The sequence below is a fragment of the Aptenodytes patagonicus genome, chromosome 2, assembly GCF_965638725.1.
Source record: "Aptenodytes patagonicus chromosome 2, bAptPat1.pri.cur, whole genome shotgun sequence".
Lineage (NCBI taxonomy): Eukaryota > Metazoa > Chordata > Aves > Sphenisciformes > Spheniscidae > Aptenodytes > Aptenodytes patagonicus.
This window is the reverse complement of record NC_134950.1, coordinates 38,995,195-39,127,503: the sequence shown is the minus strand read 5'-3', so window position 1 is coordinate 39,127,503 and position 132,309 is coordinate 38,995,195. Positions and strand designations below refer to the sequence as shown.

The 132,309-nt window shown below is 41.3% G+C and overlaps 4 protein-coding genes, 1 long non-coding RNA gene and 1 other non-coding gene across 23 annotated transcripts; 2 read left to right on the top strand and 4 right to left on the bottom strand.

Annotated features, from left to right (window-relative positions):
- Window positions 1–7,013: 7,013 nt before the first annotated feature.
- VCPIP1 (valosin containing protein interacting protein 1) lies at window positions 7,014–23,887 on the bottom strand. Its single transcript, XM_076329621.1, has 3 exons — window positions 21,084–23,887; window positions 15,406–15,492; window positions 7,014–12,299 (listed from the first exon to the last, which is right to left on the bottom strand). Exons 1-3 carry the CDS (start codon window positions 23,791–23,793, stop codon window positions 11,428–11,430), a joined length of 3,669 nt encoding a protein of 1,222 aa, XP_076185736.1. The 5' UTR covers window positions 23,794–23,887; the 3' UTR covers window positions 7,014–11,427.
- A 17,735-nt stretch (window positions 23,888–41,622) lies between these two features.
- SGK3 (serum/glucocorticoid regulated kinase family member 3) lies at window positions 41,623–102,938 on the top strand. 10 transcript variants are annotated; one of them, XM_076329610.1, is made up of 18 exons: window positions 66,733–66,751; window positions 67,253–67,414; window positions 74,433–74,638; window positions 79,991–80,074; window positions 82,013–82,085; window positions 84,977–85,052; window positions 90,795–90,882; window positions 92,843–92,892; window positions 94,124–94,181; window positions 94,977–95,060; window positions 95,157–95,288; window positions 95,510–95,622; window positions 95,843–95,879; window positions 95,993–96,079; window positions 98,232–98,327; window positions 99,175–99,330; window positions 100,437–100,526; window positions 101,545–102,938. In XM_076329610.1, exons 3-18 carry the CDS (start codon window positions 74,561–74,563, stop codon window positions 101,713–101,715), a joined length of 1,473 nt encoding a protein of 490 aa, XP_076185725.1. In that variant the 5' UTR covers window positions 66,733–66,751; window positions 67,253–67,414; window positions 74,433–74,560; the 3' UTR covers window positions 101,716–102,938. The 10 variants fall into 10 exon arrangements, with proteins under 10 accessions (XP_076185730.1, XP_076185727.1, XP_076185725.1 ...); XM_076329609.1 differs by lacking the exon at window positions 66,733–66,751 and adding an exon at window positions 66,895–66,951; XM_076329615.1 differs by lacking the exons at window positions 66,733–66,751; window positions 67,253–67,414 and adding an exon at window positions 41,623–41,728.
- A 3,794-nt stretch (window positions 102,939–106,732) lies between these two features.
- On the bottom strand, window positions 106,733–121,183 carry LOC143156323 (uncharacterized). Of its 9 annotated transcripts, none has more exons than XR_012994603.1 (8): window positions 120,782–121,183; window positions 119,748–119,865; window positions 118,796–118,901; window positions 118,111–118,264; window positions 116,618–116,747; window positions 113,583–113,753; window positions 111,577–111,696; window positions 106,754–106,820 (listed from the first exon to the last, which is right to left on the bottom strand). It is a non-coding gene; the product is annotated as an uncharacterized LOC143156323 (long non-coding RNA). The 9 variants fall into 9 exon arrangements; XR_012994606.1 differs by having other exon boundaries at window positions 113,583–113,750; XR_012994607.1 differs by lacking the exon at window positions 106,754–106,820 and adding an exon at window positions 108,835–110,216.
- MCMDC2 (minichromosome maintenance domain containing 2) lies at window positions 106,738–116,956 on the top strand. Its single transcript, XM_076329618.1, has 14 exons — window positions 106,738–106,837; window positions 106,929–107,059; window positions 107,156–107,215; window positions 107,549–107,744; window positions 108,729–108,851; window positions 109,045–109,152; window positions 110,358–110,486; window positions 111,545–111,776; window positions 113,533–113,738; window positions 114,067–114,233; window positions 114,616–114,789; window positions 115,347–115,489; window positions 116,045–116,154; window positions 116,683–116,956. The coding sequence occupies exons 1-14, from the start codon at window positions 106,738–106,740 to the stop codon at window positions 116,847–116,849; spliced, it is 2,046 nt and encodes a 681-aa protein (XP_076185733.1). The 3' UTR covers window positions 116,850–116,956.
- LOC143157563 (small nucleolar RNA SNORD87) lies at window positions 118,341–118,419 on the bottom strand. The gene has a single exon (XR_012994828.1). It is a non-coding gene; the product is annotated as a small nucleolar RNA SNORD87 (small nucleolar RNA).
- Window positions 121,184–125,933: 4,750 nt separating the features above from the next.
- TCF24 (transcription factor 24) lies at window positions 125,934–129,057 on the bottom strand. The gene is made up of 2 exons (XM_076332194.1): window positions 128,661–129,057; window positions 125,934–126,095 (listed from the first exon to the last, which is right to left on the bottom strand). Exons 1-2 carry the CDS (start codon window positions 129,042–129,044, stop codon window positions 125,982–125,984), a joined length of 498 nt encoding a protein of 165 aa, XP_076188309.1. The 5' UTR covers window positions 129,045–129,057; the 3' UTR covers window positions 125,934–125,981.
- Between the last annotated feature and the right edge of the window lie 3,252 nt (window positions 129,058–132,309).

Below are 132,309 nucleotides of genomic sequence, written 5' to 3'. Positions count from 1 at the left end.
GTCAGCATTTGGATCCTGCTTGGTTTTTGTAGTGTTCCCCAAGTGCTAACAGCAGCGGGCATCCCCCTTCCAAAGACAGGACACTCACTCACACTCTTACCCAGATGATTTGATAGGCCAAGTACCCTGGAAGAGACAGTGACGATCCTGTAATTTGCCCTGTTATTTATTCCTTCTTGCTAAGCTTCCTGCTGACCTGCAGGGGAAAAAAAATTCTATTAGGCATTCATTATGACCCTAACCAACGGCAGATCAGCGACTCTGTTCCTGCTGGGAAACAGGTCCCTTTCTGTGCAATGCCGATGCCTCAGAAGATTTCACCCAGCTGCAGTGGTATGAAGGTACCACACGATTAGGCCATATGTCAAGTCCATATGTGTATTATCGGGCTCATTTGTTACTGCTCCAATTCTGTGAGAGTTCCATCTATTCCCTAGCAAAGCCTTTAACGAATGAAAAAAATACCAGTCATGATCCCATTTCATATTGTCACAGAGCTGAAATGATGGAAAAACTCTGAAGCCGTGTGCAGAAGTTTGTAATTCTTTGCTGCTATGCTCATCAGAATCTCATTGTGAATTCAGGCAGCCAGTTCGACATCTATCTGGACAACTAAGCAATACAAGGATATTCCCCGGAAAGCACAGAGCTTAACACCAGTGATATGAAGTCAAGAATAATCAGAATAAATGATGTCCCTGTAGGTTGTTCAGAAACCTTACAATGGAAGAACCCAGAGTCTTTGCAAAGATGATTCTCAGCACAGACAACCAACAAGGCACGCAACTGACTTCTTGCTACGAGAGCTTCAACCTTTGAATCTAGCAAAATTCCTACAAGGTAAAGTCAGGAATTAGTTTTTTTGAATTGTGGAAAACAAGTGGCTCATTTCCTCAGCAAACAGTTTCCCAACTCAAAAGCAATTGCTGCCAGTCTCATAGAACTAAGGTCTATAAAGTAAAAGAAACACATGATGATTGCTAAAATAAAGACCAAGCTCAGTGTAGGTGAGCTTACAGGTTTTTTACCAGATACTTTCCTTTTAGTAGTCTTCAATGCCTTATCACCAGTTCCTCTAGTGACTATCATCTTCAGAGCTCTACACTGGTAGAAACACCAAATGTGCCAATCAAAACCACACGCATCCATCACATCTTCAGCCCAGCTACTTGACTTGGTCTAGATTCAATGTCACGCCACCACTCATTCGGCGCCAAAGGTGACCTTGCTTGCATCAGCCCTGTGGGGGTTGAGCTTCCTCCCCATGTTTGGAGAAATTCTTGAGGAAGAGCACGAGGATACTCACCAGATACTCTTAAACTAAAATAGTTCTCCATATGGACAGCACATTATTATCTGCATCTGCTCTGTGTCTCAGTACTGAAGATCCCAGCTTGTCATTCGTACTTGAGTCATGTCACAGTCAGTTCAGTGAAGCTGCAGTTCAGAGCAACTTCAACTTGCTGTGTGCCTTCAGAGTCACAGTCTTTTTTTTTTTTTTCCTTGCAGTATCAAAGTTTCTGAAGGGCAATATTCTATTCATGGCTGTTGAAAATGATCTGCTTTTGGTGGAATTCTCTCTAAATGCTCCTTACAACATTTTCCTGAGACGCTAAGTCTTACAGGACCAACCACTTCACCCAGAAGAGTTAGCAAGCTCTGTGCACTTTGACTCAATCTATTCATACAGCCTTTCAGAGAGGGGAAAAAGTGCTAATACCTCTGCCTAGCTCAATTAGCCTGTGTTCTGTTAACCATGACACAGAAGAATTGCATGTACTTTGTGATTTCATGAATTTTTGCTTTACTATATTGACAGGTCTGCATTATTCATGCTAGCGTAGGGAGGGTGGAAATGTAAGGCTTAAAGGCTACTGTATCACAAAAATATCGAAATAATTGAGTATATCTGGATGGGCTTAGAACTTATACTAGTGCATTAACCGCCGTGACAATTGTGCACAAAAACCATCCTCTTGCACATTCCCAAAGCAGCCTATATCACCTTCTCAAGGAGGCTGTACGACTGCTCAAAGAATTCTGGGTGGCCTTTGGATCAAGCCTTGCACTGAAAAAAACAACCGCAGTTCTCAAGTTCAGGAGATCAATAAAGCAGCTCCAGAGACATAGCCCTGCCAGGGACCTACACTAGGATCTGCTCAGGCACGTACACGAAGAACAAGTTACTTACTGTAGAATAATTGTAGTTCTCGGGGATGAGATTATATTTCAGATCTCATGAGCTGCTCTGTATCCCTGCTTCCGGCAATCCTCAGCTGTCATTGGCTTGAGAAGAAACTGAGGTCATGCTGAGCTCACACTGCCTCTTGCACAGTGTGAGGAAATGGTGTCAGTGCACAGCTCTGATGGACACTGTCACTTAGAAGCCAAGTCCTAAGCCTCAACTCATCTGCTTATGCAAGTACAGTGGCAGCTACACTGGTAGTACTCCTTCGAAGAGACAAATTTCTGTTTGGCGACCACTTCACCTATGGTTTCAATGGCATGGGTGTTAATTTAGGTGAGGCACTATATAGGCAAACAGATTGCCTATAATTAGGTTAAAAGTGGAACAGCCTTGAATCAATCAAAAGGGGGGGGGGGGAATTCCCAGATTTACACTCGACATTACCTATGACGTTGCTATCAACTCTCCCAATAAATAATAATGATACCGCTGCAAGATTAGATTATAATATTAATCTCAATTAACAAGCTTTATTAATTTATGTTTGTTTTGGAAATCACGGAGGAATAATTTTACTAGTTCTGGTCAGGCATGCAAATGTTTTAAAAAAGTATTTACTCCTTTCACAAACATACATACAACTTTGGAGACTGAAGGGATCGTTTAGAAGTCACCTGTTCATCAGGTATGAGAAGTACGCATTTTCCCACGCTGTTTTGGAATTATGCCCTAGAAAGTCATCACTACAAATGCAGGAGAAGTCAACTTAATCCTTAGATTTTGCCAACCCCAGGAGTAAACAATTGGTCCTAATGCAAGGGCTTTGTAAAGCAGTGGGAGCCAGACTGAGCCAACCAAACGGTCAGGTGGGTAAACAGTAGCCAGGCAGCAGTAACCGAGTCCCAGCAGCAGCCTGAGCTAGATTCAAGCAAACAGCTTGAGTTCGATAGTACCCTGGTGATAAATGGAAAGCACTGGCTTGACTTTCTACCCCCCAAATAAAAAAACACATTGTAAAAAGAATAGTGTTCTGATCCCCTACTTTCCAAACTAGCAACAAGACTCTCTCCTTCCCACTCCTAACACTGATTGCAGTAACAGGAGTCACGGAGACAAATCTTCCAGTATCACAACCAGCAATCCCAGAGATGCTGGCCTCTGCTGCTTGCACAACTGCAGTTTACCTCTTTTTCCAAGGCAGTGTTGCCCCCATGCTCTGCAGAATTCCAGCAGGAGGAGAGGAGAGAGAGCGGAGAGTGCTTACAGATGCGGAAGACTGCACACCTCCATCCTGGCTCCACCTCTGCAGTCAGCAATGAGCGTCCATGAAAGGTCCTTAGTTATTGGAAATGTATTTTCTGAGTTTGTGCAAGGATGCGAGTTTAGGAGAGTTTCAAATGTAGAACCTCAGGTTAGGGTTGGAAAGATCCAAACCATTAAATAAAAAAAAAGACAACTTTCAGAGCAGACAATAGATAACTGGGGATTTTTGGGCTGATGGCTTACTGGAGACCTGAGATAGTTCAAAGTTTCCAAACTAAGAAGGGAACGGGCTAGCTCGGCTGACTTCAAATACAAGGAAGAAAACAAAAAAATACATTTGTGAATATGGCAGGGTAAAGAAGAAGTTAAGGTTAGGAGAAACAGAGGGAGCAAAGAAATAAATACTGGTATTTAGTTTCTTCCATTGTACCATGCCTTGAATTTTCTTCTTTTGAAAGCAAAAGGAAGCAGGGACTCTTGACCCTTATTTCCTGCATCCCTCCTGCTGTCTGCAAAAATAATTGCTATTTCCAGCATATGTCTTCAGAAGGCAAGAAGGACCTTATTTTAAGAAAGACATAGTGGGGGGAAAAAGTAGTATTCTTGTATGTGCAATGTTCAGATGTAGGACTTGGGTATGTACTGAGCAACACTTGAGTAGTTTTGAACATACAAATAGGTAGAAATAGGAGTTACTTCATTCCCCGCAATTTTAAGTTAGGCCCTTGCCTTTTCCATGTGTTTTGGCTTTTTTCTTGCTGCCACAAACCCTACATCATCATGTGGCAGCAACTGGTGAAGTCTCACCCCTTCTCTCACACTGGGTGGAAAAGTATGTATTTGGCAGCTTTTGCTCCTAGGAGAAAAGAAAGGTGGATCTCGGGGAAATCCCCAGATTTAGACTGAGCCACTGCAGCTTCTAAAGCTCATCACCCTGGAAGTGGAACAACATGAAACGTGGTTGCCCTACAGAACTACCTGGTGATTTTTAGAATCATTGATAAATCCTTATGTAGCTTCTTCCTTCTCCTGAATATGCCCACAAGTCCTCTGCTCTCTTAGGAATCTCCCTTCATTCCTTTCTGTCCCATACATACCGATCTCGGAGGAAATCAAACAAGGTTTTCATTTCTATCAGTCTAATTTGTGTGAAATTGGATCATTTATCTATTGCCTCTTACTGTCTCCATGAGCAGCAGTATAAACAGAGGACAATAAGCTTACAAAAACGTCCGTGGTAAAAATGATTCAGTATGTAAGTCCAAATGGCAGATGAAAAGCAAGCAGGAAAGCTAGCCCAACATCAGAAGAGACCTCTTTAGGATTTGCAGAGTCTGCACAAATACATGTAGGAACGAAGGGAGAGGTTAGGATTAGGAGGGCATCTGGCAAGTCTCTCTCTACATTTATACAACAGCGTGACAATCTGAAAGAAGCTTCATTTTAAAGAAAATCTTATAGACTGAATTGACAAAATAGCCTATAAAATCAAGTTTTATTATTCTGAAAGTTGCTTGAACCATGCCTTAAAGTTTTCTAAAAAATGACTGTGCATTTCACGCAGCCAGGTTCCACAGACTATTGGCTAATAAGAACCATAGCACCTTCTAAACCTTCTTCTAATTTCTGGTAACTTCCTTCCACCTGCCGTCTTTCTTTTAATTTTTTACTTATTGAATACAAGTTTCCAAACAGCACAGACCCAGTCCAGATCTACGGGATCACTTTAGAAATGAAATTAGATTTGCTACCAGCAAGACAAGCCACTGGAAGTATTATTTCCAGCAGAAAACCAAATTAGGTAGTCGTTTAAAAAAACAGAGGTGGATAAAGTCCAAACACAAGTCTGTGCAGCCATCTCTTAATCATCAAATCAATGCCTTTCATTAACAGAACAGAGTATAACAGTCTTTTCTGAAGCCTCTTAAAGTGTCTGCAAGTTACTGCAACGGAGGTCATGCTTACACTGAAGCCCAATGCCTTTGACGGTATTCATAAGTGTTCAGAATCACTCAGCGTACATCAATTTAAGTAATTCAAATCAGAATAACCCATTTCAAAACAGTTGTGGCAACCAGGTTTCTGTAATGTCAGCTTGGCCATCAAGTCTACTATGGATCCAAACACTACTACTTTTCTTTATCTATCATTAAGAAGTAAATATCCAAAACATCACAGATCAGTAGAAGCCAACATATATCAAAGCCTCAATAAAATAAACTCCAAACAAAGCGACAGTTTCTATTAACTTTTGCAATCAATATATGTGTGAATTGACTCTTCGTAATACCAAAAGCACCTTCCACAACTCACTACACATGCTGAAGAACATCCAAGGTTCACTCTCACCCTGATCCTAAGGAGAAAATTACGTTGTGAGGGGTCTTGTTCTGGCAGGAAGCTGGGATTTTGCAGGGATGTTAGAACAGATTTGCTATGGACATACCTAAGGAAAAAAAAAACCACAAACCCAACAACTCCAATCTAAAATAGAAAAATTTAGGCAGACATTAAGGCTGTACAATTAGTAGCAGAAGAAAAATGAAAACACTTTGAAAGCACTCTTAACTTGGTTGCTTCCTACATTCAGTACTGGTTTTGGCTCAGATTGTAAACACTGCATTAATAAAGATGAGTAAATTTCTAGCTTAGCATTAAGCATTTAAGCCTTTGAAATACAAATCTTCCAAAGGGTAATTTTCAATTCTTCATGATATGACATGCAATCAAAGTTAACTCTGTATATTTACCCCCATCGTTTTAAAGAATGCTTTAATGCTAGCACACTTTGAATTAAAGCCTTTCGATAAATACAGGAAGAAGTAACAGTTTTGCAGATGGGTTTTATGACTTCTTTTTAGGCTCAAAAGTAATGATTACAGCCAATTTTTGAAACAAAATACCACATGTAGCTGGTGGAAAAAGCACAGAGATAATTTAAGTAGTTGTCAATATGTTCGTCTTTGAGCATTGCCAAATTTTCAAAAGCCTAGTTCTTCCAAATTACGCTATTCATACTTGCATATTGCATGCATTAAAATTTTGCTTTGAAATACATTTTGACCAATGTTTCAAACCACAGATTGCAAGATATCTTAAATGTCATGTATGACTCGGTCAGCGTTTTTCTACACCCTCTTCTTGGTGACAACTTTGAAAAAAGATTCAGATCTCAGGTTTTGGTCTCAAATATATAAAAACCTGTTTTAAAAATCTCTCAAATTCAAAGGTCCTATGTGTTTAATGAAATATTCAGAACAGGTATGAGGTCAAAAAAACTTTTCCATAAAGAGTTTTTCTTTCAAAAAAGTTTCTTTTAAACAGAAACATAACTAAAGCAAAATGGATGACATCAGAGTTTACTTTTCTAAGATTTGTACCAGTTTTTCAACTTCTGTACTAGTAGTCATGTATACAAGTATAATGCAATTTATATGTATGAATGCAGAATGCAGAAGTTAATATAATTACAACTCATTCATTTTGTAGCCAAATCAGTGTTAATTAAACAGGCTAATGTGTGAAAGGCTAGATAAAAGTTGCACCTTATAAAACCAAAGCAGATGTTTTAACTTATAGTTTTAATATAGCAATCAAAGAAAATTCCAAATACTGTACAGTGAAGTGTAGTATAGTACACTATATACTGTTATAATACACTATTGTTACATTACAGATAAAAAAATCAAATATAATTAGTACAGCAATCACAAATAAACCAAACCAAACTGTGCTGGGTAACAGCCAGTACTGTGAAGATGGTACAGTTTCTATGCTAATTTATTTTTAATTCAACATGTAAAGCACTTACTGTTTAAAAAGATTTGTTTTCTAAATATATACACTATTTTAATTCTTATTTATACATTTTAAATAGCATTCCCTCCTAAAAGTGCACTCTTTCATTTCTTGGCAATAATCCTCATTAAACGTAAAATAATTCTGAAAATACCACTCTTGTTTCAACCTTTTATTGCTCAACCGCAGGCATAAGGGCTCAGAGGGAATCCTGCATTCTAAAGATCTTAAGCAACTTCTTCAATTTTAAGAAGCTAAACTGATATCCACACGCAAAACAAAGAAACCACTTACTGATGTGGTTTTTTAAACAGAAGGATCGATTTCATATTATTATTTTTTTACAAAAGCATGTAGATTCTGCTATTTGAAAATGGGAGCCAAACAAATGTAGGGATAACAGCGGCATCTTCTTAAATCATTCATTTTTCATATATTTCAGATCGAGCATCGCTCTCCCAATTGTAAGCATACTATGAATTTTATTACCTGGCATTTTCAGTGCATTGAAAAAGTAGCAAGCAACTCTGCTAACCTCGTGACAGTGACAATAGATTCTACTTTTTGAAAGATTGTAAATTAAGCATTTTGGTCTTGAACATATGCCTGTTGTACAGGGTTGTTAGCAGCCAGCCTTGTGGCACTGTGCCTCTGTGATGCTGCTAGAGCATTCTGTCAGGGGCAACGTCTAGCTCACACTCTGTATCTATCAGAAGACTAGTAAACTACACGGGATTCACAAAACCAACGATATACGTTGCTGTTTTGTGACTGTAACAGTGAAGACATCCCAAATATATGATTTCATTTGAAAAGCTGCTATTTATTTTCCCCTCACTGAAATGCGAACAATTCACAGAGAAACAGCAGTATCAAAAAGTCAGTATTACTAAGCAGCCAGCCATCTGAAGTAGTAAAAATCTTGCATTTGCCTGGAAAACTGATCTGTTCTCCTGAGGTTTCCCACGTGCTCATCAGCAATCCAGTTCATTCTCCTTTTTTTTTTTTTTTTTGTACTGGGCCTGTATTTTCAGTAATCATCTCTCATTTAGGTTATACATACTAAGCCATAGTAAAGTTTAGGATTTTCAAATAATTTAAGTCTTCTTTGCCATGAGACCCTGTGTAGAAGGTGGTTGGCCCCTAGACGAGAAAGTAATCAAGGCAGGTACTCAAAAAGAATTTAGAACCACAGCCTAAGTCCAGAGGCAATTCAGTAGCGAGAAGTTGAGGGTTTGTTGAGAAAGGGACACTCTTCACACCATTTGAGAAGTCCTATTGACAGGGCTTCACAGCCACAATGAGTCAACGTCTTCCCTGCCCTTGTACCCCACCACCGTTTTCCTGACTCTAACAGGGAAATCTAACAAGCACATGGGTGCTCCTAAGACAGGCACACAGATTTGCCTCAACTTACGTTTGCACCCACTGCTAGCAATCAAATGAAACATCTGTTCAAACTTACACTTCAGTGTTCTTTATTTCACTTCTCCCGTACAGTTACACATCTCACCGGCATGTAGATGAAGTTTAGCTTCACTTGAGAGTATCAAAAGCCATCTTTCTCAAAAACACTGATATTTAAATGCATGAGAAAGCTACGTGAAATAAGAACACTGCAAAGAAATATGCACAATCTTGCTTTACACCAGAGGAATTCACATCAGCGGATCTTGTGATTTTTGACACCATTTTACCATTCCTTTTTGAAACCATTTTGTTTTATGAACTGGAGAGTTCTGATCTACATGACTTGAGTGGACCCAAGGTGATGTGACACTAAGGGTGAGTCAAACAGAACTATTATCTGTGTCTATTTCTATTTAGATAAGAAGAAAAATGTCAAATTACTGCTGAAATGGGAAGTGTGTCAAAATTAAACCAAGCCTTCCTCTTTACACAATAAAAGGCACACAAGCTTCTGTAGTCTTACCGGAAAGGCATGAAAGCAGTAAGCATCTTCCCTTGACATAAGGATGATGTGCAATAAATATTTCAATTTATTTCAAACTTAAAATTCTCTCATATACACTACTCTCATTTTCTTCAGCCGAGGAAGACTTCTTTTTCTAAAGAAAAGGTTAAAAATGTCTAAGTGATAGTTACCTTGTCTAAAATGCAAGAGATCCAGGTGATGCCCCCCCCCCCAGCCTCTCCCAACTTAAACTCCTTCCCAGGAACAGGCCACTGCTATACTTTTCTAAACCTCACGCTGTGACAAAGCACAAACCTCTACTCAACATTTGCTATATTGAAATAGCCTTCAGACAGCTAGACCGATTCATGGGAGACTAAATGTTTTCAGAAGTCATGGCAGGCTTCCAGCTGCTGCATGTGCATCCTGTTTCTCATTGAATAAGCCCTGCCAGTTAATCAGTGCATCAGCAAGGTCAGTTCTGGTGAGCCAAATTACTTCATACATTCCAAGCTTCCAAATTGCTAACTTACAGGTTAGCAATTTGAGATCTGAAAAATTTTCATTTATTTGTGAAAAGGTGATTCTTACTTTTTACCTATAAGTAGTGTACTAAATCATAAAATATTTATTCCCTCTACATAAAAAGTTAACCAACAGAGGCATTTTAATTTACTTTGACAAAACGGGAGCTATCCTTTCAGTGACTTGCTTCAGTTAATTTTACATACAAAAATAAATCCTCCCTCATGGGACATTTTATCATACTAATGCTTAGAACTGTTTAAGTGATTAGAAATGTAAAAACTGAGGAGACTTTTCTGAATACAAACATATACAATACAAACAACATTTGTGAACTGGTAAAAACCCACATGTGCACAAACACAGACTTCAATATTTAAATGCTCTTAATTCCTTTGAAGCTGTACTAACATCTTTCATCCATTCAATGTTATTTTACCATTAAAGGAAGCAACAATAGTGCACTTAAATATGACTATGAAGATAGGAAGCAAAGTGCAGTATCAGATACACGTTCCATCCTTAGGGAGCAAGCACAATGGCTGCTCCTTAAGAACTAGCACTGCAGGTCTGATGAACACACTACTTAAGTGGATACCAGCTACATTATCACTGATGCAGGGAAATCTGCATCACAAACTGAAGTGAGGCTAATAGAGGTGGGCAGTCTTTATAGACACCAAAACAGCATGTATTCCTTGTTTCCATGGAGTAAACAGTGAGCTTCCAAAAGCTCAATTATCACTGAACATTTTAGGATAATGTGTGTTAGAGAGTCATTTCCTTCCAATAAATTGTTAATCTGCTCTGAAGAGGACAGTTGTTATTTAACTTTTGCCATTACTAACCAATGCTAGTAATCAAAGTCTTTTAAAAGAAATGGATTTTGCCATTGAACATGTGTTGCTTCTTGCAATTGCCAACTTCTTCTCTCCTGTAGTTGTATTAAAAGTTGCACAACATCTGACCAGCTCGGTATTTGGGTACACTTACTAACAGAGCACCAAAATGGTTGTGTTGGCTCAGACAGCCATGCATAACCACACCACATTCACTTTATCTTCTTCATACACTAAGTAGCCTTTTTTCTAACTTGCTTAAACCGACAATATGCAGAAATTAGAGAGTTTACTAAAGTTACAATTATTCCAAGATTTCTGACAAGTGTATACAGCTGTATGAATGAAAAAGTTTTTAAATCGGAGGAAGTGCCAGCACAATGTAATTAAAGTACTGTATATGCTGCATTATCAAATTTAGCAGAAGTTTAGTTTCAGTTGCTTTTTGAAATGTATGTACAATTCAATGTTTATAGTGTATTGTTAAGTGGAATTAAGTACCTGGGACAGGATTAACTTTGTCATGTTTCTAGTTTTGCCTCTTCTAGCCTTTCCAGTAGCTTTAAACTAGCATGGTAAGAACCTTGCATGGGCTTAAATTTTAAGACTTTTAAGGAATTAAAAATGACAAGGAATTTTCAAGAACCCACATTTACAGCAGATATTCATCTCAGTGCATTTCCTAATAACTAATTTACAGGTAACAGAGCCAGCCTGGGCAGCAGTATGGTAATATTGAAAGCTATTGCCAATCACACACTTGCTTATCATGCACTGAATAAGATGATATAATCTTTGACATACATACAAGATTTAATAACTAATCACTTTGTGTGGCCCAGCCAATAAACATTACATTTGAACAGTAATTTTTTCTACCCTTATTAGATTTTAACCTATCAAGAGTGATCCATTGGCTCAGTTGCATTAGTGATTCCTGCATCTTGACTATCCATCTCCTCAAGCTCCTCAACAGAATTTCCCTTTTGTGCTTTAGACCTTGCAGGGAATGTTGTTCCCACAGAATTCACCATGTTACCATCAGTTGATTCGGTATTCAAGTGTTCAGTACCACCTGGTGCAGGAAACAATTCGGGTAAGCCAGCCTGAAAGCTCCCAGTTTTAGCAGTTGAACTCACTGCCTCTACTTTTCTTTGAGATAGATCAACTGATGCTGACTGCTCTGTATTCTGATCCCGCAAATGTCTATCCATTGAAGCCTGAATAGAAGAGACCATTTCCTGCAACTTTTTTCTCTGTGCCTCAATCAAAGTGGGGTCAAGCTGCCTGCTGTCTCTCATTGTCACAACTCCCGGAGCAATTCGGATAAGCTCACTGTTACCAGAAGCAGCTGTGAATACAGAAGGCTCAATTTTAGCAGAAGGACTGAAGTCCGTTTCTGTGCTATGCTTTCTTAAAAGTGGTGTTTCCCTGGCTCTTTGATCATGTTGTTGACTACTAGATGCAGTTCCTAGGGAATGGCCCTTTCCTTGAAATGCAGTTATGTTATGTAGTTGTTCAGATTTCTTTTTCACTACTCCACCACTACCCAGCTTCAGCATTCCGTGTGAAGGACTTGCTTCCCTGCTTCTTGAAGCAGCTTCTGCTCGCACTTGACTTAAGGCCTCTTTGACCAACTCTTCAACGTCAGGACCAATAGGAAAGTGTCCAGCAGCATCCACACACAGCTCTAATCTGTCTTCTGCTGCATTGTACACAAAGTTTTTACCAGGCAGATGTGGAAAAGTACAGTGCTTGCCATCAGCCAAACCTATAAAGATAGAAAGTGTTATTCAAGGTGCTAACGTATTTTAAGGCATGCTCTGAATACACAGTAATTATTGCATTTAAACTTACAGCATCAAGTATGTAAAAACAAACACACTGAAACTTACTACTGTGGGAGAAAAACAATTTAGGCTTGTATGCCATATGATACCAATCACAGTGTACCTCTGAGATGCTGCTGCCTTCTATGGTGATTCTAATGAAGAGACAGGACTGTAGTATTACTAGATAAAATAACCACCTTGCTGGGACTTGCAGTTCTAATACAACAGAAGTTAAAGAAATAGCATATGCTTGCAGTAACACAAAGCCAGCCAAACCCCATCATTACCACCACCACCCCCTGCCCCAAAACCACACAAAAACAAACAAACAAAAAAGAACCCAAAAAACTGCCAAAGAGCACATTTCAAATCACTGTCTATCTGGAGAAGTACTATTTAAGACCACTTCCATATTAGTTAGAATTGTAGTAGGATTTCAGGGTGTACAACTGCTGCTAAGCCTGAGGAATTTCAAATTTGCTATTTGTCGTTTTCTCAGAGAGGAAGTGTTGCTAGGTAAACAAAAGTGTTTCAAGCTTACTATGTTTAGTAGTCCTGGAGATTATAACTATTAGCCTTTACAAAACAAACATGAGGCGTAATATTTTTGATCTGCTGTTGTTTCATTGTCCCACTTAAAATTTGACCGATCTGCTAAAATTGAGAGTTCACTAGACGAATTTAAGTTCTGAAGCTCCTCTGTGTCAAAAATGGGCAACATTGGGTTTTCCAGTTTATCATCATAAAATACAAAATAACTCTTTCAACTCTGTCCCGTACAGGTTGTGGTAAAAGCAGTAAGGTATTACTTCAGTGACGATGGCTTTCTGCGAGTTAAAAGCTATCTGCAGATAAAAACTTGGCTGCAACAACTCTCTTCGCTTCAGTTCTATCAGCTATGCAAGGAGAGCTACAATAGAAAAACACTTTTTAAAAGTGCCAGGAATAGGTAAATTAATGGGATTTTTCCTCATGTTCTCTTACAATCCTTGAAGAAAAACACCAGAAATTATGCAGAAGGGAAGAAACACAACAAACAAATCCTATTTCTGTGTTATCAAATACAATGCAGTCAAAACAAGCATTCTCAATGAAAAAGGTCACTCAAATAATTTGAAACATTATTAAACTGTGTTTAAACTGATGAACCAACTGACCAATCTCACTCATCCTCCACAGCTTCTGACTCACACACTTTTACAGTTGCAGAAAATCTACAGATGAGATTTTATTTCGAGAACTTCAGACACGTAGCTCCTTTCTTTACATATCCATGGGAACCAATAACCAAACAGCTAAAACACACACAGAACAAAATTTAACCCCAAATACCTATCCATCTAACTTAGTCTGAAGAACATATTTTAACCACATCATTTACCAGTTCAACCTTCATTTGCAAAAGAGAGAGCTGTAACAGCTTCTATGATAGACCAAAACTGCCTCAGAAACTACAATCCTGACATCTCAAAATAAGGCCTTAAACAAGATCTACTAAATCAAATTTCAATTGATTAACAGTACCTACACTTGATAGAACGCTTTGTTCCAAATGTCTGGTATAATAGTTGCATTATTACATTAACTAAAATATTACAAATAGGTAAGGAGCTTCTTTAAGTGAAAAAAATAGTTAGATTGTTCCACACCATAATTGTTTAACATGGAAATTTAGTAGTTCATAAAATGTTAAAATCATACAAGTATGTTAATGCTGAAATAGTAATTCTACCTACCAAGGCAGTGTAAATACCTGCACAGAAAAAAATGCAATAATGTTCGAATACAGAATATCATCTCCCACAGGCTCAGTTCTTACGTTGTCAGTTGGCAAAAATGACTTAAGTCAGGCATTTTCTGTGAGTTAATGACCAGCTGGGTTAAAATCCTTTGAATTCATATCAGGTTCCTAACTCCGGCTAGTCATTAATCGGTCCAAAATGTCCTTTCCTTCAGGCACTGTTTAAGTTAATTCACTTGCCACAAACAATACTCCAGTCTTTACTGTACAAGCATAGTAAAAGAAAGAAAACTAAAAGGAAACAGATCTGCTATAAGACAGTTGCATGCTAATTCTATTACCCAGGCTAATAATTCAGTGAGAGGTAGCGGGCATTGAGTATACCACGCATTTTAATTACTGCAAACAGAACAGAAATTACGTGGTAAAATACCTGTTTCCAGAAATAATCAAGATTAAGTTAAGGTTGATAAAACTGCCTAAGAAGAAATCAAACAGTGAGAAAGCAGCAAAGGAATCATTATTACAGATGAAACCACAAGAGCTAAACCATGAATGCAAAGACTTCAGTAAGAAAATAAACTTTAAATGAGAGAAAATAACTGAATAGTACTTTCTTCTCTAAAGAAACAGATGTTATTCTTTGTAGATAGTATTTGTAAAGCCGTCTAAAAATCAAATATACTCTTAACTACTTGCTTGGTTATTCTGCACATAGTCCAAGATGTGACATTTATCAATGCAAGAAGGGGGTGGATAGCTTTGCTTTTGAACAATAATCTTAGGAATATGAAAGACAAATTTAACCAACCATTTAAATTTAAAACACGCAGTACTCCTGTATAAAATATCTACTAAGAAGCACACTAGAAAGATGTACTGCTTATCCAGTAAGTGTTTTAAAGTATAACAGGAATAGGTCCCATGATCTTCTCTTTGTTTGATCTTGCGGGGGGGGGGGGGGGGAGCCAGGGGGACGGACGGACAACGGGGGGGAGAAAAAAAAAATCAGCTGACTTACTGAAGTTGTTTGTACAATTCAGGAAGTTTAAATGGAGATGTATGGTTGTAGAGAAGATGTCAGAAAAGAAGAGATTTAAGTTGGATGAACTAGTGTTAGTCAGATTCCCTAGTCTTGAGCTCTCTGAGGGAGCATAGGAGTTCTACAATATTATGAAAATGAAAATGTGCCATGGTAATAAAATAAAAATATACTTAAGCTTACAAGTGACTCAATACCAATTTACAATTTTAAAGACTTGAAAACAGAGGAAGGAAGGGATAAAAACAACAACAAAAAATACCTGTGGTTTTCTTCATTATGCTGTAGAATACTCCACCCTGCTGAAACAACTGAGGAAGCCCCTTTGCGTAAGACCAAACATCTTCTCCTGTAAAAATCAAACACAATCGTTAGAATTAGAGTCTTATTTTAACATTATAGACAATGGCTGAAAACATAACTCCTTGAATTAAAAGCTGAATCCTCGCTCTCTTCTATGCAATTAAGAATTTGAATTTTTATTGCAAATTTACAGGAGCCCAGGACATTGAGAAACTTTCAGGAAAACATACCACTGTCTGCAGTCAAATATCCTACATGTTCTAGTACAAAGGTTCCCAAATTTGATTTGATCCAAGCTGCAGCTCCTGGTTCTTTGCCAGGCCCTACACACGAGTCTCCATTCCCCTCCTACCCATGCTTTCAACATAAAACTAGGAAATGACTAACACACTTCCAAAATTCAAGCACACTACCCTTGCACACTAAAACCTCAATTCTATATTCCTACACCTTCTCAAAGATCAGATCTCAATTTCACAGCCACCATACAGCACACTTTATACTGTAGCTGAGATACAAACGTCCACACAGGCAGCTACGTAGAAGCTGTGTCTGTACCTTGCTTTTCTTGAGAGTTAGAAACAAAATACCAACTGTGAGGCCCCAGCAGTCCTGTGTAACTGGCATTTTTCAAAGATGCCAAAAAAGGCATTGAAATGTGACAACTTTAAATGCTGCTGAGAGGAAAAAAAAACCCCAAACCTAGACTATGTAAGGAAAGGAATACAAAGAACAGAAAAATTGGATTACAATGACAGAGTATCAGTGACCTAACTGCACCTGCTAAATCAGTTCAGATCCGCATTTTTACCTATACCCTTTTCCTCATTTTGCTAACCACTTACCTGCTTCAGAGAAGTGACACGTGACGTAGCTGTCAAAGTAGTGCAAACAAAAAGTACTGATAAATTCCATTCTCCTGATGCAGAAACAACTACTGCGTATATACATTTTCAGAAAAAAATTGCTTTTCCCACTTTATATCAAACATTCAGGGAACATACTGAGATACTTTAAATAGAAATTGCACCCTTCTCTAGGCATCAAAATCTCAATAACCACGTCTCTCCATTTCCTATTAAAATTGGAGAATGTAAATCATCAACTAAAGTTAACTGGATGCACTTAACTACTTGGAATAGAGATAGTTGGAATGCGTGAGGTTGTAAAATATTACCCACCAATATTTCTTTGCTTGCTGTTAAGAGCTAAATAAAAGTAAAAAGTTATTTTTAATAGCTTCCACATACACATATATGAATATAGGGCACATCTAAATCCTTCCTTGCATTTCTCTACTGCATATCCCACAAGGTAACTGTGGCTACTCTCCTATCCCACCCACCTCAGGTGAGAAAATGTTTCACCCTGGTGACAGTGGCATTATGTGCTACATTACACTTTGAAACTTTTCAAGCCACTCTCTGACTTTTCTGTTTCCCTTCCCCAACAGGCACGGGACTCTGTACACTCCCCTGCTCGTCTGTCCCCCCCAGAATCCCCCAGAAGGAGTCTGTCGCTCACCTCTCCACTTCAGGTGTTATTCAAGTCCTCATTCTCTATAAAAAGGTACAGCACACCTTCATCGTGTTTTGTCCTTAGTCATTTTAAAGACAGGAGACCTATATAATCTGATTCATTTTAAATGCATTCACTTGAACCATATATGCTCTGGTTTATTGGATTCATTTGCACATCAAGCTCACAGATTTGGCCTTCACTTCCTAGCAAGAACACCCAAGTAAAACTAACTACCTGTCTTTCTTATTTTCCATGGTCTACTGAAGAAGGAGGTCTTGTCTTTTGACTTTATCCCGGTAACTCCTCTCTACTGACTTGCTAATAAATTTGAAGCTCCTCTCCAGCTCTCAATGACCCACTAAAAAAATATTTTTTTTATTTTATTTTAAAAGGAGCATTCTCCTTTCCTCCTCACTACTGCCACTGCTTTCCCTCTTCTTCAAACAGCTGCATGGAGGGAGGACAATTACTGCTGATAACACTCTCTCTCAGGTTTTTGCTATTTCAGGTGTTCACTGCTACCCTGCATCCCTATTCGCATTTACGTTTTGAAATACACATCCCTATACACAATGGCTCCAGAGCATCACTGCTGTGGCTCTTCATTTTCCTCCAAGCAGCAGCAAGCTGAAGTCTTCCTGATGGTTTAAATACTGCCCACAGGAATCAAAATAACCACTACACTGATAAGTAACAGAATACAGTCATCAGTCTGCTGAAGCTTGGGGAGGCCACAGCCAGCAGCCACACAGCGGCTGACTCCATATTAAGGACTCCAGTACTGCTGCATCTAGCAATCCATTCTTATGTGAAGGATTCCCTTCCCTTCCACAAGACAACCACCAGGCTTTTAGAAGAAGCCCAGTTTTTACACATTAGTGGCATTCTCCAAGGAAAGATTCCCTATTCACTCCGGGCATGATTTTTCAAGCCTTGCACCAGAGAAGCTTTGTTGTTTAGATAGCCTTTTATGCAACACTAGCAAGGACTACATGCAGAAAAGTATAGAGAGCAGGGCTCACAAAATAAAAGCATCAGCCACTGCAAGAAATACAAACTAACTATGATGTTTTGATAAAGAGATCTCAGATTGGAACACCAAAAAACCCCACAATTACAACTGGACTTTCCCAGATCAGAGCAACTAGCGTGTGTGATTCAACTAAACTATGTTTGAGGTTTGCACATTTTTGTTGCTAGTTGGGTTTTACTGTTTGATTTGGTTTTGTTTACCATGGGAGTAAGATGTTTCGAGGTCACAAGTTAATTTGGGTGATCATTTAGTTAGATTAAAAACTCCCTCAAGACACTACATTTATCAAAGAGGTGATGTTCTCCACACTATTCCCACTCCAGTACACACTCCCTCAGACCAGACCTCAGCCCTACAACATTAAGGTATGGCAACAAATGAAGACTATCCTACCCACAAGCATGCCTCATACATACACTGCAGAAAAAGAGCAGGTGCAGACTAACCTACGCCAGTGGAAGCCCAAGACTGTCACTTCGTACAGCAGAGAGGACACAGAGAAGTGCAAAACAAATAGAAAGCTCAGTTGATAAACACAGGTTACAGGGTACTACAGTTGGCTTAAAAACAAGCTGTTTAAATCCAAGCAAATCCTGGTATCAATGAATGCATTTAATTTAAACCTGGCTATTTTGATTTCTTGTGCACCAACAAATTCATCAATGCAAACCGAACAAAACAGATTCATACTGGGCTTGCATGTATCCAGAGTGCTTCTGCATGGGTGTATATAAAATCAGTTTAAAAATATAACGTTTTAACTATGTTAATGTAAAATTAAAATTCCTTTAGTCATTTCCTTATAGAATTCTGTATTTTGAGCTAAACAAAAGTAGGGGAGAAAACATATTATGCATGATTTTTTGTAAGGCTAAGCAGTCCACAAATTACAGTATCTAATTTCCCAAGGCTTATTTTTAAGTTATATACATAAAAATTAAAGAACATGGTCTAAAATTTTAATAATTTAACTAGCTGAGACCAGAAAAGACAAATTCTAGTCACTGAAATACGAGAGAAGCATCAAGTCAGCCTACAGGAGACCCTGCATTAAAGAAAAGCTTTTAAGCATCCGGAATGAATAGTTATAGATGTTTGAAGACACACTTTCACTGTGGGCATTGGGGAAAAAAAAAAAAGCAAAGCATGTCTGGCCCAGAGAGCTATTTCAATACCATCTCTGCTCTACACATTCTAATCTGACTGTATTAGATGAATGCTTTTAGCAGAACAAAGTTACAGCAAGAGCATGCAGGATAAGCTGACTCTCAGAACCTTGCAGCATTGGTTTTTAGCAGTACAGAAACGTAATTGAGAAACACTGAGGCTTCTTGTCCCAGAAAGGCTGAATATACCACCTTGAGGAACTGCCACCCCAACACTCTTAGGAAAGTGCAAGGACTTAAGAAGTTTCTTCGAGTTTGTTTCCCCATTGAAAAGGCACAATAGTAAGTAGTTAACTGTCTAGAATTTTTTCCAAAAGTATCTCTGAAGGAAAATGAAACCCTGATGAGAAAAGCGATTGTGTAAAAATAGCATCTTATTCAGTAGCTGCATAAGTTGTTATAACTGGTTGGTTTATCATTTGCTGACACTTTTACTACTATTAGTAATGCAAAATGGATGCAGCCAGAGAAGGCTGAGGTAAATTCTATTCTAACCTGTGCTTCGAAAGCAGAGTCTAACAGCAATGAGAGTCAAAGACAAAATTTGATTCTTGAATACAAGATCAGCTCACAGTTTATAGATAAATACTTGTAAAAAAAAAAATGAGACCCCTTAATGCTGAAGTCACTGAGATACTTTTAAAGCACCCGAGAGGTTTTTTGTAAGCCAATAATTACATTTTCAGGAGTATTTCCTGAAAACAGGAAAGCACTCTTTCAAGCTTCATTTCAATATTAAGACAGCTTTTAAAGCTAACCTTTTCCTGCACTTTGGAACTCCGGTGTAAATGTCAGTGTGACAAGGTGGCTAGTGATTCAGCATGCTATCTTGCAAGACACAGGAGTAAACAATCAGGCTTGGAAAAGAATCAAAGTTCTGCATGATGAACTTCTGACATACCACTCTGTGATTATGTAATTGTTTTGTTTCTAAAACATCACATGCTTTAGCCACACCAAATCCCTCCAGCAAAAGAGAAGGCTCCCACAAAAACACATGTAAACATTACTATTCAACTGGTTCATAGAGCTAAATGTATGATAATTACTGTTCTACTTCCTGCCAGTAAGCAGCAACAACTGTGAAACCTGATGAAGAAAGTACACAAATGAAGGCCCAAGTCTCCTGAGTCCAAATATGAAAATAAAAATGACAGGCACCTGAGAAAAGTCCTTTCATCTTGAATTATTAACAGTTAGTCAGATTTACAAGACTGATGATTTATAAGCATAGCTTGGCAACCTTATGTCCACCTTTGGGATTCAAATCTATGTTTAGCTTCTTTCAGTTTCTCCTCTGCTTACATTCTGAAATAATACTTTTCACAGCTCTTTAAAAATACCAGATCTTTACTTAAAGTTAGTAGATTAGCTAAGGATACAATGTTGTGTTGATTTGCTTAAACCAACACAATTCCCTGTGGGGAGAAATGCCAGGACTTTATCCTACTACAAAGGTGACAATTTGGTCCTCAAACTTCCAATGAGCAGACATTCAGCGTCCCCTTCTCACCCCTGCTCTGAATTTATTTCCTGAAATCTGAGGGAGATGTAGGAAAAAAGAGAGCATGTAGCTCACACACATACACATCAGATGCATGCCTAATGAGAGACAGGAAAAACAAATAGACAGACAGACAGAAGATGAAATGCAACAACTTCTAAACAGCAATTTTTAAAAGAGGACTTTATAGCAAAGAAAGAACAAGTATCTCATATACACATTTTAAAAGTCACGACACTCAACAAGTCACTAACAGCATGTTAAATGTTCTTCTAAAAGAGGAATAAAGGAACTAACCTTCTCCGTGGTTACAGAAAAGAAAGAAAAAAAGATACGTATGTAACTACAGTTTGTAAAATGTTATCTTCTACTTAAAAATACAATTTTAAAGTATAACTTGAAGTCAGCCTTACCCATTAGTGTTGCTAGAAGACAGAGAGAATACATCTCCTTATCGACTTGCTCTTGCAGTTCCTTCGATGAGATTTTACTAGTCACAGCAACATCATCATGCTTCACGGCATGGGCCGAGTGTGCTGAAGCAGACTGCCTGCCTTCTTCCTTACCTTTCAGGATTTCTATCGCAATCCTGTCACCATGCTGCAAAGGAACGGGCTCATTTTCCATGCCTTCTTTGGGAGGCAGAAGCTCTTTAGGAGGGAAGCCATAGCGAATGCATTGCAAATACGGAGGAATATTAAATTCTCTCGCTATGCTTTCCTGTAGTTCCAAGAAGGTAGTAGTGCACTTTAGGGTAAGCATTGACTGCCTCCCATCATTTGTGGTTATTCGAATTTTCTTTTCTTTTGTAGATGTTGGAGAATACGGGGTTTTTGTTGGTGTAGCAGGTGCAGATGATGGCCCCTCACGAACGGCCCCAGGAGAAGCAGTCCTAGGTTGCCCTTTATGCTCTTGTTTCAGTTTTTCACTTTTCCGTTTTTGCATTACGGAAGCCTGGTCTGCAATGTTCTGCTGAATAGTTCTTTCAGCTTTGCTCATATTCAACTCTTCCTTGTGCAAAGTTTTTGTCTTCTGTCCAGTCAAAATAATTTTGGTTGGAAGTTGCGACTCTAACTCTTGTCCTTGCTGTACATCATCAGCTCTTTGGGCGTGAGCACCATCGATATTTACAGGGGTATAATCATCAGGGTTCTTTTTGGCAGTTTGATGCAATATTGTGTTGACAACTTTCTGAACAAGAATCTCACTACCAAATTCACCAGGGAAGTGCTTGGTAACAAGTTTCATGGCGACATCATACACATTGCTGTTCAGAGATGTGTCACTTTCATACTGGAACCAGTAGACTGTCTCTCTCACCACTCTTCCACCCCACTCTAGAGTAATAGGAAAAGCTTCAGGGAGATTATCGTATTCTTTACCTTCCCAGTAGTGCTTGAATCCACAGCCACATTTGCCACCTGTAGACCTAGTATTAGTTCTGTCTCCATCCAAATATGAAACAGATCCATCTTCTCTGACACGACGCACCAAGTTACCATGACACCAGTTACAAGCGGTCAAACTACTCAGGCTATAGTCTGGTACCAGCACATCCTTTGCGGGGTTGTAAGAACACACCAAACTGTTCAGGGGAAAACTGTAATTTTTGTCAGGCCTTAGTTGGCCGTGGGTACTTTTTGCCAGGTTATAGAGTTTCCCCCCAGGAGCCAGCCACTCAGGAGGAACATGATGCTCTGAAAGGGCCCCGCAGATGAGGCACCTGTGAAGGCGGTTGTCCATCACTGCTTTTTTGGCAGCTGCAGTGACTTCTTCAGGCTGCACTCCTATTACACCAGTCCTTCTGTAGAAATACTGATGTACATCAGCTACAAGACTGGGATGGATACCGTGTTTACTCATGAAAACCTCCTCCATTGCAGCAACAAGCCTCATCAAGTACTTATCTTGCAAACTTCTGTCTCCTCCAATAACACAACCACCGTCCTCCTCTAACTTGATGTACTTTTTGATGAGGTCTTGAGGAACTCCCCAGGCTTTAGGAAGTAGCTTCCTAGGCAGTTTAGGTAAAGCAGCACCTTTTATTCCAACTAGAGGAATATAATGGTTACGTCCTGAGCTACTCCATGCAATGCAGATCGGCTTGTTCAACATGCCATCTTTTCCCATGCATTTTTCTAGAGGTACCAGACCAGGGAGGAATGTCGCTGAATAATCTCCGGAGCTTCGCATTCCACTCAAGGAGTCTAACAGGATGATAGGCCGGTGAAGCACGTTGGCGAGACCAAAGATGTGAATATTCCTAAGGCCCATTGGCACACCTTCTGGAGGAACAAACAAAGGATCACATTCGTTGATAATATCCTCCCACTCAGCTGCATCAATAAAGTCATGGAAAAGCGCCTTGTAGTGACTCAGATTCTCCTCAAAATGCTTCTTCAGATTCTCTCGCAGAGCATGCCAGAACAGTTCCCTGCCAACAAGCGCTCGCGAGACTGCGTGGACAAGGCAGTGGCCATCTCCATCCACGTGGACAGGAATGAGGCACTCCTGACTGTTGTTGGCCTTCTTGATGTCTTCCAGGGTGTCGTGCAGGTAGATGAGGCTGCCAGAGCGGTCCTTTCCGTAACCGATGGTTTCAACGTGCTCCGGCTCAATGAGGAAGGCGCGGTCACCCAAGAGGGAGCAGTCAAAGATGTCTCCCTGGTTCATTTCTGTGAGGAGCTTAGCTTTGCCAGTTTGCTTATCCATACCGTAGCGGGCCAGGATGGGGGCCAGGAGCTTGCAGTGGTAGTTGGAGAGGCCCATGACTTTGACGAGCTCAGTGTTCCTGCGGGGCGGGCCGGCGCCGCTGACGCCCAGCAGCGCGTTTCGCAGCAGGTTGTGCAGTACCAGGTCGGGATCCGTCACCTCCTCCACGGCCAGCAGCTGCCGCTGCTCGTGGCGCTGCCCGCAGTCCGTGCACTCGATGCTGCCGCTGCTCTGCGGCCCGTGGGCCGGGAAGAAGAGCCGCGCCTGGCATTTAGGGTCGGGGCAGGTGCCCGAGAAGATGCGCCGGTCCCGCTTTTTGGAGGCGGCCGGAGGCGGCGGCTGCGGCTGCTGCTGAGGAGACGGCGGCGGCGGCGGCGGCGGCGGCTGTTGCTGCTGCTGAGGCTGAGACATCGCTCTGCTCTGGCCGGGCTTCACCCCCACCCGCGCTTCTCCGCCCTCACAGGCTCATCCCCTGCGCCCCGGCTAACGTCCGACGCCTGACAGATGCCGCCGCCGCTGCCGTCCGCCAACCGCCCATCCACCGAGCGGCCTCCCGCTGCCGCCGCCGCCGCCGCTCCTCGCCCCCACCCCCGCCTGCCCCCCCCGGCAAACACGGAAGCCGCCGGCGCCGCCGCTTACTGCCTCTTCGCTGCCTCAGCCGTTGCCCGCAACGCAACGGCCTCTCGCACTTCCACGCTAACGGCGCAGGCGCAGCGCCGCAGGGGCACTCGGGAACGGTAGTCTTCTTCGCCGCGAAGGCCCGGCGTGGGGAAGGGAGCGGGGAGGGCACGAAGACTACGGGGACCGTGATGCCAGGCGGCAGAGGGAGGGCGGGGGCGGGGCGAGCCGGGACGGCCGCCCCGCCCCGCGGCGTTTCTGGGAAGCGTAGTCTTCTGCCGGGTGGGCCGCGGCGGAGGGGAGCCGAGAGGGACACACTTCGGGCGCTTTGCAAGCGCTTGTTGCGCTTCCTGTTGTAGGGTGTGGGGGAAGGGCAGGGTGCTGTGTTTAAGGTGACACCCCCACATATATATTCCTCTTCTGTCCCCCGTCCCCCGTCCCCCCCCCCCCCAGACGAACACTGGCGCAAGGCTCCCTCGCGTGTCACCGGTCCCTCTGGGAAGGAGGCTGCTCACGCTGCCTGAAGCCGAGGGGCTGGGCGCCGCCGCCGGGCCTCGTCGTCCCCCGGCTTTGGCCCCCGTCTCCTCACAGCGCTGCCTGGCCGAGCTCCGACAAGGGGCTGACAGAAAGGGGCACGGCGGCCGGGCCCCGGCCTGCACCTCACCGCTGCTGCCCGGGGCGGGGGGGAGGGGGGTGCGGGTGAGTGCCTGAGGATGAGCCCCGAGGGGTTCAGGAGGCTCTTGAACCTCTTCCCGGGCATGGAGGTTTTCAAAGGGCACGGGAAGCAGCGCGTCCTCCCAGGCGGCAGCCCCCTGCAGACGTGGGCAGGCGGGCTCTGGCCCCGGACGCCCGCCCGCGCGAGTCACGGTAGCCAGGCCCGGCCCGCGCGGGGCTGGCGGCGGCGGCGGCAGCGCCGTGCCTGCTCTTCGAACTCCCCGGGCTTTCTGGAGCTCGGTACAGCCTCGGCTCGGGTTTCGCTCCCCGAGCGGCTACGCCGGGCTGCTTCTCCGGGCGGTGAGCTATCTACGCGGTGTTCCCCCGCTGCCGGCTGCTGATAGTGACGAAACAAGACGCAAGGAGAGGCGAGAGCAAGTTGTTAACGCAAGTGATCCCTCCTGCTGGCGCTACATAAGGAGATAAGGAGGGAGCGGAGCTGGCGCTGACCTTATCTCCAGTGGCCGTCTGAAATGGTACTTCACAAAAACGAAGGGGAAGAATGTCCGCAACGTCCAACCTAGTGACAGCGGGCTGGCAGCATATTCATGCGGAGAGCTCAAGGAGGGTAACTGTCAGCGCGCAGGTTTTTTTCAGTTCTCTGGAAGCCATTCCAGATAGAGATTTATCCTTTAATAAAGGAAAACAAAAGCTGAACTTCTGGAGGACAAGGCAGCACCTCACCGGCTATTGCCACGTACCAGAGTGACCCAGCCCTACAAATACAAGGGCAAAACCGACCGCTTCCTCCCTCCGTCACCTCGGTTCCACCAAACAATCACCTGGCATTTACATCCCGAGGCCCTACCTATTCTATCGTCACCCAAACGATTTAAAATTAGAATAAAAATCATAGAGAATGTATTGTGCTTGTACTTTCCAAGACAAAGAGCATGTTTCATTTTCATTAATCCATTAAAAGTAATTTATGCAGCTGACATTTAAATTATAATGATTCAGATGATTAATACATACAGAAAAGTTCTGTTTGTGTGCTTTATCACAGGTTTAAGGAAAAAAATGGCTCCAGGCCTGGCCCTGTGACAGACCGAGCACTCCCACCTTCCAGTGACGGCAGCGGAGCTGTGCGTGCTCACTCCCTCTCGGTTACAGTAACTTGTCAAGCACAGAAAATATATATGTGTGTGTAAATGTATGCATTCCACAGCACAATCTTTTATCTGATCTTTCAAAATCTGGGACAGGTTTGAAGAGGAAAAGGTGAAAATTATGAGGCAGATTTTCATTCTTGCCTGCTACTAATTCTTTTTTATGCGTATGACAGTAAGGTAGCAGCATCACCAGCTCCATAATCCTGCCAATGCGCCTTGTACTTGGGGATAAATCAGCACTCTATGCCCACTCATCCCTTACTCTTCCCTTCATAAGTAGTGGGAACGCAGTAAAAATGCAAATAGGGAAGCTTCTGTCCTCTGTGAAACTGTGTGGCAGCTATTGAGAATGGGCACCATTCAGGGCGTCGGACGGTGACAGTCCTGTGCTAACCCGGCCTGCATTTTGGAGGGATGTCAAAGAATTTTTCTGTAACATCGCTGGCCTCTGGAGCAATCCGTGTCTTTGCATATGGGAAATAAACACTTCTGTCATTGTTTAATAGTACTTTGCAGTAAATAATAGGTAGCACCCTGGTGAAATAATTAGCTTTTACTGTCAAAGCTGACAGAAATTTTGATGTTTTGTTTACTTCTCTAGCCAGACATTTTTATGAAAGCGCTTGATAAACTATGACTGTAAAGTCAAAAGCATTTCTCCTTCCTGTTCCCTACATTAATTTCACTATAAATGATACTCAATAGAGGAATCTATCTTTTATGGTGACTTGACCCTAATTAACATGAATGTTTTCGATGAATGACATTTGTAAGTAGTCCAGCTATATGCAGACTTATCATCATGATTGATTGCCCAAGCAATTTCTGCAACGATAAACTTTCATTACAGAATCTTTGATAAAAATCACAATTCTCTGGTAAGCTAATAATTTATGCAAATTAAATGCATATTTATTTACAAGCTTTATACACTGTATCTGGCAAACAGGATAAGGAAGTTCTGTGTTATATCTCTGAATACAGGTCTTGCAAGTAACTAAACCTTTAAGCAGCCTTACAGGAAAATTCAGGAAATAGAGTGTCTGCCTTGTTAGTAGATACCCTGCAGAAGTACAGCAATGAGTCCTACCAGAGATCACGGCAATAACCACACTATTTTCACAGGCAATGCGAACAGCAGCATCACAGTCAGGAAAGCAGGATTACTTTCAAATCTACCACATACTTGAAGACCACACTGATTGCAAAGTTAAATCTATTTATAATGGGTCAGCAGAGTGATTAATTGTCAGCAACAGGCTATATCCGAAGCCATGCTACTTTGTTGATGAGAACCGAGCACTGCCAGGCAAAATACCGGGCATTCATTTCAGGCCCAGGATGAGAGATCTAAAATTTTAAGTTTGATCTTCACCCAGTGCTATTCCCTCTCTTCTTTGTCATTCACCCTCAGGCAATGGGTCATTCCCAGGTGAAAAGCAATTGTTTCTCAGAGGGACTTGTTTCTTTGGAAGAGCAATGACAGAAGTTTCCAGCTAAACAGAAACAAAAGGCTTGTGCAGCGTGCCAAAGACCAGATCACGATAAAGTAGAAGATGCTCTATTTTGTCAAGAAGTGAAAGTTATCATCAGCCTTCAGCTACAGCTCAGCATGCTCTCCATACCATGTATTATGGAGAAAGGATAGCTAGAAGTCTGGTGTTATCTTCATTGAACCCCTGGCAGCGCTGATCCTGCCTAGCCTGGAAAAGACTAGCAGTTTTGCCTGATCTGGCCCTAAAAGCACCCTACATTTCAGCCTTACACTCGAGAAAGAGGAGAGAGAAAACACAAGTGTGAGCCAGAGGGAAGATGGCAATATCATCACAACCCACAATGAATGCAACTTTTTTCTACTTAGATATGACACGCTAGCGGCTAAAAAGCATTGGGTAGGCCCCCAACTGGATAGTGCTTACGATATCATAAGTACTATTAGTAGTAACAGCTATCTACAAGGAGTCAACAACAGTATGTGCTTCCCCGCACAGAGCAGCTTCGAGTTCCATGCAGTGTGGACTCTTGTATTCATTGCTCTTGCTAAACCAATTCTGTGCTCACTTCCAAACTGCTGCTGAACTGCCTATATTTTGTGGCCCTGCATTTGAGCAGGTGTTATTAAAAGCCCAAGCACTAACCACCATGCTTACGGCGTTATGCCGAAGGGGTGTTGGTCACAGGCCTCCTCGCATCCTTGTCCTCAGAGGCAGCATGCAGCCCAGCACAGTGTTCTGGAAGGACAGGAATCACCACTGAGCAACTTCAGTTCAGCTTTCATAAACCTTTGGGTTAATTAATAGTTAGTCAATGGCGGTTAGAAAACAGCATCTGGCTTATTTTGAGGACCTGGACTGGTAACTCTTGTCCTGGATATGTCCAGCTGAATAACTTCCATATCCCTCTTCTACTGCCTTCCAATGACCTCAAAATGAAAAACTGTTTTCCTTCAGTGCTTTCAGAGTCAGAGCTTGAACTGCCGCCATTGCAACAGGTTCTGCATTTCACACCACTAATAGATGCACTTTGTTAACGATGTCATTCGTACACACGAGACCAAATTTGGGCTGCTCAAAATGTGGTATGTGTGTTAGCAAAACATAGGCACATTAGGAAAACAACATGAAAAGGGAAATACTGGGCAGAGGTTCTAATACTAGTTACAACTATCCAAATAACCTGCTCAAAGGCTTTGCTGCTGCAAAGCCAATGTTCCCAATGTTTGTTCAGGTACAGCCTTGTCCAGTAAGAATAGCTCTACAGCTGACTCCCATGCAGGGACAATCTCGGCATCCAAGACAAGCTGGTCAATGGGTACACTGTTTTTTTTTTACCTATGCTTTCCTTTTATTTCTTGGCTCAAAATCTGGTTCTGAGGCCCTATCTTGCAAGAAAATTAAATTGATTTCACATGCAAACTCCTCTGCAAAATTAAGGCCCCACATTTTTTATTCTGAATATCTCTTTGAGAGTTGATGCCAGCACAACTGGCAAACAAAATGGACTCATCAGGACTGTCAGTGTCCAGCAACTGTCAATAGAAAAATTAATCCTTAGGGCAGCAGGCCATTAAAAAGAGGAGAATGTAAGTGTTATTAGCTTAGATGTGTAACCTGATTATATGGAAGTCTCAATGGCAATTACTGTGAATATTTATCTGCTTTCCATAGTGCTCTGTCAAATACAAATTGAAGGAATGGTACAATCCCATTACACTAAAAGATAAATGCCTCAAAATAAAATAGGTTGAGCAACTAACATACTCACTGCCGTATTGATTTGTATGTTCACAACGTGTGCACAGTCACTGATCTCAGCAACTGTTAAAGGTTTACTTAAATCTATATGACATCCACGTGTATTTAAGTGTCCTGATTTACTGTCTGGTCCTTACTGAAATTCTCTCTGCAAATACCCAGTTTAGTAGAGAAGAATGAACAGCCGTTTCCAGTACAGAAGAATTCCCAAGTCAAGGATGTAAATGGGTGACAAAGGCAATAAATGCTTCTCACAGAGAACACAGAGCAGTGATGCCTGGCTTGTGATTACGCTTAAATTTGGAAGTATTTGACAAGTTGAGATCCTCTATTTTTCAGAGTTGAAGACATAGGAGAGAACCTGGTACACAAATATGAAATGGTGGGAGTGGATCGGCTGGCTGAAAAAAAGAAAAACAAACAAAGCCACTCTATCCTCAGATTGTCTCCTGAGGGTTTTAGCCTAGATGTTATTACAGTTCAAATATAAACTAGATGAACACTTCAAACTGGTTTGTTGCCCTGTCCTTTAGCAAATGAGTATAATATCCCATCTTCCAAAATGCGCAAACACCCTTACCATCAGTAGCCAGATGTTGTAATAGTTTCTAGTTTTCTGGTAGTTCAAAAGGTTCTTAGTCCTTTATACACCTATAAAGGTCTAAACTACAGCTCTTGTGTGCATGAATTCATTGCAGTTCACTAAACCTAACAACCTTTCAGTAAGTGGGATCTTCTACGACACTTCCTTGTCCTGGGTGTGATTTCTCGGTATTGAAATAAGTGAAAAGGAGGTTTGCAAAAACAAAGAAACAGGTCCCTACTACCGAGCAGGAATTGCTTTGAGGAGAAGCTTTTTCTTGAATCTGATGTAAAACCATTTGCAGTAACAATGAAGATGTATCATCTATTTAAAAAAAAAGTTACATCTTTTTTGCCTCTGAGAAGTATTTACTTCTAGCCATAAACTCATTAGCTCCTATCATGGAAAATGCATAAAGTAACTTTCAATTAACTCTTGTCCTTTGCTAATTTTACTAGAAAACCAGCAACAAAAAAACCCAAATTGCTCCTGGAGACTTTGCCATTTGTGATCTGTATTAATCTCATTTCCATAAAACTATGGATGGTATTTATCTCTTTAAGTACAATACTGGTAGTCTGAATCCGAAGCTACATTCCATGAATCTCGTGGGACACTGTCAAAGCCTTCTCCTGTGTTATTTTGCTGCATTCAGCTCTGGCAGTAGGTGTCAGCAGAAGCTAACCAAGTGAACCTTCCCACTGATCCCAGGAACTGCCACACTACAGGGATGATGCATTAGTGCTATAAGGCACAACTACTTTGTCACCTTATTGCCTGTTACCTGACTAATCAAAGAAAGAAAAACAGAGGGTCCAACTGATGAACATCCTAGATGACTGTACACTACTGAGCAAATAAGCAGGACAAGCTTTGCTTACGCACTAAGATTTCATTAGCATAGCAAGCGTGGTAGGGTAGTTCACAAGACATGTATTGACACAGAAGAACATTGCGTGCTGAAGAATGACGGGAAACCGTGATTTGCACATTGAGAACGTGAGTGCCTGTTCTGAGGTCCAGAACTCATCAGGAGATCTGCTGAAATAACCGCAACGAAATGGAGAAGAGAAAGCAGAAGAAAGATCCCACTATGGTATGACTCTACTATAGAGCACTGCATAAGGAAGATTCAGGGGATAAAATTATAAGGGGAGGACCTCAAATAAAATCATACTAAGGTCCTTCGTTACCACCAAGTTCACTACTCAAATTAACAGATATCTGCTGGTAAATCAGTACAGTGGGAGAAAGTTGGCTAGCAGGTAGAAAGTTTGAGAAAGATTCTGTTGATATCGAAGATGTAAGATATCCTATAGGGAAGGCTTTCTAGATTTGAATCTGAGCAAATCTAACTGAGTGAACAAAAGTAGCAAACAAGTTGCACAACTGTTCATGAAATGACAAGAGAGGTAAAGAAAGACAGTGGACTTTAATAAAACATCTTTGAAACTCTCCACATTGCTAGATAAGATTTCATGGGAAGAAAGTAAAAATCAAAAATAATTCTGAAAAAATCAGAGGTTACGTGTGCCCAAACCATCCCGATCCAAGGAGTAGTAAAGCACAGAAAAATCAATTTGGTTAAACAATGACATTGACCCAACACTCAAAAAGAACCATACCAAAAATAAAAAACTAAATCAAATTACCAAACAGAAAGCAGTATGTTCAAAAAAATCCAATGATGCCAAAGCAGAAAGTAAGACACAATTAAGGGGATATAAGGAGGACGTTCTTCAAACGCATTATTGCTGTGACGAATGGGTGACAATGCCAGCCCAATATGGTAACCTATTTTCTCTCAGTGAGAGCAGGCCACATACGTGAGAAGAAGTGATAGCTGTCTTATCTTGGCATTCGTGAGTTTTGGTATCCTCTGACATTACACCTTACAATCAAGCTAGCAGAAAATGCGCCGATCAGATACTGCTGTGCTAGATAGAAAAGCCATGATTATAGCACACTTACGTAACCACGGCATATGCAGAGCAGCTGGTCACTACCAAACTGCAAAAGCATATCAAAATGAGGTTATGCAGGCATCTGTCCTCAGTCTGTTCATTAATTACATGCAAGATTATACTTATTAAACTTCTGGGAAACACTAAGCCAGAAAGAGTTGCAAGCACTTTGAGCGAGAAATTTGTAGTTCAAAACTATCTTGACAAGCTGGTGAAATAAATAGGTTTAGAAATCAGCATATATAATACTTTATTGCCACTTACAATCACAAGATAGGGGAGTAAATTTATTGGAAACATTCTTCAGAAAGGATCAGGGCATACAGTGAATCACAAACTGATTGTGAGTCAGCCATGTCATATTGTTATGAAAAAGCAAAGCCTTTTAAAGGATTCAGAGCATGAGTATCACAGGTAAGACAAAACGATCGACATGGCAACTTGCAGCAAGCACAGCGTGTGTTGGTACCTCGTTTCAAGAAGCCTGTGAACCAACAGGGTAAAGTCCAAGCTAGATGAACACAAAATAATCATGGTCTAGAAAAAAAAAAAGACATGAGACAAAGAATGGATGTCCTCATCTAAGCATGCAAGAGCTAGGTAACTGAGGCTGGTATCACCCACAGACTGGAAGTAAAAGTTGAGATATCAGTAAAGAAAGATGACAAAATTAGAAGATATGAGAAAAAATGTCAGAGATTATACTGCTTCATGATAAATAATCTGCTCTACTCCCAACCCTTTCCTATCTTTCTATTTGTGTCTATGACTGCTAAGCCCACCCATCTGATAGTTAAGTGTTGTTCCCCTCCTGTTTACACCATGAGCAGCCAGCCCAGCGCTCAAGGTGAACTGTGAAATTTGGGGGAATGTTCCTGACAAAAACAAACAAAAACATGCTGACTATGTGGAAAACTAGAAAAATGCAAAATGAGAATTTGAGAAAAAGAGACTGAGAGCTTACCTTCTTGTATGTGAGTTAGCAGAGCTGAGAGTTCCAGCTAGTTTTATAATAATCTGCAGATCAAAGAGTATTTGACTGAAGAGCATTATTCCCAACTCAGCTCTTCCAAAGCACTTAACTGGCTCTCTGATGCGTTTCCTTCCATGAAGGAAAAATGAATTAAAGTATCGGGGGACTAAAGAGATTCAGTGATTCGATGGGGTAGTGGAGGGGGAAAAAGATGCACGTGGGACCTCTGGTACAGGGAGACAACATAAGCAGCCTCTGGCAGGGTGGGAAACCCCAGCTCCGTAGAAAGGGAGTCCCAGCAATCCCTCTTCCTTGTTGCATAATACCAGACCCCTGGAAGGCCTCAGGCAGGTACTTTTTCTACAGTAGTCTGAATAAGGTGGAGAAGAAACTAGAGGATATGTAACTGCACCCAAAACTTTGCCTTTAAGTCTAGGTGTAGGAGAGACAGTGGATAGTTTCCCCAAATAACTCTTTAGGAACAGATATGATCTGAAAATATTCTGAAGTGGAGAACATGGTATTTTTACCACTGGTTTAACATTGGTTTAGGTTTATCTAATCCCTACTTTAAATATTGTGCCTCAGTCGCTTCCTAGGACTCCAGACACTTCCCAAATAGACCTTTTGTGAGCAGCTATCTCCTATCATGTGTGCAAAAGGATTTCTTGTAAACTTCCAGCAGTTCCCACCAGCAAAGAAGCTACCTCAGATGCAGATAGCTACCGGTGTTTGAAACATGCTCTACTGAGAGCAGACCCATGTACCAGCTGGTTAGCACATCTGGGACACGCGCTCTATTCTTCCTGCTGGAGCTCTGCAAGAGTTGATTACAAAATAGATGCTTTTGGAATGGAGTTAGAGCACGTTACAGACCCCAGGGCTTAGTAACATGGGTATCTCTCCTTCACTTGCCCAGTTCAGTTATCCTTTCGTTGTATGCCCATTGTATTTCACTATGCTTATTTCTGAGTGCAAGTTTACAAAAAAAGATGAGTAACTTCAGGTCTTTCCCTGTTTACCCTACAGAAGAGATTTCATCGGTTTCCTTACGCTGGTTTCATCTGTATTGCATTACAGTGCAGAAAAGTTCACAGAACAGAAGACAGTAAAGATGAGAAAGCAGGACAACAAAACTGAAGGAAAACAAAATTTTATTTTAATTTTTAAGTTGTGCTCTCACTATCAGCAGGGCTGAAAAGAGTGCCTGTGTTAATGAAGAGTGAGCATTAAGCAACAACACTTCCGATTTATGCATATATAAAAAAGACTTCACATATATAAAGTTCATTAACCCCTCCACTTCACTTAGAAATGGGTAACTTAGCTTCCTTACAGCCTTCTACTCTCGCCCACTCAAAAGGCTTATTCTCTTCTTTTGAAGACTTACACCCCAACTCCTATCTTAAGACAAGTAAGAACACCTCCATGAGTTTGTGGTAGGTTTTGAGATTTTATTTCTGGGAAAGCTGTTGCCTCATCTTTGGTACTTCCTGATAACTCATGGGAAACATCTGAGGCAGGGACTTTCTTGTTGCCCAAAACGGCAACCACAGCTGGAATGAAAATGAAAAGACAGAAGAAATAAAAAACCCACTTCATTAAATAAATCTATTTTCTAAGTGGGATGTTTTCTTACACTGAAACTTTGGTAAGTTAATTCAATTTCAACTTCTTGGAGACTTTCATTGTTATATCACATGATGTATTTTTTTCCTATACCACTAAGATTTAGTCCCAATTCCCTTTTATGAAACTATCTTAAGAAGCAAAAGTAGCTTAGAGTTTTACTTAGGGCCTTTAATTTATCATCTGCTAAATTATTACATGTTGCAGTCAGTAAGATGACTATACGTCCTTTCATGTTTTCTTTGCTGTATCCTTTGGTTTTCTGTTTGGAGGTATCTAGATATAATAATTATGTAGCACCCTTGTAATACATGCCATACTGCCTTTTTTTCTTGCGTCTTTTTGTAGAGAAATAGCTTCTAATTCTTGGTTGGATGTTTGAGAATTGTTATTTAATATATTAAAGATAAACAGTTTTATTATTTTTAAAGACATTTATTACAGATTTAAAGAATATACTGTCTTCCATTATTTTAGTTAATTCTGCTTGCAGAGGTTGACTGTTAGATGCTGTAGCCAACGTGACTGGTGTTTCATATGACAATAGTTCATAGCAGCAGGGATCCTGAATGCAAAAAATGAGCTCTGCTTTGTATGCAAAAATTAAATAGGCTTGTGGTGTGAATGGATGAACCTTACAGTGTATCCAGTAACAAAAGCTGAAGAGCAGTGAAGCTTCTGGTCTCATTAACCTTGAACTTTACAGAGAACATACTTAAATGTTTAACAGTAGCATAATATGCCACAGCAGTTGAGTAAGAGGGTATGATAAAAGAGTATCTTTGGTGACAAGTGGCGTCCCGCAGGGGTCCGTATTGGGACCGGTACTGTTTAATATCTTCATCAATGACACAGACAGTGGGATCGAGTGCACCCTCAGCACGTTTGCAGATGACACCAAGCTGAGTGGTGCGGTCGACACACCAGAAAGACGGGATGCCATCCAGAGGGACCTGGACAAGCTCGAGAAGTGGGCCTGTGTGAACCTCATGAGGTTTAACAAGGACAAGTGCAAGGTCCTGCACCTGGGTCGGGGCAAGCCCCGGTATCACTACAGGCTGGGGGATGAAGGGGTTGAGAGCAGCCCTGCCGAGAAGGGCTTGGGGGTACTGGTGGATGAAAAGCTGGACATGAGCCAGCAATGTGCGCTCGCAGCCCAGAAGGCCAACCGTCTCCTGGGCTGCATCCAAAGAAGCATGGCCAGCAGGTCGAGGGAGGGGATTCTGCCCCTCTACTCCGCTTTGGTGAGACCCCACCTGGAGTACTGTGTCCAGCTCTGGAGTCCTCAGCATAAGAAAGACACAGACCTGTTGGAGCGGGTCCAGAGGAGGGCCACAAAAATGATCAGGGGGATGGAACACCTCTCCTATGAAGAAAGGCTGAGAGGGTTGGGGTTGTTCAGCCTGGAGAAGAGAAGGCTTCGGGGAGACCTTATTGCAGCCTATCAGTACTTGAAGGGGGCTTATAAAAAAGATAAAATAGTTAGGGGCTAAGTAACAGTGCTTACATGTCCTGAAATATCACCCACAAACTTCGCAATATCTTCCTACTCAATTCACCAGTATTCACCTTGTTTCAGGATTAGACTGCTAATGACCATTTGATTTAATAACAACTAAGACTTGGAAACATGTCTCTGTTTACACTCTGGAGGTGGGCACCTCACCTGAATATCCATCTATGGTGGACTCCAATTCTGCAAAATCTGATCTAGATTTACTCATGACACTGATGAGTACAAACTGAAGTATGAAACTCAAAGCATCCAACAGTGTAAGAAATATAACCAAGTGAAACCAACTTAAAATGGTGGCTATGAGAAGGGTGACCTCCACTCTTCTCTACCTGTTCTGATTTGGGTCTTGATATGAAAGTCTAATGGGAATGCTTTGGAGAAGATGATTTTTCCTTGGAGGCACAATGGGAGTTAGATAGGGATCCCCAGATGTGATTTGGCAACCAAGTTCCAGGAGCTCAATAAAGCACTTAAGTTTCTTTTTATTTAACATTTGTGTTGAACTTTCATCTTAATTGCTGTAGTCCATGTTTCAAATGTTCAATAAAACATGTAAGTGTTACGCTACCTTACTAGAGGAAAGTAAATTCAATACCTATAGCTTGTAAAGCTCTACACTTATTAGAAATATGAATAGTTAGCTAGCCCCCTGAAGACAAACTTTATCATTCCTTCAGGAATTTGCACTGAAAAAATGGGGATTTGTGTGCCTGAAGATAGGAACCTCTTCATGAACATGGATTTAGTGGCAGATGAATGCCATGTCACAACAAGCCTTTCTCATGATACGTAATCATTGATTGATTTCCTTGCTAGTATGTGGTTCTGGGGGATCTAACTAGCCTGAGCGTGTACTGTCAGGTCTTGCTGAACAGACAATCCTAGGTGAAAGGATATAACTTTCTGCTCATATAACTTTCTGCTCTCTACTTTAAAACTTTCTTAACTTCTTTTATTCCACTTGTCCTTAGTCTATCTCTATTTCTTTTCTCCCTACTTCGGCTCATAGCCTATAGTGCTAGAAAGCTTGCTACCAGTCTACACCAGCTAACAACCCTTTGTCTTTGCAGTATTCCCTTCTAAAGTTCAGCCTGCACTATTACGCAGCTTCTTGATGTGGGAGGAGGCAGAAGTAGGATGTATGCAGCCAGAGTTGCTATGGGGAAAGAAGTGCAAAGGGAAGAAAGGTGGAGACATGCAAATAGGTGAAGCAACTGAGAGAATGAAAGAAGGTATAGCAAGAAGGCAGAAGTAATGGTGACCTCGCAAAAGATGTTTCCCCCTTTTGTTTGGTCTCTCACAATAAGGTGGAGAATACATCATCTCCACAGCTACTCAGTTATTGCAGAAAGGGTTTGCTCTGACCTCAGTCTGTGCACCAGACTGCTGGTGTGGATAGGAGTTTTGTTATGCTTTAAAAGCAGTATGTCATCGTCATCTGTTTTTTCCCCATTTTCTCTTTCTGTGTTGCTGGTGCTTCTAGGTGAGCTATTCAGACATTGACCTGTGTGTAGTTAAAGAGATCAACCTGTCTGCAAGGATATGTGTAAGAAAAGAAAACAAACAACGGAGCAAACAGATGACGGAACAAATGAGGCACATTATCAGCTTTGTTTGTTCAGCAGCAGGACTGAGACCCACCTTTTAAAGATTTTCTAGGTTTAGTGCTTCCTATTATGGATGATGTAGCATTAGGGACCTTGAGTGTGTACTTACGTCCTCACAGTGGAATACCAGAGCAAGAGGAAAACATGCTGTTCTTACAGGGCAACTACAATGGAAGAAAAGAAAAGGCTGACTGTAGTAGCAAGTAATTTTTTTCTTTTTTCCTTTTTTTTTTTTTAAGAGGACTTCACCTTAGGTGAAATTTGCTTCTGTTGAAGGGTGGGGCAGTTAAGATTCTCACTGATGTTTAGGTCTTGTGCTGTGGCTGTACAGGAGTACGATAGCCTGAGTAGCCACAGAACAGTCTCTGGTACAGAGAATTGAAGTTGGAAAGAGTATGAATTTGCAGTTACCCAGGGGCTCCACCACCACAGGAATGTCATGGAGGGGCCTGGGCTGCATCTGCAGGTTGTGGTCTAGACTGGAAACTTTTTCCCAGGCTGTCAGCAAGCCAACCCACCACTTGCAGGAGGACCATGTCTTTCTCAAGCCACCTAGTTTGGGTCAAACTGCATGTAAAGCAGGAAAAAAGGATTCTATCAGGTCAAAGAAAGATTTGTATTGTTTTTACACACCTGCAAAAAAAGGACTAGAAGAGACTTCCAGTGGTTCAGCCTCCTCAACTGATAAAAGCTGCTGTTTATGGCTGTCCTTTTGTTTTTCTTCCTACTAGCTCCGTGTTCTTTCTAAGTGGCAGGAAAACTCCAGAAAGAGTTGCATATTATTGTTAGATAACTGAGGTGGGTTTCACTTAAAATGGATGCTTTTAACAATTTTTCATTTCAGACAAGGAACAAACAATACAAGAATACCTTGTTAGAACTTTGGAAGTAGAAATCCTGGCACCAGTATGGGATGAGCACCAACAAAACTAGTACTTTATCCAGTGTTTAAGAAGTACAAGAATGTTGTGATGATACATCAGGTTATAGACTACTCTGGGGTTGAACAGCCCTTTCCTTTTTGGGGATGGGAAAAGAACATTTTTTTGTTCCATTTTTTTATTTCGTCCTGATACAGGAGAAAACCTTCCAAGACTTTCCTCATTCAGGTTCTTTGGGAGAGAAGGGGAAGGAGGGAGTGGATACATCTATAATTCAGTCTTCTCTCGACCAATTTAATCCAATGTGGAAATAGTGTTCTAATACTGAAAGATTAATTCCTGAAAATCTAGGCCTTACAGGAAAGGTTTAGTTGTGTTAATCACTTTCTACCAAGTATATAATATGGCAAGAATCTCTCTTGTCACTTTTTAGCATTACTTCTGCATAATGGGTGGATCTCTTGAATGGGACAAACTGCATAACCTTTTTGTCCGGAGATTTGCCTTTTAGAATTTGTCCTGAAAAAAGCTTTCTGTGTGATTGTATTTTAAACAGTTACACACGGAAGATGGATCAAGGACACCCACATGGATGTAATGTTAAATGTATGCAAGACTTAGGAGAAACAGAAGGTTATGATGATCATAGAATCATAGAATAGTTTGGGTTGGAAGGAACCTCTAAAGGTCATCTAGTCCAACCCCCACTGCAATGAGCAGGGACATCTTCAGCTAGATCGGGTTGCTCAGAGCCCCGTCCAACCTGACCTTGAATGTTTCCAGGGATGGGGCATCCACCACCTCTCTGGGCAAACTGTGCCAGTGCTTCACCACCCTCAGCGTAAAAAATTTCTTCCTTAAATCTAGTCTGAATCTACTGTCTTTTAGTTTAAAACCATTACCCCTTGTCCTATCGCAACAGGCCCTGAAAAGTCTGTCCCCATCCTTCTTTTAAGCCCCCTTGAAGTATTGAAAGGCTGCAATAAGGTCTTCCAGAGCCTTCTCCTCTCCAGGCTGAGCAACCCCAACCCTCTCAGCCTTTCTTCATAGGAGAGGTGTTCCATCCCCCTGATCATTTTTGTGGCCCTCCTCTGGACCCACTCCAACAGGTCCGTGTCTTTCTTATGCTGAGGGCTCCAGAGCTGGACACAGTACTCCGGGTGGGGTCTCACCAGAGCAGAGTAGAGGGGCAGAATCCCCTCCCTCGACCTGCTGGCCACGCTTCTTTGGATGCAGCCCAGGTTATGGTTGGCCTTCTGGGCTGCGAGCGCACATTGCTGGCTCATGTCCAGCTTTTCATCCACCAGTACCCCCAAGTCCTTCTCGGCAGGGCTGTTCTCAATCCCTTCATCCCCCAGCCTGTATTGATACTGGGGGTTGCCTCGAGCCAGGTGCAGGACCTTGCACTTGTCCTTGTTAAACCTCATGAGGTTCACACAGGCCCACTTCTTGAGCTTGTCCAGGTCCCTCTGGATGGCATCCCGTCCCTCTGGCGTGTCAACCGCACCACTCAGCTTGGTGTCATCTGCAAACGTGCTGAGGGTGCACTCGATCCCACTGTCTGTGTCATTGATGAAGATATTAAACATTACCGGTCCCAATACGGACCCTGTGGGACACCAGTTGTCACCGACCTCCATCTGGACATTGAGCCATTGACCACTACCCTCTGGATGTGACCATCCAACCAATTCCTCACCCTTTACCGGACAGTCCACCCATCAAAGCCATACCTCTCCAGTTTAGAGAGAAGGATGTTGTGGGAGACTGTGTCAGAGGCCTTACAGAGGTCCAGTTAGACGACATCCGTAGCTCTTCCCGTGTCCACTGATGTAGTCACTCCATCACAGAAGGCCACTAGGTTAGTCAGGCAGGACTTGCCCTTGGTGAAGCCATGCTGGCTGTCTCGAATCAGCTTCCTGCCCTCCATGTGCCTTAGCATAGCTTCCAGGAGGATCTGTTCCATGATCTTCCCAGGCACAGATGTGAGACTGACAGGCTGGTAGTTCCCATGATGTTTAAATGTCCTTCAGCTTTCTATGATAAATGACCTAAATAATCTGACAACTTTCCAAGTTCATATTTTGGACTATTAGCACAGTTTTAAAGAAGCTGTCAGTCAGAAAGAGAAATGTTCAACACAACAGCAATTGTTGTAGCAGCTCGAGTGTACAAGTGGTGGTAGGCTAAAGAAAAGGCCGAGACCAGAAGGGAATTATAGATGTAGTCAAATGACTGGGCATAATGATGGGCTAAAACAGCGTTCTCACTAAAAATGTGTTAGCAAAATCCTTAAATGAAGAGAGTAAAAGAGGACGCTTGCATGAAATCATACCGTCTTGGCAAGAACTGCTTATTTTATTATATTATTATATTTTATTTATATTTTATTATTATATCTTTCCTCAAAGATGTGGCTTTTAGCTCTACCTTTTCGTCTCACTCCTTTGCTTAATTAGAAGCAGGGAAGGAAGGAACTACCCAAACTGTATTGAAGGGACACTGTAATGTAGCGATCATTCTTTTAAGATATACTAGGACAACAGATTAACTATACCACAGACCATCAGATTGAGCTCTTTCTCTAGGATTCACTTTTGCCCATACTATAGCCTCTGTTTTCTTTCTTGCATCTCAGGATGCAAGAGCTGTTGCCTTTCCGAGTAGCCTCTTGCCTTCCTCTTTTTGCCATTCAAAAATTTCACCTGTGCCCCGTCTCTGCTTGGAACAACCTCCCTCGTCTCATGCCCAGTCTCCAAGGCCTTCCTGAAATTCTCCTTGTTTTGTGAAGCCTCCAAGCTGGTACCATCTACTTAGGTGTGCCACGTGAGAACCTCAGCTGGCCATACTCAGAACCATGAATCTGATACACGAAGTGTTTTGAGGCAGGATTGCACAAATTAAGGGTGGGGTGGGTTTTTCTGTGCTGCATCCTGTGGCAATACGTGGAGAAGAAAGTGTGTCAGGAAGCACGGAAGAAGCAGCCAGAAAAGAGACAACAAATGTTGCTCAAGACAAACTTCTAACTCTATTTTTACCACATCCTGCTGTGAGAAATGAGCACTGACAGCGACTGTTGAAGAAAAAAGGCAAAATAATGCCTAGAAGACAGAAAGGGGAGGATGCTTCTGCACCCTAGCTAATGTCTCCAATGTCTCTTTCCTCCATCCAGCCCTATTAATTCCTTTTTGCTGGCCAGATGAATGAAATACTGGCATCAAAAATCCATCTTCGCTTTCTGTGCCAGGGCGTGACAGCTCTGCAGTTGACGGAGCGACCCAGTATTATGTAGGCTGTGCATATTTTGCTGATGAGGAATAACTGGTCGTGTGTCTCCGCGAGCAGCCAGCACCGCAGGCGCTGCTTCAGAGCGCTGTCACCCCTTTGAAACCTGCTCCCGAGCCGTAGCGTGTGCTGCCCGGTTTGTGCTGGATGCGGGGAAGACCACGTCGCCCTGGATTATCCGCCGGTTTAACTGGAGGCCGGAGGAGCCCGGTAATCCGGCCTTGAATCCCACATCCCAGCGTTTGCCGGCAGCCGCAGGCTCTGCAGGCAGCAGGCGCAGCTCTGCCCGTGCCTGTCCCTCGGGCAGCTGCAGCCTCGGGGCCCTCCGCGGGAGCGGGCCGGGGCCGCGCCGGGGGCAGGCCGCGAGGGGCCGGGGCCGGGGCCGGGGCCGGGGCCGGAGCCGGCCGCGAGTCCCCGCCTGACCCCGCGGCGGGCGCCGCTCGCCGCCGCCCGGGGGGGCGCTGGTCGGCGCGGGCGGCTGCGAGACCGACACCGACAAGCGGCCCCGCCTGCCCCGGCGAGGGGGAGCGGCGGTCGTGCGTGGCCGCCCCGTCCCCGCGGCGCGGCGGGTGGGGGGAGCCCCCGCGGGCGGGAGCCCGGCAGCCCGGGGCCGCGGCAGGAGGCGCGCAGCTGACGCGGCAGGGAAGGCAGCGCGCGCCTCGCCGGGGAGGAGGAAGAGGCCAGCTCGAGCGGCCGGGCGGGCGGGCGGACAGACGGACGGACACCCCCCGGCCCGCCCCGCCCCGCCGGCGGGAGGGAGGCAGGCAGGCAGGTACGCGGGGTCCAGGTGCCGGTGGCCGCTTGCAGACGGCAGGCAGTCGGGCATTGTAAAGAGGGGCCGTCCGGAGGCAGGGAGGTTCACCGGCCGGGGCCGGGGGGTAGGGGACACGGGACCGTTTTGCCTCCCTTTTGTTGCAGCCCGAAAACGTATGCGTGCTTTTCTTATATCCCCAGTCGCTTCTGTGGAGCGCGTTCAGTGTGGCCCTCCCTAGCCTTCTGCGGGGGGGGGGGGGGAACTGAAACTGTTCACGCAGGAAGACGCGGATCCGCGTGGGCGTACGGCTCCAGTCGCAGGGATCCAGTTACGGACTGGGGGCACAGTGCTCCAAGCAAACATGGAGAAACTTCTGCTTTTTTTTCAGCTGGTACAGTCTTAGATACTGTATTTGCAAAGAAGCCGCATAGTCATTCTGCATTTCACATTCTCCTTCCGTCTTTCTTTTTATTCGCACCCTTCCCCAGCGGTGTTACTTGCTCCTGCTAGGACTCTTGCCCTAACGTTTTTATGCGTTGCTGCGTGTACGTGTAGTTTTACATATTATGTTTTATTTTGCATGGCTGGCTGGGTTTGGGAGGGTTTGATTTCTGGGTTGCAACTACGTACACCACCAAACTCCATTTCAGTTCCACTACTTAATTCCATATAGGCAGCGATGCTAAGCTGGAAGCAGGCATTTAAGAGGTAAGGGGTGGCTTGGCATTTACATTTAGAGCAGTTGAAAGAGCCCTTTTCCAGAGAGCCCTTTGCCCGTGCCCCCGTAGGATGGGGAGACCCTGGTTCACTTTGCTTTGTGCCTCGCAGAGGAAAAGCAGTTAACGCAGTTCAGGTCTGCGGTGTCTCTTTCTAGCGATCTGTGTGCCAGAGAGGCAAGGGCTGGAATTGCCTCTTTACCCCTTTATAGTCATTAAATGTGAGAGAAGGTTGGAGGCAGGGAGAAAATTAAAATAATTGTTTTCTCCTCACGTGTGGAGGGAGTTGCAAAGTATCGGCACTTTCTGGACAGATCTCTCATGGGAAAGGTAAAATTCTGGTGCAAACCTGGAGGATTTGCACTAGGGGGAGAACTAGTGGAGCTTGAAGGAGTATCCCACAACATTCACCTGCGTGACTTTGTATTTGCAGGACATCTTTGGCTCAGTTCTTTCATGAGCATTGGTCAGCACTCCTTGGCTTCCCCTTGCTGAGACTTAAGTGCTCCTGCAGAGCTGTTTTTTTTGTCTGAATTCTGCCAAGCTCTTTCCCTCAATTTTGGGGAGTGTATGAAGAGCGGGAATATGCACTAGTTGGCAGCAAAAAACAGTTTGCAGTCCCTAATAAGTGCTACAGCCTCTTTGTTACGTACTCTGAGCATTGAAATAGCATTGAAATTTATATTGGACCCTCAAAATAGATGCTGACAGCCCTTGCATTTAATTTCTTTCATGCTAATCTAATAAATTCAGTATCTATTGTTATCTTAAAAGAGGATTAAACATTTCCTGAGGGGAAGGAGATTTATGCGGACTGGTGTATACATGGGCTGCATCCAGAGTACTGCAACACTTGTAATTCATTGGTTCTGTTGTTCGGAGGGGATCTTCATTCTGATAATCAACAACTGAAAGGAGTTGTTGCTTTTTATTATTGCTCTCTGCATTTTCATTCTCTAAGGACAGGTAGCCTTCTAAGAAGCCTGACAGTCTCATTGAACAGAGGTTCAAAGGACCTATGGGGGACATTAGTTGGGCGGTTCCTAGCCCACTCTGCTTATAAAATAATGTATTGCAGGGAGCTAGTAGTTCGAGTTTTAAGATGTGGGCACTTTAAAATTACTAGTCTGTTCATTTTTTGACTTGTTTAAAGTCAATCCACAAGTAGGTGGATAATTTGACTGTAATGGCATGTGTTTAAAATAGTGATTGCTGGTTTTTAATATGCAGAATTGTTTCAGCCTAACTAGCTGGAGTAGCTGCAAGTCTCCAAAGCTGACTTGACCCCGCAACAAGATACTTCAATAGGGTATGCTGAGAGCCAAAAATAAAGTATATTAAATAAAATGTCACAGGTATTAGCAAATAAAAATAGATGCAAAGCAACTCTTGTGTCCCCTGGGATCTAGGATTTATGATGGAAATCATCTGTCATTTTGTAATGCCATGCGTGCTAATTGCAGGTTCATGTTAATCATCACAGTATAAGAGGGTACGTCAAATCTTATTTTCCATCCCATCCATACAGGATAAGCTTCTAATAAGCTGTGATCCTTCAGCCACATCCACACATCAGCTCTCTCCTGGGTTATCCTGTCTATATCCCAGATCATTTTCCAGATGGCTTCGGTTTTATAATTTGCGTGCAAGTACTAGGGTATTTTTGTCCCACGGCTACAAGCCATTTTATACACAATTGCCTGCATTTCTGCATGTAAATCGAGATCAGATTGCACATGTTTGTAGGTGTAAATGAATATTTATTTTTGGCTGTCTAATTTGTCATTTAGAAAAATGTTATTTTTAAGGAGTGGGCACTTCCCAAAAGGAAAGTCACTATTGGTTGGTTTTGTGACTTCATTTTTGGATGCTCGTAAGTCATTGAAAACTTATACTGCTATGAATTACTCTTTTCTGTAGACCAAGGAAATAGAAACTGGCATAAGTAATCTATGTATTTATATAGACTGAGCTGTAGTAAAGCAATATGTTGTTTTTATTTGAAGTTAGCACTTTGAGTGTTTATATTGAAGGATTCATTTTGTTCTAGTTTAAGTAGTATCCATGTGCTAAAATAACGTGCAAAGCAAACACTTAGGCTTTCCAAAGTAGAACTGAAGGGCTTCAGCATACTGTGAGAACATTTTAAAATGTGTTAATCAGGTTCCTGCTTGCATTCCTAATTCTCAAACAGAATTTATCTCCCCAAGTCTTCAAAACCACCTAGCACAGTGTCTGCTTGACTCTGAAAGTGTCTTAAACGTATTGGATCTCCCTCTTTGAGCAGAAAGTTCTTAAGCGCCTTATCTAGAGCTGCTGTAGTTGAGCATCAAAGCCCTTAGGAGATCAAGAAACTAGGACATCTGGCAAGCGCACTGTAAACACAGACGCTGATAGGATTGGCTGTGTCTCGAAATGCAGTTGTAGGGGCTTTCTTTTTAAAACTTCGCCAGAAGAGGAACCAGTGCTCACCTTTCCCTGAGAGCTGGTGGTGGTGGGACTTGTCTAAAGAGTAGACTGTGTTCTAGTGGTTGAAACCTGGGCTCCTGGTCCCTGTGCCCAAGGGGTTCAAGCCCGCATCTTCCCCCACCTCCGCAGCTGTTGCACAGGCTGAAGTGAGTGGGAGGGCACACATCTCTCCTTGTGTTTAACCTGGGCCATCTTGTGGAAGATGCAGCAGGTTGCCCAAGGCTGACATGAGGGAGCACCAGCAGGAACCCGACTCTGCTGCAGCAGTTTGTGTGTTCCCATGGGAGGAGGGCTGGGATCTAGTGCTTGGTCGCTGATGATGAGACTGTTATCAGAGGTGGGAATTTCCACGACATCCTCCATGTTTCAAGAGAGGAGCAACACTTGGCTAGTTGCTCTAGGAGAAAACTGTGCCCAGGAGAAGAATGGGCTCTGAGCTCTGGAGTAGATGGTGACAGCTGTTTGTAGTCCTGGCTTAGGAGTTTAAGCCCTGAAGTTGAAGTGGGGAGAGCATCCAGTATTTCCTGCCAGAAAACCTCATTTCCAGTGCAGAAATCTCCATCCTGGGCCACCTCTCTCACGTGATCTATCTGTGTGGCGGTAGGTACCAGCCTGCAGTTTTGTATTATCGGTTCTTGTTGTAACCAACCCAGTCCACAGGCTGGGGTGTCTGTGACCTGTCCTGTAGCTCCATTCCCTCACTCAACTCTGTGTTGAGAGTTGTTTTCCCTAGCCTTTAGCAAAGGAAGAAGTTAAGGTTGTATCTTCACATGATCTTTCACTTGGTTCTTTCAGACACCCTGTGAGCATCATCTGACAAGGAGAGGGAAATTCCTCATTCCCTCGTACTTGAAAAGCTTTGCTTTGCTACTACAGTGTATCTTTGTTCTAGGGCAGGAAAGCACCTGGTTGGGAGGGGTGTCGATAAGCAAGATTGGTGTCTAAATTTATTTGAAAGCTCCTTTATTCAAAGAGATATCACATCTTATTTTTTGGCAGTTGTTTGAAACTCTAAGGGCGACTGGCAAGCTGCTAGTGCTAAGTGCCTTGCCAAATACTATTGCAAAATACTGCCACTGCAGAAGTTGCATAACTTTACAGACCGTTATGTTTCTCTTGGAGTAAACCAAAGGGGTACCAACTTCTGATCCTTTGCCTCCGCTGAGAAGCAAGACCGACACGTTTCCAGCTGCTTCCAAGGCACCAGCGTGCTGCTTTGCTGCTGCCGTCTCTTCGAGTTCTGGCCGTCAGTTTTCCTTCAATGGTACTTCTCCATCTCTTGTTCACTGTTGTGAAATAACTCACGAAACGGAGCTATTTAAAACTTTTTCATTGTATTGTTAATTGCAAAATATTTTGGAAGAGACATCAGACCAAGGAAAGCTTTGGCTCTGGTTCTGAACTCAATGCTAATGTAGCAGGTGCATCAAAAGAGATTTGCAGTGTCCCATGGAGTTGTACCTCATATTTGAGTGTTTATTGAACAACTGTGGAATTGAAGTCACTCCCAAGTATTTATATTCATCTAATTAATAGAGGATACAAAATCTGATATCTTGCATATATTTATATGCAAACTGTGGGTCAATTTTTGAGGTCTCATAACTTTTGTTTGCTGTTAAAATAAGGCACTGGTTGGAAACACAGTTCTTATTTTTCAGAAACCATCTTGGTGGCTATTTCAGGGCTTTGCACCATTAATCTTTGCTCAAATTGATATTTTAATGAGAAATTGCATTTGGGGGACTTGTGAGGATTATCGTCCTGTGGTGTTGCATATAACATTGCATTACAGTGACATTTCTGGATTCAGCTAGGAAGATACACTGAAGGGGTAAGTGCTGCTTAGGGCTAAACGTCTTAAATCATGCAGTTATTCAGGTTAGAAGGAACCTTGGGAGGTGTTGAGTGCGACCTCCTGCTCGAAACAGGGTTAACCCTGAGTTCAGACAGGGTTGCTCTGGGCTTTGTCTAGCTGGGTTTTGAAAACCTCCAAAGACAGAGGCTCCACAGCCCCTCTGGGCAACCTGTCCTAATGGTCATTATCCTCATAATGATTTCCCTTCTCATGCAGTGCACTGCAAGGAAAGACTGTCTGTCTTCTCGGTAACCTTCTCAAAGGCATTGGGAGGCCGCTGTTAGGTCCCCGTGAAGACTCCTCTTCTCAAAGGCTAAGCGAGTCTAGTTGCCTCCTGACTCACCTCCTAGAGCACGTGCTGCAGCCCTTGACTGTCTGTCTTCTGACCTCTTCCATGCCTGTGTAGTTCCTGCTTAAGTGCAGGAATGTTGGACATGTATTTAAATGTGAATGTACTCAGTCCGCAGGACTCTGACAGAACAACCATGTATTTAGATTATGATAGTTTAGGTTTAGACTTTTTTTTTTTGGCATCTTAGTGTTAGTTATTTATAAACTGGGATCACTATCAAGCCCTGAAATATGTTTCATACTAAGTTTAGTAAATAAGTAAGGACTGAGCATTCAGAAAATGAATGCTTTTACTTAAACGCTGTGGAATTTCCAGTTTGTGGTATGTGTTTTGCTTTAATGTTAGGAGAGCATGGAATAGGGATAGGTGGTAATTAAAGAAAAAAATAACTTTAGTACTCCCTTTGGATGGGTTTTAAACATACCTTGCAAAAGCAAGATGCATAAAGTCTACGAATTTGGAATGCTACCAAAAACTACAAAATGGAGAAAATTTAGAACAGTTCAGAAGTAAAAGCTACCTGGTAAAAGTACCCAGACTGTCAAATGCCTGAAGACAAGTGTATCAAAGAGCTAGGAGACTTCTGCTTCCTTGCTGCAGTAGTAATGGTGCATCTTGATTACATTATAGAAAAAAAAAAGAAAAGAAAATACCTATGTTGTCATAAAAGGTAAGTAAAAAGAGCATGTAGCATTAAAGAGTATATAGCAATGTTTTATGAGAGGTAAGAAATGAAACAGAAGGGGGTTATCTAGAGTCATAGTAGATGCTGACAGCCTGGAATCCAATTTGCCTCCTGATTTTTTTTTTCCCTCAAATACTAGGCCCTCTTGTTTCATTCAAGTGTTTCATATAAGTAATACATCTAATGGTGTTAATCTAATCTCCTGGTACTCATGGTAAATTTCTTGTAAATAAGTAATTTAGCTTGATCAACTGCTCTTACAAGAGGTTCTGGATTTTCAGACTATCATGGAAATACTTAAGCAGAATTTTAATATTAAAACATCTGAATTTCACCCCCATCCCTCCCAAATCAGCCCTTGGTAAAAGAATATCTGTTGTCTTTGGAATTGCTGGGTCTCTTTTCTGCCATCCTTCTGTGTTCAGAGCCCTGATTGAAAACATTCAGGGTTTCTCTGTCAGGGGACCACAAAACTGTTCCTTGGTAGTGTCCCTTAAAAACCATGTGATACTTTCAGCAGTAACAGAAAACCTGAGCAATTACATTGCTCTGGCAAGAGAGTGTGGCCAACGTGCTCCAAAATTTTCAACTGTCTTAGTGTAAAGTGTTTGTATCAAGAACAAACTGTGCTGTTTCCAATGAGGTTTCACATCTTGTGTATGTGTCCACACACGTTACATGTAACTCTAAAGGCATATGCCAGATAGATTGGTTTAACTTCACTTTTCTTCAGAATTTTTTGGAGGTTGGCTGCCTCTTCGGTGCTCTTTTCATGTTAACTAATACATTACGTGGTGGATGAATAGGATTCTTTATAGAATTATCTAAAACCAGGCACTGATTTATTTGAAAACAAAGGGCTTCTTTAGAGCTAAGTTTAAGCTGGCGTTGCCATGAATCCTAGAATTATTCCACATTTAAATGAGAGAACAGTGATGCACTTGTACTTGGGCTTTGAACAGCACAGAGCTGTTGACCGGAGACTCGGAGACTGCTGAGCAAATCTTTCTAGGTTCGCTTGCTGAAGTTTCCAAGCCTACTTTTCTCTCCTTACGCAGATAATGAAAAACAAAGCTAAAAAGATGCTATAAGTTGCACTAGTCCGTTTTTTTGGAGGTATGCAAAATTGTTCTGCAGTGTGTGATCAAAAAAAATCTATAAACCCCTGAGTGCTCTGTAGCAATCTGAATGCGTACGTTTTCTCTGTTTTGGTTTGGGGTGTGTGGGGTATAGTGCATAGCAGCTAAACAATACCTCACTTGTTTATAAAAAACCTTGGGAAGAAGGGGTGAGAAAGCAGAAAATATTTACAGTAGTTTTCTACCCAATTAAAATCAGAGGGCAGACTGAAAAGGAAAGAGTTTATCTACCGTCCAAGCCAATTAAAAGTAAGTTTTGCTGCTTGGATGTTAATTTACACATCCAAAGCAATGTAAATTTAAACTAGAAGCTTGACTTAACCTCACCAATTCAGATGAACTTCAAATTTATGATTCATTTGGTTTTGGTCATAGCATCTGGGTGTTAAAGCACATTTTATGTGAATTGACAGAGGCTATTAGAAATTCATAAACAGCCTTAAAATGTTAAACTTCTGGAGTACTTTACCAGAATGTGTAAATAATGCCTGTCTTGCAAACATAGCTCTGCAACACCAGCTGGCTAGGATCCTTAGTTAAGATATTCTTATGTTTGATGCCCTCAGCCATTTTTCCTGTTGTTTAATTATCTGGGAATAAAACCAGAATTCGTAGCTTCTCTCATGTATTAGACTGTATCTAGAATTTCTGTGCAAACTTTTTAATTGTATTTGTTGATATTAATTGAGGTAGTTTGTGGTTTTTTTCCCCTTGTTTCATGTGTGCTTGTTTACAAAGAATTACAATAGAGGTGGAAGGAGGAATCTCGTAACACAGGGTTTTACTCAGAAATGAAACTGTAAACTTGTCAACATGTGCAAAAATCAGTTTGCTGTTTTACATAGAAGCATCACTTGAAGCAACCTGAAAGACATTTTATCATCAACCACCCAGTCAAAGCCCAGATACTTATTCAAGGAACCATGCTGGATGCGTGATGCGCACAGAGTAAGAAACAAAACAGTCCTTGACAAGGAATCTGAAGGTGCCCAGTATTTCAGAAGCTACAGAGCAATGGCCTCATAAGGAACAGAGGATGGCCTTGCAGCTCAGAATCTAAATAGGCACGCACACACAGACGTGCACAATTCCTTCTTTAGGAAAAGAAAGTTGCATCACAAAATGAAAATATGTTGATAAGAAATTAGGAACTGGCAATGAGAAAGTGGAACGTTCTTTGTCTTGGTTACTGCTTTATGACTCAGCAGCTGGAAAAGATTGATGGCTTGGGTGCTTGGCCTTTTATTTTGGTTTTGCTATTTTAATTTATATGAGTCAGAAAGTCCCTAGACATAGGTCCTCATTTAAAGAGGAGAAAGAAAGAAAAAAAAAAGACAGATTATTAGCAATGTTATTTTAAAGCAAATGCAGTCGTTAAATGAAAACATTGTGATGGTTTGCTACAGTGTATTTACAGACCTACCAAAGACGTCCATATGTCACATCAGATGTCATTTAAAGTGGTCAATATGCTGTCTTGAAACAGTCAGTGCCTGGTGCCTAGACACTTAACGCTGTCACTCCAGTCATGCTTGTTGCCACAAAGTATTTAGATCTATCTAACAGTTGAGGCAAGCAGTGTTGTTCTGGTCTGCTATGGTTGACCTGTCCTGCTTTGCTCTCTGCCATATGGATGCCACTGTTGGTCCCTGGATTCCTCTGGCTTGGCTTAGGGTGAGTCTGCGTTACCGTATTAGTTCAGTTCAGGAGCCTGCTTTTGAAGTACGTCCCTCACCACATTTTGGTTCACTTTGCCGGGTGATCTTGGGGAACATGAGCTGGATTCCCTTCAGGTGAAGTCAGGCTGGAAGATGTTCTGCAGGAGTGCTTTTAACACCTACCGGCCCACGAACGGGTGTCCTGCCCACAGGACCGGGCTAGAGCTGACTTGAAGCAAAACATACAAATCCTGCCACGCCAACATGGGTAGTGTGGATGCTGCGTCCTCAACATCAACTTTTTTCCTCTCTGTGGATGTGCTTTTCTTGCACTGCGTTACTTGCTAAGGTAGACATTGGAACAAAAACTACAGCAAGGGCAGATGCAAGCACCTTTTGTCTTGACTTCAGGTGCAACCTCATAAGTAGTTGCTCATGAAGGTGTAACACACCTCTGAAATGGCTCCCCCTGCAAATGGCAGTCTCATTTTTCACCTTTCTTTTTCTCAGTTTCCTGCCTGTCACTTGACTTCCCTCAGTTCTTCTTTCTGTCCTTTCAAACCACTTTTCTTTCCCCTCACTCGTTTGTCACCATATCTTTCCCAGAACATCGCTCCCAGCCGTAAGGTCTCAGTCTCAAGAGGTCATTTAACTGTCTCTGCCCCAAAGGTGCAATCTGTCTTTTATGAAGAAGTGTTTGCCTCAGCTGTCTTTAAAGCTCTTTCCTGGTGGAATCTCTTCCAGTGCTTCACTACCCTTCCATTATTTTTTTTAATGTTTTTGTCTCCCCTCTTCCAGTGCTTAACCTGAACCTTTCCTGTGTTCATTTTAAGCTCATTAGGACGTGTCCTATCCATAGCTGACTGAAGAGACAATTCCCTTCCCTTTGTAGTAGTCTTCCAATGTAACAGCTATCCCTTAAGTGTTTTTTTTTCCCCCCCCTGTACTAACAACTAGCTTGTCCATCCCACCTCCCCATAAGTCACATTTTCTAGACTACTTTGCATTCTCATTACTGTTCCCTAGACCCTCTCTGGTGGGTCCACATCTTTCCTAGGTATGCAGACAGAAACAAAGTAAAGTAGAAGGATTTTTCTGAGTTCAGCAGATTATGCTCAGGCTTTGCACTCCACTTTTTTTATTTTGTATTTCATAGCAATGTTTGTCTTTCTTACAACAGCATGATATTTGTCTCTTGTGACCCGTTGTAGTCTGCTGCCTTGTTGTTTCCCACCCTGTATTTCTATATTTGATGTTTCCTGCCTGTGGGCAGTATCTTGTACATAACCTGCTACATTTCACTCCGTCCTTCCAGATCACTACTCTATCCTGAGGATGATATATTTAACCTTTGTTTCTCACATCCTGAACTAGTATTTATTCTTCCTGCATCCGTAGTCTGATCATTAAAATATCTCGAGGCAGTTTCAAAGCCTTACTAAAGGAAAGATGTGACATCTGTGGTTTCTCCTACCTATCTGGAAGGCCTGTCAAAGGAAGTTAGCAATGTGATTTAACAAATCTCTTTTGGCTACTAGTTAAGATTATCTTCCAGGTGCTGCTAATTAATTTGTTCTGGGTTGTTTTCCCCAGGAATTTGAAGTTGAACTGGCTCATTGGGTCTCTAATATTCTTACCTGTTTTTTTTTGTTACTTTGTTTTGTTCACTTGTTTGGTTTTTTCCATCGTGCACACATGCACACACTTTCATCCACATTCTCTCTCTCTCCCTTTCCCCCTGAAATCTTACCTGTCAGTGCTATTATTTATGCTAACCACTGCTTGCATTTGGCCATCTTGGTGAAGACTGATGTCCTAAACTTGGTAGCCTTCTGGATGTCATCTCTCATCAGTTTTTCTCTGTGTTGACTAGGGCAGCAAGGTTTTTCTTGCTCTTAAGCTATAAACATATTGATAATAAGGATTTTTTTTTTGTTGCTAGCCAGTTTTTTTTATTTGCATTATAATTCTATCTTAACCATGCTGATTCTCATACCTATGTACTTACGCAGATTGTATACTTATTGCTAGCAATTTGACCGTGTTTTCACATTCTGTGTCTGTCTTGACAAATAAATCTTGTGCTACAACTTCTGCTGTTTATTTTTACAGGGCAACAAGCACAGATTATCCTGCTGTATTGCTTCTTGGAGGAACTGCTGCTGCTTTCTTGTCTCTCCTCTTAGTAGTGTCTCTTGTGAGGTGTCCTCTCTACCTGAGTGTGTTCACATCTGTCTTTGTTACATTTATGAGCTCCCTCTCCACCCATTTCATGAGGTTTAGTCAATTTGTCTTCTGAACTGGTTGCTCTCCATTTGTCTAGAAACAAATCTAAAGGATCTGATGCCTTCTGTATTTTCTCCATTTTTTAATTAAAAAACTGCTAATTTTGAAATAGAAGAAGTGTGAGTCTAAACAACAATAAAGCTTCATGTCAATTCACGGGCCTTTGCTCCTTATACCATGTGGCTATCAAGATACCACGTGTTGTTAGATTCCCATTTCAGGCTTTTCTGTTTTATTTCCAAGTTGCTAGCTGTTTGATATGTAGATTTGAGATATCAAGCAAATAACCCTGGTGCTGGTAGATATTTTTTAATGGCTTCGTCGTCGTTTAAACTGATTAGCCCTGTTAGTGCAAATGGCTTGTTCTTGCAATGCTTCAGACTCTGCCGACTGCCTACCGTGTGTTGTCTGTCATGTGCCCAGTGCCAGTGGATCTACCATAGTGGGAAACGTCAATTTAAAAAATAAAGAGAGGGCATGCTTTCAGATTTACAGTTACTGCACATCTCCATTTCTGGTCCATAGAAACCAGGTTTTGTTCCACAAGTTGTTGATACTGTGCAAAGCGCAGATGCTGGGCCCAAGCTCTTCCAACCATGGATTTAGGGCCAAGATTTATTTCCACTGCTTGTTCCAGCAATGAAACGCAAAAATTTTAACAAACCCACTTCATTATAATGAACAGTTTTGTGACTTGAGTGGCCTCGGCAATTAACTGTAAATGCTTCCCCTTGCTGTTTTTGCTCTCCAGTCCTGAGAGAGAACTGAGCCTTTGCACATTCACCCCTGGTGACACCAATGATGCTAAGAGTTTACCGTTGACTTTCTTCAAATCCAGGGTGAGTGAAAAAGGCAGAAAGAGTGCTCCTACCGCGCTACGGGAAGCCAGTCCGTGCAGCGTTTCCTTTGAATTAAAGCTGTGACATGTGCTGCCGCTCTTTCAAAAGAAAGGGATCTGGTTGTCCTGACCAGGGTCTTAAGAGCTAGGAACAGAAAGATTTTGACACTTTTAAAGGATTACTATGTAGTCCATTGAGCACGATAAGAGGGGTGTGTGCAATAATACATATCTGTATGTATAAATTTATGTAGTTATCTTGGTCATTGGCAGCCACTAGGCACTTGAAGCTGCATCACGTCCACATTATGCTAAGTGTCTTGCACAAAATTAATAAAGATGACCTCTTTTCCAAAGAACCGTGCTCTGGCTTTTATTCCTAGCTGGTGAGATAAGACTAGTCACAGCTGCAGTGTGAAAAGGATCCTGAACAGAGTGGGTGACAGTGGCATTCGAGTGTGGAGAGAGCAGGAAGAGCGGGGTTGTGAGCAGAGCTGCACCTCTTGAGGGTTGAAACCCTTTCCTCCGGTGAGGTTACAGAGAACGGGCAAGTGGAGAGGCAGGATGTAACATGGCAGACAGACATTATCCTCCCAGTGAAGGTACACAAGAAAGATGATATAACAAAAATGGGAAGATATTTTTTCATTGCCTACTATTTGATATTACTGTTTGCAGAGTGTGTGCAACTGCCTGCAACCTTTTTTCTGTGCTGATGAAGGAGGTGCCCAAAATAAAGCGCTATTTAGGGTTTAATATAATAATTAAGTAGGCAAAGCTCTGCCAGTTTGTCCTGATCACAAAATGCCTTTTTAGGCTTTTGTCTCCTTTTCTCCCACTTGCACTAACATCTCCAGCCCAATACGACTTACTGTGATTTCCATGTTAATTTATTTGCGGCCCTTCCTATCCTGTACCTAATTAGAGATTAGTTTTAGCAAACTAATTCACTGAGCATATTGACACATGCACCCAGATACTCCTAGGGAGCTCCGATCTCCCTGGGCTTGGTGAGTGGTCTTCCAAACATTTGTATGTAACCTGGGGGTTCTGCTGTTGCTCTATACAGATGAGCAATCAATGTTCCGTGGCGCTAGAGAATTAGGGCTGGGGTGCTTTTAGAAGAAAGGAAGAAGTAGACTATTTTTTCCTAGCTGAGTAAAAAGGCTGTCCTTTGCAAGTAATCTTCCTCCACTATGGGATAATGAATAAGACACGCTGGGAGGTTGGAAGACTCAAGATCTCTTCCTTGTTTTACTGGTTGCCTTGGTTGAATCTTTGTGTTGCAGGCACATTTTTATTGCTGTTTTCATGTTTTACAATGTAGCAGGTCTTAATTTTGTTGTTCATTGGAATCTGAATAGTCTTGGTCAAGAAAATGCTGCTACTGGCAAAGAAAATACTACTTAATCTATTTATTTGGATTCAGACCTTGGTTTATTTATTTATTCTCCTTAGCCAATATCTGGGATTTTGTTTGTTTCTTTCTTTAATCTGACTTCCTTCCAAATTTGTGATTCATTCTGTGCCAGCATACTACAGAATTAACCACAGACCAGTGTCAGACCTATTTTCCTTTTAAGGCTCTCCAGTAAATTGTCTGCTTAATTTTTCAGGTCTGAGCAGATTATCTACCAGTATTTGAAAACTTTTAAAGTGTAAGACAAATTCCACAATTTATGTGTTCAGAAGATACTGACAAGTATTCTCTGAAATAACTTTTTGTTCGTATCCAATTTACTTTCCTTCATAGTAAATTTGCCCCCTCCTGTTTGGGTTTTTTTGGGTTGGGGTTTTTTTTTGCCTTACAAAAGAAAATCTCCATATAATTTTTTTTTTTGTTATAAAGTAAAGGAGTGAGTGTTCTGCATGTTTTCCTCTCCCCTCCCCCAGACACTACAGGAAGTCATGGGCTCTGCTCTCAACTTTCCTGGACACGCAATAAAACAAGACTTCATATAATCCCATGTAAATTAAATAACTAATCCCACCATCTTCCTGTTTTCATACTCCCACAATTCTAGCATCTGCACAGGTATAGTTTGACTCTATACCTGCCCACCATGGTAGGCATATTAATGCTTTCAAGTTTGCATTTATGTGAAAAGTCCAAAATGTCTTTCTCTTTGGTGTTAGCTTAATGTTTTATTTGTTATCTTTTTGTCTCCCTCGACCGCTGGTCCTTTTGTTCGTTGATAGAAACTCTACTGTCACTCCATTGTCCCACAAAAGTGCTAAGCTGCTCTGGCTTGTGTGACTTGAGACCTCCTTCCCATATACCTCATTTTAAAATTTATTGAGCAATTACGCATGTAGGAATGCTGGAGCCAGGAATCAGCAGTATAAACAGCCATTTTGCTTGCTCTGACTTTAAAAGAATTACGTAAAAAAATGTTTTTGTCCTCAGTACTTCCTCGTTTCTCTTCTCAAAATTAGGCATTATTCTCGTAAGAGCGAGAAATAAACAGTGCTTGTATTTTCTGATTTTGAAGACGCTTCTGAATCAATCAGTGGAAGCAGACGGGTGAAGGAATGAAAATATCCATAATTACCCCGACTTTATTTTAACGGAGGTACATGTTGAGGACCCCTTGGCCAGACATCTGCCTGCGACCCCAGGCTCCCCAGGGGAGGTGACAGTGCCAGCAGCGCAGGCGTTCCCTGCGGTTCTGGTGTGCTAACGACTGCGTGCGGGTAGGCATAAATTGGTGGCAAATGAAGGGAAAAAATGAGCAGCGTAGGCCTGGGAGAACCGCAGTTATATAAAGGTGAATGATGAAACATTATTTCTGAAGTGAGTATTTTGAAGGGCTGTTACTGCAACACTTTTGGTATAAATGAAAGGTACATTTGAATCGGAAGCAATTTGGTGTAGAAACCTGCTAGTGACTCATCCCAAACCTGAGGGGAAGGAGAGCTAGTGCGGCATGGAGAGATTTTTGAGCACTTACACGGTATCTGCTTCAGACTGAAGTTAAATTTTCATCAGTTAATCCAAGAGTGGAAGATATTAGCACCCTCCTCCAACACTGCTCCTATTAGCTTCCAGTAGCGTGGTGCATATTCCAGTTTGGGTATCCTCATCACTGTTGCAATTGCATCCGAACAGAGGTTGATTATTGGTAGTTTCCTGAACATTGTACAGATTCTGCACAGCTCCCATATTTTACTACCAATGCAGTAACAACTTATTTATCAAGTGCTTCAGTTCATGAGATGTACAACATCTTGAGTCCTCATGGCTTTACAAAATTCTTTATCTTCTTTGTAGAACAAAATTTTTTCTTTGCTTAGCTCGAAGATTTATGAAAACATTTAACAAATCAGGTTGACACAAAGATTGCCATGTAATTAGAAAACTTTGGCATTTTGCTCTTTTGTGTTCTTATGCAAGCTCAAAATTGCACTGTCATCTACAAAAATTTATTTGTACAGCATTGTTGGAGAAGACTGTAGTTGGAATAAGACTTATTCTTGATCTCATGCCTGATAGAAGGAAAACAGAGTAGCTTGGATTTGTGTGCAGAAACATTTTCATTTGAAACATTTGACTGATTTGAACAATGACTGCAAGAAAATACCATGTCTTTTAAATAATCTGGTTCTTATTGTCCCTTTAAAATGGCTGTTATGTACATCAAAGCTAAATGTCAACAGATACAATTTTGTGATAACTTCTCCTACTTAGTATTCATGTTCCATGCTGCAACCTACAATATCTTTCTTTGTTCTCTGTGGTCCTTACCACCCAACACCATAATAGCTAACATCAAAAAATTGCTGACCTGAAACATTGAATACTGCCATGTTCCTTTTTAAAACTGCATAATGGAACAGTGGTCTTGAGTTAATACCGAGATTAGAGGGATTTATGTAATTGTTGCTTATGCTTCATACTCAGATTTACAATATTCCATTAAGTGGCTTCTGCTAGATTGTCATATTAGAAAAAGAAAGATATGTTAAAGACAAATTTAGTTTAGTAGAGTCCAAAAGTTGGTCATCTGTCCTCTGTCCCTGCTTGTTCTTGGACATCTTGTGTTGTGTTGGTTTTACCTGGTATAAGAGGACAGGATGTATCTTTATATAAATCTATTGCTGCAACTCACTTAATAGTTCAGACCCACATACACACTTAAAACATTGACCCACAGCTCCCAGGACTGAAAATGAGAGTATTTGTGCTTGGAGAACAAAAAAGAGACTCTCTAGTTGGTAGATGGAAATGCATCATCTCTGTGGGTGGGGAATAGGTTGGGCATCTGGCAAACATGAGGAAACAGCTAGATAAACAACTAAACAAAGTAAGGACAGCAAATAATAAACTCTTACAACATTTTGCTTAAATCTCTCTCATTTTTGGATTATGAGATACAGCTTCTTGCTTTGGTAGTGGAGTTTTTAAATCACTGCTACCTTTTTTCTGCTCCAAGTTGGTGCATAACAATGCTCTAGTGGAATGCATGTGTCTTTTGACATAAACAATGTTAGAAGTATTAATAGAACAGCAAATCCAAATCTGGTCTATTCTGTAGATCTTAGGCTGCCTTTAAAACGCTGACTTTTTGGAAAAAGGCTGTGAGCCTTTTTTGAGGGGGTGGACATGATGGGGGGACACCCCCCAAACGAATGTCCCTGTTTAGTTTCATTTGAATAGAATACCTGTACAGATGAGCTACCAGTAAATAGCCTGAAAATGCAAATACGGTGCTTGTGTTCTTGCTCATCTCTGCAATCTGGGGAAGAACTCTTGACATTCTGGGTAGACCCCACCTACATAACATTGTGTGCCAGAGCATTTGTTTATCAAAGCACGTTTGTTCACCCCAGCCTGTATTTGCAATTCTAGTAGAACGTGCTGTAGCTGGGATTCAGGAGGCTGAATTAAGAAACATCCATACAGAATTCCTACTTAGAGAGCTTTTTTTCTTTTATGCTTTACTTAGCTTTGTTATACCTTCCTGCATAAACTGCTCAGATCTCCTGCAAATTCAGATACTTGACCTGTTTTATAGAACTGTATTTATAAGCTGAATTCCAAAGAGTCTTTAAGAACAAAATGCAGGTCTTGCAGTACTATCAGTTGGGAGGCTTTTTAGCAACTTGTACTGATACTTCATGAGGTGTATTGAGTGACTTCAGCTTCAAAGTGTTTAACAGCGCAGTAATTTATTACTGCGTTGTATGCATGTCTGCTGAAACTAGCCCGAGAACATGTTAGCATATACCAGTAAGCTGTATATTTGACATGTCAAGCACATATTTTGCTGTATATCTATAAAGCAGCCGGTTATCATTGTCCTTTTGTTATATATGTATTCACCTTTGTAGGACTTGGTGATAAGTCAGGTCCTGTGGACTTCTTTTTCCTCGTACTCGTGGAACCCATGTAAATCTTCCATGCTTCCATGTAAGCAAGTGGAGGTGGCTTGACGCAGTATCTACACTGTGCATCTCTAAGATAACTGGAAACTAAGGTAAACTAGGCTATCGGGAGCTTAGCATTCATACTATTATTCTGCTTCTGGTAGCTGAACTAGCTTGTGGAGATTTCGCTTGGGTACCTGCTCCGGACTGCACTTGCAGTGAGTGAGGGTAGGTGCAAGGCAAAAAGAGATCTGGGCCCAGTGGTGTGTGTCCACTGTGCCCTTGGTTAGTGGTGCTTCTCCTAACCACGAGGCTGTTCACTGGATAGTATCTCCTGGTGGAACCCTGCCAGCTATTGCACTGGTAAGTGAACAGGATGTAAACAGCAGGGTTTGGGTCAGAAGTGAGCTTTGTCAGACAGTTCATGTGCACTTCACCGTTCACTTTAAATGCCTTGCATGATAAGTCATTTTTAGAAACTAATCTCACGTTGTTTGCTTTATAACAAAATACATTGTTCAGCTTGCCCTAACTGAAAAAAGTACTCCAAAATGACTGATATGGCAATAATAATACATTTTGCTGTATGCATGAGGGACATAAAGAACGTGAGGAGGGTGAAGTGAGGAAAATAGAGATGCATGTATTGAAAATGCAGATACGATATTTCACTGCCTGATACTGTTTTTTTATCTTGAAATCCCATTATGTATTTATGCAGTTTCTACCAAAAATTGCTTGCCTATATCAAATTACCCAGGGGGTTGCTAGTTACAACATGGTGTTGTAGAAAGGGAATGAATTTTCCTGAATACATTTATGAAAATATACAGAGGCTTCAAGTAACCATGAAATGTAAGCAAGCAGAACTCTTGCATTAAAGGAAAAAAGGGTAACTCATGGCCTTACTTGTCTTCAAGTTTTCAATTTGCTTTCCATCTTTTAAAAGCCTGTCTAATACTTGTGACAGTAAATTGGTTTGCATGTATGTGTGTTCTCTAATACTCGCATATTTGGATAAAATGTGAAAGTGGTTATGATACGGATTATAGGTTGGTATCAAGATCATGAGGGACGTCTGTGCTATGTCTGAGGTACATACAGCTTTTCTACTGGAACGAATCACTCAGGTTTCCTTCCCACCACCACTCAGCCTATTATGCTCCATTTGTAACCTCCAGATCTTTATGCATATCAAGTACTTCCCCACAATGAGGTAGGTGGTGGCCAGGTCCATAAACTCCCTTTTCTACAGGGTATTTGCCCATAGCTGTTGCTTGAAACAGATTACTTCTCGTTGTAAAAGACCGTATGTGACATAACCGAACACAAAGTATATGAAGTACAGTCAGAAATCCCTGGCTTGTAAGAAAGCAGCTCAGAATATAGCGATCCCTGCATCTTGGGGAATGAACATTCTTTAAAGTGGAGTAAAATCTGGGATCTGAAAGTGGCCTTTGTGAGGGGAAAGGGAGGCATCCCTAGGCAAAGTCTCTGGTACTGTGAGAGGAATGAGGGCTATGCTTGGACTGCGATGGGATCTGTAAAACTTGCCATATGTCTAATCTTCTCCAGAGATGCCTCCTCTTTTCTTCTACCTGGAGGTTGGTACCAGGACAGAACCTAACTGTATTTGTTTTGGAGCTCTGGATACCCAGCAGACAAGTAAGAGTGGCCATTCAGCCCAGACTGTAGATGTTAAGAAGTCCTGCATAGGTCAGCTGAATGTTCAGAGTACAGCTGCTGCTTCTAGGAAGGACCAGATACATGTGCTGTAGCGTTGACCAATGTAAATGTCAACGCACTTAAGACAGAGGTGCCACTGAACTCCTTCTTAGTGGGACTTTTGCATGTGACGGAGAGTATTTGCTGTTTACTACAGTTAATCTTGCCCAGAGAAAGTCTCAGCTGTTGGCTTCATCATCCCAGCGTGTAAATGCATTGCTGAAGAGACTGAGCGCTTCATATATTTTTAACAAAAGCGGAATTGCTCTGAAGAGCACTGGCAGGGAATCTGAATTTCCAAGGTACGCAACAACGTACTTAGCATACATGTTCCCCTAGGTAGGGATAAACTCACCTTTTTAATCTTTCAGCATTACCTATTTTTCCTTAATTCCTTGTGACACTGCTGCTTTTGGAACAGTGCTTGCTTGTGTACTAGTGTTCATCTTTAGTATCTGCTTCAATTGGTTTAAAACAGTTTTCTTCTCGGCTTCTGTGAAGAATTTCTTTCATGTGGTGCTGCTGTCATTCTTCTGGTCCATGTTATGCATACTCTGTGATGTTTGTGAAATGATGCAATTTATTACAGTTTTTCTATAGTTTTCCATTATTTTGGTTTGTGGTGTTTGCTATGCTGAGTGGGGTCTGTCTAGTGGTGTTGTAGGTCCTGGTCTTGATCTCCACCAGCCTCCTCTGTGCTCCAGGACGCTCTTCTTGTAATACATGGATCATCATCTTTGTATCTGGAGTGCTAGAAAACTGTCAGTTCACTGTGAATGTTGTTCAGGGTTGGGAAGCTTCCTTTATTTGCCAAGTTCTTATGCTTTGTCAAGAGATAATTATGAATCTTTCAGTCGTACTTGTTCAGGTGGCTTGTGGTAGTTTTGGGTGGGTTGGTTTGTTTGGGAGAAGGGATTGAAGTATATGTTCGCTACGAATCAGTCTCTTAAGTATTCATTTCAATCCTTTAAATCGAAAGACTGTAGTCTGAAGACATTTTGTAGTTGATCTAGTGTACAAAAAGAAAGTAGGGAAAAAAAAACCATTTCTCCTGCGCAGCTCATGTAAAACTGAACCATTATTCAGACTTTGCTAATAAGCACAGGCACGCAGCTATGAAAGTGAGTTGAATGAAAGCCATTAATATGCATACATGCATTAAGTGTTACAAAACCTGCTTTGGTAAAGAACAGTTACCTGGTGACACTGTTGCTTGCATGTGCACTGTGAGGTTTAAATCTTGTCCAGCTGGCATTTCTTCCACAGTTTTAACTCTCAGGCTTTCAGCTAAATCACTTTCCCACTGAGGGTCGTCTTATTTGATTTTATCTGTGATAGCCCATGTTTTCTGGTAATCTCATGTGTCCAAGGAGTCTGTCAGAAGACTCTTTTCTCCAGTACATGACTCCTGGGTGTCAGGCTTTGCAGTGCTGAACGCCTGGTCCCAACTGGCCCATTCCCAAGCCTCTTCAAAGTCCGGCTCCTAAGCAGGCAGTGGGCGTATGAACATGGGCTAATTAGGTGTATCCAAACAAGAGGCTGGGAAGCAGTGTGAGAGTAATTGATAGAAAAGGGTGGGTGCATATCTGTCTTCATACATTTTATGGAGTTTTTGTGGCTGTCAGAATCCCGGGTGTTAGACGATACTTGCCCTGAGTTGCTGTGCCTGTGTCATTATGAGGCCCATCCATTGCAGCCTGAGGCTTTGCAAAGGTTGATGTCCTCAGACTGCTCAGTGCTGTGTAGGTGGATACAATCTGCTTGGAGTTGGGTTCTTTGATTAAAGTAATTGGCACATGCAAAGTTAACTGCAATGGCCAGCGGTTGTTCCCTGAGTGAAGTCCAAGTTTAAAGCTTTATAGGCTAAAGGCTAACAATAATTATTTAAAAGATCACTTCATATCTATTGCAGTGTCACGTTGATGCCTTTTGGAGGGTTTTAAACAGACGTGCATTTGGTTGTGTTATAGCAGATCCTCAATAAACACAAGGTTATTTGAGGAGTAAGATAGAAAGCTTGGTGTTAAAAGTGATAAGCTAAGATACTCTTTCGAAGATGCAGGAACTGAAACTGAAAGCTGTGATGTTGGTGTTTGAAGCTGATAGTGAGGTAATGATTTCAAGGTGTTACTCAATTGACCCACCATGTTTTAGTACTAACTATGCTTGTCAAGTGGTTTGGGCTGTGCTTGTTGTGTGAATATTTGAATATATATACTAAAGTACCACAGAATATACATACGGAACAGTCTTCACTAGCAAAGCTCCTGGCTATGTTTAAACAAGTCTGCTGCATTCCTGCTTGTCTTTGTCTTACAATGTTTTTCATACTGTATTTTTGTCTGTATAGTTCTCTTGATGTTGTAAAATTAGACTTTTCATCTTTGGTCAGGGACAAGGTTTTCATATAATTTAAGGACATTTTCAGTAAAAACAAAACCTAATAGTTCAGATTATTGCTACCTGCTCATAGTGGGCTTGGAGAAACATGTCAAAGGTACCCTGCATTTCTGTGACCTCCTGCATTTGCACTGGGTTGAGATGGGTCCTTCACTTCTCTTCCCTTTTTTCTTCTTTTCCACGCCCGCCACCCAGTCACTGGTGTTCTTCAGCAAAGACTTGAAATACTCGGGGTGACAGCACAGTACAGGGATTTGTAATGTTCTTTAGAAGCAAAGTACTGCAAAGCAGTGGAAGCGAGATTCTTTGTGTGTATTACTTGCCCAGGAAACAGAAATGGGGAATGCAAGGGAGTTCCTGGGGACAAAAAAATCAGAGTGAATGTTGAGCTTTAACTTCACTTTAAAAGGCAAGTTGAGTTCCATGTGTTTCTGTGTGTGTTGTGCAGTTAACCACCAGGTATCCACACTGACATTAGAGTATTAGCCTTTAAAAGCTTATCAAGCGAATCTGTAAATTAGGGTTTATTTAAATTTTAGGACCTTAGCAGTGTTTTGCATGGTATGATGCACTAGGCAGATGAACATGCTGTGGCATTCATTCAGGCAAATTACAATTTAAGGATACGTACCACGTTGCTGCTCTCTAATTACTTAAGATTGAGCACAGCTCCAGAATAGTGAGAGGAACTGCATAAAGTTAACCGGTTGACAGCCCAATCTTCAGGGAGTTTTGAACTGTGAGGAAGGACAAATAGCCGCTCTTTATTCAAAGGTTTAGGGCTTAGACTGTGTGGCCAGGTAGACAGAGTTAAATTATCTCTAGGCCAGGGTTATCTTCTCTGCTTTCCTGGCTTGAGGCCCCTCTACTTACTGTAAATCAGTCCAGTGGTTCCATTCAACTGATCTGCTGACAAGTGAATGATTAACTGAAAACTATCAACCAGACAGAAGATGAACACTGCTAAACAACTGTAAAGTGAAATAACTCTTGAATACAGATTACTTAAGTTATTTGCCAACAAGTTATTTTAGCTGACTGAAGTTCAGAAGCTCTGGGTTTCATGATGAGAAGTGCTAACACAGTTTCCTTAAAACCTCTCTATGAATGCAAGCAGATACTTTGCCCCATCTGAACAAGCAAAAGGCGGCTGTTGCTACAATGCAGAGTCTCTGGATCTAGCAGTGCCTACCCAAAAATACGAAACTCCAAAATCAGGAAAGGGCAGGTCAGGATGGGAAAATTCCTCATTTCTTCCTGTGTGGACTCTACTGAAATGGAAGCTTGTGATCCAGTTGACTTGTAGCTTGTGTGTACACAGTTACAACACGCTAATCAAAACACTGACGTATTTTAAATAATGCCAGGCTGCTTCTGTGGTTTGTTTTTGGAGAGTGCTTGGATGACTGTCAGCGTGACACATGAGTGTAGTATTATGCAGGAATACTTCTGCAGCAGGAGTGTCCAGAAACAGGATCTCCCGAATCGCTATTTGCCAGATACTTGCCAATACCTGTGACTGTTGAAATGAGCATCGTCATGTCTCGTCAGGCCCTAATACAAGTCTTGTGAAGACACGCTTGTAGAACATGGGGTTTCTCCACAATCAGTAGAACAATTTCCTGATGAAAACCTGTGGGTTTTTTGGGGCAACTGGGTGTTACATCAGTTGCGACAGTGGAATGGGCTACGGTGTTTTCACACTTGCTCGTTCTTTACACGGCAGTTGAAATCCCGAGAATCATTTCAGGTATTTATATGGAAGAAGCTAAAATGGCATAGGCTTTTACCTCATCCTGAGCGTTACCATTTGCATTAGATATTCTTTGCCTCTTAAGCCTTGTCTGAATGATGAACATACATGTTTAGAGACCATAGCAGAGCCTCAATAAACACGAGGTTTTAACTTAATGGGTGCGGTGGTCTGTTCTGTTAAACTGAATGCATGCTAACTCCTGGCTGTCCTGCACTTTTAGATCTAGTTAACAAAATAAAGCGGAAGTGATACTGCCATCGAAAGAGCTTTATTCTGGAATTCGTATTTTTATAACTGTTTTATGGCCTCAATCTGCTCAGGAAAAACCTACCAAGTTACACTTTGTTTTAAGAGGTCTAGTTGAATTTTAACAGGGGTATTGAAACTTACCCTCTAATTTCAGAAGGTGCAGAAACAGTTCCCTAAATAGTGCTAGATATTATACAAACCTACCGTATTTTTCTGCGTTACTCCTTCTGCACATACAGAAGGGGGAGAGCTTTCCTTACAGCAGCTGGTTGGTTTAATGACAGCCTTGCCGGTGGATTGTGGGCACCCCTGAACACACTGAAGAGTTAAGCCTAAACCCCTCTTGTGCGCCATTATTTTTTTTAATTATTATTTTTACCCGAGTGGCCGCTTCGCGGCTGCTGATTTTCGGGGGTTTCTGTGGGGAGCCGCCCAGCAGAAGCGGGAGCATCCCCCGGGGTCGGGGGGGGGGGCAAGGGGGGGCTGAAACCTAGCGGCGGGGACGGGGGAAAGCGGGAACTTGTAATTTAACAAAACAAAACAAAAAAGTTTTTTAAAAGAGAGGTTGGGGGGGGAACCTCGCCTCCCGGCCCCGGCCTACAGCCCGGGGCGAGGCGGGGTCCGGGCCCCGCGGAGGGCCCGGGGGTGGCGGCGGCGCAGCTGCTCGAGGCGGCGCCCGGCCGGCGGAGGGCTGCGCTGGCAGGCGGGCGGGCAGCCTGGGCCGCACCACGCCCGGGCCGCAGCCTGGCGCCGCGGGGGCGGAGGCGCGCGGGAGGGGGGCCGCGGCCGGGCGCTGGCCCCGCGGGGGCGTCCGTGGGTGGGCCGGGGCGGCTCGCTCGCCTCTACGCGCCACTCGCGGGCTCGGCCCCGCACCTCCCCCGCGCTCGTTTTCCCCCGGAGGAAGTTAATTGGGGGTTAATGTTCCTCTCGCTCCTTCCCCGCCCGCCCGCCCCCCTCCGGAGCGACGGCCGCACGTGTGGGGTGCGTGGGCGGAGAGGGGGGGGTGCCGCGCCGCGGAGTTCGGGGCGGGGGGGGGAGCCGCGTGCGCGGCCGTTGCCGGTCGGCGCTGCGCTGCGGTGAGGTGCGGCGCGGGGGCCTGCCGGGCGCCCTTCCCGCGGCGGCGCTGGCCTCCTCTCCGAGGTGGAGCCGCCTTTCGCCGTTCCTCGCCGTCGGGGCCGCGTGTGCGTTAGCGCGTGGGGTTCCGGGGGCGGGCGCGGGGCAGGGGGACGCCGCCGGGCAGGAGATGGCTGCGCAGGGGAGCGGCGGCGGGCGCTGGCGGGGGCAGCCGCGCGGCGCGGCTGGACCGGGAACGTGAGAAATTTGTAACTTGCTAGAAATCGGGGAGCTGAGAAATAGTTGTCGGGGGTGAAGGTGAGCGGCGTGGCTTCGTTCCCGAGCTACGCGAAGTGCAGCGGAGCCGGTGGTCTCGCTTGTGCGGTAGGTCGGTGCGGGTCCATTTTACTTGCTGCGCTTCTCTGCCAGTCGTTCGACGAGGGGTATGCCCGAGGGCGTCATCTGCACGGTGTTTACTCCTCTTCCTCCGAGCGGTTTGCAGCCAATACGTAGCTGGTGTTCTGGAAGAGCGCGGCGAACCTGAGGGAGAATACCACTGAGGTCTTGCCCTGGAAAACGAAAGCTTTTTAGGCAATGCTGTCTTGCAGGGATTCAGGTACCCTTGAGGAATTTAATTTTGTGGAGGCTAATTAAAAGGCAGTTGTAAAGTATTAAGGCTTAAGCTGTTTTGATAGCTCGTCTTTTTTTAATATTTCTGTGAATTTTCCTCCTCTAGCAGGAGGACCTCTTAAAGGTGTAACTGTTGGGCTTCTAGATGTGCAGTGATTTTGCAATATGGAATGTTAATTTCTTATTCCCCTTTAAACTTAAGATAGGTTTTTGTGCTGGTACTGCATTTCGTTTCAACACAGCAATGTCACTTGAACGCCGTTATGGTTCTTCCAGTTACTTGGCACTGAAGATTTCTGTGAATATCACTTGCTGCAGTATTCTTGTAGCTAAGGCTTTTTTAGAGCTCCTTTCAAACATATACTAGGTGTGTTTATAGACTCATGCAGAATGAATCTGTATTTTTTAAAGGCTGCTGTTCCATTTTGGCTTCTTTTAATGTTAGTGTTGCTTCAGTCTGAGTGTCTAAATATAGTTCTGATTTTTATTTTATTTTTATTTTTTGTCTTCATCTGCACATCAGTCTCCTCAATGACTGTAATATGAACTAATGATAAAAAAGGAAGGTGTGTATGGAGGAGTGTTTTCCTGAAGGCTTTAAGATACTTTAGATTTCAGGAAAAAATGTTACTAGCTTTTGGAAAGCATTTTGGAAAGTTCACTGTTAATATTGTCAAGGTAGTCTCCATGCGTGGTATTTCTAATAAAGTTAGAAAACTGACCTATTTCTTAAAAGATATTTTGAGATACTCGCTTAGGTCAGAAACTTGCATGTGTCAGTGAGAAGTACTGGTGGTTTTAACAACCTTGACAGTTCTAAAGCTGAGGAAGTAGTCGCTAGTGGTTACGTGAGGATGATGAATTGTGTTAAATTTGCCTTCCAACCTTAATTTCCACCTTTGTTTGTAAATTACAGCCTCACCACATCTGATGTTATTGCACCAAATTCTGTTATATGTGCATAAATAACTATTCTCTGAATCCTTATAGAATTGAAACACCACCTTATTCTCTGTGCAGCACTGAAATAATGTGAGAGGTCAATGTATGCTCTTACCTGCAGGAGTCTGTAAACTGTCCTTGAAGAATGGACATAAAATACTAGCTGTAGTTGCACTGATGTTACATGAGGAATCAAGTGGTGGTGAACTGGGCATGTGATTTGGATATTGCTAAAGGCTCTTTCTCTTACTCGTCTTTTATATTCTGATATTTAAGTTGTTGCCTTTTCATTATCCAACAGCTTTATGGTTCTAGGCAGCCATGAATTCTGTAGAGCACAGACTTGAAAAGTGTGTTTTCTGGATTGTGAACTGTAGCTTGGATTTACATATTTCAGTATTTTAAAATCCAGATATATTCTGTTGTAGGGATTTTACCCTTTTGCCAATTATAGTAAATAAAATCCAGTAACTTTCTCCACGTTCAATGCATTAGCAATAACATCAATCTTAAATAGACCATAATTCTCCTGTGTTTATGTGGTGAAACAGAGGGAGAATGGTTAGTGACAGCTGTTGAGGGTCATGTAAAAAAATGGGCATTATATCTGGAATTGAAATTTAGGATTCTCTCGCTTAATCTTCATCAAGAGGGACAAAATGAGGCTGGGATTATTTGCTTTGTGTTTACTGAAGCCTGACTGCCCTCTTATGTAGAACTGACTACCTTGCAAGTGGCTGGTATCAGCTGCCTGTAAGACCTCTTGAAAGTAGCTCGCAGTGTCGTTGCTACAGCTTTTGATCTGTGCTGTCCTTAGGCATCTACATTTAACTTTAATTGGACCTGGTGTGTAGGAAGGCTGAGGAAGCAGGCCAAGAAATGTGCAGGTAGCAAGTATAATGCAAAGCTGATTTTTTTTAATGCGCTCTGCTGTTTGTGTAAGTCATACCTTCTGAGGCACACAGTGACCTTTCCAGATACTATGGACACAGGCTAAAGATGAAATTATTATGGACCTGTGTTCAGGATTAAAGGATAGCTGCCTTTTATTGTCAGTATTTGTTCTTTAGACCCATTTTATTACTCAGGGTTTGCTTACCACAGCAAAGAACCTGTGTTCTGTCATGTAATAAACATGAATGCAAATAGATCCAGCCCAATCCACGAATCTTATATGCCAGTTAGAGTAATTTACTGGAGCTTATTTTGGAAGGTGGGGCAGAAGGGATGTTCTTGGGCGCAGTAGAATCATGGGGAGTGAATGTTTGCCTGCCTTCTCCAAAGTAAATTTGATAGAGACAAAAAAAGAGGAGTTATTATTTCTTTCCCTTGGTTGAGTTTTCACTTTACCTCCTATCCTTTTCTACAAGTAGAAAGTCTCAGTTGAATTGAACTTCACCCACATTGCTGCAGAGTAGTGGTTTGCTTTCCATAGTGGTGATACTGAAGATTTAAAAAATGCAAGGTAGCTGGTGGGTGTGTAAACAGGGAGCAGGCTTTTTCCTTTATACCAATGGCTGAATTCTCAATTTTCCTCTCAAATTGTAGTTAGAAGGGAGTGTGGAGATAAGCCAAGGATTGGCCAGAGTATTTTGGTTAGTGCTCTCCTTTTTCTTCAGCTGTAATATTTCTAGAGGTCTACACTGGTGTTTAGTGTTCTCGTATTAAAAATCATACGTATGTAGTATTTAAAGGGATTGCCTATGTGAAACCTGTTTTCTTCAGAACGTAGTTATTCAACAGCTTCTGGCCATCCATCTCTCTTTACAGATTAGCAATCTGTTTTGCTTTTGACTCTTTCTGAAGCATGTGACTTCTCCCACAGTCCCTGGCTCCCCTCATCCTGTATTTCTGTTGCACTGGATTCTGAATATCTTGTCTCCCATTTCCTGTGTGTCAGCTGCTTGTCTGGTAACAAGAGAGTGGGACTCAGAAAAAGTTGACTTTCTGGGCTTTCTCAAAGATTGTGTAATGTTCAGTGAGATGCTGAGTCATTATCAGGATATTTGTGGAGAAGACTAAGGAAGTAATGAAAAGTATGCCAAAGATGATACTTTCTCTAAAGTAAGAGGAAATAGAGTAATGTTTTTAGCAAATAATAGGACTGTCTCCTGCATCTTGCTTTCTGTTTCTGCATATGCAGGTTCCTTCTGTAATTGGGATCACACTCAGGTGGGATTTTCAGCAGCTGGTTTGACTGGTGACTCAGTCCTAGAGTAGGTCTTTCTAGGCAGATGATTAGTGTATAGGGAAAATGCCTGTTCTGTTCCAGTGGGTGAGTATGGATCCTGGTGGTTCTTCCAAGCGTGCTTGCAGGGAGACTGTCTTTCGGGTTTTTTGACTGTTCTTGACTCTGCTTCCCTTGTATTACTCAAAGAGTCGGTGTGAGTATGATAGCTGACTTGCACTGGCATTAGAGACATTTAAGGCAGTTTGGCTACAGCTAGAAAGTACTCACCCGGCAGGTGAGTACACAGCTTCCTAATCTAGTACTGAACATTCTTGGCAGAGATTGATTCATAAGCACCCAGAACAAGGGTCTTTGGTTATATAATGGTGTCATCTTCAGGCCATTATCATTTAAAAAAGAAAAATGTTTCAGTACAGAACAAAGCAATCTGATTAAACTTCAGAAACCTTTTCTAATACAGTTTAAGCCTAGCTTATGTAGAAAGGAGTAAAAGGAGGTTGCCATGTACCACTAACCTACATGATGTTTGCCTGTTGCATGTAGCTATTACGAAGTTGCACAAAATATTTTATTGTAAGGCATTCAGAAGATTCTTCATTTGTGGGTATAGTAGACCTATATTTGTTCTCACAGTGTCAGGGTTCTGTTATTGCCGTGCTCTTACTTCACCAGAGGCGAGGGTCAGCCTGAAATTTGACATTGTTGTGGCTTCCTGCAGGAAATGGTGAAAATACTGCTTGCTTTTTGACAGCCAGCATGGAGAAAATGGACAGTGTAGCTGTTGATAGGCTTGAAACTTTGCCGGGAGGATGTGTGACTTCTGTTCTCTAATGCATTTGTCTGTACCTTCCCCTGTTGCAGGCCTAGATACTGTAGCAACTTAAAAGTTTTAGCTGTTTCTGGACAGCACTGGTCTGAGCCTTAATCTGTCTTGCATTATCCACATGCTCTTTCACAAGTGCTCAAGTGTGATTTAAGGGGTATTTATTTTGCTACCTGGTTTTCTCAAGTTCCTTCTCCTTTGTGCCCGTTATCAAAGTTGAGGCCAGGGGATACTTGTTCTTGGTTACAGGAAAAGCTATGACCAGAGGCAGAGACTTCTCAGCTGACAGTGTCTGTTAAATTTACTCATATCTGGCAACCCTCAAGACACTGCAGTTTGCACTTTTGAAGCTGTGGATGAAAATGTCTTTACTGTTTGCTCTCCGTTATTCATGTAGTTACCACAGCATTAGTGGTTTTACCTGCTACTAAAACTACAGCTGTGTTCCTAAACTACAGCATGGCAAAGATTAAGGCAAATCTATCCCTATTTCTACTGTCAGACCTACAGTTGAGATATAAGAAGCTCTCAAGAGTTGATAGACTCATGGCAAAGAGAAATTGAAGGAAAGCTCTGATCCTCTGGAGCTTAGTGGCAAACTGATAATGCATTTCTTCCAAGTTTGTCAGTTCAGCTTAGTGTTGGTGACCCAGGCACAACTCAGAGGAGATGCCTCAGGGGAAGAAAATAATCACAGCCAGTGATCTTCCAGGCAGCTTAAAGAAAGAAATACAAATATTGCAGTTTCAGCTTCTCAGATGATTTATTCTTTTTCTCCCCAGTAAGATGAATAAACTCTTCCTGAATTAATCTGGGTGACACTTCCTCCTTTTGTTTTCTGTAGATCCTTCAACTTCAGATATGAATAAAGCTCAGTCTTCCAAGTGATATTCTTTCGACTACAGCTTTTAATCCATACTGCTCCTGTACTGGTATTTAAAACTATGACACCAAGAATAAAAAATGAAAGGGATGAGAGAAGCACAGCCTATATTGTGAGAATGAGTGCAAGCATGTTAGGAAGCTTTGTAATGAATGTCAGTTTACAAGAGGAGAAAGATGGTGAGTGATATTAGTCAGGGAACACCTAATCCGTTTTAAAGCTTTACTTGTTTTTCTGTGATGAGCAGGAAGACAGATAAACACAGTGACTTGTGCTCAGTTCCTGGTGCTGGACCTGAAGTGGCTGAAGATTGACATAAGTGCTTAGTAAAGTCTAAGTTTAGTGAAACACGTACTGAAAGTGGTTCCTATTGACTATTTTAGTGGATCTCTTATGACGGAGAAGAGCACAGATCTTAATTTTAGTGTGTGGCAATGGGTGAAGAACAGTCTTAATCCCATGCCAGTATAAAATTGTGGAAAATGGGAACTGCGCCTTGTTGTAACAAAGCTTTTAACAGTGGCTTGCCAAAGGAAAAGAGAAACCAATTTGAAACTCAAAGTCTGTGTAACTGGCTTGGATGAGCTGTGTTATAGTCAAATAAAGGCGGGGGGAAGCTTAACCCTGCTCAACCCTATAATTACCTAATCAGTGAAGTAGGGAGCAATCAAATTAAGGTAAATGCAGATGTAACTAAAAATAATTCTCTAAATATGTTGCAGTATGGATGATCTATCATTTAGCTGTGATTACAGTGGTTTCAAACAGTCCTTTTTGTTTAAAGTCACCAGATCTTTGAAAAGTACTTAATTTTAAATGGCTACAGGAGGAATAATAACATGAAGTTTGAACGAGAGAGATGATCTGGCTTTTGAGAACAAGAAAAATAGTCAACTGACTGACTGAGACTAGTTGGGTATCAAGAACAAATCTTTTCACTGGATTCCAGGGTCTTTGGCCTTCGTGCCAACATAAATATGGGTGTCTCTCTAGTAGCAGAATTGCATTAGATTAGTTTGTGCTTTTTGGAAATTTATGATATGAAATATACAGTTCACTTTTATACTTCCCTGTTTTTAAGAAAATAGGGAGTTAAATGTTGAACTGGGCGCTCCTTTTTCCTCTGGGTGTTTTGAAGAGAACTGAGGTCTCCTCTTTCTAAAAAAATTTTCTCATGTTCGTAAGTTGGTCAGGCACACAGTGTTCTAAAAGCTGAGCTGCATTCACTAAAACACTTCAGATGGCCGTGCAGGCCTGAACAGGGGGTTGTAGCTATGTAGCATTAATTTCGGCTGCTCTTAGGCAGTGCTGAAGTTCCTGTTGTTTGCAGTGGGATCCGGTAAACAATTGGCTTGTGGTCAAGGCAGGTGTGGAGAATGCTGTCCCTCAGTGAGTGAAGAGGCATCTAGTTAATACTAAGCTCTCTGCCTTTTTGATGGCTTTATCCTCTCTCTTGTCTTGTGCCCTTCTCAAGTTCTGCAAGGAAGCTAACTGTTCTACTGAAGGGAATGGACGACCTTACTGTTCTGCTAAACACAAAGTATGCCAAGTATGGGGGAAGAGGGGGCAGAGAAGGTAAATATTCAGACAGACACATGATGCTGCCTGTGTCCCTCTCTAAAATTCACATGAAAAATTGTTTTTTCTCATGTTGTCTTTCATCTCTGATGTGATAATTAAATACGCTCTGCATGTTCCGACAAATCTGAAATGCCCTCCGGTACAGACTCATGCAGTTGAAAACCTTTGTTTTTGAAATAAACTGTTCTGAATGTACATGTTAGTGGCTTTTCTCAGACGTCTGGTACCAGGTTGTCATCTTTAATTATTTCTCAGTGGTCTATCTTTGTTCCTTCAAAGTATTGTCTGTAGTGGGCCCAAATCTGTTTCCAGTATGTCTATACAACTCAGTGATTTTTTTTTTTTTTTGGGTGCACTTGTGTCCTTAGAAAACATGAGTGATTTCAGGGAAACAGCAAAGGACCGCAAGCATGAAACAGTTTGCAAAATCATAAAGTTTATGGCTGTATATGTGCATAGTAAAGTGCATTTCCTGCCAGGAAAAGTTCTTGTCACATAGGTTTTAGCACTGTGAGCTAAGTGTTCCCGTGCTTAATTTTCCTTTTATGTTTACTTTAAGATTACATGATGGAATTCACGTTTTCTCAAGAAAAGCTGCGTATCTTGGATCAATACCGTTGAAGGTATCTTCTGATTGCAACACCCGAAGCAGGGTCCTGTAACAAACTTGTCAAAAGAACACATACAATGGATCTCAAAGAAAGCCGCCCAAGTGTTAGCATTCCCAGCTCTGATGAACACAGAGAGAAGAAAAAAAGATTCACTGTAAGTATGTAAGAGTGTAAGCACTGTAGGCAAATGCATAGGCTATTAGTGCCTAGAAGTGCTACTTTCTTTTTTTAACTAGTAAGCTTGGTATTATTTTCAACAGGTTTATGGAAATCTGTTCACTTGCTCTTGTGAGTACTGGCCATAGTCCAGTGTGAGAAGTTGTGAATGTTTTACAGTGTTTAACTGTATTGCTTTCTGCAAAAAGAATTTGGCTTTAGAAATTTCTGGTATTTTTACCCCCAAATAGCAGCATTTTCTCATATAAAATACATAAGTGTCCAAATGCAGGGATAACATTATCGTACCAAATCACATTAAGATTTGGCAGCCTACATGATTTTTCATGAAAACATTTATTTTGTAAAGGAGTAAAGTGTGGGTTTGGTTGTTTTTTTTTTTTTTTTAATGGCCAGTTTTTCATAGATATTATACTATTGTAATTTTTTGTGTAAAAGAAAGAAAACCAAAACATCAAATTTTTGAGAGACCTTTTTTCTGTCTTCCTTCCTGTTTTCTGATTCTACCTATGAGGTTTTTTTCCTATCCTGTTCCCATTTCCACTCCTTGTCATTCCCCTCCCTCTTCCTTTTTTGGCCTCCCAATTTGACTTGCTTTTTGGAAGTAAAGTCTTCCCATTCTGTGGGGAAACTCTTTGCATTGCATACTGAAAAATAAAGTAGTGTGGCATGGATTTTTGTTTTGCTTATATGTATGCTAGGATATAAAGACAGCATCATAATACTTCCTTTAAAAAGCTCAAACTATTTCATTGCTCTTGTGCAACTTCCTCTAAGCTTTTTTTTTTTGAGCGACGTAGTCACTCTTCAGATGTGGAATGCAAACACCCTTAGACGGAATTGCTGTCTGAAGAATACAACAAACCAAAGATTTACTTCAAGTTATAGATCTGTTTCTCTTCTTCACCTCCCTTCCTCAGAGAAGAATAATGCTATTTGATTCTACAAGTGTATCAAGACGTAATTTGGGGAAGGAGTGTGCTGGCAAAGGGAACAAGCAAAAGAGAACTTTACTAATACTTTAAACTGCTGCATGCATTTGAAACTCAAATGAGCAGGAAAAACTTCATAACAATCTAAACTTGAGCAAAACAGGTTTGTTTTATTGCGTCAGTGCTGGCAGTCCTGCTGTTAAAGTGTGCCAGTGTGGTACATACTGGTGGTGTAATTTCCAGGTCATTTTACCTAAAGATCTGTGTGACAACCTTCGCGACTTAAAGGCACTTTCTTTGGGCATGCCCTTTAGAAAGCTGTACAAGCAAGAGTAGGAAACTTCAGAAATTGGAGGTTAAGGTGGGGGGGCGGAGGAATCCAACCCAGCTTGCACTGTGTGGAGGTACACTTTGTCTTGTCAACTTCTGCTTTCTCCATCAATTAGCAGCTTGCCAAGAACTGCTTTTCACAACCAAACTTTTGAGTATTATCGCGTATGTTTTAGGATTTGATAACAGAAGCGAGGGTCACACTAAACTTCATGGTAGGAACTGTGAATTCCAGCATGTGTCTGTCAGTGCTTTTACTGTGTCTCCTCTTTTGTAGCTGTCTTGTAATGACTGGAGCCTGTCAGTACTGCTTTTGGAGGGGAGTGAGAGGGGTGCAGGGGCAAACAGTTCTTAACAAATTTGTGGTAGGTATAGCTGTCTGTTTCTGATAGCAATGTTAGTGCCATTTCCATAAAGAGCAATAAGAACCTTAGGGTGAAAGAAAAGGTTAAAGTGATAAAGGCTAGGAAAGACTTCAGGTGACTATTTTGTATAATCTTCACCTCTCTGTCGCTTACAGTATATATCACTACTGCTTCTGAGACTATTCTAGAATCTTACTGATCTGAATAGAAACTATGAATTCCAGCTCAAACCTTACAGTGGCTCACTTAATGCTGGCATGGAAACGAGACAAGTATGTGCAACTTCGCTTTTACTAGTTCTTCTTTTTCCCCTCACACTTGCCCTGACGAAGCATTTTTAAAAACAATCTTGTCTCTGTGCAGTCCTCATTCTGATAAATGACTCAAGCTTTTCAGTTTTGTCTTTGGAAATGAACTCTTCATTCCTCCTGAGCATTTTCATAACCTCTTATTGAATATTTGATTTGTTTTTGTTAAATACTGTGTACATTTGATATATTTACTACCAATATTTTTTCTTGACTAATAATCTCATGGTTGAATTTTTTGGGCATTCTGGCAAGGAAGCTTTTTTGCTTCCACTTAATTTGTGGTAACTAGCCTCTATGTAGATCTGCTCTAGTTCACTGTCCTGCCTTTTTCTGAACATTCAGTATTCACTTTCCTCATAAAATGAGCAAAATACTTGCTTGTTTTGGACCATATCTAGGCTATATTAATTCCTATTCTGTCCTTGCTGCATAGTGGGCCACTTTTCTTTTGCCTGTTTTGCCAAATAGCTTTGTTCTGGATTTCTTGCTTTTATGCCTATGCTGTTTGATGTCTGAGGCTTAATTTTCTCTTCTGACCTGTTCTCTTGTCTCTCCTTACACCCCAATCATATACAGGCTTATTAAGAAATCTCTTTCAAGGGTGCTGTTCGATTAGATCTGGAAACTTTGTCTCAGACCTGTGATGTATAATGCTAATCCCCAGCCCTGTGGAAATTGTGGAGCTGTTTTTTTATTTTGTTCACACTTAATAAATAGTTTCCTTACTTTCTCAATGCTTGCGCTCTTGAAATTGGAAAATGGCCTACCTTCTTACTTATCTTTGTTTAATACAAATTGAATATTTAATCTAGAAGCATGAGCTACCAAAACAGAGTTGAAGCCTTTTAATTTCATTGACTTCTTTCATAAAGAAACCTATCACATCCAGAAATAGCTGGACCCTGTCCTATCTGTATCTGGGAAGATAGTTTATGGTGATGATTGTGATCGTGATGTTTTCAGGAATCCTGTTTCTTTTTCTTCCTTTTTCCTTTCTCAAAGCTTTGCGTTATTTATCCACATATTACAAGGTGTGGATGCACGTTTATCTATTTTTCAGGAGTTTTCTAAGACTAGTTTTGGTTTAGGAGTAATTAGATTTGAAAAGGTTATTATCTGAGTAAGGCTAGATTCCTCCCCCCCGCCTTTCTAGAAACACGTATTGCACATCTCTCTAAATCATTACATAGGTGTAGCTGGTAGTAGTAATACAGCCCAAAGACATGCTATGTTTTTGGGTTTTACCAAATTCCTTGTAGATATCATGTGTTCTTACCATTCAGTGCTTCTGTAACGGTTGAACTTGCAGTTTCTACTTTGCGTATGCAAGAGCTTCAGTGATGGTGTGAACTGGATGACCTCGTATGGGTTTTTTTTATGCTCTCATGTAAAAAAAGTTGACTGTGTCATTGTTCTACAGCTAGCTACTCCAAGAACAAAACTGTTTTAATTTTGAGGTTGACAAGGAGGTGAATATCATCTTGTATGCTAAGTTACGCTCGCCTGTGCACTTTGCAGTCTATGCATTTTGCCCTGCTAATTTAAGGAGTTGTCCATAGCCTGCTTCTGAAGCTTGTTGGCACTGATGTGCCATGCAGTCATGGGGAGTGAAGATGATGTGTGTTTGAGCATTGTTTGCAGGACTTGATTGCTGTATAAGATACCTAGTTCAGGAGGACAGTACTTCAGTCTTTGTAGCTGAAGCTTTTGCTGTTTACAGGCTAGGGAGGCTCTAGAAGGTGTGTAGCTAGGTTTTATAGAATCATAGAATCATAGAATCATTGAGGTTGGAAAAGACCTCTAAGATCATCGAGTCCAACCGTCGACCCAACACCACCATGCCCACTAAACCATGTCCCTAAGTGCCTCATCTACTCGTCTTTTAAATACCTCCAGGGATGGGGACTCCACCACTTCCCTGGGCAGCCTGTCCCAATGTTTAACCACTCTTTCAGTAAAGAAATTTTTCCTTACATCCAATCTAAACCTCCCCTGCCGCAACTTGAGGCCATTTTCTCTCGTCCTATCGCTAGTTACTTGGGAGAAGAGACCAACACCCACCTCGCTACAACCTCCTTTCAGGTAGTTGTAGAGAGCGATGAGGTCTCCCCTGAGCCTCCTTTTTTCCAGGCTAAACAACCCCAGTTCCCTCAGCCGCTCCTCATCAGACTTGTTCTCCAGACCCCTCACCAGCCTCGTTGCCCTTCTCTGGACATGCTCCAGCACCTCAACATCCTTCTTGTAGTGAGGGGCCCAAAACTGAACACAGTATTCGAGGTGTGGATTTATGCTAATGCTTGTTTAGCAGTATAAGAGAAAGCTAGTTTTCTAAGTAAAGCCTCATCAGCATCCTACTGGATGTTTCTATCCAGCCTCCTGTGTTCCCCAGGGAAGACTGAGAGCAGCTTATTTGAGCAGTTAACATAGCATGAATGCAAATCTCGGGCTAAGGAACTGATGGTGGTGGCTGCCACTTCCACTGAGGGAGTTAAAAAGAGAGAGGTGAGCTGCTGTTGAGGACAGAAGGGAGACTGGGGCATTGGTCCAGTTTTCTACATCAGGAATTAGCAGCCTTCTCCACTCGTTTCCTTGCTGTGCCCATCCTCTCCCCTGAAGGAATAGCCAGGCTCCTTGTGGAAGCACAAGAAGGCGGAGAAGGGAGGTCAACTAGTTGCGTAAGAGACAGGAGAAGCCTGCTGGACACTTAGCTGTCAACCAGATTTATGAAGCCAGGGATTGACTATCTGTCTAGTTACTGGAGTCCTCTGCTGCCGTGGGATTTGAATGGCCAGAACTGTGCAGCGGGTTCCAGCTACGCCTCCCTTGATCCCAGTGCTGCGTATTACGTAACCTGTGCTGTATTTCAGCCACAGCAGCGTGTTTTGCCCCCTGAACAATTGTCACCTGCCAGGATCCTGACTAGTAATAAGTATTCAAGATGTTGCAAGGAACAGTTATCTTTATAACTGCCTTCCATATGTGCTTTCTCTTTAGGTTTTGGTGAAGGCGATCTTCAGTATTTAAATGCTTTACTTCCTTAGTATTAGTCTTTATTATGGATTATCAAGTTGTTAACAAATTTCATAGCGAATTTTTAGACTGCTGTCTGATGGCCAGGTGTTCTTGTTGGACATGAACTAATTTATGAAACTCCATTAAATCGGCTTAAACACCAGCTAAGCAAAAACTATTTCTGTAAAATACCAGGCTCTTCTAATTGTTATTTTAATCATTTGTATTGATGTCTGTATGACAGCTGTAAGAAATATGTAGCTCAACAAGTATGTTTACACAATACATTTAACAGCCTGCCTTTATTTCCACCACAGGATTAAACCCAGGAGGTTTTATTAAACTTTGCTGTTGGCAATAACTTTCTTTGTTACTACAGGTTTACAAAGTGTTGGTCTCAGTTGGCAGAAATGAATGGTTTGTCTTCAGACGGTATGCAGAGTTCGATAAACTCTACAATACAGTAAGTAAAAGGCAAGCTATGGAATCATGCCAGAATAGCACAGAGTAACACTTGTTTGCAGCATTATGGTTTGAGTTAATTCCTTCATTGAGGAGTTTCAGTCAACATTCAATAACCATAGGAGCCTGTTTAAAGAAAATGACAGGGTGGGTGTTTTAAACTTTGGTTTGTTTAAATTTCAAACTCAAAATCCACTTATTTGTCACTTTTTTTATTGTTGCTTGGGATCCTAGTGTAATGAGAGAAACTTGCAATTTACTGATTGTCAAAACATCTGAAATGTGCATTTGTTCATGATGGTAAAAATCACTGCAAAACTTAAAACATCTAGATAGATAAATTGCTCTTAAAATAAGTGTTTTACTTTGAAGTACTGAAAGCTATGAACAAATCCTTGTTTCTTAAAATAAACTTTCTGTTAAGTCAGTCATGGCAATTGCTACCTGCAGTTTCATAGCCAAATTTTGTGGCAGTGGTCCAAATAAAATAGGCCTCTTCTGCAACTAAGTACGGATTTCTTGGGTTGGTTGCTAGAAGAGGATTTTGTCCCTTTTACATAGTGGGCAAGTGGGGCAAATACTTGCTCAGATGTGCAGTCTGTTATATGTCCCGTGTCCGTGCTTTTCTCCAGCTCCTCATGTTTAGAGCCCACAATTTGTGCTTTAACAAAAGAAATAATTCCTCTGTGATCCCCATAAGAAAAGATTACCAGCTGCTTATCTGTGCCTCCATTTCCCTTTCATTGCCCCAATGGGAAGTAGTCAGGCTTTTTTCCCTTCTGCCTCGCTGTACATGGATTTATATGTGACAGTGGTGTACAAATGCAGGCAGTGAGCTTGGAGCTGTCTCACAAGGTCTGAGCTGAAGTCAGCCTGGATGCACCATGCTATGCTTTGCCTGGATCTTGGGATAGACTTGCAAGTGATGTGAAAACAAAGTATCCCCTTTTCGATACCTGCAGAGTGAGTGTTGGTGATCCGGTTCCCTTTGCCACATTGTCTTGCTATTCAGATTAGCATTGCTCTGCTGAAATTGGTTCAGCGCTGGTCTTTCTAACGTGTGTAGTGGTGGAGGTCCTGGGGAAGCATAACCAGGAGGACATTTAGTCCAGTTTCTATTCAGTGTAATTCATATAGTATAGTACACCAACTAACTGGAAGAGATACTGATGTTTCTAAGGAAAGACAAATTGCCAGCTACTGTATTAGAAAACTAATCTCTTTAAGAGGATGAGAGTAAGATTGCTCTTCCCTGGAGCGCTTGAAGATGAAGCAAATGTAATCAAAGCTTGACTCGTGTCAGGTTTTTTTGATAAATTCAGTACTGTTGTATATGATCTTCTGGTCAGTTTATCAAGTGTAGAATATAATCAAATTATCAAATGCAGTATTGTAAAACAGGCTATTCATCTATTTACATTTTTGACTTAGGGGTAGACCACCTGTGGTTTCTGAAGCTTTAAGAATGTTGTTTGGGCAAAAACCAAAGGCCTGTATCCCTGACCCAACTTAAACCTTATGCGTATGTCCCTCTGTAAGCAGACAAGAAAAAAAACAAACCCGAGAGAGAGAGAATTGATGGAGGAAGGAAGTACAGAGGAGAATAAAACCAAGATTGAAATTCTAGCTTACTTTTTTAATCTGAGGCAAGTGGAAAATCATTTGGCCAATATTGCAGAAGATAGCTGCAGTAGTCCATAGCTTTCTAAAGTGAGATGGCCTTTGAATTTAGAAGGGTATGACTGGTGCAAACAAACAGGTTGTTTTGGGTTTGTTTTTTCTTTTTCCTCTAAATGTATAAGTAGAGAAGATGGTAGAGAGGAGCAGAATTACTAATAATCAGATGTTCAAACTGTTCGTCAGAAAACAAACAAAATGCAATTATTTCTAGGTACTTTGATGTCTAAGCATAATCCGATTGTATGTGTTTTGTCTACAGCTAAAGAAGCAATTTCCCACCATGAACCTGAAGATTCCAGCTAAAAGAATATTTGGAGATAATTTTGATCCCGGTAAGTTATCATCTTGTTACTCATTTTGTCGGTTTCTTTATATGAAAATTGATCTATTCCAGCCTACAAGAACCTATCTTAGATGAATTTTACACCAGTCCTCAAAACAGTGACTAAAGCAAAGTTTAATCATGCTTCAGTCAAGAACAGGAACTAGCGTAGGTATGTATTCTACCTTGTGATCTTGAACAAAGTATTGCTTAGTGGCCCAGTGCCTCTCGTGCTGAAGGCTATAGCTCCTCCCAACCCTCCCATATTCAGGATTATGAGAGATTTTGAACTGTCAGGTGTAATCTCTTCTATAAAAGCAAAAGCCAAACCCCAAATTCTTCTAAACATATGCCTAGTAAATTTTAAACTTCCTTTGTGTGACTTCCCCTTCCCCCCCCCCCCCCCCCCCCCCCCCCCCCCCCGAAAAATGAAATCACTAAAGGATTTATCTTTGAAGGCTTTTGAACTCTCTGTATCTAAATGTGCTTCCTTGTACAGTTTAGATGAAAATGAACCTCTTCCTGTTGTTCTATTTACAGAAGCCTGTCTGATATGAACATGATGTGATCCGGTTAGCAGTGATAGGTGCAAATTAAGCTTGCTTTGTCCACATCAAAATACTAATGGAAAATCACTTGTAAAGTGCATTGAATTAACCTAGGTGGCACCACCAATGAATAAATAAAAAGGCAAACAGGAGGCCAGGCCTTTGCTCTGTGTGTTTATACGCTTCACTCAGGCCATTTTTACTTCAGGGTTTTCCTGATGGTCATTTGGAACCTCCCAGCCTCCCCTGGCTTGCTGATGTGATCAGACTGTGTTTGTAGTTTCAGCTCCTCCTGCACCTGTTTCAAGCATGTAATTTTCTCATTTGGAGAACAAATGGATCCAAAGATGTTGAACTTATTGGGATGTGTTGTTTTGGGTTTTTGAAAGTTGTTTCAAACAATTTTTGGCAGTGACAGTTAATCATCTGGATCCTGACATGAAACTCCCTTTTATTTTTTTTATTAAAATAATCAAATACAAGTACCCAGGGTCTGATGTCCGCTTCAAATGAAGATGTAAATGATTGCCAAAAGTTCTGCATGTATTATGTCTACAGGGACTTCTTGTTTTGTTTTGGTTTCTTTCCTTTCCTCTGACCTTGGGTTTTTCAGAGCTGGCTGAAGACGTAGTAATGTCATGCATGCTGTACAGCCAAATGTACAGGTGGATTTCTTGGAGTCAAATTTAGGAAACTGGAGTTTAAATGGGGGGGGGATGACCCAAAACCCTAAAACTTTGTTTTACATATATAGTTTTAATAAAGTTCTCAGACCTGTTTTAAATTTCCATGAACTATCCTGAAATCCTTGAAGCATGAGAAACTAAATAGTTCTCAAGATGTTTCTTGCTGGGGGACAGGGTGGAGATGGAGCCATGATACTCATTTAAATAATTCTTTATTGTAACACTGATTTATTGAAGCTTTGATGTGATGTTTCTGCTGGCTTCTGAAATAAGTCACATACTTTACAAATGGTGGAAAGGTATTCTACTTCTGTCAATCCATGCTTGGGTATGCAGCATTATACTATTGCATTGGGGTCGTAAGTGCAGTAGAGTGAAACTTATATATCCCTTTTCCCAAAGTCATACCAAAAATACTGTCATAACATACATTGTCATCTAAACACTCCATTTTTATTGTTGCTTAGGTTATTTCAAAGTTAATCTTGTTTTAACTTGAAAAATGGGGCAGAGGGAAATCATAGAAACCAGTCAGAATACAGAACTAGAAAATTACAGAATACATTTGAACTGACGTGATGCAGGTGTTTTATCTTCAACAGCGTGGATAGCTGTGTAGGCTTAGTGTGGCTGATTGCATTGTACATCCACCATACTGAAACTGCTGATGTTGGTGACTCCCGTAAGATCTTTATGCAGATTTACCTTCCTGTTTGATGTCAGTAATTTGGGATTATTAAATGCCCTAACAAGGGTTTAGGGATTTCATCCCTGAAACAATATGAACATTTTTCTTAATATTTGAAATACAGCTTTTAATTGAAATTTAATTTTAATTTAAAATTTTAATAGTTGTCAGTAATCTATATGTGACAGAAAGAATCATTGGAATACCTTAAAAGCTAATACAGAAGAGAGTATTCTTTTTCCATACAAATTATTGTTGATATGAGCAATGAAAAACTAGATTATTCTGTTTTACACTTTATTTCATGTTAGAGCTCTCTTTCTATTTCAAGTCCCTTGTGTATCTTTCCATATTGCTCAAGAAAAGTTATGTGTGTTAAGCTTTGGATGAAGGTGGAGATTCTGAGTATTTATTTTTTTTTTTTTACGTTAGAGATGATGTCCAAAATGGAAAAAAACCCCACCATTTTAATTAGTTATCTTTAATGGTTACATCTGAGTGCCTGCTGGCTGGATGAATTGTGCAACTTTCCCACTGCCATACGTATATTATGGAACTATGCTGCTTGGTGGGACTGTTCGTGTAAAAACTTGACTTGTGCAATTGATGTCGAGTTTTGCCTGTGGCTTTTTTCTGAGTGGAATGAGGCCCTGAAGGGCTAACCCGTGCAACAAAGGCTGCACAGGTTAGCCCACTGTGGTTACATGCTGTTCTTGGAGCAATTCAGTGCACTTTTAATCCACCTGGCTTTCTGCATTGTCAGGTAGTGTAGCAGAGAAACTGAAATTTGTTCTCTCACCTCACTTGAGTGTTTTAAGCTTACGATTTTCATATACAGAACCAATCATGAACCAGTCTCTCTTTAACTGCTGTTCAAGTCCTAAAAAAACCTAAATTTGAAAATAAGTCTTTTTCACAGCCTGGCTGATCATTCTAATAAATCTCTCTCCTCTTTTTTTTTTTTTTTTTCCCGCCCCAGATTTCATTAAACAGAGAAGAGCAGGACTGAATGAATTCATTCAGAATTTAGTTAGACAGCCAGAGCTATGCAACCAGTAAGTAGTTTCATTTCTGTTTTATAAGGACTATTTAAAAGACGTGAGATGTCAAATACAACATTGCAAATTAAGTACTTTTAACCAGAAAATGTATTCTACCTGTTCAGTGCTCTTAAGTGTAATAAATAAACTTTAATATGGCTGTTCATTCCTTCAGGAAAAAAATCTACAGACTGATGAACATTATAAAGATGCCTTTGTTTTCTGAAAACTGATTGACAAATAAACGTGCAGACAATTAACTAATTTTAGTTCAAGAGGCACAGATTCCAGCGTAAACTCCATTGCTGCAGGGCAGGTGTTTGTTTTGCCGATAGCTTTACTGTTTGAGAACTCCACTGTCACTTGCTACTACATAGTCCTTCTGGGAGTAAGTCACTGCCTGCATCCTTTTGTTAGAGCAGTTCATGTGTCTACTCCAGAACTTGTTTTAAGCCTGTTAACCGAGTAGCTTAATCAGCTTGCTTAGGTGGTTTGGAATAACCAAGCTGACCTGCCTAAAGCAAATGAATAAGCTTGCACATAAACTGTTCTGTCAGAAGAACTGCAGGTGTGTTAACCTCCATCAGTGGGACGGTGATGAATGAGAGATGGTGATATGCTCGAGTCAGCTCCAGTTAAATCTGGAGGACAGCGCTTCTGTTTGTGAACTGATTTGGGGGGTAAACTGCAGTTTTTTCTTTCAGTTTAAATCTATACCTAATCAGTTTAAACTAAATCCATGCAGCTTTCTATGTTACTTGAACTAGTAAAATGGTAACGCTCTATGTTTGGCTTTAGTGTTGAGTAAATGTCTTTAATACATATGCTTTGTTTAATTAGCCCATCTGTACAACCTGTGAAACTGCCAGTTTCCCACAGGAAAAAAAAATCTAACAGAATATTGCTGTGGTTTGCAGTGTGCAGTCAGATTTCTTTTTTTTCCCCCAACAAATGAACTATTTAATGTCCTCTTAACCTGACATATGTACTTCCTTTCTTTTTTGGAAAAAACCAAGCATTTTATATATACTTCCTTGTCATAAGTGGAAAAAATTTTGAAACAAAGTCTTTACGGTGGAATAGTTTTCCACTAGAACAAATACTGTGAGGTTTGTGGTCGTAGTCGTGTTCTTCTCTGGGAAAGAATAGAAAGCACTTTAAAATAACTAATTATTGAAAGCTAATCTGTTTTGTTACATTAGGAAAGGACACTGGTTTTATTTAGCACAACCCCACCCCTGTTTGGTTGTCAGTATGTCCAACTACAAAATACTTTGTCTCAAAACATACTATTATTTGTTCTCCAAAGGTAAAATGGTACTTTTCTTTTTTTATGCCCATCACAAAATTGTGTGCTTAAAAAAAAAAGCTAAACCTCAAATCCACTTGCCTTCTTAAATTTTTGTGAGCTTTTAAAATTGTTTTACGCTCAAATACGTCTGTAGCTGAATCTTATGTTCTTTAACATGGCACTTAGCCTGTCTGATCCATTAAAACTAACTTAAATCAGTATTGAGAAATAGGTCTTATAAAGTGTTTTGGTGCTGTTGAAAGTGTGTTAAATAAAAAGCTTATTAGGCATAGTTCTACAATAAAAACAAAATAGAGACTGAAGTTTGTCTTGTGCTGTTCTCCTCCACCCCACCCTTAAAGTAAGTGATTTATGTGGGAGAAAAAGCAAGCCTTTAATTCACAATTCAGTGCAAAAGCATTTAATTTTATAGTAATTTCTGTGTTTTTCTTTTAATAACTGCAGGGTACTTTGTTTTTCTGGAGTGAGCTTTTACTTTTTGCAGTGCTCCATTGCAACAAATCATATTAACAATTACATAATCTGTCACCTTTTCTATGTGCCAATGAATGTTATTAGTGAAGAAATACCAAAACTTTATGACCGTGGTTGTAATGATTTTTTTTTTTTGTAAAATCTGCTAGAAACTACTCAAGGAATATGTGGTGACTGAGTCTTCACAGATAGTCCACATCCTTGCTTTCTTAGACTGTTTCGCTTTAATGTGGTAATTAAATTTGATATTAGGTAAAATAAGTCATGTAAAGTTAGTAATGTACAAGAAAGACTTAGGGGGTTATGCATTCTCACAGAACTTTAAGGAAGTCCACCTTCCACTACATCTTTTAAGCATTAAAACCAGTATCAGGATGTCACATTTTTAAGTCCTACCTAGGAAAACTGTTTCACTAAAAGCTTAAGGATGGTTCATGATGATGTCCTCATTTCTGGAAGGGAAGGCACCTGAACATCTGAATTGAAAAGTACAGATGTCAGATTCAGTGTGTCCAAGATGGTAATATTTACATTATTCTCTGAAACATGCAGCACTGTGTTCTTCCCACCCCCCCTTCCTTCAGTGGACTTTGTTCTTGGGTCTAACATGTTTGTTGAATATTGTATCAAAGCCAAACCTTTCTGCTCAATAATAAACCCAACAAAAACCTAAAGTGCGTTAGAGTGATTAGAGAGACCCTGTAATGGTTGATAAGGATTTTCCTGCAATCATTGTCAGATGGAATATGGGGCAAGATGGATTGGCTTAGACCAAATTGGGAGTTAAGTGGACTAGCTTCAAGCTGAGAACTTGCTCCTGCGGATAGAATGCAGATGTTGCAAAAAAAAAAAAAAAAAAGTCAGAAGGGATAGAGGTCTGATAATGCATTGCCCTTGCTGACTGGATAGGAGCTGGGAGTTGGTTACTTGTGAGCACTGTGAGGCCCCCTAAATCACTGAGCAACTATTCAAATTGGGCTGCTCGCCCCCTCAAATGCAGGTCTTCACTGAAAAAGTAACGCATTTAATTGTCTATCAGAACATATCCAAAGAAAATTTGTTTGAATCCGAATGTATAATAGAGAATGCATTAAAGATGTAACGTAGTTATTTTTAAGTAGTCCAAAGTAGCTTCTTAATGAAAATGAGAACACTTGCGTAACACTTGAAGAACTCAAGGATGACAATACCCTGCAACCTCTATGGGGAAATGAGTTACCACTTCCTTAAGTGAGAAGCAGGGTTCTGCATTTGTTCCCTAGAAGAATACCAGAGTGACTAGATTTTTCTGGTTTCAAAGTCTGATGAATATAAAAATGAGTATGAAACTCCTGGATTGTAAGATCTTGCAGTCCATGTTGGGGAAAGCAAACCTTGCATTACATTAGTTGTGCTCTTTTAAAATCACTGTGGCTTTTTGAGCCTTTGCTTTCTGTAGGAAAGATAGCAGTGTTTCACTTTTTTTTTTAAAGGTGAGTGGAGAAGAGGGAGGAGCTGGGCACCATTATTTAAATAAAGTGTGTCTTAAACATTAAGGTTCTGTCACTGACAATTTTACCATTTTGCTTCAAAATTTGTGTAACTTTTTGGGCTTGTTCATATTTGTGGGTGTGTCCAAAATTTTTGTGCCGCTTCATATGTTTCTGCAGGAAGGCTAATGCAGAACAAGTATCACAGAAGGAACCGTATTTAGGCAGAGCTTGACACCCCTTCGTGGATTTCAGAGATAATCCATAAACTAAATTTATCCAGTCAATCATAAAAATCCAGACAAGAATAACTTTTGCTGGTAGTATATGTACAATGTATATCGAGCATCCCTTTAAACTGTTTTCTTGGTCCTTTTAATTTGATATGTGAGCTTATTTTAGGAATAGTTTCAGTGTATTTTAAAATACATTGAGTTAATACTTGTGAGCTAATACAGCATAGAAGTCCTACCAATCTGTATAGCGTTTTGCATAATTTGCTGCAATCTTGGCTAAGAAATTGGTACATTAAACTTTTTCTTTTTAATCACTATTTCTTTGCAGTGCTTTTAAATTTACAAATGTGAACAATGTAACATTGATCAGTTATGTTTCTGGCTGCCATGTATTGCGGAGATTGTTGAATGCCCTGCAACTGTACAGCAGCCTTTTACTGTGAATGTGCTGGGTTTTTTTTCTGCTGTGAATTCAGTCATGGACAAAGTTACTATAGTAACTATTTGAGATGTATTACAACATGCTCTATTTAATCACCCAGTTGTCCAGAATAATTAATGCTGAAAGGTAATTAAGGTCTGGTTTTGTTGTTCTGTCTAGTGAAAAGCATTAGCCATAACTTTATATTCTTGATGTTATGATATCCAAAGATTTTGAAACTTATTGTTGCATCATGAGCCAATATTACTACAATATTCAAACCACAGTGATTTTTTGTCTTCCTGGGACTCAGGATGCAAAACAGACCCTGAAATAGGTCAGAATTTGGGGTTCATATAAGATGGGAAGAATTAAACTGAAATGGTGGTGGGAAATTGTGTGACCGGTCTTGTTGCTGTATTTTAAACCTGAAAGGCTGAAGGTAACTGAAACAGATTTCAAATAGGGTTTAGGAATACAGAATGTAAGCAATGGAGACTGGGAGCCTCAGATAGCATAGGACATGAATTAAGTTCAGTAATGCTAATGTGAAATACAGGAGCTGAAGGAATGTCAGAAACAGCTCATCTCTTCTGATCCTCACTTTACAGAAATGTGGAGGGTGAAATGGATTGAAAATAGCAAAGCAAGTGTGTCTGCTTCTTATATAAAACTACCCTATTTTATATATACTAGGGATAAGATAAAAGAGCAGCTCCATAGTAAGTTAGTGCTTTTCCTGTACTGAAACTCGGCTTATGCAGAGTTTGTCGGTGGCTGCCCTGAGACCTTCTCAAAGAACTTTATCTCTAAAATTTTGGTAAGATTCTTCCTTGATAAGCAGGTTGCCTTTAGTGAACTGAAGGAACTTGAAAGATTCAAGTCATCTCTTCAAGTGGTATATAGGCTATACGTGATATCCATTTGTTTAGGAATTAATTTTGCCTCACTTGTATTACATTATTCTTCACTCCCTCACTGTGCTATGGTTAAGACAGACATTACTTTCTTTTGAACTTACTGTTGGGTAAGCCTTGCCTCCTGGGAGTGGGTTCTCGGAATTCTTTTACTTTGTCCTTTGTCCCAGTCCTCCTCCCCCAGGCCCCACCAAGACAGAACCTAGAAACCAATGCTGACCTTAAAATGCATCTCCTTAGGGATGTTTCCCCCTATTCCTGTGGGAAGCTTGTAGTCTCTCTTGCTGGTTCCTGAAGGATAGTGTTTCTGTTCTGCATCTGACTGGAAGGATTTCTTACGTTGTCTTGTCAGTGCCCAGCTAGAATGCGTTCTGAATACAAAATCTCCATCTTCCGCTTTAAAGTGAATGGGGACAGGAATGTTCCTACCATGTGCCTCTTGGGACATGCATCTCTCTCTGGGATACAGACTATTTATTTCATTCTGTATTGTGTTGGACTATTTCATTAATTTTGGAAAACTAAAAACGGTTTTAAACTTTTCAGTTTTTTGAAAGAAAGTTGGTTTCCTGGTGGTTGCTAGCCAGTTAGAACTCATACTTTGGATAGTGTTCTTTCTTCTGATAATTACCTTTCAATGCAGTTCTGCAGAGCATTTCCTTATGAAGTCTTCACATACATATACTTTAACATGTCAGGTTTTTTGGAAGTGGAAAATTTTATGTACTGTATGTAACACATTTAGCAGTTGAATTATGTTGCTATAAAAGCATTTCTTGTACACAGTCCTTAATTACCAGAACTTAAATATAAAACTTTGTGATGAGTAACTGCTCTGTACACTGCTGTTTAATCCTATGCTTCCTATAGTTATGGCTGAAAATCATGCAGATTATTGGTGTGCTAATGAAGTTAACTGTGTTTCTAGCCCAGATGTCAGAGCATTTCTTCAGATGGATAACCCAAAACACCAGTCGGATCCATCTGAGGATGAAGATGAAAGGAGCAGTCGGAAGGTAGTAAAACAGAAGTAGAAGTGTCTTCTAAATTTTAGTTACTTGAGGGCAATCTTAGCTATATTGTTTACTGAAAATTACTGGTTTGTTTCGCAGCAAATCCCCTCCGTGCTCTTTTAAACAAATGTGTTCCACTGTGGGCTGCAAGATACTTTTCTGTCAGATGTGAACTGCAGAGAGGGGTAAAAGTGATGGCTAGCTTTGTCTTGCTTCTTCCCCACTTGCTATATGGGTTAAAGAAACACAGCTTTAGTCATAGCTTAGCTGTCACCGTTTTTGCAATCTCTTCAAAGATTCTTGCTAAGAACATCTGGCAAGGAGCAGGGGAGATTGAATGTTTAATCGTTGTTTTGTTTGCTTGTGTGTTGGTGTTCTTAAAATAGGGGGAGAAATACAATTCTCGGGAAGGGGGAGGGGGGAATGCAGTCTTTCTAAAAGTCCCTCAGGAGCAAGGATGGATTTGATATCATTTCACATATAACACTGTGTGAGGTCTGAAGCCTCTTTTGTCACAAAAGCCACTACATAGCTAGATGGATTCTCTGAAAATTAATTTACAGCCTCCAGAAACAGTGCTGTTTGAAAAAAGTAGTATTTCTAGGAAGGCAGAAGTGCCATATTTAAACTTGTTTTCTCTATGGCTTACTTCTTGGCATACAGATGTGATCTTAGTGCTTTTCTTCTTATTCAGCCCCTGTTAAAGATGTAAGAGTTGTTGTTTTGGTTTGTGTGTGATCCACAGCAGATCTAGTGTTTTCTGAAAGTTTCACTTCCAAAGATGCCAGTCTTTGCTGCCTTTTTTTTTTAAGTGCTTGACAGCACTGTGAGCATGCAGCAAAACTCTAATTTAAAATACCCGTTTCCTCCTCCTTTGAAAGGTATTTTAAGTAATGTGGAATGATCTAAACCTTCTGTGGAAAATTAATGATGTGTCATGCCACAACAAATTCCAAAATAGGAAGAGAGCTAATGGACCATACTTTTTGATAGAAAATTCACCTTCTCGTTACTGTAAGTGATGAAGCTGAAGAATAAGGAACAAAAACAAGCCCTCAAGAAAAGAAAAATCTTAAAACTTATATAGTAGCTTTTTTAAAACTGTCCAGTACTATTGTGTGATTGGCTCTTATTAGTGAATAGTAGTATCCAGCACTGCTGTCGGGGCATTCTCTGCTGCTGTAGGAGTACTGGTTTTGTGATGCCCGCTAGCCTGTCCCCAGGTGACTTGTCTTTGAATGCAGTTTATCCTTCTCTGATAAAGTCCAAAACCACAATGAGGGTACAAATACTGCTTTTTTAATCAGAAACAAAAGGGAGAAAATTACCTAAATGACAGTGGCTTCCTCCTCTCCTTGTAACTTACAAATTCTGCCTGGGTGTGTACTGGTAAGAGTCATGCCATTCCTGGAATTGAGTTAGTTAACCTTTAATGTCAGGATAGAAAAGGTCGGTAATGTTTTTCTTGGGGCGGGGAGAATGTTCACTTTTTTTTTTAAGCACCATGTCTTTCACTAATGCTGCTTGCATAAACAGTGTGGGTTTAAAATTATTTTATTGGTAAGGTCTTGGAAAATTTATAATAAAAGGTAGAAAATATATTCCTAGAGCAAATACAGAAAGGGTTAAATTCTGGATGAGGAACAAGTTGTTTGTTGACACGCTCTTAAATTTTTGTTCCTAATCTTGTCCTCTGTGTCTGGACACAATTATTTTATTATCTTCATCCTTGAATATGATGTGTGTAGAAATAATATGTGACAAGGTGATGATGGCCAGATAGTTCAACTCACGAAGTTCCCAATCTGGATGTTAGATCTCTTCAAAAATCTAATGTAACAAGTGTGAAGGTATGGATTGAGCAAATTAGTAGAGTATTTTGAAATTAATATTGGTTGAAATACAAGAGAGAATTAAAAAAAAAAAAAAAATTAAAAATAAACCTCTTTGTCTCTCCCAACAGCTAAACTCTACCTCACAGAATATCAACTTGGGACCATCTGGAAATCCTCAGTAGGTTTCAATTAAATTGAATTAAAATGAAATTAAATTTAATATAAAATCTTTATTTTAATGAAATTTTATTAAAATTAATTTTAAAACCTGAAAAATTAGACTGAGTGTAATAGTTAATAGTATGAAAAGTTCTTTGGCTATATGCCTTTATTTATTAATTTGTACTGCTCAGGAGGAAGCAAAACATTGAATCTTGTGCTACATAAACAACCGCTGTTAAAATATTTTTTCCTTTTAAGCTTCCGATCTTGTTAGGCTGCTATCCTTTTACTTAAGGATGCTGTAGCAAAGATGACAAGTCTTGGGAGTGGTTGCACAACTGTTAAGAATGTGAATGGTTTCCGAAAACAAGTTTGTTTTAATGCATGGCAAAGGAGCAGCTTGCCTTGTTGATACTACAAACCTAGTTACTGCCGTCATAATTTGCTTCTCTGCTGTCTTCTGTAGAGTTTCTGTTCTCAGTTCTGTGTGAATCTGTGCTTTTCTCATCTAGGAGATGACTGCTATTTTGGTTTTGCTTCCCTCACAGATTTGTTCTGGGCTAACAGGAGGAAAATGCTTAATAGATTACAATAAGAAATGAAATTTAAGAGTACTTCCCGTCAGGGGCAATAAATGGAGAGGTGTATGGTGATGTAACTGTTGTTTTGGAATTCGAAAACATGGATAATTGTTTTGCTGACAAAAATATCTCTGCATTGTATTTAGGAAAAAGTGAGGGAATCCTGGGAAATAACTGAAAGGAGTGGTGATGTGGGAAGTGGAAAAAACGAGAGTGAGTTCATACATACCCACACAGAAGAGGAAGGTGTTAGGGCGTCCCTCCTCTTGCTGTAATTTAAAATGAGAGAGGAATAGATGGAGGGAAGGATGGGATAAGCAAAGAGAGAACAGATAACAAACTTGGTCTGTCCTTCCTTCCCTCACGTAAGCTTGAGAATCCACTTGCTCCTCCTTTACATCTTAAACTTACAAAATAAAATAAACTCGAAGGATGCAACTTGAACACTTTCCCTGGAGGAAAATGGAATTGCAAAATGCAGAGGAGTCGTCTCCCAAGGGAAAGGTCTGCAGAAGTCTAGGTGTTGGGTAGAATGAAGAATAAAGGAAGGTGCTAACAGACTGTTCTTCTCACATTACAACTCAAGGGCTACACTAGACAGCCGTACAGCTATAAAGCTTGTAATTTCTACCCAGATGACCTGTCTCCTTCCTAAATATCTTTCAGTGCTAAACCAACAGACTTTGATTTCCTGAAAGTCATTGGGAAAGGCAGCTTTGGCAAGGTGAGCTTTCTTATTACTGTGTCTTATCCTGGTGCAAGGATGCTAGCTGGTGTCTTGTGCATAGTGACTGTTGGCGAGACTTGGCCAGAGGTTTTGGAAGTGGTGTCAGTCTAGGGTGGCGTATAAACTGTCGTATTGGATCCCTGTTGCTGCTTCTTTATAGCCCTGCCATTTTTTCCCTGTTGCGGCAGTTGGCTGCCTCTGTCACTTGTTGGGAGTAACAAAAGGGAGGGTTTCCCTTTCTCGTTAAGAGCAATAGGGATCCTCTGTTTCCCCCAGAGAGGAAGGGAGGTACCCCTGTGCTTATGCAGCAGCTGGAGTACGAATTGTGTATTTCCCTTTGGCATGGACTGTTTGTGAAACCCCTAATGCTATGGAGCAGTGTGAGCGACAGCCCATTGAAAAGTGACTGAAATATTGATATTCTACAAAGATGCAACAGAGAATCCCTCTTTAAATCTTTGTTTTCAGGTTATTTTTCAAGTTGTTTTCCATTAAATTATCTGTAAAACTTACAAAACCAGCTGAAATTGGTCTTGATAGAGATTCAGCAGGTCCTGGAAAATAAATGTTATAATTCGGTCTTTCATGATAACACTATCATGACAGATTTTACTGAACTGTAAGCTCACTCTATTGATGATGATATTGCTGATTGACTATATTAAAAGCAAAGAAACTTTATTGTGAAAAAATAGCACGAATACTTTCCAGTTATGCTGAAATGATGAAAATACTACTAATAAAACGTGAACTGCAACAAGCACTTTTCTTCATTTGTTTTGAATTTCACAGGTTCTTCTTGCAAAACGAAAACTGGATGGGAAATACTATGCTGTCAAAGTGCTGCAGAAAAAAATTGTTCTTAATAGGAAAGAGGTGAAGAGAAATACTCTTTCTCCACCCACCTCCCTTCCCTTTTCCCTTAATTACAGAATCATTCCTGTTTACTTATTGATCTTTACTTCCTTACAGCAAAAACATATTATGGCTGAACGTAATGTGCTTTTGAAAAATGTGAAACATCCATTTTTGGTGGGATTACATTACTCATTCCAAACAACAGAAAAGCTTTACTTTGTCCTGGATTTTGTTAATGGAGGAGAGGTATGTGGTGGTTGCGTTCTGGATTTGAGTCTCTCTATTTTGCTAATTCTAGGTGGGAGGAACGAAATGATCCTTTACAATGGGCTGTGATCAGTATTCTCCCAATTTTGAAAATCCTATTATGGACAGCTAAATAAAATTACTTTTTACTGTTAAAATTATATGTTATTAACCTGGGGTTTTGTGTGTAATGTTCTTATTTACTATTTGCGTATTTACAGCTGTTCTTTCACTTACAAAGAGAACGTTCCTTTCCTGAGCACAGAGCCAGATTTTATGCTGCTGAAATAGCCAGTGCACTGGGCTACTTACACTCCATAAATATAGTGTACAGGTAAGTTTCTGAAATGTATCCTTGTCCTGCAGAAGTTCAAAATAGGACAAATTACTGAATAAAAAACACTACGTGAAATCATCTTACGGGAAACTTGAACATAAGAATTTCACCAAAACTTGGAAGCTTTCAGCTGAAGAATAAAAGTCCTTGCCTCTGAAGCTCTTGTGTTAGTGACTGCTGTTTTGAATTAATACGATTTTTTTCTTTTTTAAAATAGGGATTTAAAACCAGAAAACATTCTCCTAGATTCACTAGTAAGTAGGCAATATTATTTTTGGTTTTCTGTGTTCTCTCACAAAATTGACACTTACGTGTATTGACATGTTGACCATGTTCTGTTTTTAAAATACTGCTCTTTATTAAACAGGGTCACATTGTGTTGACAGACTTTGGACTTTGTAAAGAAGGGATTGCAAGTTCTGATACCACTGCAACTTTTTGTGGGACACCAGAAGTATGTTGGCAACTTTCGTGGTTTTCTGACTAGTAATTAATGACTATTATTATTTGTGTAACTGGAAGATCAAATACTCCATTTTGTACTGTTGGAGACTTGCATTCTTTTAACAAGCTCTTCCATGAAACCAAACCAAAGACAAGCTTCCTGCAGATCTGTTCTTTGTCCTTTTTACTAATACACAGTGTCTCCTACTTACTACCCACATCCCCATAACGCATCTCTTCCTCCTTTTTTCCAGCCCTTTTCAAACATTCTGTTCCTCCCATGTCTCCTGACTGCTGGCTAGACACAGGACAGTTAGCTTGTGTAACGGCTGCAACAGATTTGGCAATATGAATCTGCTTAGCACATTCTGCCACTGATTTTTAGTAAGTTTATAAGGACTTAAGATCTGTGAGTCTTGAGCAAATTTTGCATATGCGTGAAACTGAACTTGCTGACTGAGTTAATTCTACTCTGTTGTCTCTTTTTACTAAGAAAACTAGGCTGGAAGACTCAGAATCTGGAAGTCTTGAACACATATGAGGGATTCACTGAGATGCCAGGATTAGTGGCTTTGAGAATTTGATAAACATACTTTAAATTACAGAAAAGGCCTTTGAAGGCAGTGAAGGATGAGTGAGGAGTAGCATTTAGCTGAAACGTTTGAACTCAAAAAAAAAAAAAAAAAAAAAAAGGCAGGTGGCAACATGTGACAACTTATCCTAGTTATGATCAGAGTAGGAATCCATCAAGCTGAGTGGTAAATGTGAGCTGAAACAATATTTGTTGAATATTTTGGGAAGTTCAAAGGACAATATATAGAACATTGGATCTGTTTGAGAAAATCTGTGGGTTTTTTCCCCCGTGTTCAGAGGCTTAGTCTTCACACTTACCTTGGACTTGCATGAATTGCAACATAGGAGGATGCTAATGCTGTTGCTTCATATGAGTTCTTAAAAATACCAAGACTAAACATAGCAGTTGTGTATTAGCCTTTCTAATCCAAGATTCATATTCAAATCTTTCACGATCCTGCTGGAAGTATAATGATCTTCTCAGTGTTTCTAGACACTGAGTTGAATGACTCGGTGAGTTCCAACACCTAAAAAGCTCAAAGGAGGTTGTGAAAGATTAGAAAAAGCTTAAGTAGTTGAGTTCAAAATATTTCAGCTGCTTTTCATGCTTTTGCAGGGTCATCTGTAGACAAATGAGTTACAGGGCACTCACACATACAGAAAGTTTGAGAAAGACTGATGTAATCAAACTGAGTTTCAGTCTGTGCCTTGTCTTACAATGCTATCATCTATTTGTAAATTAAATTTCAGAATTTGGATACTGGAATGATAGAAGTGATCATCCTCTTGTTTTGAGAAGTTAGAAACTGTGTGTGCTGTAGACGAGGACTGAGATGATGATGATCCATCCGTAGTAATTTTATATTACATATTCACAAAGAATAGTCTCATATTATGAAGTGGCTGTCCTTGCGCTGTAGTGTTAGTAAGCTCTGAGATGCTGAGTAGATTTCTTGCAAGGCAGATGGAAACCAGTTAGCATTGACATTCAGTGTTCGATGGTATTGGATGTATATCACAGATCAGTCAAGTGATACCTATTTGACAAGAATGTCTAATTTAGCAACTCGCAACTCATGCCCTCATCGAGATTTACAGTGAAACTTAATATAGGTCATACAATTTTGATATAGGTCATACAATTTCTCAATAATGATGGATTTGAAGCAGAATTAAGATCTTCTCCTTTCATTTTTATGTACTGGGTGGAGAGCATACAGGCTGAGGATGGCAGAGTAGGCATGGCTAGTAGCCAGCTTGCTGAGAGATGTTGCTGCTGCAACAGTGCAGCAACCTATCTGAAATGTAAACAAGCTTCATAACAGAGGTGGCAAAGTAGTTTGGCAAAACAATAGTGTGTGGGAAGTATTGTTTCAGTTGGGAAAACAGCTGTCCTACTTGGTAAATGACCAGATGGTGATGAAGTATTTGCCAGGTTTGTTGAAGGATAAGATAAATACTTAGCAGTCTTACAATTGCTATGAAGCAACTTTTCCTGAAGGTGTTTACTGTGATGTGACTAAAACCTAGGTTTTATTCTTGCTAGCCTAATGCTCTAAAATACTTTTTTATTTATTTTTTTATTTTAGTATCTTGCACCAGAAGTCATTAAAAAGCAGCCCTATGACAACACAGTAGACTGGTGGTGCCTTGGTGCAGTTCTTTATGAAATGCTTTATGGGCTGGTATGTACTTAATATGTGGGGGGCAGGGGTTGCTTCCCCCCTCCTTCCCCTTTATGTGAAGTAACCTTGGAGTGTTGTTAAAGATGTTAACTTTTGCAAATTATTGAAATACTCCACTTAAATGGATGAACAGTTTGTCTTATACCTAACGTAGCACCTGTTCTCTTTTGGATTTTGCATTGCCTCTTGATGTCTAAAATTTTACTTTCCAGTGAACTGCTGGTCATCAACACCAATGAAGACAAGTAGTCATCACTTTGAGGGAATGAGAGAGTACATTGCATCAACAGTGATAATACCCAATAAAAAAACCCAACTTATAAGTGAAATTTTGCTAAATACTGGAATAAATAAAATACTTTTTTTTTTTACTTAGGTCTCCCAGAATTTCCCCTAGCTTTTCCACTTCTTGATGCAGCATTAAACCAAAAAAATATTACTGTGCTTCTTCTAGTCATATGCAATCACTCCAGTAACAATCTGTTCTGTTAGCTGTCTTGAGTTCTATCTCCTCCCATAGGACCTTAAATAGGGAGTTAAATTTGTTTTTCCACTCCCATGTTCTTTTCAGGCAAGTTCGATGGGAACTTTGAAGCTGGGTGGCATCTATGGCCACTTAGGAGTGTGAGAACACATTAGGAGAAGAGGAGGTGGGTGGGGAAGCTATCAAGTGTTAAGATCTGGCAATGGTGATGACTGAATTAGAAGCTAGCAGTGCATAAGAAGAGGTAGATTTCTTCTTCACTGCTAGCAGTTTGTGTTTCTTACAGAATTATTTATGGATCCATACACATGAAACAAAATGTCGCGTGTGGCTTCAAATTCATGTATAACTTTTATTTTTTAGCCTCCTTTTTACTGCCGTGATGTTGCTGAGATGTATGAGAATATTCTTCATAAACCCCTAGTTTTGCGCCCAGGAATCAGTCTTACAGCCTGGTCTATTCTGGAAGAACTTTTGGAGAAAGATCGGCAAAGCAGACTTGGAGCAAGGGAAGATTTTGTATGTAATGTCCTAATTTATCAAGCAGTACTTCATTTAAAGGGACATGACCCAATTTATGTGCACAGCACAGGTTTAATAGGTGGAGATAGAGATTGCTCTGTTCTGTCTCTGTTTTCCTTCTTTTTATTTCTTCATTAAAGACGCTAGTGTGGTCAATCCCTGAAAGTTGTTGGGGATAGGAGAGACATGATTGTCGTGGGATATAAGTATTTTGAGCTTGGTTGCTGCTGTACCTGCCAGCAAAGGAAACACAATTCCTGGTGTAGCAGTCACTAAGGTGTACTAAGGTAGGTTTCACTGTTCATTGTGAAACTGGGAAATAAAAGAAAAGGCTATCTTCTGGTAATGTCAGTTTAACTAACTACATGAAAAACAGTCTTCAGATAAAGAGGAAGACTAGTACCGTGCAAACAGCAGCTCTTTTTTTTTTTTAGCCTTAAAATCATGGCAAATGTTTTCCCAGTGTAACAACAAAACCTTTGTTTGCAAGAAGGTGATGTGAGAAAGTATATATGTCTTCAGAACTGTGCGATGAGGAATGATCTAGAAGGACTTCTTTCTTCCATCCATTAATTGTGAGATGTTCATAGTCGTGTTTGCAGCCTTAACGTTAGGTAGTCTGTTGACCTTGTAACAGAGCATTTAGATTATGATGTCATACTTCTCATAGTGTGGAACAAGATGAAAGGATGGTAGCGTTTAGCATAGCTGTTTGCTGCTTCATAACTGTAAGCATATTGCAGAGTTGTTGAAGCAGCCGCTTCTCAGACAATGATCTGCTTTACAAAAACTAACGAAACTTTAAGGCAGGAGCAGAGACACTGACAGAAAACATTCTTGCTCTGTGGTAGACTTCAAGGTGGTTGATTTTAAGGCATAAAAGCAGAAAATATGATCTGAAAAGGAAACCAGTTTGTAGAGGCAGACTAACAAATTTTAATTGCTGTTTTTACCAACTACAGTTTTTATTGCAAAGTAAACTGTGAATAAATAAACTGATGAAGGACTTGACTTCCTTATGTGCATGCAGTCTGAAGTAGTATTTACTATGATGCACAGGATGGATTTCTGAAATACATAAAAATCTTTATTCCTTACTGCAGCTTGAAATTCAAAAGCACCCGTTCTTTGAATCTCTCAGCTGGACTGATCTTCTTCAGAAGAAGATTCCGCCACCATTTAATCCTAATGTGGTAGGTGCCCGGTGCTGTTTTAGTTCATACCTGCCAACGTTCCGCCTTTGAGGGCTCATCTATTTGCAAAGAATGTTCGTTTCAGAATGGCGAAGAATGGGAACCCCCCGGTGCTGACTGGCCTTTTGAGCTGTCACACTTTTGAGCAGTGATACTGTCTTTTTTTACTTAAAACTCAGTTTGACATATCACTGTTCCCTCTGCTCGTTCCTGTCAAAGTACTGTCAATTTTTGTGGGGTCTGAAGACCAAAGAAAAAAATACAGATAGCCTCTTTATTTGAAGACTTTCCAAAAGACCGATTTACTGCTTTTTTTGTAGTTATTAAGCCTTAGTTGCAGCTTTTCTTTATCCTCCCATTAGTTTAAACTGTGTCAACCTGTGACTGCTTGTCCAAAAACTTGGGGGGAGAGGGGGGAAGTCCTTCCTAAAGTCACATCAGAGCATCACCTTTTGTTGAGCCTGTGTCTGTTTGGTGAAGAAGCCTTAGCTCTCTTGTCTCTTCTCGATGTGACTAAATATTACTATGCTTTAGTTCTTAGGTGTGTTACTGGGAAGCTGATCTAACAGTACTGTTGCTAGAATTTAACACTTAAAGTATTATTGATGGAGAAGGGAGAAAGAGAATTTGGTGTGGTTTGGGGTTTTTTTGTTGGCGGGTTTTGATATTTGGGGTTGGGTTTTTTGTTTGGTTTGGGTTGGTTTTTTTGGGGGGTGGGGGGGGTGGGTGTTAGTTTTTGCATCTCCCTAACAGTCATTTCAGAAAGAGACGTTTCTTCATTTCTTAGGTTTATCAGATCATAAAGGTGTGTAAGCTTTGGCCTGAATGCCAGCCTAAAAGAAACAAGCAGGCTTTTAATAACTGTTTTCAGGGATGCTGTGGTGTGCTTCCTTAAATTTCCTGTGCTTAAAGAGGAAAGAATGACATAGCCTCAAGAGTTAAATTTGAAATCTAAAGGACAACACAAGTTTAAAACACAGTATTAATATGACAACTGATAGATCTTTCTGTTTTCTAGGTTGGACCAGATGATATTGGGAATTTTGATGCCGTGTTTACAGAAGAAATGGTCCCATACTCAGTTTGCGTTTCTTCCGATTACAACATTGTTAATGCCAGTGTCTTAGAGGCAGACGATGCATTTGTTGGATTTTCATATGCACCACCTTCTGAAGACATGTTTTCCTAGGAAGTTAGAAGCCAACAGTGTTTTGGAAGTCTTGCGGTGAACTGAAATGTTAGGGTTATGAACACATTCCAAAATAGTGTAACTAGTGCCTCGTTTTGTATGTAAGTTTGAAACCTATGAACAAACTTTCTCTGCTGTATAGGAGGAATTTGGGCATTTTGGATGGCTTGCTTTGGGGTTTGAACTGTTCGTTCCTGCTGCAGAAAATATTTTTTAAAACCTTTAAAAAGCGTTCTCTACATATTTTTTAAGCAAAAACACTGACTGTTCTCCTCAATCCCTTCAAGTTTACATTCATACCTATCTAAGATTTGGCTGGCACAGACAGCAGCAAATTTAGTAAATTTATAAATGCTTTTGTACCTATTTACAGTGACTTTGTGCTTGAATTGTAACTATGCAAATCGTCTTTTGTATGTCCTGGTTTAAAAAAGGTAAATGTTTTCCCTGTTATATCAGTTTGAAATACATGTTAATTTACCTGTCAGCACTTAAATGAGGGGTTAATATAAGTTAAGACCAAGATTCTTAAAGGACTTCTACAGAATGAAAAGTTGATCATGTAAAACTGGATTGTTGCTCTTGCCCTTGCTGAAGTACCCATTCACTCAAGTGGATTATCTGAGGTATGGGGAATTACTCACAGCAAGAACAAACTGGATTGATTTGATAACATGACTGATCATGTGTTCTACTTTTCTTTCCTCCTTGAGATAAATATGTCTATATTTCAACTACATTAAAATATTTTTGGTTAAAACTCTTGCTTTTCCAAAGATACAATATGCAATAATCACTGTTACTTTAAAAGGCTATCTTGCTTTGACCTTTTGGGGGTGGGCGGTGAGGGGATCATGCCAAATATTAGCGATTTTTCTCACGGATTTATAGTTTGAAACACTAATATGTTCCAGATTGATTGTATTTCAGCGTTCATAGCTACTTGTCTTTGTGTTCCAGTTTGCACCATTTTTAAATCTTCACTTGATATTAGGGGGAAAAAAATGTAAATTACGCTGATAATTTTTAGAATGTGAAAAGCTATTGTATCTCTCGTAACATACACGTGTATGGACAAACTGATAATTCTGAACAATTTCTGTTTAAGGAAATTTTTTTAAACAATGCAAAAATTGACTGCAGTTACAGTGTATAAAAGCCTATCACGGTAGTAGTTTTATTATATATATTACTTGTAAATAACAACTTATTTTTGTCTGCTACTTCAAAAATGTTCTGTGTTTTTCTTTGTTCATAAATACATTCAGTTAAATGCCTTGATTTGAGAGAAGTCTGAGAAGACACTGATGAGTAGCCAGAGTTAAATGTTAGATAAATTTCAATATCTAAAATCATCTCATTTTTGACAAAATAAGAACTAAGATACATGCTGTCCATATTGCATCAAGATCAGTTAAAAATTGAGAATATTGGGGAAATGCGTGTATCAAATAGTAATTCTTTTGAAATTAATGTTGTGTCAACAGTGAAACATCAGACAAGTGGAAACTAAAACAGGATTCCTTGCTTGTCTCAGGGAGTATCTCCTATAGCACTGTCTCCTGCATAGTGCTTAAGTGATGCTGAGCAGTTGCTACATGAGCTGTTGGAAAGTGGCTGGGGTAAAAAGTAAGAATTGACGTTGGCGTGGAAAGGAGGAGGGAACCGTACCATTTGTGGGAGCGGACTGGTGGCTTGGCGCTCATTTTCCATAGTGCTGCTCTTTGGAAATAGCTATGCAGCTGTTCAGGACAACCAACAACTACATGAGTCCTGTTCTTGCAGTTACAATCATTTGGAAGCAACAGCCTTATCCTTTTTTTTTTTTTTTTTTTTTTAAAAAACATGTCTTTCTGATGGACTGGAAAGCAGAAATTGATTGCAAGAAAGGAAGTATCCATCCTCATACTGAGTTTTTAGTCTGTATACTCCTAAATGATTGTGGGCTACTCTTTAGTACCTTCTCTTTATGGCAAGGAAGCACGTACTGTAGCTGCCTTCTGCTTCTCCCAGCAAGGAAGTACAGTACTGTAGAGAGATGGGAAGGAGAAGGGGATACTTCAGAAATTGTTGCTGTGGGAGCTAGCACCCCTTTTAGTTTCTTTGTCTTGTATTTCCAAGATGTCTATACCTAGCTGCCTGACTAGGGTGAGGGGTTTTTTCTTTTTTTTTTTTTTGGTCGTCATAAATTTGGGGGTTCCCCCCCCCTTTTTTAATTAAAAAAAAAAATATGGCAGTGGTAGTTGAAGTTATTTCTGGGAGAGTAGCTTAATAATTGCTTATTAAACTTTTTCCTTCAGCAGGCTCTGCCTTTCTGGCGAAGTGTGAATGTGTTAAATGTATCACTTGCAATACTTAAGTTCATTTTGTTTCTTCTACTATAATTTCATATAGTGAAATGCCTCAGTCAGATTAGGACTTCCAAAGATAACAGACTGTGTACAACATGAAGCAGTAAAGCCTCACAATACTTTTGTATCTAGTGCTCTCGTTCTGCATCTCTCTGCATTTCATGATGCTGGTTTTCAAAGTAAGACGGCTGGGTTCCTGTGCTGAAAAGTGAAATCTGAAGCGCTAGTTGTGGTAAAGCCTAGATAGGAGACTGTCGAAGAACCTACACAGGAACCACCTGTGGTATTCCCTTCCTGTTTTGGCAGATACGTAATAAAGGGAGGTAAAATTTGTCTGTTTGTGACTAATGCAGGGGTTTTTTGCCTGTCTGTAGTAAAAGGGGATTGTTCCTCCCCTTCCAGAAAGGTACAGCTGAACCCTGTGAGGAGTAGGCCTCTTCTGGTGCTGTAGAAGCAAAGGAACGGTGCCGCCTTTGTGCTCACTAGTTAAATGTGCAATATTTATTAATGAAAGAGAGAAAATGGTTTTACAAATACTTTGTCTTTTAGTACTTACTACGCTGTCAGTGCCTGACCCTTTTCTAGTGACCTGCCTAGGACTGGCCATAGTAAAGCGAGGGCAGTGCACCCCACAGTAGCTGTGTCCTTAATCGGGCAGAGTCATCCAGAAGAGGTGGTGGCTGACGCGCAGCTGTGGGTAACGAGTGGGCTTGGGTTTTGCCTTCGCTTAGGTACGGAGGGAGGGGGGCTGCCCTTTAGGGGGCTGGTAGTGGTGGCAGTGGGAGGCTGAGCCCGGTGGGGCAGGCGGCTGCCGGGCGGAGGGGGAGGCGTGGCGCCTTTCCCGCCTGGGCCGCGAGGTGCCGCTGGCTCACGGCTGTGCCCGAGCCCGCCAACGGGCGACGGCGGGTACCGGCTGAGGGGGTGAGGGAGCGGCACCGGTAGCCCCGTCCTGCGGCTGTCGATCCCCTCGCCACCGCCTCGTAAATGGTCCCGTTCACCTCTCTTGCGGGCATACCAGCGCCCTCGTAGGGAGAAGGCGTCATGGCCCCTCGCCCCGCTGTGGTGTGGGCAGCCTGGTCGCCCTCGGTGCCCATTGCTGCCGACACAGCAGTGCTGAAGAGGGGGGCATAGGAAGCCTGGAAAATATTTTGGGGTGAGCGCAGGTAAGGTTTGTGAGGAAGGGGTGCTGGCGGCAGGAGCTTGAAGCCAGGAGGGCCGTGTTGGGTGTTGTGCGGTGTCACACGCTGGAGTGCAGCTGAGTGGGGTTAGCTGGCTGTGGGGGCACTGATGAACACGGTCACCCCGGCAGTGGGACTGGTCAGACTTTATTTTTTGAAGCTGAGGTGATGACAGTGTTTAGTGCACTGTGACCTGGGCCATAGCTTAGTCCTTCCTAGTCATGTTTGGTGTCCTTTCCGTTTAGCCCGGGGAGTACAGGGTCCAGGGAGATACGGTGCATCTCTGTGTGTGTGTTTAATCCCTTCTTGCTGAAGATTTCAAGGGATGGAGCAATAATCGTGTAGGAGTAATCCTAAAGAAACTGAAAAGAAAATCCCTACTATAAATTCTCTTTCAATTTGTGCTTAAAATTTGATACTTCAGGCACTAAACACCTCTACCAGCCTACAGTTCTCAGATGACAGGGTTTACACTGCTGCCATGCTAGTGTTGCACTGGTATCGTTACTCCTCTCTCAGATGTTGATCCGTTTGTCTTCCCGAAGCTGGTTCTGTGAACTCCTACAAGGGATCTTTCATATGCTATGAGCTTTGCTTCCTCATCAGCCCAATAATTCTGTGTCTTGTCCTTTACCAGGTAGCTAAATTTATTTTTGAAGATTTAAGTGGCATTTCATATTGGTCATCTACAGAGAGGACAAAGGACACTGTAGAAGAAAATCTCTAAGACGGTAAAAGAGGTATGTATATCCAAAATACCGTATTTTGGCCTTAGTAATTCTCCCTCTAAATTCAGCAAAGTAGTGCTTCATGGTATGAGATTCTACTTTAAAAAAAAAAAAAAAAAAGCAGAGATGTGGGTAATACACAATGAAAACAAGCACTGAAGAGCACAGTCAGCCTCCAAACCAAAATTGTAGTTGTGAAAGTTTTGTCTATGGGAATCGGACTCGATCTTCTGTGTTACATGGATGGAAATAAGTCTTTGCAAGATCAGCACCTTAAGTGGGTCCTACAGGAGGTAACAGCAGAGTAGGAAAGTCAGATTTAAAAAAGGGAAAAGATGTTGCCCAGTTCCACACTTTTAACAGCTATGACAGACTTCTCAGATAAGGGAGATAATTTAAGTCTTACTTTTGATAGGCTGATTATACCTATAAAATATATAGGGGAGGATAAATTAAATGCAAGCTTTAATTTCATGGGTTAGGGAACTGGGCAGTGAAATAATTCACTGAGAAAATAAAACATTAGAGCATTCTTCAGGAATTTACTTGGGGAATGTAGTATGCTTCAGCCGTTGGAAGGAACTTTCCATTGAATTTTAAAAACCCTTGCAAGAATTGCACCGTTTGAAAAAGAGACTATTTTAATTTTGTATGGCTTTGTTAATATACACCTTTATTATTACAGTAGCATGGCCAGTTCTAATGTCGTTTCTTCACAGTTTATTCCAACATTTTGATAAAGAGTGCAAAGATCCTTCTTGGAAGATGCATCATGAAATACAGAAAATGAGGGAAATTGCTCTTGTTTACCTTGACAGAAGTGGTGGCCTTCAGAAATTCGTGCACGACTGCAAAAGATACAATGGTATTACTCACTCAATAGATAGTCTGTTAAATTGGTATGTAATGTTACACAAATCTCTGTTACTTTTATTTAAGATACTTTTTGCTTCTAGACTCAAAACAAAGTTACGCTGTTTACCGTTTCATTATTTCAATAAATCCTTCTGATATTGCTGAATTAGATGCAACTCTTGGAAACTACATTCTTCATAATCCCATACAAGCTGCACAGATTTTTCAGTCAGTAAGTATATATTTATAGACAAGAGTAGACAAAAGTACATCTTCTATATTTTAACTAGATTTTCCTTTCTAAAATGAAGTTATTTTTCAATCACAGGTATGTTTCATAGCTATTAAGACATTATCATTAATTGAACAACTGCAGACAGAGGCCCAGGTGAGTCTGCACTGTTTTCCTCCATTTAGATCTTAAATCTTTTAAGTATGGTGAAGTATTAACAAATACTGTTTTTGTATTAACTTTTCAGTTTTCATTTTCCCTTTGGTTGTAGTATTAATTGTAATTAAAAATAGCTGGAAGTCTCACCCAACCATATTGCAGAATTTTGATATAACTAATATGAAACCTAATTACTCTTACACTTCATACATTTCTGAAATTTTTTTCCAATAGCTATCTATCACATTGTGTGTTTGTCCATGTAAGTAAAGCAGTTTTAAATTAAAAAAAATATTTTTATGATATTAATGTAATTGTGTTTCTTGTTAGATTAGTATACTGCTGAAACCAACACATTTGCCACCTTTACCAAGTTATGTTCTGAGTCTTTCTGCGTTTCCCTTTAATCACACATCTCAAAGATTTTATATGTCTGAAGGAATAGCGATTGCAATGGGAACAGTAACAAAATATACACAAGGAGCAAGATTTCTTTGTACTGAGGAAACCTGTCCATTTTCTGAAGGTAGTAAGACAAAAAAAAAAAAATCGGTACTATTTCAAAAGCTTTTTAATAATTTTGATAACTTACCAGAGATTAAAAACCTAGCATGAAAAAGGCACTTTCCTATGCAGTATTATTATGCAGACATTTTTGTAATGAGCACAGCATGATTTTTATTAATTGAACGCAGTGCACCTTGCCAGTGGTTGCTCAGCATTATTAAATGTTTTGGGAGCATAGCTATGCCAGCAATCCATTTTCCTAATGCTGAAGATAGTTTATATGAGAAAAGATCTGTCGCCAATATAATTTAATAAATTACCTGAAAGGGGAAAAAAAAAGCTAAACTAGTAGAACACTTTTTTTTTAATTGGAAACTGTGTTTCTGTTTATATAAAAATACCACAGAACGGTATGCTTAAGTGACTGGCAAAAGCTTCTAGCATTGAACAAGTTTGCTTTAATGAGTAGCTGACTTCTGTGGAACTACTTCTTTGAGTAATATTATTGAAGTGCTTGCATCGTTGCAGGATTAGGCCTTAAGTACTTTTAAGGCTGTTTTGTTTGCTTCTTCCTGTAACAGAGACCATAAAATTGTAAAAGAGAAGCGAAATCCCAGTTAGGCGACTGCAGAATAAATCATAATGATGTCTTTATGAGGGCACGTACCACTAATAATGAATATCCATATCCCATGTCATTTCCACGCAAGGCAGAAGCGGCAGTCGCTCCCTGTGGCTCAGAAAGCCAGGCCAAGCTGTTCCGCTTGGGAACGTGCAATAGGAAATTCTGCCATCTTGTGGTCAGCCTAATAAATGATACAGATCATTTTAGTGGAAGCCTAGTATATGAACGTATGCTCAGCTGAAGAAACACGATAAATTTGGAATTTCACTGTCCAGTATTTTAAGCACTTCTATACTTAATGGGAAATTTAAAATGAAAGCCATGTCCTCATTTTAAATGTCTGGTAATTTTTTTTTTTTTACTTTTTTTTTTTTTTAGGCTTTAGGTACATAAGAGTGCATCTGCCTGGAGCTACAGAATCTGCCACAGTGAGGAATGATTTTGTGTGTAGTTTGTGTTCTTCGCCACTGCAGGAAGACATGAAATTTAGAGTACTTGGTGGTAAATTCTATGTAGTTTTATTTTTAGATCTGTTACTTTCCTACTTCTGTTACACAGTAAGTAAACAAAATGGTTAAGTGGAAAAAGCCCCAAAATACACCAGCCCTTTAAAAAAAAAAGCAAAAAAAAAAACCAAAACCAACCCGTACAGTTTTCAAGAGAACTAACCTTTTCTTTGCCTTTATTTTGAAAGATAAACAAATAGTTGAAATGATTGATGCAAAAGTTCTTAATGCTTTGAAAGGATATTCCAATGATAAATCACATTTTAGGATTCAGACATTTACAGTTTTCTTGAGAGGTAAGCTGAATTTTGGAGTTTTGTCAAAAATGTTTTAGAATTGAACTGTAATAATCCCTTGCAATTTCCTTATAGGTCCATTTCTCTGGATAAAACAGTGAAAGTCATAATTTATATTGCAGGTCTTTAATAAAATTGGGGGAAATAATACGAAAAACTAGCTAGGTGACTAACAGTATACGCAGGTGACTGCACATGGCAAAACTGTTGTGTTCACTTTTATACCTTCGTTTAAATAAAATCCCCTGGCCAGCTCTGCAGTAGCGCATACTAACTGTAGCTTGTTTTTTCCTCCTTTCTACTTCCTTTGGTCATACTGTTTTGTACTAACTTCATGCATTTTTAACATCCTTCCTCAATCTAGCTGTTTTCCGCATTCCATCAGGATTTTTGGTTTCTACTACATCTACCTTCCACTGCAAACAGTAAATGATTTCTAATGTGAATATCCAACTAAAATCACAACTCACCAACATACTTACATTAATTCTCTTAAAAAAAAAAACAAACCTGCCGTTCCAAAAGTCTATGGAATTGTATGGTTAATTTCTTGAAAACTAAATAGCTCCAAGATGATGAGAAACACTTAAAAACTGACAATATGCATGTATTGTTATAAAACAGAATCTATGGATGAGATACTGCGAGTTATGCATGCATTAAATTTCCACTAGCTTCAGTGATCAATGAGGTTAGACAGGGTCTCGCAGCTGAGATTCATATTTGGTTGCACCTAACTCTCATTTCCAAAAAATAAATATGGGTTTGTTTTTTTTTTTTTAAATGCACAGAAATACAAAGGTTCCCAAAGCTATTTGTGTGTCTTTTTGAAATCTGTTTAGCTTGGATCTCCTTTTTATTGTGGTTTTTTTCACTGACATTTTATAGGACAATAACTGATAATGGTGTCACCACACGTTTCAGAGTAGGAACGCATACTTGCAAACAACCATCCGTTTTTCTGTTCAGTGCAGAACTAAATGTATCACCCATTTTCTTTATCAGGAATCTACTTTTCCTCACCCAGTGTGCCTTCCTTACCTTTTGCATTCAACTGTTGTTTTCTGCAATTAAATCATAAAATCAAACCGTTCAGAATGTGTAGAGAAGTTTTCTGACCATATCTTTAGAACTGTTTTTATGCCCTAACACATCTGCAGGTAGTTCTCCCCCCTGCCCCCTTTTTTTTTTTTCTTAATTTCTAGATGAACTGGCCAATAAAATGAAAATAGGAAACCACTACAAGATTATAGGAATTCCAGCTTGTGTACAAAATGGCTTACAAGCTACAGCATGTATAGAAGTCAATAGTGTACAGCTCTGTAAACCAAATGGTAAGAAAGTCCCATTAAAAATTGACTAAAAATGTTGGAAAACCTTCTAGAACAAAATCTTGAGAATTGGTACAGTTTTCTATCATCTAGAGGTCCGGATTATGAAACCACTCTGGGACTTTCCTCTTACAGTCTGAAATGTACGCTTACTGTTATTTGAGAATATCTTTTGCCCAGTTTCCATGTATTGGGAAACAACGTAATTATTTTAGTGCGGTTCTTCAACTTCCTCTTTCCAACTTCTCCTATCCATTGAAAGGTACTTCGAAATCATACATTAAATGAACCCGGTATTTCAGTTTGTTACTCTTTCTTATTCCATCAGCTTTAGCAGATCATGTCTGCTACCTTTTCAGTAGTAAAATTAATCGTGTCAGATGTTTACATTCTGAATTTGTGCTCAATATGTAATGTCCTGGTTTCGGCTAGGATAGAATGAATTTTCTTCCTAGTAGCTGTTACAGTGCTGTGTTTTGGATTTAGGATGAGAACAATGTTGATAACACGCTGATGTTTTAGTTGTTGCTAAGCAGTGCTTACACTAGTCAAGGACTTTTCAGCTTCCCATGCTCTACCAACTGAGAAGGCTGGGGGTGCACAAGAAGCTGGGAGGGGGCACAGCCAGGACAGCTGACCCAAACTGGCCAAAGGGATATTCCATACCATGTGACGTCATGCTCAGTACATAAACTGGGGGAAAGCTGGCCAGGGGGGGCCGCTGCCCCGGGGCTGGCTGGGCATCAGTCAGTGGGTGGTGAGCAATTGCATCGTGCATCACTTGCTTTGTTTATTATTATTATTTTATTTCAATTATTAAACCCATGAGTTTTCTCACTGTTACTCTTCCGATTCTCTCCCCCATCCCACCGGGGTGGGGCGGGGAGTGAGTGAGCGAGCAGCTGTGTGGTGCTCAGTTGCCGGCTGAGGTTACACCATGACACATAAACATATTCGTTCTTTCTAAGTTCTGTATCAAGACTAGAATGGTGATTTGTTTTAATGTATCTGCATAGCTCTCTTTATGAAGTGTTTGTTAACCTGTATTTTGTTTTCATTAGGTCCTTCGTTTGTCAGTGACAATTTTAAGTACCTGCTCTCACTGACTTCAAGTTCATGCTGGAGGTTTACTGCCATCCTTGCCAATATCTTTGCTTCTCAAGTTGTTCCACCAGGCACTTACAATACTCTTAAACTCGCAATATTGCTGAGTCTAGTACAGACATGTGAAAAAGAAAATGCAGATTATCTGGATCTGTTGATTGTGACAAGTGACACGCTAGTAATTGACAGGTAAAGAGATTCCTTATTTTTCATGTAAATTAGAATTAAAAACATGAGTATTTTTAATAGTATTGGTCTTACATGAAAGGCTAAATAGACTATATTTTAAAAGAATATACAGGGCTCCGACTTAGTAAAAATACCCAATTTTTATCCCTGGGACACTTTTATTTATTTCAAGTGATAAATCTAGATCAGAACTTCACTAATAATAAAACCCGTTAACACTCTTGTAATGATCTCAGTAAGACTTTAGCACTGTTTGAGCTCTGCTAAACAAAACATTCTTCTAAAATGCAAACCGAAGACTGTCCCAGAAGCTGGTAGTGATAAAAGCAAAGGGCTCTACTTTTCAAATCTTGTGTCACTTCAAGCCTTTTCATCACCACTTCCCAGCTATCAGTGTTCTCAGTTAATAACCAGTGTGTAAATAGATACTTACATTTCTATCACTCTTTTTCATAAACACTATACTGATAAGGTATCAAAAGTCATGTACATCTTTACACATAGGTCATAAATCTGGCTGTTGTTACCTTAAACAAAATGTTTTTCTGTATTTATGCATTTCATGTATTTACCCCTTCACACAACTACTAACTGTTAACACAATTTCACAAACACTGCAGAAAAGTATAATATGCTCACCGTTAAATTTACGTTAATTTAAACAAAATTACTTTCTCCTTCCCCAACTCAAAACAGGGCTTCATTTTTATTTTTTTAAAAAATCTTTGAAAGTGGCATGAATTTTATTTTCATTTGAGAGTTCTTCAGCAAATTCATTAGTATTTTTTTGTTGTGGAAAAAAATACTTTCTTAACCATTTCAAAATTTAGCTGTAGAAATAAGTTCAAATTTGAAAAAAATGTGGGCTGCAGGATTTCTTTCCCCAGGTTGAGAGTAAGATTTCATAAGAGAAATGATAGGAACTGAAGAGTGTTTTGAGAATCAAAATGTCTGGTTAATATTAAACAGTTGCACACTGTACATCTTGGTCAGTACTATCATTTGTACTGTCTTGCATGTGCACATAGTATTTTATTGTCGGTAGCCTGGCAAAATAGGTATTTCCTACTTCATATTTATATTGGTATGATAGCCTATTTATTAATACTTACTGCTTTTAATTAATAATGTTCTCCCAGTTATTAATAGCAGGATAAATCATGCTCTGTCATCTTAAAATCATTAGGAGCCTTTGATTGTGGAACCAGACAGACAATCTGCAACCTCTTTGTGCCAAGGAACATAGCATAGGGGATGAAAAAGAAATTCTATACCTGCTTTCTCAAAAAGAATTGGGGAGGGAGGAAGGGATAACCCAGGCAGAGCTTGCAACTTCCCAGCCTTTTCATTTTTCCCAGATGGCCAGGATTGCTAATCCTCTACCCTTTTAAATCACTGGAAAAGTTTCTCTACAATAGGAATAGGAGTTAACAATATGGGGTTAAATTATGAGACTTCTTTGGCTTCCTAGGAATTACTTCTATTGCAAACCGTGATTTGCCTCGTATGTTAAATCTGTAAGAAACACAGTCCTGTTGGCGAGAAAGCTTGGACTTCTACCTTTATATTCAAAGTGACTTTAAACATTTAGTTTTGACACTGGTTTTATGTTTAAGGGGTTTTTCTGGTTGTTGTTTCTAAGTGAGTCTTTTGTAATGGTATTTATATATATTAAGTATAGTATTAAGTTGTTTAAGTTTTGGAAAACAACAATAATTTCATGATTTATGACTGACAGAATTATTTAATCCTCTAGGCTTCTGAATTACAGCATATGTCTTCTGCCTCGTGGCATACGACACCCACCTTCTAGTGAAATTTTTCCTTCTGTGTCCAAAGATAAACATGGAACTGGAAGTGCTAGTATTCACGCTTGCAGTGCTGTGCTGGCTAAGGGTGGTATCTGTTACATAGGAGACTTATCTTCATATAAAAAGGATAAACTTGAACTTCTACAGTCCGGTAATCTCACACCTACTAACAAATGAGGGGACAAAACAAAACAAACATGCAAATTCATGGCTAGGTTTGTTCCCCAGCTTACGGCCCTCAAATGCTGGGAAGATCTATAAGCTATTTTTAACCAGTCTGTGTAAGAAACAAGGACAAAAAAAAGCCAAGGTCTTGTAAGCTTACATTTGCTACAGAGGCTACACTAGAGAGATCCATTGATCGTGACAATTCAGTGAAATACATAATCATGACTGGTTTCAGATAGTATGTGTGTGGGACTAGAATTTATAGTTAAACTAGATCGATTACATAACTGACATATTTTGTCCTGTCCTAGTGCTAGAGAGCAGAACGACAACAGTATTCATTCCTGGGAAGAAGTATGGAGAAGAGGCCGACCAACAAGTTACTATTTCAGTTCAGACCAATTTTTGGTCTTTTGTAGATGTAGATTCTTCCTCAAAGAAACATATACAAAAGGATAACTTTTTAATCGGACAGATGGTAAAGCATGTGCCTTGTTATGACTGTAACTGTACTATAGCAGTCATTTGTGTTTATGGTTACTTCAACTTATAAAAAAAATGAAAACAATCAAATCTGTTAGTATTTCCCAAAAAGTCACAACTTCAGTGACTTCAAGTATCTTCTAAAATGAGCTAGCTTTCCCAAAATTAGGTATCATTTGTTTTATTCAGAATAGCTTTTGACAATTACTATTGAAACAAAATTTTACTGTATGTATTATAGGTAATTCGCTAGATAATCTTGCAGGACTCAGTATATATGGATATTGAACATTTCAGATTGAAAAAACTGCAATGTTTCTACAAGTCAAAAGGCCAAACTAATATAATTGTTTTCTTTCTCTGGGTCTTCTCTTTAGGACGTGAGTTTGATTCCACCTAACCTTCTAGATGTTTTTGGGCTTTTGATATACAGGGAGTTTCCTTCGTGTCAACCGTCTTCTCTTGTACATCACATCTTGAAAAAAGCCATTAATCCTGAAGCCATGCTGTACAAAGTCTCACAGCAGTTCAGAATGCAGGATTATGAGGAGGTAACAGCCACTACCCAATAATTTAGAAATGTGTTATACTTGGGAACATCATACTATCTCTGGAATCGGAAGGTTCTCTCTGCACAGTCCGATTGCTTATTTTTAAACCCGTTAATACTCACTTCCTACCCTTCCCGCCACCATATTCCCACTAGCACTAATGGGATCATTGATAAAATTAGCTTCAGTTCTTTAAAAGGGCCAGCACAATAAATTCAGTTTGATCTTGCATCTGAAAAACATACTAGGTTAATATCCATATGAGAACAGCTCTCCAATACCTACTTTTGACCAGAATAGTTTACAATCAGTAGTAAAAGTTAATAATCCATTCTAAATAAACTGTCAATATCTCTAGTATAACTAACAGATGATTCTGTTTAGTATCCGAGATCTATCCTTATGCATAGCTGAATGGTGACAGCTGTCTTTATAAAAATATTGGTAGAATATATTGTCCAAACTATATTACTATGCCACTGGTATGTTAAAAGGTGTGAAAAATGTAAATTCTTTATTTTCCAGTTAAATATTTAAAATGTATACCCTCTCTCTAGTTTATTTTGTTTGCTAAGAATCTTCATGTTGAACTGAGTTCAGAAGCAGAAAACCTCATTCAGGGCTACTATCTTGCAAGTCGCAGAGTAAGAAGAGGTTCTATTCATGGATCAACATTATCAGCATCTGCACTAAAAATTCTGTATGTCCTACTTTTCATAGTAAAGGAAACACATCTACATTTCAAATAGAAATTGTGCTAACCTGCTCAAGAGCTTGTTAAATGAAAAGCTAGACAAGACTCTTCAGTTTTGAAAAGTTCAAGCGTGAAGAATCTTATTTACCATTTATTTTATATATTGATGTTGAAAAAAAAAAAGTTTAAAGAACTTTTGCCAGGCAAAAGAACAGTGATTTAAGAAACAATTATTGCTATTAAAGCTATCTAGAACAACAAAAAATGGGATTTAAATTATCACAGTTTTGTATTATGCAAGCAAAAGAAGTATTAACAGTAGATAATATGCCAAGTTCCACTGCTTTCATAGCACGAGAAAGTCATGCATAATAATATGTACTTTGCCCATGACAAGTATAACTGCACAGTATTTGTGGGAAGTTTACACAGCTGAAGTATGGAAAAAACAACACTCCAGTGTTAACTTTTGATTCACAGAATGCTCAAAACAGGGCAATACGTATTGCATTCATGTCTGCAGTATTTGTTATTTCTGACATGCTTATATTAATCTCTTAGGATTTCACTGTCTAAGGCACATACTAAACTAAGTTTAAGAAAGAAAGTACTTGAGGAAGATGCGTTGATTGCCATCTTGTTACTTGAATCATCTCTTACCCTAAAACACGGTAAATAATGTAACTCAGTCTTTAGTCTTGGGTACATTGTTTTCAATTTTGGCAGGTTGAAAAAAGTTTGTATCAATTTATTGCAATAATAGTTCATTTCAAATCAAAGTCCAGAATTTCCACCGTTGAAGACTGATACAAGAAAAGTCTTTCAGCTGACTTTCCTGCTAAGAGTCTCAATGCTGTATGTAATTAGGCCACAGGCCAGCACCAAGCCTCCAATCCTTTATGCTGGCTTATATGAGGCATCGCTCCTCTAACATTGGTCCAGGTTAAACTAAAGACAGATTTCCCTCCCAGGGGAAAGAGAAGACAAGAGTTGAGGGGTTTTTTCATTTATCTAGCAGCACAGTAACATTTGTTCACACACAAATTTGGCAGTGAGCCAAGAATTATGATGTAATGCTTAAAAATGGTAACCTGCAAGATTGCATTACTAACTAATCTGTCACAGCTTTTTTACCTTCAAAGTCCTGGCAAGAGTTTATCAAGTCTTTTAGCGTAAGTCTTGTTTTCTTCTTTGCTTAGGCAAGTCTGCGTTATGCATAGCACCAAATCCTGTATTTCCATTTGACCTCAGTGATGAAAACTCCCTGCAACAAAGAGATAGTTACCTAATGCAGTGTCACCATCAACTGCTGAAGTTTATTGGTGCATATGGCCCAGGAATTCACACTAACGTTAACGAAGAGTGAAAACTCCATGCTGTGAGTAAAGCCTGAAGCTTCTACTTTAGCTTTTTGAGAGACTGCAGTTAGAAACATACAACTGATAAGTTTTTAATATTTTTGTAAGACAGTTCAGTGCTGTTTTGCTAAGGAATAAAGCGTAGCTGACAAGATTCAATTACAAGTTTTGTGACAGTATTTTTTGAAGGCAGGAATGATGCCTTCATCCTGGGAGGCCATGGCTCCAGAATAAAGCCACAACCTGAACTTCTCTTCCTGGCTACCACTGTTCACCCACAGTTAAGCGACAGGAGTAAAGCAGGGTTTTTGCTAAGACTACAGCTAACAAACCAGGACTTGAGAATCTAATGTTTCATTTCAACTACGTGAACTCTCTGCAGTTTCTCTTGTTGCTTCTTTTCAAATGTGTCACCCACTGAGGGGTAAATAGTTTTAAGTACATTAAAAACTCTTTTTCTAGTCTAAGCCAACTTTCTTAAATTATTTCTCATGTTCTAAAAGGTATAAAAGTATCACCATACTGTTCTCTGTCTTAGTTTTACATCACAGCAACATATTAGACCAGGATGCTAGTATGCTCCTGCAATCTGAAAAAAAAACAGTATTTCCATGTTACTTTATATAGACTGCAGGGGATAGTAGAACCCTACAGAAGGTGAAAAAAATGTTACTAGATGACCTGGTAGGTAGGCAGCTCACTGAGTTCAACTCTACCTCATTGCAAAAACAAGTGTAAAGAGTGGTATGGTAGAAGATGAGGGGTCTGAGCTCCAGTATGCTTCTCCAACTGTGGACTTCCCTGTATTTCATCTTCCTAGTAAGGATACAGCAGTAGACATGATACTGAGCAAGTTCTACATCCAAGAGGCCCATGTTAAAAAAAAAAAAAAGCAGCAGAAAAATTGTACAGGCTTCCTGTCAAATCTGGACAAGCTGAATACTGAAGGCATGGTGGGACTCCTACCCAGGATGTCATCCAGCAGGATCATGGTGCTATTGCTCACATAGCCTCAACAAAAAACTACAGTCACTGAAAACAGAAATCCAGGACTTTATTCATACACGCATTGCCTTGGAGGTAAGCAGAAAAGCTGCCACCGCTAACATTGTAAACACTCCCATTTAGACACGATAACACAAGTTTTCCTACATGTTTTAACCCTTGATTTATTCAGTTTTGTCCCATTTATTTGGTACACTTAAATATTCACACTAAGTTCTAAGAGCATCCACAGAGCCACTTCCCTTTCTAGAGTGACACTCTCACCTGAACTTCATTCGAGGATTATTCACGCGTTTTCACAAAACAGCTACTCCTCTGCCTTACTATTGAATCAAGCAGTATTTCTGAGGAGCAGGAAAGGCCATGAAAGCATTTCCAAGCGCATTAGAACTCCACGTTTCAGGCTGCTGTTTTCAAGCTTAAAAAAAAAGTTTCAAAATAAGTTAGTCAGTTTTCTGTATGCTTAATCAATCTTATACAAAGTTATTAACTTTACTGGCATTTCAGATTCAAAGATACACATCAAAAACCAGTCAGATGGGTAAACGGCAAAGATTTCATCACTGTGCCAGCAAAATTACTTCTAGAATAGACTTAAATAGAATTCCTTTATAAATCACTATTTTTGACAAGCCATATTAAGGAATGTATAGCCTTAGGAAAAAAAATTCTGCAAAAAGAGCACAACTTTTTATCCGTACCTCTCCCCAGCTTCTCCCATGATGCTTTAAGCAAAACTTAGAAGACTAGTAGCAGTACCACAAGTAAAGGACAGCATAGTCAGTCAGTAGTCCAAAAGCGCCCTTGCCCAACAGGCCATGCCTTCAGCTGATGTAAGCCAGCACAGCTCCAGACAGCAGCAAATGTGGCCAGTACAGGCCTTCGCCATCTAGCAGCATAGCTTATCGGAGCCCGAGTACTCTAGTAGCACGGTAAAAAAGCCACTTACCTTCTTAAACACCCATGCTTCTAGAAGTGGATGGAGTCTACTGTTGGCTGTATGCGCATACACAAGGCTCAAAGACAGAGGAGAAAGTCATCCGATGTCGCAGCGCCTTTAAAAGAATAAATGAAATCAGAAATGACGGTAGCAAATCAAACTGGAAAAATCCTACTGATTAGCTGGCACATCAGATACAACACTGCTCATCACAAAATTCAGTTGGGTAAACGGCAAAGAGTCATCATCATTATGCCAGCAAGCAGTTTCCTGCCTGTGAGAAGACTGGTGTCATTTTTTTTTCCAGGTATCAAACAAGGGGATTTGTTAAGTTTGTCTCAAGAGATGCGCTTCTATAAATCAAAGCAGAACCTTGGTCTTAACTGTTAAGCACAGAATGCCTTCAGCATAGCCAGGAACAAGAGGAAAAAAGCTCTCTTTGGGCACAAAAACGCAGGCCCCGCCCTGTTGTTACATTCAAGCCCCAGATGCCAAGGTATCTTCCTAGAGGTAAAGCTCACTGCCACAGTCGCCTTTCCCTCTGGAATATATCCCAACAGACTGATACGGTTAAGTGCCAGCAGATGGTGATTCGAGCACACCGTTCTTCACTTTCATCTCTCGCTTCCAACTAGCATCGGTTGATTCTTCAAAGCAGAAGTCTTGTTTCTCTCCCCAGTTAAGAACTAGATGCTCCAATCTATTACAAACCTCTCCCCTCTGATTCCTCCAGGATTCTTGGATTGCACCTGCTTTGTTCTGGGGAGCAAGTCTTAGAGGTTTTATAGCTGTCATAACACCTTTTGTTAGAATTTCAACCTCTTAACCCTACATGCAAGCTATCATATTCCTCCTTGTTCCATCTGTAAGAGAATTTACAAGCCATAAAACAGCTTCAGAAATCTAGACCTATTTCAGGAGGCTTTCCTCAGCATTCTTAATTACGGTAAGAAGTAATTACTTCTGTAGCACCGGGATTCACGTGACACCTTTCTGCTTGCAAGGTAACAGCGTGGCAGAGTCCAGATTGAAGATTCCCAAAGCTGGTAACAAACTCATCTCTTCGCTTCACTTGCTGCCTAAAACAATGACAAGAGATAAAAGATGTCTGATTCGGAGAACTCCGCTACCGAGCCAGTAGCGGAAAGCACCCACACTTCCTTGGGGAAAGGAAGCCAGTCAAAGAAATACCAACCTACCGAGCAACCCAATTGCTGGCTTTACCATTACCTGGGGAAAAAACTACAGCCAGCGTCAGCCGAGATCAAGGTTGAAGAGAGGCATGACCATTTTACCTAAAGCAAGCTCCAGCGCAAAGAATGACTGATTGCAGGGCTATTATGCTGCTCCTAATGAACAGCCGTCGCTGGGGAGAGGAGTACCCCACCAGGGTACAGCCTTTAACCCTGGTTCACGTGCCGCACTCAGGGGAACTTAGTGACATGTTTTCCTATCGGCTGAATTAAGGTCAGCACTTGCGCTGTGGTCCTGGCAGGAGGGCATTACCCCAGAGACTGCAGAGACCCCTGGGGTCCTGTCCCTGCCAGAACCCACCATTTTGGATCCATGCCTACAAGCCAAGAAGGGCATCGTCAGGGTCACCATACAACACTTGCCAAATTCCCCAAAGGGGAAAAAAGGTAATTTATCTTTAGAATTAGGACATGAATTTGCCAATGAAAATGATTTATCAGCAAAACCAAGTCTCTTTGCATGTCCCATCTGTCATTCCTTTGAAGACTTGATGAACCAAGGGTTAACTCGAAGTAACCACCACAGTGACGCGTACTAATTAGGTCCATCTTAGCCTCACAAGACATACGCACGTTCACGTCCCTGGAAAGCCTGCGTGGCTGGCGAGTGCCAGCTGGAACTAAACAACTCCCGCATCCAGACAAAGCCAATTGTTAGTACACCGTCACTACGCTTGGCAACCGAAACCAAGATACAGTTAAAACAGTCTGACAATCACTCATCTTTCAAATGATGGCTTACGCTGTTTAGAAGACAGTGCCAGCAATCCATCCCTTCAATTGTTGAGATTATGTTGTTTTGAATTGCCAGAATGGGATTTCTTACATTAAACAGTAGGGGATGTTACTAATTCCTCCGAAAAGAAAAAATTAGAAATCGCTCTACTGTGCTTGGACCGATGAGCTGAGGAGCCGCTTCGAGGAGGCAGCGGCAGCAAGTCAGAGGGCGGGTGGTTCGGCCGCTCCCGACGCCCCCCGGGAAGCAAGCCAGCGGCCTGCCGCTGCCGGAGGGCCCGCGTGGCCGCCCCGGTGCAGCGGGATTAGACACGGCGGCCCACGCTGCCGCTCCGATACTGGAGGCCGAAGCACGCACGGAACGGCTCACAAGCCACGCAGCTACCGGCAGCCCCCGCCGCCGGGCCGGCCCGCGCGGCCGAGTACCCGCGGCACCGCGCGCACGGCGAGCCGGCGCCGCCGCAGCCGCCAGACGCTGCCGGGCGCCCCTCTCCCCCACGGGAGCCCCACCGACGAGCGCCCGCTGAGAGGGGCTCCCACAGCACGGCCACCGCGAACGCAGGCCGGGTCCCGCGGCACGCAGGCCTGAGCCGCCCCGCAGGCCACACACCCCGCGTCCTTCCCCCCCGCCCCGGACCCCGGGCGGGGCGCGGCGCGGCCGCTCCGGTGCCGCCTCGCCCCCCCCCCCCCCCCCCCCGCTCCTCAGGGCCGCAGGGCGCGCGGAAAGAGCGAGCCTGCGGCGAAATCCTATTAAATACGCCGCGCGCCGGGGGCGGGGAAGGCGCGCGGCACCGCGGCACTTTCCGGCGGGGCGGTGCCTGCCGAGACCTTGGGCGTGGCTGCGCGCGCATGCGCACGCGTGGGGCGGGCCGCCGGGGCGGCGGGGGTGCCGGTGCCGGTGCCGGTGCCCGGCGTCGCGGCAGCATCTTGGAGTCCGGCGCGGAGGAGGGGGTGTCGGGCGCCCGCCCTGGCTGTGTCCTCGCAGGCCCCCGGCGCCATCCCCGCGGGTGGCACACGCGTCCCTGCGCCGTGGCTTCCCGCCCTCAGGCCGCCGCCGCAGCGGCGCTTGTCCCCGGCCCTGGGAGCCCTGAGGGGCGGCCCGGTTCCTTTGGACCGGCAGCCGCGGGAGTCCCGCAGCAGCCGCTTTAACGGTGCTTTCGCTGGGGTTTGGGCAGGAGAACCGGCACGTAATTTAGGCAGCGGAAAATCCGCAGGGGCTCGTCAGCGTGGAACTGGAGCGCGGGACGGCGCGGCGCGGCGCGGCGCGGCCGCTGACGGGCGGCGGGGGCCGGGGGCCGCCTGCTGCAGCAGCCTCCTGTGCCGGCTGGGGTTTGGAGGAGCCGGCAGCGAACGCGGGAGTCTGCATTTATGGCGGATCCCCCAGCTTACGGGGTCGCGGTTTCGCTGGGAAAACCGAAGAGTTTGTTGCAGGCGGGTTAAGAACGTAAACGAGACTACCTGAGGTGGGAGCGCGTTCGCTTTCTCTGTGGGGTGTCTTGCATACAGCAAACAGTATTCTTAATCAAACCCAGCGTTCTCAACCTTAAAATGCTGCCGCCGTTCTCACCGAACGGTCGGTCTTTTAGCAGTCGAAGCCGTGGAAAGTTCATCTTTTTTGGCGGTGTCGTTCTTTAGTTTGCGCAAGCACAATGAATGCTTTGTCCTAACGGTCTCTAAGGGAAGAAGGAGTGACTGGCAGGGTATGTGTCAAGAGAAGGCAGTGTATGACTGGAGGGCACAGTGTTGCAGTTACAGCTGTGTGTACGAGGAAAAAAAAAAGATCTGTATGCAGCAGGTTTGGCGTAGGCAGGTTATTTGCGTATGGCCACGTGGAGTTTACCAGTCCCATCCCTCTGAAGGAAAAGCTGTGATGGCAGTAACTGAGGTTTGCTAAAAGATCTCCATGAAAAACGGGTCCTTTTGATAGCAGTATCAAGCAATATCTTATAAAAAAGATGGCGGCAGACTTTTTAGCAGGGCCTGTTGCAACAGGACAAGGGGGAATGGCTTTAAACTAAAGGGGGGGTAGATTGAGACTAGATAGAAGGAAGACATTTTTTATGCTGAGGGTGGTGAAGCACTGGCACAGGTTGCCCAGAGAGGTGGTGGATGCCCCATCCCTGGAAACATTCAAGGTCAGGCTGGACGGGGCTCTGAGCAACCTGATCTAGTTGAAGATGTCCCTGCCCACGGCAGGGGGGTTGGACTAGATGACCTTTAGAGGTCCCTTCCAACCCAAACCATTCTATGATTCAGTGCGTGAACATTGTAGAATTTTATTCCTAAACGCATGCATATTTCCAGTGCCAAATGCCAAACTGTTGTATTTCAGTACACAAGGATACGAACCCTTCCTGAGAAATGCAGCGTTCGATCCAAACATCAGGTTTGAAGCAAACGGGTTCAGAGGATCTGTTTTGATCCTGGTGTAAATTTCTGGCAGACAAGAGCTCTTGCACTGGTCAAAGGAAGCAGGTTGCCTAACCTGGTGTCTTGGCTCTGGAAGAAAAGGCGTAAAAATTTGCAGGTGATGCAGAATAATCTGTCTCAGAAAAAAAAAAAAATCCCAACTCATATATATGGGGAGCTCTTCTCAAGTAAAAAACTGCTTTGGTAATTATGCATATTCTTACTGTCCTTTAATACGTCTATAAAATGCTCTAAAATGGTCTTTGCATTGTCATGTACGTGGCCACAATTTGTACAAATGTTGTGGGTACAAAGTAGCTCCGGTGTTTGCTGCACCATTTCACTGGCTGGCTTCTGGCCACTGTAAAAACCCCGCCTGTATTGCAGTAAAAGTCTGAGTAAAGGTGTTTTCTCTAAGCCATCCATTCATAACTTTCCATGTTTCTAACCCTTATTCCTATCCATTTTCCATGCTTACTTCCTGAACAAGCAGTCAGAATCTTCCAATTACATTTAATGGAAGAAGCCTTTAAAAACAGGGGGGGGGGGTGTTCCTTTTTTTTTTTGTTTGTTTCTTGAATTCTGTCCCTTCCAGGTGTATTATTCAAGAGCCTGTAAAGTAACCAGCACCTCTCTGCTAGGTAGGAGCATGCAACTGCTGCAAAACATCACCGCATTTTGTGTTCTCCCCGCGCCATTTTGTATGCGTGATTCACACGTGATTTGTTTTTATTACCAGGCCACTGCTACGCGGTGGCAGCGCGAGGTTTGACAGTGACTTCTGGCCGAGATTCCGCTTGTCCTTTTTACCCTGACCCGATGCCGTTCATTTAGATCTCGTAACATACAAAACTAGACTGAATTCTCGTTGCTACTTGGCATTTTATCAGCCTAAAGCATAAGCTGTGTCTCACGCCTTCACCTTGTACAGCAAAGTACTCCTGGAAACCCTCACTGTTCTGTCACGCTTTCATCTTACTTAACTACCCTCACCTTTACAACTCCTTCGCATGTCCTCATTAATACCTCTGAATACAAATAGCTGTCCCAATAGTCAGAGGTTTTGCTAACCCACTTTTTACTACTATGGAAAGTGAGCACAGTTCTTTAAAAAGTCAGACTCTTATTTACATAAGGGTAGATACTGGTCTATGCAAAACTGCCCTTTGGTACATATTTTTTCACAAAATACAGTAATTTGTGTGGTTGAATGGTGTTCTGGCTACATCATTCTCATAATAAGCCACTTAAATAATATATAATTTAATGTATTTAAACTATTTTAGGCATGTATTTTCTTATTTACAATTTTAATTATATTAAATATATATGTTTAAACCATTTAAAGTATTTTTACTATTTAAAAGAATAATTTTGTTAAAAACTCAGAATGCTGCAGGGGTGGAGGGGAGTTCCAGATTTTACCACGCTTTACAACTCTCACATATCCTAGTTGGTTTGTCCAACTCTAACGGCTCTGCTAATTTTTTACATACTTTTTTTTTTTACACCAGAGGCCTGGTTTTCTGTGATACTGGACACTCGGTTTGCAATGACATGCTCAGCACCTCTGAAAGATGTCACGAGTTTGACTCAAGAATGAAAGCAAGAAAATGATTTTTTATATATATATATATATATATATATATATATATATGAAGGTTGTTCTTTCTAGTATTTGTTTTCCTTTTCTGCCAGATGTCATTTTAAAAAGTAAACTGTGAAGAAGTCTTCAGAAAGAAGTTACTATAATTGCAGAGTATTGCTAGTAGAAGCTATCAGTCCTGTACAATGAGAAACTGATACAGATTTTGCAACTCAATAAATACCTAATGTCCATTGAATAATATTTAATGCAATGTTTACCTCAGCAATAACAAACTATGAGAAGTACAGCGTTTTACAGAACAGATACATTAGATGGTATTTGCGCAGTAGTTTTTCTTGCCCAAATACAGAAGCTGTTTTAAGTGAAAAATGTGCTATGAACAAGCCAACTCTTAAGGCTCATTTGTGTGAATGCATGAACCCGCTAAAAGACAAGATAAACGAACCTTGGTATCTTGAGCAGACAAGTAGTTGTACTGGGGTAACAAACGCATTTTAAACCCTGTAACATGCAACGCACTCGCGCGGATCAATACAAGCAACACTTAGTGTACAGAGCAGTTTGTGCCCGCTGTACCTAGCGCTGTGTGTACGCAGGATAGATTTCGGCACATTTTTACTCAAGGTGAACATGCATCCACATTTTCAGGAATAACTACATACATTTAAGGTTATCTGAAGGATGAAGCCCTGACCTGACGGCTGCGGTCAGAGGGATTTCGGCCATCAGCTTCGTGCGGTGAAGAAAGCGCACGCAGGATTTCGATTGCTATTTTCAGGCTCGCCCTTTGCTTCTCACCCAAGCCTGTACTGCTCTGTACTTCGCCAATACTGCATCGCTCATTTCCCCCCCTTTTCCACAGTGTACCCATTCACCGCTCGTCCCGGAGGGGGTGAGGTTACCTACTCTGCTAGCAGCTCTGCCTTTGTGGCTGCCTCTCCTGTTGGTGCTGACTGCAGTCGCCTTCATTTCCCCCAATTCAGATCCCAGCAATGTCCTCCATGATAGAAACCAATGATGCGTCACATTAACTTAATGAGGTATTAATTACATTTAAGAATCAATTCCTTCTCCTCTACAAACAGCACTTCAGGAATTATAGTTTGTCTATAGATACCATTTTTTTAACTTAAATATATATATATAAAAGGTGTAATAAATAACATTTTTTTAGAAGCGAGAAGGGAGATTAGATTTGTGAAGTTGTTGATGTTTCTCCTTGGTTTGCGCCGTCTCCTGGTGCCGAGTGAGTCAAAAACTGCCCTGTAGCTCCAATGTATAACCTGGAACGCATTGGCCACTTCTGCAAGAGAAGAGACAAGCACAGTGCTGAGACACACGGGAACTGTGCAGCCTGAATGCGGTTCTCAAAGCTTTAAACATTGATGGAACCACAACGTGAGAAAACGGGAAACTTATCGCCAGAAAGTCCATTTTGTTATCTGTTGGAAAATGTCATTAGAAGCTGGGTAAGGGAACCTCAGCCTGAGTATTTTCTTTGGTAATTAATCGTGAGGCACAGCTCCTAAACCCCTCGGGACCCAACGCACAGGAGTAAGTCATGCCGGTCAGTCATCGTGCCACAACTTGTATAGCAGATGCTCTGTTGGTAGAATAAAACAAAGCATTCCTCTTTACAGTGCCAGGGATGCTATGGGGACATACCAACGCCTGCAGAGACTGCAGCCCCGTGCGTGTACCCGTTCGTGCCGGCCGGCCCCCGCAACACCGACCGCAGCACAGGAGCTGCTAGAGACTGCGTTAGAGGGAATTTAATGTAATTGCTCCTTGGCAGTCTTCGGCACTGACAGCTTCTTGTTCTTTGTCAGCTCCAACGGTTTCAGATGAGACAATTCATCTTTCCATTCACCGATTATTGGAATAATCGGTTGCATTGGTGTTACGTATCTGTTCTTACAGCTCGAGTTTCTTAACCCGAGCAAGTTAAGTTACTGCAAACGGCCCTGCAGTGAGGGTGACTGCAGCTGCGTGCCCTTCTCTTGGAGGGAAGCATTCGGCTCCAGTCTGATGTGCCGAGTTCATTATTAGAGAGGTGGGTATTGGAAAAGACAACTTGTCATACGCATCTGATGCAAAAATACCTGAAACACAGCCAGCGTGTTGTTCCAAAAGAATACAGTTTTTTTAAGGCGCTTTGGGGAACAGGCTGGCAACCTTTCCGGTGTGTAATGAAAGGGAGCTCTGAAAACCAGAGGGGCTTAATACTGCAGTTAAACCTCAGCTCCTCTATTTAAAGACAGAGAGGAGCAGCATATTCTCAGTTGGAAAGACTGTGCGACCTCATTCAGTATTTTTATTTCAAGAGTAACGTTACAAATTCATTGCCAATAAGACATCTGCGTTTAAAGTCATCAACCGTATTTTTTGTTCGGTGTAAACACAACCGTACTTGGATATTTTACTTTCCTCACTATTTGTATTTACTGTGCTTGATGTATACGAGTGTAGTTACAGTCCTCATCTGTACTAGTCATCTCATATCCTGCACTTCGGGGGTTTTTTTGAAGCATGTACTATGATTTGTCTGTGACACTTGTTCTAGTGCCAACTAAAAAATTAATTTACTACCAGGAATATTAGAAAGATTGGTTAGACTCAGAATCGTTACAAAACTAAATACGGGTAAATGGCACATAAATAAGATTATCAAAAATAACTGCTAGATGAACCCAGTACTGCTGTATTCCAGTAGCCTGGGAAATGTGCATCTGGATCATTTAACTGCTGTAGTAACTATTTAAAAGTATTTTTCTGCCAGTAATAGTTGGCAGCTGATAAGAAGTACCGTAAAAGACCTGTGTCCTTTCACTCTGACCAAGGGAACTAACAGAAGCTACTTCAAACTTATGTTGAAATACATCACTATTTTTTTTTCCTTAAAATTATAGCCATCTTTAATTGATGTAAAGGTTTTGCTTTCTTAATGAGCCTGCTAATCATTTAAACAGCCTCAGAAGCCTACGTTCACATCACGCTTTTTACAGTGACCAACACTGTGAACAAGAAACACTCTGAATTAGTCACTTTATAGGAATTAGAGATTACTTCACAAATTAATCTTAATTAAATCATTCTGAATTCACCAGACTTTAAGAAGAAAGAAACACACCAGTGCTCTAACTCGCTCCCTGAGACCAGAGCCAAAGAAAATACCCCGCGGTATTTAAGAGTCCCGTCAGTGACTGAGCAATGCATGTGAAACCAGTTTCCAGCCCCAGGTCCCCTCCAAGAGCAGTTCCCCTTTCTCATCCCCTCTGCATCGCCGTGAATTTTTTTGACGAAGGGAAAAGTAACAACAGCGTATACCAACTAGATGAAATAAGTGCATCAGAAAAGCACTTTCATAGAAGGAATTAACACGTGGACAGTAATTAACGCCACCTCCCATACCCTGGCTGCCTCAGCAGGAGAACCAAAGCAGGCCCAGCCATGGCTGGGGTCGCCGCTGTGGGACAGCACGTCACCTCAACCACACACATCCCCTACAGCCGGTTCTGATGGGTTTGGTGGGGATTGCCAAGGTTTCCAGGCGGGGACCAAGGAGGTGCTGGTACTCCTCTGGTGCTGCCCTCCGCCTTCACTTCCACGGGACCAAGTCCCACTAGGTTTGGACCTACACCGTATTTGATATTTTTGTGCACAGTCCCTGAAGCTAGAGGGACGAAGCTCCGGGACGTTTCCATCAGGCCCCTAGCACCTAGATGCAATGGTTAGTCTAGGCAGTCTTTTCATCTATTAACTCTGGCAAGGTAAATAAGCTTGAAATCTCTAGATTCATCTAAGTATCTTTAACACCTATTTACTTCTTCACCGAGAGAAGACGGTAGCTGCTCCTCAGCTCTCCTACCTTGACAGGGTGGAGGTATCCATCCCCTCGAAGGGTACCCAAGCCCTCTCCCGGTGACTCTTCCTCATCCTGAAGGCTGCGAGTGAGGTGTGCGATATAGGTGGTGGCCAGGAGGAGTACATCCAGCTTGGAGAGCTTGGTGTCGGGTGGCACAGAGGGAAGAGTCTTCTGCAGCTCGAGGAAGGCATGGCGCAGGGTTTGAACCCGACTGCGCTCTCGAGCGGCATTAGTGGCGGCAGGTCTGCCAGGAGGTGGCCCAGCCCGCTGCCCAGCCGCCGAGGGCGGGCAGGAATTGCTGCCGGCAGCAGAAGGCAGCAGGGAATCGGGCTCTGCGCCCAGGCCGGAGATCTCCTCGCTGCTCTCAGCTAAGTGTCCACAGTCCATTGGTGACTTCCCCGGCAGGGAGGGTCCTGCAACCAAACAAGAGCATCTCTAAAGCCAGCCACTATGCTGTGCTGAAGCGAATGCTTTCTAAACACAAAGATTATCAGAAATGCAAGTGCTGCCCGTGCCAGGAAAAGCCAGGATGCCGCTGTGCAGCTGGGTGAGCTGCTTCTCCACTCGCTGCTTATAGATTTGATGTCACACACAGGTACAGAAACAGAAGTTAAACTCTTCAAAGATTTAATTTTTTGGGGGGACAGTATTACACAGAGCAATTTCTTTGAATCACTCGTAGCCCAAAGATCACCTGGCTCTTCTGACAAAACCCAACAGGCAACGCTGAGCAGCACTGCCACAGTGGTTTCCATTTACAACCAACTAAAAATTAGGCTAAATGATTTTTTTTTTTTTAATAAACACATTATTTGTATAATTTGGCACATGGAACTGTGTGTATATTTTCTATTTACCTGCCATCATTTTATCGACGGTCTTTTAAGTGATCAGTGCTCCTTGGATTACAGAAAGAAGAATACCATTTTCAGATGCAGCGCTGAATGGAGCCGCAGAGCATAGTACGAGTTTTTGAAGGATGAAGCTCGGTCCACGATTTTAAAGGATCAGGAACTGACTTCTGTCCTCCCACCCCTAACGCTACTCAGGAATTTCCGTGCTTATCCCGTAGCTTCTATGTTTTCAAACATCAAAAACATCTTGTAAACTGGATTTTGGCCATTGGGGGGCAAAAGAAGCCTTTGAAAACAACAGCAAAAAGCTCCTTTTGCGCAAAGCTGAAAATAATGACTGCAAGGTCTTCTCCCAACTTTCAGAAAAGACAGTCAGTCAGCTCTGCCTGCAATAAAACTCACAGTCCTTTCATTCATTCATTCAGTAAAATGCAATTCAATCAATATTCCCCAAAGTGCAGCACTTCTTAGCTAAAATAATACCTGATCCTGTTGTCCTCAGTCAAGCAGCCCTTCTAGACGTCTCAGAGCCAGCTTTCACGTGTTGGGAGCGGCTGTTTCTGTGATGGCCCAGCTAGACAACAAGGGTAAGAACAAGTTATTAAAACTTTTAATTTCATTCAAACACTATGTAATTTTAAAAATTTAAATAAAATTGATGCACGTAAATGACTGAAGATCTACGTTTACAAAAGTCAGGCCTTGATTTCGCAAAGCATTTCAGGCACAACGCTGAAGTCCCACTGATGTCCCTGTGTAATTGCAGCTGTTAACAGCAAAAACCCCAAGACAATGAGCCAAGTCAAGGATTTACAGCAGAGAAGAGGAAAGGCTTCTAAATAATCTTTTTTGCAATGCTCAAATTTGATGGTTTTAGAAGACCTTTTTTTTGGTGTTTTATTGTGATTAACTTGCTGTTAATCTGACTCGCAGAGTTTTATCAGATAACGTTCTCTTAAATAGCAGTACAGCTTAGACTGAAATTATTTGTGAAATACTGCGTGTTATAACCGTAAACCAAAGGAAAAAAATCTCATTATTCTTGTTTATTGTGATAATTATGACCTATATAAAATAAAACTCACATTAAGTCTACGTGAGCTTGTCTTGAGCGAGGGCTGAAAAACAGTTCTTAAATTGGCTATTTCCTTTAACTTAAAATAAAAAAAAGTCCCATGTGCTTTTTTTCTTGCTATTTTCTCGCTGTGTTAAGTCACAGTCGGATCTAGATGCATTTTAGTGGCAAAGAAAAAAGTCACCTCTATTGCCACTGCAGAGTCAATACAATCATGAAATACGGCAGAAGAGCCTGGCGTTTCAGGTTTATCAGCAGGATTTCTCATTTGCCATCCCATCGAAATCCCACTGAAACGAAGAAGCCTTCCCCGATTACTGGAAAAGTCCGAATTACACAAGGATGCAGGCAGACCGGGTTAGTATAAATACCTGCTCATCCACCGAAACACAGGACCGAGGCTGGTTTACGCACAGTTTTGATTTTGCTGTGTTGGTGTATAACCAAATTTAGCACTAGAATGACTTTGCGTGACATACAGTACATAGAAATGCACGTACCTACAAACCTCATTTCCTTGGGCGCCGCTTGAAGTAGAAGTTTGTTTTAGGAGCTGCACATCTACATCGGATGAAATCCTGGGCCTACGGAGAAAAAAAGGCAAAGTTTCAGCTGTGGAAGTGAGAGATTTCCCTCTGAATTAAATTTCTTCACTGCCAGATTTCCCATCGCGTACATACAGCAAACGGCCCGCGAAAATCTGCTACACAGAAACACAGGATCTACTGCTGTAGGTGCGCGCACGTGTGCGGCCAAGACACGGTGGCTCCTGAGCCAAGGTCGCGTTTGCCACGCACCGGGCCCGGGCAGCGTCACTCTTCACACGGATGCCATCAGGGTGCACCCTCCGGGTGCTGCTCTCCCTGTAAACCGAGGAGTCGCCCAAACCTCCCGGTCCGAAGGACCGTTGCTGAAAACTAAAGTCAGTAAAATGCCTCTGGGCAACAGCCAGGTTCCATGTAATCTCCTTTAAAATTTTACAAGAAAGAGGTTTGGGTTTTTTTAAGGTAATTGCGGTAATCTTTGCAAACACCCACCTGCTGCCTGGCGTGCGGAGAGACCTGGAAATGGGGGTGTGAGAGGAAGGCAAAGTATTTACATTATTTCTAAAGCATTTCTATTGCAGTATTTCTAATGCGGGCAGATGCATTCCTGCTTTCACACGACGTTACAAAGGCGTAATCGGTTTGAAATCGAGTTAGTTTACCACAGAAAACAGCACAACACTTATTTCAGTCCTATATTCCGTGTGAATGAAACGGTGATGAAGGCAACCTGCCCACATGGAGAAGGAAAAGATCGAAAACGCCAGAGCAGAGTACGCAAACTGAAAAGAAATAGGTGGAAACCTTAGATAAAACTTGTTCGCAGCCTTCTCACTTGTTCCTTGGGGGGAAAAAGCGTAGTGAACCTGTATTATTTTGCATCGTTTTTAAGAAGACCTTGCCCTTTGCGTAACTCCGGTAACAGTTAACGAAAATACCTGCTCTGGAGCAGCGATACAGGAACTCGCCTGTTCGTGCGCGAAGGCAGCACAGGCGCTAACCCGCACCGCCGGCCCGGGGAGGGGAGGGGAGGCTGCGGAAACCCCGCCGGCTGCACAGAGATGCGCCACCGCGGCCGCTGCGTCCCCGTCCCGCACCCCCGGCGGGTGAACCCGGCTCCCCGCGGCATCGGGGCGACCCAACGCCGACGACCAGGAGAAGGGGGGGCCGCGGTTCCC

Excerpts from the sequence above, each read along its gene's own strand:
- VCPIP1 (XM_076329621.1), bottom strand. The coding sequence starts at position 23,793 with ATGTCTCAGCCTCAGCAGCAGCAACAGCCGCCGCCGCCGCCGCCGCCG. Across the intron at positions 15,493-21,083 it reads TCTTCTAGCAACACTAATGG|GAGAAGATGTTTGGTCTTAC; the intron begins GTAAGGCTGACT and ends TGATTTTTACAG. Across the intron at positions 12,300-15,405 it reads CATAATGAAGAAAACCACAG|GTTTGGCTGATGGCAAGCAC; the intron begins GTATTTTTTGTT and ends CTATCTTTATAG.
- TCF24 (XM_076332194.1), bottom strand. The coding sequence starts at position 129,044 with ATGGACTGTGGACACTTAGCTGAGAGCAGCGAGGAGATCTCCGGCCTG. Across the intron at positions 126,096-128,660 it reads GATACCTCCACCCTGTCAAG|AAGTGGCCAATGCGTTCCAG; the intron begins GTAGGAGAGCTG and ends CTTCTCTTGCAG.
- SGK3 (XM_076329615.1), top strand. The coding sequence starts at position 74,561 with ATGGATCTCAAAGAAAGCCGCCCAAGTGTTAGCATTCCCAGCTCTGAT. Across the intron at positions 92,893-94,123 it reads GGACCATCTGGAAATCCTCA|TGCTAAACCAACAGACTTTG; the intron begins GTAGGTTTCAAT and ends AATATCTTTCAG. Across the intron at positions 95,289-95,509 it reads ATTTTGTTAATGGAGGAGAG|CTGTTCTTTCACTTACAAAG; the intron begins GTATGTGGTGGT and ends GCGTATTTACAG.
- MCMDC2 (XM_076329618.1), top strand. The coding sequence starts at position 106,738 with ATGCATCATGAAATACAGAAAATGAGGGAAATTGCTCTTGTTTACCTT. Across the intron at positions 110,487-111,544 it reads ACAGCTCTGTAAACCAAATG|GTCCTTCGTTTGTCAGTGAC; the intron begins GTAAGAAAGTCC and ends TGTTTTCATTAG. Across the intron at positions 113,739-114,066 it reads ACTTGAACTTCTACAGTCCG|TGCTAGAGAGCAGAACGACA; the intron begins GTAATCTCACAC and ends GTCCTGTCCTAG.